The sequence below is a fragment of the Tiliqua scincoides genome, chromosome 2, assembly GCF_035046505.1.
Source record: "Tiliqua scincoides isolate rTilSci1 chromosome 2, rTilSci1.hap2, whole genome shotgun sequence".
Classification (NCBI taxonomy): Eukaryota; Metazoa; Chordata; class Lepidosauria; order Squamata; family Scincidae; genus Tiliqua; species Tiliqua scincoides.
In genome coordinates, this window is record NC_089822.1 from 28,893,223 (window position 1) to 29,004,296 (window position 111,074).

General features: G+C 42.3%; 4 protein-coding genes across 6 annotated transcripts; all 4 read left to right on the top strand.

Annotated features, from left to right (window-relative positions):
* The first annotated feature begins 3,174 nt into the window (after window positions 1-3,174).
* CENPH (centromere protein H) lies at window positions 3,175-16,524 on the top strand. The gene is made up of 9 exons (XM_066612537.1): window positions 3,175-3,335; window positions 7,051-7,106; window positions 7,390-7,435; window positions 8,497-8,571; window positions 9,128-9,184; window positions 12,403-12,466; window positions 12,644-12,695; window positions 14,645-14,808; window positions 16,428-16,524. Exons 1-9 carry the CDS (start codon window positions 3,175-3,177, stop codon window positions 16,518-16,520), a joined length of 768 nt encoding a protein of 255 aa, XP_066468634.1. The 3' UTR covers window positions 16,521-16,524.
* Window positions 16,525-19,256: 2,732 nt separating this feature from the next.
* KGD4 (alpha-ketoglutarate dehydrogenase subunit 4) lies at window positions 19,257-24,109 on the top strand. Its single transcript, XM_066613752.1, has 4 exons — window positions 19,257-19,366; window positions 20,283-20,346; window positions 21,294-21,496; window positions 23,853-24,109. The coding sequence occupies exons 1-4, from the start codon at window positions 19,328-19,330 to the stop codon at window positions 23,868-23,870; spliced, it is 324 nt and encodes a 107-aa protein (XP_066469849.1). The 5' UTR covers window positions 19,257-19,327; the 3' UTR covers window positions 23,871-24,109.
* A 2,992-nt stretch (window positions 24,110-27,101) lies between these two features.
* CDK7 (cyclin dependent kinase 7) lies at window positions 27,102-42,769 on the top strand. 2 transcript variants are annotated; one of them, XM_066616186.1, is made up of 12 exons: window positions 27,102-27,247; window positions 28,776-28,835; window positions 30,487-30,520; window positions 31,853-31,920; window positions 33,875-33,943; window positions 34,796-34,906; window positions 36,489-36,607; window positions 37,431-37,530; window positions 37,779-37,865; window positions 38,279-38,428; window positions 41,858-42,005; window positions 42,545-42,769. In XM_066616186.1, the coding sequence occupies exons 1-12, from the start codon at window positions 27,188-27,190 to the stop codon at window positions 42,568-42,570; spliced, it is 1,032 nt and encodes a 343-aa protein (XP_066472283.1). In that variant the 5' UTR covers window positions 27,102-27,187; the 3' UTR covers window positions 42,571-42,769. The 2 variants fall into 2 exon arrangements, with proteins under 2 accessions (XP_066472283.1, XP_066472284.1); XM_066616187.1 differs by lacking the exons at window positions 28,776-28,835; window positions 30,487-30,520 and having other exon boundaries at window positions 27,184-27,247.
* Window positions 42,770-46,435: 3,666 nt separating this feature from the next.
* SERINC5 (serine incorporator 5) lies at window positions 46,436-105,037 on the top strand. 2 transcript variants are annotated; one of them, XM_066617182.1, is made up of 12 exons: window positions 46,436-46,648; window positions 70,561-70,728; window positions 78,042-78,220; window positions 78,926-79,008; window positions 82,942-83,035; window positions 84,996-85,207; window positions 85,769-85,864; window positions 87,480-87,606; window positions 89,709-89,775; window positions 95,676-95,715; window positions 98,704-98,851; window positions 100,415-105,037. In XM_066617182.1, exons 1-12 carry the CDS (start codon window positions 46,622-46,624, stop codon window positions 100,560-100,562), a joined length of 1,389 nt encoding a protein of 462 aa, XP_066473279.1. In that variant the 5' UTR covers window positions 46,436-46,621; the 3' UTR covers window positions 100,563-105,037. The 2 variants fall into 2 exon arrangements, with proteins under 2 accessions (XP_066473279.1, XP_066473280.1); XM_066617183.1 differs by having other exon boundaries at window positions 98,707-98,851.
* Window positions 105,038-111,074: the final 6,037 nt, after the last annotated feature.

A 111,074-nucleotide genomic window follows, 5' to 3' on the forward strand; every position in this document is an offset into this window, starting at 1 on the left:
GGGGGGGGGGGATTGGGGAAACACTCCCTGGGTTTTTTAAAGCAATCCCCTCCATTACTCCTGCCCCTGTGTGTGTGAGAGTGAGAGTTTGTGTGCTCCACCTTGCTGCACGTGTTCTAACTACAGAGGTTTTCCACCACCCCCTTCCCCTCTTCAGCCTCAGCTGGCTCAAGGGCTCCAGGAGTCTTACTGTTCCTTAGCAAGGGGAATCTCTTCCAGGGCTCCTGCCTGTTTGGAACCTTTTTGCAGTGTTTTGGGCTGCCTAGAAAGCAAGACACCAGCAAAGACGTGTTCAACTTTCAGTTCCCCTACCCCATTTGTTGAGACAAATCAGCAGATAAAAAATCTGATAAATAGGTTGCACCTGTAGTTGCTCACACATCTCATGTGACACTGATACAGACGACTACTGTATCATGCTAACTTGTCCAAGCTTTTATGCCACAAGACAGACACCATTAAAGGAATGAGACAACTGCTGCTGCTAACATGGATCTTTTTTAATAAAACAATGCTGTAAAATGTCTTCTATAGTATTTTGAGCTCTAATCATTGGTCCAGATACTAACAACCCTGCAGACAGGTGCCAGGCTGAGATTCAGGAGGTAGGGTGGTCATATTTGCATGCTATCTAATGACCAAAAATGTGGTGTAAGGATGGAGCCCTATAGAAATGAGAAGGGGAAACAAGGTCAAACCTGAATTTTTAGAGAGGAATACTTCCAGCAGAAGGGTACTTTTCAGAATGACATACTTAAAATATAGCTAATAGCACTGCTGAGAACTCCTATCTTTCCAGGTCAAGCAGAGATGGTGGACATACCAGCAGTGCACATTTTCTTTGGATGGAAGAGGAGAAAGGCTGTAGAGGTCGCCTTCCAAAACATAAGCTCACCAAAACTTGAATCCTGGGCAAAGAGCTGGCTCTCAAAAACCTGAGCAGCCCTATGAGGAAGATAAGCAAAAAAGTAAAGGAGAGTCCCTAGCTTTTGCTATAATAGTACTTAAAATTGACAATACAAATGTTAATGAGAAATAAGCAGGTAAAGGGCTTTAGGACAACATCCAATAGAATGTGAATGTAGAGAGTGTAAAGAGCAACTGAAAGGCAGGCCCAGTCAGATTCCATTAGGTGAGCTGACTCCTTTTAAAAGCTGTAGTTGCTCAGTATTGGATGCTAGGAATCTTGATGAACAGAAAGAAGGCACTGTGCTGTTTTCATTTTGCTTTCTGACCAGGGCAACTGGAGATAAATTGTTCTCCTTGTACCAAAGACCAAGGAGACTTAATCTATTGCAGGGGTGTCCAAACATTTTGGCAGTAGGGTCACATCATCTCTCCTACACTGGAAAAAGAATTAATTTACATTTAAAATTTGAACAAATTTACATAAATGAATATATTAGAGATGGAACTTATATGAATGAATGAAGGTCTTGCAGTAGCTCAAGGTCTCTAAAAGGCCTTGCACAAAGCAAGACTGACCTTTCCTTCGCTGCCACTGCTGCATCACAAATGTGAAACAGCAAGTAGTGGAGGTAGCCCTCATCCCACAGTTCACGTGAGAGGTTGAACAGTCACCCTCACACTGAGAGCGGTTGCATCGGGCCAGCACTGGCTCCAGCAAGTCCCCGGAGGGCCAGAGGCTCATTGGAGACTGGGGGCTCCCTGATGGCTGGATTGGGAGTGCCCGAGGGCTGCAAGTGGCCCCCAGGCCGGGGTTTGGGCACCCCTGATCTATTGCCAGGAATAGATGTAGTGACTAGAAGTGACCTCTAGGGCTACATTCTTTACCTTCAAGTGCTAGAGTGCTACCCAATTAACCACTGCTAATTGGGTAAGAGGCACTTTTTCAAGTGGGCGCTCCTTTTTTTAGCAGGGGGAGAGTAACTGGCCCACCTCACCCCAGCACTGTCTGTTCTAGTGGCTGTCTGCTGGTATTCCCTGGCATCTTTTTAGATTGTGAGCCCTTTTGGGACAAGGAGCCATTTAGTTATTTGATTTTTCTCTGTAAACCGCTTGTGAACTTTTAGTTGAAAAGCGGTATATAAATACTGTTCATAATAATAATAATAATAATAGAACTGTTTTTTAGCTGCTAGGGTTATGTTCTAGTGTGGTAGCCACATTAGAATTTCTTCAAGCAAGCTTGGAGCTAAAAGATGGCTGCCTGCATTATCCAACAGCTCTGCTTTAAGGAAACAACTGGTCATGGCCATCTTGTATAGTAAGTACAGGAGCCAGTGGAGAAGGAGCCATCCTTTCTGGATATTGTAAAAGCACTGTACAGAGGTAAATAACATTTATTAGTAGGGCCACTGGGGGTTGTAAGCCCCCCACTGGCAATGCACGTGTCAAAAGTAAAAAAAAACTGGTGTGCCTTGACAATTTTAGTGCCTTGTCAATGTGCTGGGTGATGGAAAAGGTTGAAAATCACTGCCTTAGTAGTGTACAGGTACTCTTAAATTGGAAGGGGTGAGTTCCCCTCTGGGTGTTACTTCCATCTTCCAGGATGGATGTGTGTTCTTGCCAGACTTGGGAGAACAGGTCTGCTCTTCTGTTATGCTCAGAGGGCAATTGCCTGAGTGTTGAGGCCAGGTGGAGCTAGGAAGCTTAGCCTTTATTGTTGGTTATTGTTAAAAAAGTTGGTCCCAGTGCTAAACAGTTTGGGAACCACCACCCTAGGTGCAGCGACATGCGGTGGGTGGGGAGGCAGGTGAGGCTCAGAGCGTAGGTTGTGGGTGCTTGGGCACCTCCTATGGCAGTGGTGCTTTTGAATGACTCTGGTGGGGAGGCTCTGCCTCACCTGCATCCCCACCCGCCACACATCCCCGGCGCTTTTCAAAGGACTCTGGTGGGGAGGCTCTGCCTCACCTGCCTCCCACGCACTGCACTTCCTACTTAGATGCGATGATGAAGCCACCTAGAGACATCACGCATGCGTTTTGACATGAGTGTGTTCCCCTTTAAGGCGACGGAGTGAAGCCTGGGGGCGGGGCCTGGCTGGGAGGAAGAGAGAGAGAGAGCAGCTGCTTACCCCTCAGGCGTGAGGCAGGAGCAATCGATCGCCGATCTCACAGCTGCCGAGAGGCAGGAGCAATCGAGCACCGTCCTCGGCGGGCTGTTTGAAAGCGCCGCGCGGGGGAGCAGCGGCCTGACCGTGGGTGCGGCGAGATGGAGCCTCAGGAGGGGGACGCGGCAGACTGCCTGGAGACCGGGTCTGCGCCACCGGCCGTCCACGGCTCCTCGGGGGAAGCGTCCGGGGGAGGCTCGCCCTCCGCCGGGAGGCTCGGGGGCGAAGACGAGGGGAAGCCGGACCTGCTCACGCTCCTTCGGTCAGTGTCTTCCCGGGGTGGGGGAGCTGGAGCTGGAGCTGGCTGGACGGGGACCCACCTGGCATGGGCTTGTGACTCACCTGGTGGCAGGGCTTGGAGAGGGGGTAGTTTGTACCCAGGCCCAAAGGGGGGCCCTGGAATGCCCTGGGATTTTCCTGTCTGCTGGGGACCCTGCTGATGCCACATGGTGGGTAGCCCTGGGCTCCAAGACTTTCCAGCTGTCTCTACCCCCCCACCTGTCACTTGCAGGCTCACCAGTGGCAACACCAGACAGACCAGCCATTTTCAACCACTGTGCCGCGAGGGGTCCACAGGTGTGCCACAGGAATTTGGGGGAATATTGTTTATTAGTAGGGCCAATGGGGATGTGAGCCCCCCACTGGCAGCATGGTGTGCTTTGTCAATTGTCAAGAACCTGCTGGTGTGCCTTGAAAATTTTAGTGCCTTATCAGTGTGATATAAAAAAAGGTTGAAAATCACTGAGGTAGACAGTCTTTGAAATAGTAGGCCCCAATCTCCCTTTTCTCACTGGCACCACCCAGAGAGATCTGGAAAACATCTGACCAATCTCCCCTCCCACTGGGGAGAGCAATAGCTGTCTCCCCCTCCCCTATGATGTCGGTCTCTAATATCTGGAGTTGAAGCAGTTGAAAAACCTATTTAGGGCGCAATCCTAACCTCTTATGTCAGTGCTTTCCAGCATTGGCATAGCTGTGCCAATGAGACATGTGCTGCACCTTGCAGTTGGGTGTCACTCACAGAGGCCTCCTCAAAGTAAGGGAATGTTTGTTCCCTTACCTCAGAGCTGCATTGCCCTCATGTCAGTACTGGAAAGCACTGACATAAGGAGTTGGGATTGCGCCCTCATTTGCTATTTCATCATTTCCCCATAGAACTCTTGCGGCCTGTTTTTCTTATCCAGTGGTCTAACTGCCAGCCTGTCTGATTTCCTTTCTGATTTTGAAGTATTTAACGAAATGATCATGAAATGAAAAAAACGAAACTATTTTTATCTCTTAATAGTTTGCTCCTACTTTGATAGTATTGAGCAGCATTTTTAATGGGTGTAGAAGCAAACTAGAAGCCAACACAATTCAGCCACGATGGGTAAAAGTAACACACTACATCTCTTTTACCTACAATATACACCAGTTGTGGTGTGGCATTCTAGATCAGTTTTAGTTTTGGGAGAGTTTTTAAAAGTTGCCTCATTATAGTACAATATTCAACATATGAAGTGATCCTAGGTGTATGGGAAGAGAACCCATCCCAGCACAACCCCCCCCCCCAAGAACAACGGCTAAATTTGAGGTTCCAGCACAGAAAGAGCCATATGGCTACATAAAAGTAGTGCAGGTGTGAGATCAGCAGCAAGTCTGTTTCTACAGCCACAGTGCCTTCCTGCTCAGTTGCCAGGGTGCACAGCAGGAACAGGTGGCTCCAGTGTGGTCAAAGATAGCTCCAGCCCAGTTGCCAAGGTGACTGGGATGCAGTCACGTTACTAGGGGGTGCACGCCACACCAGGTGACGTGTGGGGGGACACCACTGCTCATGAAAAATTTTTAAATTTTGGTATTTTCGAATAACACTATCATGTTATATCAATCAATATGTAGTTTCATGCAGAATGCAATGAAACAAACCATATTTTGGTAAAATATCTGTTTTACCAAAATTTTTAGCCAAATACCACCAGGGGCAGGCTATGGTACATTACCATGCCCACTACCTAGGGCATTGCCCTGCCCACTGCATGGGAGAAAGTCCATCAAGGGGGTGATATGCTGGCCTCCTGCACCAGGTGACACAAACCGAAGTGCTGCATCCCCACTGCTAGGATGCATGATAGTGCACAAGCAAGAATGCTTCCCAGGTAGGAAAAAAGAAACTGATAAGGCCTGAGAGTGCAACACTGAAGGCAAGTGAGAACAGGCCAATGGACTGCTCTGTTAATGGCAAGCAAGTAAGAAAGAGAGCCTGAGAAGGACTTGGCTGTTGAAGCTCCCTTCGTTCCAAGGTCTCAGGAAGGCAGGCTGGGCAACCAAAGAAACCCTACACATGCAGCATTCATATTTTGCATAAGCCTACATGGTTTTATATACTGTAATTGGCAGAAATTATGATTCAATGGAAAAGCTGTACCCCAAAAACATTGCACCCCCCCCAAAGGGACCCAAAAGAAACGTTATACTCCCATGGTATGTGACTGCATTTGGGGAAATGTGACAAATCTGTACTTTTAACAGGCTACTGGGTATATATTTTTAACAATTATAGTCAAAGGGGGTTACTCCCCCATTGTGTGGTAAGTGTGGATAGGATTGCAGCCTTTGGGATGTTTGGGGAATTGTTTTGAAATAGATCAGCAACTGCTTGAGAGGGTTAGGAGGGTCAGCGGCGGACCTCTCCAGCCCTGTGCCCCAGGTCAAAGGTCCACGATCCCCCACACAGGCTGTTGCTGCCCCCCTGCATGAAAATCCACCCCACCTACTTACTTGAAGCTCACGGAGCCTTGCATGACTCAAGGCTGCATCAGGGAAGCCTCTCTGAGGTTCCCCAATGCTATAAACCAGTGATTTTCAACCTTTTTCATCTCATAGCACACTGGCAATGCACTAAAAATGGTTGAGGCACACCGTGGGTTTTTGGACAATCAGCAAGGCACACTGTGCTGTCATTGGGAGGCTCACATCCCCCAATGGCCCTACTGATTAATGACCTTCTCACAAATTCCCACAGCACACCTGGGACCATTCACAGCACACCAGTGTGCCATGGCACAGCGGTTGAAAAAGGCTACTATAAACTATGCTTCTGGGAAACTGGAAGCACAGTTTCCAACTCTGTTGGGAGCCTCGGAGAGGCTTCTGTGGGGTCCTAGAGGCTCACATCTGGAACAGGACATTTATCCCATCTAATACAATAGGAGGTCTGCAACTGAGGAGGGTTCTTCTTAATTTTAATAAATTGTTAAACTTGTACTTATTGTAAACTTTTAATTTACTTAATTGACTGGCTTTGATTTTGTTGTATTGGGGGTGTTCACAATTTCCCTGCTTGATGATGTCACTTCTGACCATGACATCACTTCCAGGTTAATGATATTGCTTCCAGTGGGTCCTGACAGATTGTCATTCTGAAAAGTGGGTCCCGGTGCTGAAAAGTTTGAGAACCACTGATTCTCACGCACGCACGCACCCTTCTGCACATTTCCTCAGTCAGACTGCATCGCAGCGGCATCACAGCTACATCCTACAACTTGTGACAGCCATTGACTGGGGGAACTGGCCGCTGGTCCCACTTAGTGACAATCATCTAGAAATACTTAAAAAACTTACAGTATGCAAATAATGTGATTAAACACTGCTTTGATGGTGATATTGCTAAGATCATACTTTGCATTTCTGATGGATTGGCATAAAAGAAACTGAGAACTCTTGCTTTAGGCAAAATTATAAAACATGAACTTCACAAGATAGTGAAAGGTATCATCTGATTTAGTTTTGTACTTAAACAGTACACATCATAGTTGGGTGTCCTTTCCAGAGAAGTTGCTTAAGTCCTAATTTAAAGGACCTCAGTGATATTATACCTCACATCTCTGAGATATCCTGACTTGATTAATGAAATCCTTGTAATTAATGTTGATAGGTGCAAGATGAATTTGTTGTATGTGGCTGTTAACTCTTGATTACTTTCTGTTTTCCTTTTGTAGAGTAAGGGATCAAATAAAACAACATCTTATGGAATATAACACAACAATTAATGCAGGTGAGTGAGTGCCATTTTTAAAAACCTGCTGCCAACTTTCTCTTGCTTAAAGTTGCCAAAGTAAAAATACAATAGAAATTTAAAATGAACAAGTTTATTTGCTGAGCATGCTGTTGTTTGTTTGTACAAATGTCAGCATGAAGTCTTTGGACTTCTGTATAATGTTATGTATGAAAATGATGTTCTTAAATTTCAAAACTTCTGTCTATGATATTTTGAGTGGGAGTGTTTGGGAATGGTGTCTTTCTTTCCAGCTATTTTAACTTGCATGATTCTTGTTTAGTAGGTGAAGAAAGTATTCCAGATGCAGATGAAAAGTTAATTGAGAGGTAAGTTTGTGTACTTTTATTTACTTACTGTATTTTTATCCTACTTTTCTCCCCTTATGGGGACCCAAAGTGGCCAATTGTACAACTATTGAAACACTAGGATCTACTCCTGTCTTTTGTTTTTCAGTGCGTAAATACAAGAGATGAATTGTTTCTTTGGCCTTTGTTTCTACTCTCAACTACAAAAGGCAAAGGCTTAGGTGCAATATACTTGCATAAGGGGGAATGAAGCATTGATTTGTGGGCTACTTCAATATCTATGCATTCCAATTAATTTCTCTTTACAGAAGCGACTGTAAGTTAATCATATAACTCAAATTGCTGCATGGTTCCTCTTTAAAAAAAATTCAAAGTAAATTTACTACTTTGTTTCTTAAGTAAAAGGCACATTTTTGTTTGGTATTTAAATTTATATTAAAAGTAGTCTGTTTCTAAACCCACATACAGTACTTTCAAGCAGTGGTTCTTTTAGCACTGGGACCCACTTTTTAGAATGACAATCTTGTCAGGACCCACCAGAAGTGATGTCATTAACCTGGAAGTGATGACATGGCCGGAAGTGACATCATCCAGCAGGAAGTAACACACAAAGGTCCTTGCACTAAAAAGTTTTAAGCTGTGCATTTTATTGTACACCTGATGATGTACAATGATGTAGAAAAGGATATAGAATTCTTATTTCTCAAAGTCTATCTGTGTCAGTGCAATCCCATGCATGTCTACTGAGAAGTAAGTCTTGTTGAATTCGGTTGGACTTATTCTTAGGTAAGTATGGATAGGATTGCAAACCTGGGTATTTTGCTAGCATGGGAAGCCTAACATGAATTGATTTACTGTTGCAGGACAGTACTTTGTTGTACTGTATCAAATTACTTGGAAATAATGATAAAATATTCCTCTATGTAACAAAAAGAACACTAATCCTGTGTTCATTTGCTATAATGTATGGAAGGATAAGTTTCTATCATAGAGTTTGTGCTTCCAGTAATCTACCACAAAAATACCTCTCAAATCTTGTGAACCTTGTTGTTAGCTGAATTCTTCTTCAATTATGTTCTTAGTTCCATTGAAGACTTGGAAAGAGAAATGGAGGAAATGAAGGTCTCATATGAAAACAAAACATTGGCATTACAAAGGTAAATACTACTTCTACAAAATAAAATGTGTGTCAGAAACTAAGGGCCCAATCCTGTCCAACTTTCCAGCACTGATGCAACCTTGCCGTGAAGCATGTTCTGCATCCTGTGGTGAGGGGGAAGTCATAGAGGCCTTCTCCAGGTAAGGGAGCATTTGTTCCCTTACCTTCAAATTGCTTTTGTAACTATACTCGACTGCTAGGTTAGCGATTTTCATGTGTCACCATTTGTGTTCAGTGAATGGTCTGCAGGTGTGCCATAGGAATTTTGGAGAGGGTCATTTGTTATTAGGACCAATGGGGATGTTAGCCCCCTACCAGCAGCATGGTGTGCCTTGTCAATTATCAAAAAGCTGATGGCATGCCTTGAAAATTTTAGCACCTTGTCAGTGTGCCCTGAGATGAAAAAGTTTGAAAATTGCTGAGATAGTTATTATTGTGTATTACTTGTGAATGGAAATATGTGGATGATAGGAGGAACATATTTCCCATATAAAGATTTGGGGTCTTTAAAAATCTCAAAGATAACTTACTTGTGACTTTTCTGTGTTGTGTAGGATCCAAGTAGCAGATGCTCTCAGAACCAAACTGAAGAACAACGATCACGACTCCAAGTAAGGGAATCTGAAAACCCAAAGCAAAGTGCTCTTTTTAATCATCTAATTTATATTTTCTCAAAGTTTTTGCTACAGTCACTGGCTTACCCTAGATATGCAGTTGTGAACCGAAGGGACAGCAACTGATGCTGTCTTTGTCCACTCAGGAATTGAAGGGGTTAGGTTCCAGGCTTGGGTCATTGCCATTCAGAAACAATTGAATGGTAGAGGTGGGTACTCAGTCTTTCGAAGGCTATGTGGCTAGATAAGTTTTGTTTTAATTCAGCTATTAAAATGTTGTATTTCAGTTCTCTGCAAAGTGGTTTATAATAATAATAATAATAAACGTTATTTGTATCCCGCCCTTCTCCCTAAAAGGGACCCAGGCCGGCTCACAACATATAAAAACAGTTTTAAAAGCATGATTTAACAGGATAAAAACATATTAAAAACACATTAACAGAGGCCATAAAAACAGTAGTCAGAATAAAAAGAGAATAAAACAGCAAGTCATAGAGGAATCCAGCCTGTAAACAGAAACTAAAAAATGTATAAAAAAGTTAAGAAGGCCATGGAATCAGAAGGCTTGTTTAAAGAACAGGGTCTTCAGGCCTCGACGAAAAAACTCAAGAGAGGGAGCCATTCTCAAGTCAAGGGGAAGGGAGTTCCACAACGTTGCTGCCACTACTGAGAAGGCCCTATTTCTTGCCGCTGCCCCATGAACCTCCTTGGGCGGCGGCACTTGTAAAAAGGCCTTCTCTGATGACCTGAGAGGACGAGCCGGATTGTACGGGAGTAGGCTATCTCTAAGATAGCCCGGCCCAGAGCAGTATAAGGCTTTAAAGGTCAAAACCAGCACCTTGAATTGGGCCCGGAAACGAATGGGCAGCCAATGTAGTCCCTGGAGAAGCAGACTTACCAAGTCAAACTGCCTAGCTCCAGTGACCACACGGGCTGGCGCATTCTGCACTAATTCTTGGTAGTTAGACTGTGGGACAGATTTAAAGTCAAATAGCATTGTGTGCATTGGGCTCTAGTTTGATGTGTTGGTGGTAGACATCTTTATTAGAACTAGGCTCTTGCTTTGAGAAGATGTCCATTTATAGGGCAGGATGCTGAACCATCCCCTTGCTTCTTTCATGATTTTTTCCCCTTTGGTGTACAAGACTGAAAAGTAATCTCCAGGGAGCAATTGTTATGGAGAAGAGGTGGAGGTGCATGAAATGAAATAGAAGGGTTCAGCACTTCACTCCTCCACCCCATTGAGCTTTAAATGGACCTCCATCTCTTCGCTCTATAGAAAATCTGTGCGATCCATATAACACACAAGTTGTGCAGCCATAGAATGTATTTTAAGTGTGAGCATTTTTCATATTCCTTTATAGGTTGTAAATACACTACTTTTTACAATGTTCTTTTTTTCTGCTTGCAGCTTACTGCTGCTATCTGAATGCTTGAGCATTTGCTGCACCTGCCTGGAATAATGCACAGGCAATACTGATAGAAACAAATTTCATTACTGGTGGGGAGGTGGTTATGTAGAGAATACGCCAGTACTGTATTACACAGTACTGAATTACTGAATACACAGTAGCTTGGTGTTTTGAAGTAGCTTTCAACTGTTTGTTTAAAGCAGGGTTGCCCAACCCCCAGCCCGGGGGCCACTTGCGGCCCTCAGGGACTCACAATCTGGCCCGCAGGGAGCCCCCAGTCTCCAATGAGCATCTGGCCCTCCGGAGACTTGCTAGAGCCCATGCTGGCATGACGCAACTTCTCTCAGTGTGAAGATGACTGTTTGACCTCTCGCATGAGCTGATGGACAAGGGTTCCCTCCACTGCTTGCTATTTCACGTCTGTGATGCAGCAGTGGCAGTGAAGGAAAGGCTAGCCTTGCCTTGTGCAAGGACTTTTATAGGCCTTGAGCTATTGCAAGACCTTCATTTATTCATACAAGTTCCATCTCTAATATATTCATTTATGTAAATTTATGCAAATTGGAAATGTAAATTAATTCAGCCCACGACACAGTGTCAGAGAGATGATGTGGCCCTCCTGCTAAAAAGTTTGGACACCCCTGGTTTAAAGTAAACTAAACTGACTCCAAACTGCTTTGCCATAAATCCTTGCAGTGTATTCAAGGCTCAAACTAAACCTTTTTGACAAATACATTTAACAAAACTCTGATGGCCCCTTCTTCTAAAGAAAAGCCACTTTGGGGCTGAGTGATTTGAAGCAAAGAAGCAGCCTTGGGAAAATTCTCTGTAATCCTTTCCCCACTTCCTGCTATAACTTCCCCTCCCTAAGCCACTTTCCCCTGCATGGGATTCAGAAGTTTGTATTGCAAAAACAAATGAGCAAAAAAAATAGTTGGGAGGAGGGGGTGTTGCAGCTGAAAGTACTGGCTGAAGAGCCTTCTACCCTAGTCCTTTTCTCCAGTCTGAATTGCCCTTTTCCAAAGCTGGTTTCCCTTTCAACAGCACCCAAGCTATGGTGGGTGGGGTGTCCCCATGGGCCACATCCAGTCCACCAACATATTTTCAACACATTTCATTGAGCCTGGTGACAAATTACATGCAGCTTCCATGCTAATAATTTTAAGTGAATTATTTATATTTTTTCCTGTTCAAGTTGTGAGCATATATCTAAAATGTATTTTGGATTTTCTATTTTATGTGTATTTTCTATAAATGACCTAATCCAACCCATCATACGAGCAAGACTGAGGGATGTAACTAGAAGAAGGGACTGTCAGGGTTTTGTTAAATACAGTGGGCCCTCAGTATCCATGGAGGATTGGTTCCAGGACCTCCGCGGATACCACCATCTGTGGATGCTGGGGTCCCAAGTGAGGGCAGGGTTGCAGCACTGTAGTTACTAGCGGCTGTGCTGGGCTCTCCAGAGGTCATGCCAGACCACTCCACTGGCCTCCCCATCACCTCAGAAGGCCTCCAGGATGCGACTGGCAGCAACTTCTAGTTCATGTTTGCAACTCCCAGTCACGTCAGGGAGGTGTTCTGAGGCACTTGGAGACCAATGGAGGGACTCCCCTCTACCTCGGTTGTCACTTCTGATGACCGGGACACCTTCTGAGGCACGGGCTCAGCATCAAGTTCATTCAGATCTGCAGATGCTGAGGCCATAGTTATGGAGGGCTCACTGTACATTTATAAGTAACATTTTAGTTTTAGCTCCAAAGATTTGAAAATCATGTTGATTTCTGTGTGCACTCTCATTAGGTTCATCTGGGATAAAATAACACACATCTTGATGCTTAATACTGCAATACTTGCATCTCAGCAGGTAAGTAAGTATCCTTTCTATTAAAATGTGAAGATTTATTCCCTGTTTTTAAAAATTAAGTTTGTAGATCTGAGTATTAAAATTGTAATGCTGTAGTTAACTTTCAGAGTTGTATGACACAAGGCAACATTGATCAATATATTTTTATAAATACCTACGAATTATTTGTTTGTGCAGCAGTCCCGTGAGCTGGAAGAAAAATTGAATGAAGTTAAGCAGAGCAGACTAGGTAAGTTTATTAGTAGTAGTGAAATTTCAGATACATAGTATAGCTACCTTCTGTAGTGCAGTTATATCACTTTAATCTGTAGCTTAAAGTGCAGTTATATCACTTTAATCTGTAGCTTCATAAATGTGGTGAGATCTAAGTGTGAAATGTCATGAAAATTAGTGTGTTGGAAACATTCCTGTTTGCATGGCTATGGATGCACATGCCATGCAGAAATCCTTGTGGAAAGAGAATCAAATAATACAAAAAAGGTATTGGGGAAGAAGATTGCCCTAAAAAGCAGGCCAAGGTTCACTTTGTAACAGGTGATTCAGGTTAGTTAATGAGTACCGCTATTCCTTGCAGGATCCTGAACTTCTGAAGATCATTCTGAAAGTTTACTGTTTTGGAAACAGTAGATCTGTATGCAATGGAAAAATCAGTGTAATGCTTAGAAAATTTGCTATCCTATCACAGAGGCAAAACACAATCTGCTTCCAGTCATGTCTGCCACCATCACTTGCAATGTACCCCTGCCGTCACCGCTGCCCTGACTCAGTGCGAAATGCAGGGAAAATTGAACTGGCTATTGCTGGCAGGCTGTGGAGGCAGAGCAGCAGAGTCCAGAGGGCTGCCTCCCTCCCTTTGGCTGGAGGCAACAGCGGTAGCTACAGCACACAGATGAGGGTGCACCTATCAACTTTGTGCTGTCTCCCATTTGGTACTGTGGTCCATTTAGCTGCTCATCACCTGCCCGCCTTTCTTGGCATGGCAGGAAACTCCCTCCCTTCCCTACAGTCCCAAGACTTGTCTCCCAGTTAGCTACAAGGCTGATCTTGCTTACTCAGCCCCAAAATTACGCATGTTGATCTAGAAGCAGCCATCCAAAATTTATTGGAATATTTTCCTCAGAATAAGGCTACAATTCTACATGTACTTTTTTGGGGAAATGTATCCTTAAACTTAGTGGGGACTGACTTCCAAGGAAATCTGCATAGGATTGTGCTGCAAGTGTGATGAGATTATTGTTGCAAAAATCTTGCTTCCAAATCAAGCTTGTATTTAAATACTTCTAACCTTCTGTCTGTTTGCTTTTCCTCCTGAATGGATCTGTTACCCTGAGCAAACTGCATCTTTGTTCCGCTGTAAAGGGAATTCCACTAGGACTGTCCAAAAAGTTTACCCATTTCTAATATATGTACTAATGGCAAAATTGGGCGAGCTTTCGAATTTGTATGCAAAACAGAACCACCCACAGACAAGAAACCAGCTTCTATTTACTCAAGGGGCACTCTCAATACACAAAAGGTAGAGCAGTGTGTAAGTTAAAAAAAAAAGGGGGGGGGGAGAAAATGGTGTGATGTGGATTGGGCATGTTCAGTGGTCCCTAGGAGCCATAGACTGTTGAGGTATCTGTGGGTGGGGGGAAGCAGCAGAACATGGGGGGGAAGGAACAGGAGAAGGAGAGGACTTGGTCTGTTTGAGCCAATTGAACATTTAGGGTCGGGGAGATGCAACTATGTTGCAGGTCCCTCTTGTAGTTTTGTATTCAAAGATTTGTACTAAAGAAAACATTCAGAAGCCCATTAGAAAGACTGTCTCGGTGTCAAACTTGAGTTCAGACTTTGTTAGTCTATCCAACACTGGTTTGAAATGAGCTGCCTCACTCAAAAGTATCATTAAGGGTATAAGCCTTTGGACACTTTCCTGGGAGTAAGCCCCATTGAACACAGTGAAACTTACTGCAAAAGTAAATATGGAAAAGATTGCGCTGTAAACCTGTTTTTGTTATAGGAATTCTAGCATGCAGGTATGTGAGAAAGGGGCGCGGAGTTCCTCAGTGTCTTCCAAAACAGTTGCAGCCATATTTGAAAATGTGATTTGAGATAAGCAATCATTCAAGACTTATTCTTGCTTCACATTTTTGGAATTATTATACTCATACAATTTTTTCCTTCTTTGCTAAATAGCACTAAAGCGAGCTGGGGAATGCAAGTTGGCACAGATTCATGACATGAAGAGAAAACAGAAAGAGGAACTGGAAAATATGGAAGTGGGTGATATGTTGAAGAAAATTCGTAGAAATCTCCAACAGGAAGTTCAGATGACTACACTGATTCAAAACATCTTCCAGGTATACTGATTATTGGAAAATGGACAAATGTGCCACATTAATCTAGATAAGCTAATTTGTGTTGGCTATAAAGAAAGAAAATTGTTTTATTAAAACACCTTGCCTGTTGAAAAACTGCTTACTTGAGAATCTCATAGTCTATTGACAGATGAATATTGACTGGTTTTAAATGGTGTATTAAGAGTAAGCTATAAACTGGAACTTCCCCAGTTTGAATCTTGCCACTGCCATGAATTCTCACCAGGAGGTCTTAGGCAAGCTACCTTCTCTGAACCTCAGTTTCCCAGCTGCAGTATACGGATAATACCTTAACAGGGTAAACACAAGGACTACATCAATGGAATATCCTGTATATGAAAAGCTCTTCCACTCAAAATGTGTAGTAAATATTAAGTCCTAGTGGTGGTGTTTGCGATCTTTAATCACAGTTGGAAAATGACCAATTACACAGGCCAACACACATTTTGCTTCCTTAAACGTTACACCAATTCCTGTGTATATTTGGGGTGCCGATTCCAAAAATGGCATCCGTTTTGCCCTATCATGTCTAGTTTTGGAAAAAAAGCATAGCCTCATTAGTGAATGGTTCAAGCAGCTTCCTCATGAGGAAGCCTACACCACTGCTTCCTCATGAGGAAGCTGCTTGAGCCATTCACTAATGAGGCTATGCTGTTTCTCCAAAACTAGACATGATAGGGCAAAACGGATGCCATTTTTGGAATAGGCACCTCAAATTCATATCGAACCACCATAAAGTTTGGGAAAAACTTTTCTAATCCTCAATTTTGTAGGCCTGTGTTATCTAACTTGCACAACTTGGTACTAGTGTAGTACCAATTTCTAAGATTGCCTGTCTTGCATTCTTTATCTTAATATTAGATACTGTAGGAGAAGAGCTTAGTTCAGTATCTGTTCAGTTCCAGTAATAGCAGTGACTACACACCTACGTTTGCAGACCAGAAGCATGTTTGTGAACACTGGTGAACAATGAGTCTGTATGTTGTCATGTAATAATGTCTCCTGCAAAAACAACATTTTCAAGGTGCACACTGAGGCGCAGTCCTAACCTGCACCACAACAGGAAGGTCTGTGCTGTATCCAGCACAGGCTTGGTGCGGCCCGGGGCGCAACTGAGAGTAAGGGGATTTTAGTCCCCTTACTTCGAGCAGTGCCCAGGCAGCCTTATGGGGCTACTTGGATCTGTGCCCATGATCCAAGTAATGCTGCTCAGGTGGAGATGGGGGTTGGGATCTGACCTGTGTTGCTGTGGCTGGCCCCACACCCCTCCTGGGTCTGATCCTTCCCCTTGGGTAGCTCTCCCCCACCCTGAAATGTCCCCTCCCCCACTTCCATTTCTCCCTCCCTCCACCCACTCCCTGTGCCAGCCTGCCTGACCCAGCACAAACTCATCCAGTTCTGGCGCCGCTTTGGCTCAACTGGGCCTACACACATGCACAAAGGACGTGTGCTGGCTCAGGAGGGGATAGAATTGTTCTGTAAGTGATACCTGCTTTGACAGTTGCCTTTAGAAACTTTGGTTTGGTCATATGTTACAAATGTGTCAAAATTGGCAACAGTGAATGAATATCTCTTTTGAAAATTAAACTTCTTTATTTCAGAATCTCATCACTGGAAGTGGAGTCAACTGGGCAAAGGATCCAGTTCTGAAGGCATTTGTTCTTCAATTAGAGAAAAATGTGATGGATTTCTAATGAAGCAGCAGCACATTAATATTGAATTTGTATAGTGTGCTAATTCAGAGGTAAAATAGCCCATCCAGGTTATTTTAGCTCATCAGGCATTTCCTGAAAGTTGAGCATTGGCTGCTCTTATTGTACTGATGTGCATACATTCTTAGCACATTTCAAAAGGGACATTCTTGCTCTAGTACATGGTTGTTAATTTGATAGGCTAAATTTATGATCCTTAGTTTAGAGCTTTCAAATGTAAACCAGAAGCTATTAGAGAGTGCTGTGATTCTAAATTCCTTCTCATGCTTTTCAGTTTTTAAGTAAATAGTTCTTGTGTTGGATGAAGACAATATATTGGCTTCTGTTGTTCACACTTATTGTTGGAAAACAAAAAATGCTCTGAGGTGCATGTTGCTCTGCACTACCAATTATTTTATAAAGTTAGATCTTCAAAGTGTCCATGAGAGGAAGCTTAGCATTTTGCTAACCTTTGGGTTATGGCTATTACGGCCATTTTTTGGTCTAACTTCATTCGATTTTAAAGTCATTGTCAAAGTTATTCATGTTTTGTATTTCAAAATACTGTGTATATAAGGAATGTAACTGTTTACTATTTATTATTGCTGCTGCCACCACCACTGAATAAACAATAAATATCGCCACCAGCAATAAACAAGGGATCCTTACAAAGTTATGTCAGTAAGTAGAAGCTTGCCATCTAAAACAGACAAGGTAAGGAATAAGTGGAAGAAGAAGCAAGAGTAGGGAAGGGAATTCTTGCTGCAGAATTTTTGTAATGAGGATTTCTTTCAACATTCACTTCTGTGAATATGGGTAGGGGGAAAAATTGATGAACATTTCACTGAATGGCAATATAAACTTTTGGGGGGGTCAATCTAGCTAAAGTTAGAAGTGCTTAACACTCATGGGAGACTTGCAGTGCAATCCTATTTATGTTCTACTTATCAATAAGTTTTATCGAGTTCAGTGGGACTCTAAGTCAGTGGTTTCCAACCTTTAGGAGCCCATGGACCACTGAAACAAAAAATTAGTATCATGGAAGGGCCCAGATGTGAATGCACATGGCATTTACTGCAGGGGGCTGCTCAGACAAGGCAGTATTATCTGAACAGTTCCAGTCTGTTCAACCTTAATTACAATACAGTAATTGTAAGCTCTTCTTTGAAAAGGTTTTAATTAGGATAGTCATCTCTACCTGATGAAACTGTGATGGCTGAGCTCTCTTCTATCCTTATCCATTTACCTTAAGGAAAGCCTCCATATAAGGTTCTATGGAGAGAGGATTTCTTGAGGCCATTTCAAATCAACACCATCAGAAAGCTTGCAAGGCCAGACAGGCGATTTGTTTATTTCCTAAGCATAGCCTACCTGCTGGGAGTGACATATGCCAACCTTCTGGATATAACATCATCAACTGCTCCTTATCTGCTCCTCTGTCTTGTTTAATTAATGTGTATTTTTATGCTCTAAATTAGGATTTGAGAGAAATGTGAGGAGGAGGGAGGCTTCTAAGGATAGTCATGCCCCCCCTCTGGTTTTGCCTAATCAATAAGGTGTAGCCAAGAGAAAGTCTGATGAGCAAGCCTCTGACTGAATTCAGTTGACCACAGACAGATGAAGAGTTAAAGAGTACATTTTTTGTTAAATAAAAATAGGGGAGGGCAGTGGTTATTGCAAGGCTTAATGCTGTCACTACAAGCCCTACCTTTGCAACAGCTGCCCTGCCTATAAAAGGTAACCTTGCCTGTTGAAGTTCCACCATTACATGTTTGTGCTAGACAAGTGTTTCTCAACATTTGTCCTCTGCTGTACCACTTCATATGGTCCACCAATTTGAAGTACCACTGGAAGTAACTGGTGATGACATAATTGCCAGTTACTTCTGGGATAGGAGACCAGATGTAATGTGACAAACACCAATAAGAGGCTCAGGGTGGATGGGAAGGCTTTTTTGAGCGTGAAGCCTTTTTTGGGAGCCTCCTACCATTGTTTGTTCTAGGGTCACCAGACTCCCTCTTTTTCCAGGTCATGTTCTCTTTTTAGCCTTGTCTCCTGGAAAAGAACTTAAATGTCCTCCTTGTCCCTGTGAGTGGGAAGTGCATGGCCTTCTTGAAATTAATAAATTACATATAATTTACTAATTGCAAGAAGGCTATGTGCAGCCCACTATATGTAATATAGTTTTAAATTGAATAATAAGTAATATAGGGTTTAAATTAATCACATGAAATAATACATGAGTATTCTTAGTTTTTGTTTTGTCATGCCCTAAATTTTTCTTGGATGTGCTACATTGTGGGGTGCCTTGTCCCCTTTGGCTGTTTGGCCAACTGGTCACCCTGGTTGTGTCACATTCCTGGTCTCGGTGCTGGGTGGCAGGTATCCGGGGTCCCCCAAATATCACCAGACACCACCTCACGTACCACTGGTTCAGAAACACCTATTGAATGCCTGACTGCTGGCTACAGACGGAAATGCAGGCTACCTAAGGCTGCAATCCTCTGCACTTTCCTGGGAGTAAGGCCCATTGACTATCATGGGACTGAGTTCTGAGTAGACGTGCATAGGGTGGGACTGTAAACACACGCACGGTCCTGTCCCTATCCAGCCTTCCTTGCAATCCCCCCCCCCCCCATTCGAAAGAGCGCAGCGACTTACTCCAAGGACTGATTCATTTGGCACAGGAGAGGGCTGGTCTCAGCTGTAAGCCACGCCCTTTGGGGGCGGAGCCTCGCCAGGCCCCGCCCCCGGCTTCTCCTCGGCCTGGCCCCGATGCATCCCTCCCCTGCCCGGGCAGGCGGGTCACGATGGGCAGCAAGATGGCGGCGGCCAGTAGGGTCGTTCAGGTGAGAGAGGAGGGTCGCCCTCCGCGGAGCAGAGCGTGGGGTGCAGCGCTGTCAGGCCAGGCCCGGCTTCCCAGCAAGCCCGGCCTCGGTGTCTGGCGGACGGAAGGGGGCGCGGGGTGCCCGAGGGAAGAGGAGAAGGACAAGGAGAAGGACGCTGGGGGTGCGCCCTCTGTGAGGGGAGACTGCCGGCTTTCGGCTTCACCTCCTCGGCCTGGAGCTGCCCGCTCCGCCCCGCAGCCTCAGGCGCCCCCTGAGCCCTCTGAAGGGAGTCCCCTCCGCGCGGTGGTGTAGCTGGAGGGGGGCGGAGCACTCAGCCTGGCAGGGAGGTGAGCGAGCGGCCCTTCCCTTCAGAGCCATTCCCGGCGGTGGGGGGCAAAATGGAGCCGTAGGGGTCTGCCTGCACCTGCCTCCTTGGGAACAGGTGGAGCGAGGTGGGCTTGAGCGGGTAGGGGCGGGCCCAGTGTGTGTAGGGGGCAAAGACTGCCCCGCTCAGCCAGATGGGTAGACCTGGGCTGCCCTCTGGAGTCACCTCTTCCAGGGCTCCTAGCTGAGCTTATGGTCTCCCTGGCTGTGTGCCACGGCATAGTGGTTGGTAATGGACAGCTTGAGGTTTACACATTTTCTTCCCATGAAATGCCTGGCCTACTTCTGCAAGAAGTTGTGTCCCCTGTCACCCCCAGAAGTTGCAATACCTAGCAGATTGCACCCTTTCTGAGCAAGAAGATACTATTGTTTCAAATATGTTATTACAGTATTTACTTATTAGATGTATACCCTGCTGCTTTTCATGAGATTACAAAAACAACTTAAACAGTAATAAAGTAGCATGTCATGAAAACAATTAAAAAATATATATTCACTTGTCTTCCTGATGTACTTTCTATGCCTTTCCACGTATCTTGTTTTTTTTCTCTAGGTCGTCAAGCCACATACACCCTTAATTAAGTTTCCAGACAGAAAAAGCACACCCAAGCTAAAAAGTAGGTGTCCCTCTTGCAAAAGTGCATTCATTTTAGATACATTTTTCTGTATTAATGCTTTGAAAAGGTTCCTCAGTCTAGATCAGTATTTATGTCTAATATTCATTTGTTACTTTGGAGATAGCATTTTGAAATTCCCTTTCCTGTGCAAAAGCAAACAGACATTTTCACAACAGCATTTCATGTTTATTCCTTCAAGTAATCGCAGAAGTAGGTATAAGCAGATTGTGTAAGATGAGTAATGATAGAAGTCAGGGTATCCATTCAAATATTTCAACTATAATGTTTTGAAAATGAAACGTATTTGGCTATTTTATCCATTGAGGAATGCGACTCAGGCATTCTGTTGAGTATTATCTGAGCCAGAGCTCTAGTAAAAGTCAAAAACTTGCAACTAAAGTTAGGACATGCAATTCTCAAAGCTTTTGCAGTGGAATCCATTGTGAGTTGTCCAAAGTACCTTTAATATTTCATTTCTCCAAACTATTTAAGCTACTGTTATCTTTAGAAAGTTATTTTATGCTGCTTTCTAATCACCATTTTGTGAGTCTTGATCAAATTTTTGGGTTTCAAACCCCATCTCTCTCAAGGATTATCTCAATATTTTATTCAGGGTTTGAGTCTGTAATACTTACCTTGTTGTCATTCTGAGCATTGTCAGGCATCAAGAAAGGGGAAGGGGGCCCTTGGGCTCCTGCCAATCATCTGGGTTCTCACCCATATATGGGCAGTAGCCTATGTAGAACCTCCAGGGCCATATTCTTATGTTCTTATTCACTTGGCTTGTCTTCTCAGGGCTGTCTTCTTTCACCAGGCAGCTAGGCAAGCCACTTCCTTGGTTGTGTAAATCTGACCCCAGCCAAGCATTAAATACTTTTATGGTCCATGATGTCCAGAGTACTTTTGCATAATCAATATTTTTGAATCTGTCTCTCTTGTTCCTTCAGTGCAAGACCCTCTACAATCAAGAGTGCCTCCGCTCCATCCTTCAGCCCCACAACTATCTGTAGGGGTTGGGCCACCATCCCATCAAAGTATTTCATCTGCTAGTAGAATACAAGGTACACCAGACACCTCAGAACTTGTGAAAAGATTACCTCAGAAATACAGGCGGAAACCATTGTCGGTTGAAGAAATGGACTACATCCAAGTGAGTTCCGTGATGTTTTCCACCACTTGCTGTTTCTTACATTTTACAGAAATTAAAACATTGGTATGATGCCTTTCTCCCATAAATGGCAGCTACCAATAAATAAAGCAAAATTAAAACATCACAAAATAAAAGCATCAAGTAGCAAATTAAAAATATCATCACAATGCCACTGTAGATAAAACAAATTGCTACAAATTAAAACATGTCCAACATCATGGACAGGAGGTCTGGTCTAGAGGGTAGAGCCTCCATTTGCCTGAAGATTAACATCCACAAGGTCGGCAGTTCGAGGCCACCGGCACCGTGCGACCTTGAAGCAGCTGGCAAGCTGCAGCTGAGCTGTTCCATCTGCTCGGAGCGTGGGAGGATGGAGGCCAGAATGTTAAACCAGATCGGAGCGTAACATCTTGAATGTGGTGGTTCTTGAAAGAGAGAACCTTCTTTCAATTTGTAAAAATCCCTGCGTGGATTTAATAAGCCTGCCTGTGTAAACCGCCTTGAATAAAGTCTTGAATAAAGACCAAGAAAGGCGGTATATAAATACTGTATATTATTATTATTATTATTATTATATCCTATTGGTCAAACTAAAACAAGCATCAGGTAAAAAAAAAATGCAAAATGATAAATGTCAACTAAATAGACCAGTCTAAAAGAAAATAAAGAAGGTACCAGGTGGCTCTCCTTTGGGAGTAAGTTCCAACAATGGGGCATACTTAAAGAAAAAGTCCTCCCTCTGAAAGCCACCACTGAACCTCCATTGGTGGGAATACCGTCACCTACTGAACGTGGCCTCCCTGTGACTCAGCAGACCTCTGGTTGTGTCTGGGTCCTCTGTGGGCCAAAGCACAAATTTGATTATCTGTGGTTTTTGGCATCCGCATGGGTTCCGGGAATGGAACCCACTTGGATGCTGAGGACTGACTTGTATTTATCAATAACACTGACCTCCAGACAGCCTGCCCCACTGGTTTTATATAGATTGTATGGCCCTTTGCCCACTGCCTGACAGAGTTGATGTAATGAGAGGGGCAAACAGTCAGAACCCTGTCACTTCTCTTCATTGGCACCAAGAAGGGAAGCCTCGGGTGAGCCTTGGAAACTGGTGAAGAGGGAGGGAATTGTTGTACTCTGGAACCTCCTCTACCTGGCTGGTAGCTCCCTCCCGGCACCTCGCAGATACTCTCAGGTTGCTTTCCTGCCAGTCCTCATCTTTGTTTAACTCTTGCCTCTTTGAATCTGAGGAACTAAGCAGGACTTCACTCTGCCACTACCTGGCCCTCCTTCATATTACTCTGTCCCTCCTTCTCCTCCAGGCTGATCCCTCAGCTCCTCTGTTTGATGAGGATCCACCCCCTGCCAGCTGCTGAGAAGTGCGGCTGGGCTGGGTGTTGTAGCCATCTTGGAAATGCAGTCCATGGCCTCCTCCAGGTCAGCGGCTGCACTGACCAGCCTGCCAATCTCCAACATCGGGACTCCATCCCCATTGTCCACCCTGATCTTGTGTGAGGCTACATGAGCAAAGGTGGAGAAGGAGGGACACACATCAGCCCAGGCTGCTTTATATCCTATTTATATATAGGGTACAATATATCCTATTTACACAAGTGCTTTATGCACCTGTTTGTCTGTCTGTCTGTCTAATGGGCTGCAACTTAGGCATCATCATGAAAAACAAAAGCTATCTGTGATAAATCTTCTAAAAATGTATTTGATCTGACAGGGTATTTATTCTCTCTACTTTGTAAACCTTTCCAGAATTTTAACCTTCTAGTACTTTGAAATTTCCTTCTGATTTCTAATTAGATTTATGCATCTCCAGTTTATAAGTGTTGATTCTTATCCCTACAGTTGTCCTTTTATTAATTAACCCTCCTGTGCTACTCCATCTGATCCCAACTGGGTTTGCATTAAATTTCTCCATTGTATACTTGCCCAGGTTTACAGTACTTTGGTAAGAGTGTTAAATGCAGTTTTTCAGTTGGCCCTTCATGCACATCCATAGTTTGTGTCTATGGAAATCAAATGAATACCGTACTTGGCAACATATGCTGCAATCCTAACCACATTTTCCTGAGAGTAAGCCCAATTGAACAAAATAGGACTGACTTCTGAGTAGACCTGGTTAGGATTGCACCCATAGTTGAATAGACTGGTACAGAAGCAGGAGATAGCACACCACAAGAAGATTCAAAAGACAGCATGAAAGTGGGGCTTGGCTTGCTGTGGTTCTGTATCCCAGCATTTGTAGCTTATAAAGTGCAATGGGAATCTGAACTATCAGTGACATTGCAAAAGTATACTTTGGTTATCTTTCTATTAGATGTTTAATCAATAATATTTTCTCTTACAGCGTGGAGGTCCAGAATAACACAGAAGATTTCACTATTGCTGAACAACAAATTATTTTATTCGCAGTAAAGGCCTTCCTCATCCTCTAAACGTTATAAACATCTATAGGAAAACAGCTTTGCTAAAGGCTTTTCACAAGGGACGAGAAGGGACGAGACACTTCAGAAAGTGGCTACGACTTAGGTTAGAAGACAATTCTGTTCAAGTAATTGTTGACTTCACTTTGTATAATTACATTATTAAATTTTTTTCAATTCTTTTGGTAGTATAGTTTCAGTATCTCTTTGCTGCTGCTACTATTGATTAACTATGGAACTATTGATTAACTATTGATTAACTATGATTAACATAAACCAAGAATATTTGCCAACAGCATTTTCTCTGGCTATCAACAGGCTCATAGTCTTCATGATTCCACTTCTGCCTGCCAATAGAAATCAAATAGAAAGCAAAATTTGTTATTTCTGCCCAGAATAGTAGCTGTTATATAAAGTGAGTTAGCACTGAAACAAAACATATCAATGATAGTGGATTCACTGGATTTAGTAAAAGCTGGTAACACGTGTAGTATTCCAAAGTCATCTGCCTGTTTCACATACAAGTAGTTGCATGGGAATCCATGTGGCTTTGTTTTCTCTGTCCTGTCTCCTCTCCCCACCCTGGATAATAACATGGGCTTGTCTGCAGGCAATACCATGAGACACTGCAAAGATTGGGAGTTTTTTGTATGCTTCACATATCCATGTGTGGTCTTCTTTTTTCTATGCCATGCCAGTTACTTATGCTTCAGAGTATGAATAGCCTGGATGGCAAATGGAGGGCAGGTGGGAATATGGGAAGCATGTGCAAATTCTCTGCAGCACCCAAACTGCACTACCCGTATATAACCAAATTGTACCTTCTCATTTGAGGGAAGGGGAGAAGAGAAATAAGGCTTAGTCATGGGACAAATACATGTTTGGAGACTGTGTTTACACTCAATTGGACCAGGCCCTTGCTTGTTATGCATTTAAGAAGTAATGTTTTATCTAGAAAATCTGAGTATTTGTGTCTCCAGACTATTAGAATACAGGCATCTTCCCTGTATCGGCAGGGAATACGTTCTCTCCCCCCCCCCCATACCGAAACCATGGATAAAAAGGAACCCTAAACTTACTAAAGTGAGAAGCAGTCAGCTGGAATGTAAGATGAGGCAGAGTAAGTGCTAACAGGAAGCTGACTGCTTCTCACATTCCTCTCTAGTGTTCTATAACAGGCTGCAACAGAAGAGAGATGTGTGCCTGGTGCCACACTGAAGGAAAACAAGTAATGGGCACGCAGGGAGAGAACTGTGGATAAATGAATCTGCAGAGACACCTATATTTAGACTAGCATTATATGAACAAAGTCTTTAGAAACTGGAGACTCCTGTGTCTATGGGGAATACATTTCTGTCCCCCCATGAATAAGGGGGAAGCCTGTCTCTGCACCTCCATGCCTATTACCTTCATTTATGTTCTTTACACTCATGCTAAGCAAGAATGTCTCTTCCTTTACCAAATACTATAAGCATGCAAGTTTATAAGGAAGGCAGGCACCCCAAATGCTAGAAAGGATTACATAAACATTTCTCCTCACAAGACTTCCAATTCCTCACCACCACAGCATGCGGTGCAGCCCATTTTGGTACAGCTGCATGCTATGGCAGGGAAAAGGCTGGGACTGAGCAGTAAGACAAATTTCTGAGTACACTTTGGGACAAAATGCTACACTGGAAGGAAACTCCATTTAACAGATAGTAATGTGTGGGATTTTAACTTGTGACTACTAGAGGACAGTTAATTTCTGCTTTCATGATAATTTGAGTGGCTGCAGTTCCATTTTTATCTAAGGACTGCTTTAGTAGAAGAGATAGTCACTAGTTTTTAATGTTAATTTTGTTGAGTGGTTTTCCAGGTGCCAAAATAGCATAAACAAAGGTTTAAGTGACAAAGTATATAGTAACAAAAGGATTTTGAGGATATTCTTGCACCATCTTTAATATTCCCCTTTCCCCACAAAAACAGATAAATTTGGTGTTAATCTTTAGTATGGCTCTGTTTTGATTACACATTGCAATTTAATGGAAATTTATGACATTATGGCTAGTCAGATAGTTTTTGTGGGGGGAGAGGGAACACAGGAGCATTATAGTCTGCAACTATTTACAGTTTATCCTTTTATGATATGGGGGGACACACACAAGAAGACACACACAAGGCCATAGGCCCATCTAGTCCAGCTTCCTGTATCTCACAGCGGCCCACCTGATGCCTCAGGGAGCACATAAGAAACCTCCATCCTGGTGCCCTCCCTCATATCTGGCCTTCTGAGGTAGCCTATTTCTAAAATCAGCAGGTTGCACATACCCATCATGACTTGTATCACCTGCAATGAACTTTTCCTCCAGAAATCAGTCCAATCCCCTTTTAAAGGCATCCAGGCCAGATGCCATCACCACATCCTGTGGCAAGGAGTTCCACAGTCAAATGACATGCTGGGTAAAGAAATATTTTTTTCTGTCCTAACTCTCCTGTCACTCAATTTCAGTGAATGTCCCCTGGTTCTGCTGTTGTGTGGGAAGGAAAAGAGCATCTCTCTATCCATCCCCCTAGAATGGAAATGCCTTTATTGTTTGGTAGCCTCCCTTATTTCCATTGCATAGCGCCCACACTGGTTTAAGAGTATGGCTGCAATCCTGGACACACTTTACTGGGATGAAGCCCCATTGAAAACTATGGGACTTGCCTCCAAGTTGACATGGCTAGGATGGCACTGGATGCCACTGTGGAGCCTGCCTGCAGAATTAGTGGAGACTAACAGCCCAATCCTATCCACACTTTCCTGGAAGTAAGCACCATTGACTGTAATGGGACTTTCTTCTAAGTAGACATGCATAGGATTTGGCTGCAAACGCCACGTTCTATCCAGCTGCGTCACCCCCCTGGATGGGACTCCTGCACTGCCTCCACCGAGCTGAGTCAGCGAAATGCGCTCCACGCCACGTGACTTCGCAAGGCGAGCAGGGCGGCGCCGGGAATTCGAAATGGGCGTGGCTTCTTCCTCGGGGGCGGGGGGACGCTGCGCGATTCCTCTGGAGACTGTTGCTAGGGCCGGCGCAGAAGCCAGAAGGGCCCGTTTCATTGGTTGGCGCGGCTGGGCGCATGCGCAACGGCGGCAGTGGGAACGCCGGCGAGGCGAGGGGCGGGGATGCGCATGAGCGGGGAAAAAAGCGGGTTGGGGGAAGCGAGAGGCAGTTCCTGCAGGCTCCGCTTTAAATCGCCTACCGCTGCGCTGGGGCGCCCTTCCTCCCGCGGGATGGATGCTCGGGCGCGTGCCAAGCGCTATGAGAAGCTGGACTTTCTGGGCGAAGGACAGGTGAGAAGGTGGGGGCGGCCCGGGGGGCGCTCTGGATACGCGCGGCAGCTCAGGTGGCAGGTGCGGGTGCTTAGCTTGTGGAACTCCCTTCCACCGGATGTGGAGGTGGCACCTGCCCTGGAGCCTTTATAAGGGGATTGGGCGGGCCAATGGTAGGTGACAATCCAGGAGGGGCCTGTGCCCCCTCCTGGCTTTAGAAGGCGACTGCCTCAGGGGGCACCAGGGTGCAGGTCTCCTGAGGCCCTGTGTGCTCCCTCAGGCACCTGGGGGGCCTCTGTGAGAGTCAGGAAGCTGTCCTAGGTGGGCCCTGGGCCCAATGCAGCAGGGCTCTTCTCATGCAGCGGGCAGTACCCCTCAAAGGTCCATCTCAAAGGACCTTTCTCACAGGAAGTATTTTGTTACCCAGCGTGTGAGTAGTCTGTGGAACTCCTTGCCACAGGATGTGCCACTGGATAGATAGAGCGGCTAGAGGGATGTTCTTTTTCCTCCCACCCAACACCAGAACCAGGGCACAGCCACTGAAATTGAGTGGCAGGAGAGTCAGGACAGAGAAAAGTAAATATTTCTGTACCCAGCGTGTCATTGTCTGCGGAACTCCTTGCCACAGGATGTGGTGATGGCATCTGGCCTGGATGCCTTTAAAAGAGAATTGGACAAATTTCTGGAGAAAAACTGCATTACAGGTTACAAGCCATGATGGGTATGTGCAGCCTCTTGATTTTAAAAGGAGGCTACCTCAGAATACCAGGCGCGTGGGACTGGCAAAAGGATTCAGGTCTCTTGTGTGCTCCCTGAGGCATCCAATGGGCCACTGTGGGATACAGGAATCTGGACTAGATGCATGTCTGGCCTAATCCAGCGGGGCTGTTCTTATGTGGATCGTTGGGGCACCGTGTCTCTCCTTGTGCGGTCTAGTCTTGGTGAAAGCTTACTTACATCATTGCCACCCCTTGTACCCATTTTTTTCCCAAGTCGGGGTGACCAGATGTTGTCATAACTGCAAAAGAGGACAAGGCACCCCAAAATGTAGGCCATCCCCCAAAATGTAGGACATGACAAAAGTTGATTGCTGGCTAGTTGTTATGAAATGTTCTAGTCAATCATTAAGGTCCATTTTGGAAACAGGTCCTATAACTCGATCTCTATGATTCTTCTCTAATAAGAGAAGTAAGGTGCATGTAGCAATACGTTAACTTCTACATACAAACCACTTCCATATAGGTAATGTGAGTGTTGTATGCAACCGTTTACCCACATGTGTTTGTGCATCACTGGGAAATGTGTGAAATGACAACTGGTGATTATACTCTATACCAAAACATAATTACTGTACATGTTCTTTGGTATGATAAGTTCAAAAAATAGAACAGTTGGTAAAGAGAACTTCTTGAGTTGTAATAGCTATTAATTGCTTTATTGTTCCATGAATATATTTTATTGAAGAGCAGAATAAAAACATTTCTAAATAAAACTGACTGGTAATATTGTGGTGGTAGATTTATTTTAACATGGAATTCTTTTTCTCTAGTTTGCTACTGTTTATAAAGCAAGAGACAAGAATACAAATCAAATAGTTGCTATCAAAAAGGTGAGTATATTCTCTTGGCTGAATTTTAATATGCCAAATTATGGTTTGTTATCCATAGTTTATAACCTGAACCATGATTTGAGCTGCCAGACTATCTAGCAAACCATGGTTTAGAGCAGGAACGGGTAGACTTTAGACTTTCTGGAGCTTTTTTTGCCTAAACCTTGGGAGCAATTGGCATGAAATGCAGGTTTAGGGAGGAGGGTCTGTTTACAAATCAGCAGCATGTACAGTAATCTACATATTTGGGGGCAGTGTACTCCACTCAATATTTCTTTCAAAGTTCAAAGTTCAAACAAGACTGAGCTGGAATTTGAATCTGGGAGACTGAATAGTTGCAAGAAAAAAAAACCCTTATGGTGTGGAGGAGAGAAGCAGACACATTGAAGGTTTGAAATGGATTTTAGACAGCTGTTGGGCCTTCTTGTAGCTTCAGAGATTCTTTCTGTCTACTTTGGTTTAGAGGAGTTTGTCAACTTTTATTTTCCGTCTACTCAGCACTCCTGTCTCTAGATGTAGTTGCCTCCAACAACCATAACTATAGTGTGTCTATATAGACATTGCATTGCCTCCAACAACAGTAACTACAATGTGTCTGTAGACAGTGCATCAAACCAATGTTTGCAGATCCTTGTTCTGTTTATGGTGTATCAACCTCCCACAGACCATAGTTTATCCATTCAGATATTAAATCAAGCCATAGTTAATGTCTTCAACTATTTTGTATGATATCTGAACTGAACAAATTGTTTTGCTTTCTTTCTCCCATGCTTTTTTTGACTAGTAATTTGTATCATCATGAAACTCCAGAGTGTAGTTTTTGTTCTGAATTTTGAGAAACCCTGGTTCTCATGAGCTCCCAAAAAGACCAGTTTTGTCCACCACTACTTGTCCTTCTCTTACATCTGAATACTATAGGAGAGAATGTTTTAATTCCAGCAAGGCAGTAGTAATGCCCAGAAGGCCTGGCTTTCTTCATGTGAACTGATGTACGTTGTGGAACTTGCCCCAGAATCCTCCATATACACTGAGGTACTGTGGCAGGTGTCACTGTGGGGAGGGAAGGTTATCAGAAGAGTGGATGTGAAAAAGCGTTTGCTGAAGGTGAGAAGTTTGCAATCTACTGCAGTAGAGCCTGTCTGTGGAAAGACTTCCTTATAACAAGAAGCAGCAACTGAATCATATGCCAAGCAAATCAAGTCTCTTCTGAATATCTTACTGTAAATTGGTTTAGTATATATTTTAGGGAGCTGTAACACCATGCAACTGAAACAAGAGCTTATCAAGCTCAGCAACATATTAAAGGCATACTGATCCTGTGTAAAATTGGGACTCAATTTGGTTTGCATCACTGACCTATGAATTAATTCTGTGGGGCATTGTCAGCACTATGTAAATGTTCCAGAACTGCCTTGAGTGTCCATAGCAGGACAAAGACAGGATAAAAATTCAGTAAATATTTGTAGCATTGGCTCAGGTCTTGCATATCCATGAAATCATGAACAGATTTTGTAAGCACCAAAACATACTTAATAGGGAATAAATCGGATTGAATTTACAGCCTAATTATATGCATGTGCACTTAATGCAACTCAATTTAGATTTAAGATCTGTGTAGTCTTTGACATTAATAAACAATATTCCATTTTAGATTAAACTTGGACATAGATCAGAAGCTAAAGATGGTAAGTATCTGAAGTGCACACTATTTTGCAAACGCTGGAATACTGTTACTACAGAAATAAAGCAATGGTGTTATAGAAAGTGGTTTATCCTTTCAGTTCTGTGCGAAAGACACAATGATGATTGTGGTGATTAATTCCTTCCCTTTGAAGTAGTCAAGTAGCACAATATCCTTACTCGTATCCCTATTTCTTTGGTATCATAGGTAGAAAATATAACCTATTTTCATTTTTTCATTTTTTTATTCATTGCAGAGGTCGTAATTTTTTAATCTCAGACACTTTAAGTAGAATATAAGCCCTGCTGGATCAGACCAAAGGCCCATCTAGTCCAACTTTCTGTATCATACAGTGGCCTACCAGATGCCTCTGGAAGCACACAAGACAAAAAAAAAAATACCTGCATTCTATTGCCAGTTCCTTACGTCTGGCATTTAGAGAGAATCTACTACTAAAACCAGACAGTTGCATATACCCATCATGGCTTGTAAGCTGTGATGGGCTTTTCCTCCATAAATCTGTCCAATCTAAGTACTATTCAAAATAAGTGCTTACCCTTCTATTATTGAGGCTGAGAAGATGTAAGTTTGCCACATCTCCTTGCTGGCCATTCTCTGGATGCAGAAGCACTCAGGTTTTGGGGAAAGTAGCATAGAGGACACTTGCAAAGACAGCTTGACCTTGCTTGAACAGTAGCATGCCTGTTTTCCTCACTCAGGACAAAGGGAATGGGAAGTAGCAGTGGCCTGGACAACACATTTTGCCTGGATTTTTAAGCAGAGCCCTAACTTGGGTGTAATCAGAAATATTCAAGGATTTGAAAAATCTGAAGTTGGTTCTTGGCACAAAAGTTTATACCACAAAAATTGTGGATCTTTGTGAAGCTGCTTTAGAGTCTGACCATTGATTCATCTGGCTCAGAATGGCTTGCTTTGGCTGGCAGCAACTAAAGTCCCACATAGAGGTCCTACTCAGTCCTGGCATTGTAACCAGGGATTGAATCTGGGGTCTTTGGCATAGCTGAGCTATGAGCAGCTCAGCCCTTGGAAAAGTATTTGTAAAATGAGGAACCTACTACCCTTAGGCTGGGGAACTTTGTAATTTGTAACTATAACATCCTTTTTGAAAACCTAGCAGGGCTGCAGAGCAAAAATCAATGTGGTACAGACTTGCTACTACTGTCTTTTCTAGGAGGCCTATTAAGGTACCACAAAACTTTCTGTAATATTTATTGAGAGATGGTTTGGGTTTTTGTTTTGTAAAAATTTATATTCTGTCTTTCAAATTAAAAAAAAAATTGTGATTTTGTTTGCTATTCTTTTTATTTTAATCCAGGTATAAACAGAACAGCTCTTAGAGAAATAAAACTATTACAGGAGCTTAGTCATCCAAATATTATTGGGGTAAGTATGAAGTAAAGAGGGAATTATTATTCTGTTATCCTATATATAGCTATGCATGTAACTAATTAGAAATAGCTGTTCCTCTAAGAAGCTTTGACAGACCTTTTTTCTATCTGGTAGACTCATTTTAAGAATTTGTCTAGCAAGATATTGAATTAAAGTTAATGCTAATACCATTTAAATGTAAGGGTTAATTTGTTTGTTGGCTAAATGTTGTGGGAGTGCTTGCATATGACTTCTTCCCATTTACTCCAGCAATGTCTGTATGTTGGAACCACAAAGGGATGAGCAAATGATGTGGGATGGTTGGTTCAGAAGTCTGTGTCGCTATAATTGAACCAGGACCATCAACAAACTGGTTTATTTTGGGTGGACAGACCAGGAATAAACTAAGGTTTGAAGTTTATTTGTCAACCAGAATTTGCCCTATGGTTTCCCATTAAGTCTAAGAATTCTGGTATTAATCATGGGTTGTTTCAATGGCTCTGCTCTATAGAGAACCAAAATCACTGGGCATAGTTTCTAGCCTATAGTGTCTCACTGCTGAGCAGTTCATGCCCACTCTGGTATGCTACAGTTTTGCTTGCATGTCTACCTCTTACACTTAAATGTATAGACAGGCATTTTCACTTCTTATCTTCCTTGACATACTCACACATGCAAAGAGATCAAAAGCATCTCATCCCAAGTCATCTACTTAAAAAAAAAAAGTTCAAAAGGGAAAATTGGGAATAACTTGAAAAACTCCTTTCTCTTAACATGAATACCAAAATGTTTAATGTATTTGTGGGAAATATGCAAAAAAAATTCCCTTTTCTTGCAAAAGGGGAGAAAATAGACTTGTTTATCTCTTGGCTGCACCTAATGACAGAGATATCCTAGTGATTGACTCTATTCTCTATTACTCTATTTCTTCTCCTGATGCTCCAGCAGGGCTCTTATCAGTCCTCATGACAGACCTGTAAATTAAGCAGGATTATTCCCATATTATACCTTGGGAACAGAGGCTGATACAGAATTGCTTGGATACAGGGTTCATGGCAGAGGTGAGATTTGAATCGGGGAAATCCTGATTTGCAGTACTGTATCTTAACCACTGTACAACACCAGTGAAGCTTGTGCAGCTGCAGGGCAGATTGTAGGGGTTTAGGATTTCATCTGGAACTTCATGGGAGAATAGGCAGTGGGAGTGAAGCAAAAAATATAATGGTCAGCCAAAATAAACCAGGAATGGTTGAATTTTTGTGGTGCCTATCTTGGCATATTTCACACACTGTGGTTGCAGTAAATCTTTGCGCATGATGTCTGGATACCTTCACGGTTGATTATCATTCACTGTTCTGGATATCAGACAGACAGACAGACGACCTTTAATAGGCATAGAACTTGACAGTCGCCTGAGCAACTTACACAAAGATTGCATTCCAGCAGGTCATTGGAACAGAATAAATATAGATTCAGATAAAATTTCCCTCCATTTTATGTTTAGTTAAAATCTCACATAAAAAGTCCGCCATTGGTTTTGCCATATTCTGGATATCAATAAAGTGGCATGGAACCACAGTTCTTTTTTCTGCACCCTTGTGATTCTGATGTACTTGGATTACCTTACCTTAATAGAATGAGTTTAGATATCATCGCACTGGATCATAGGTTAGAGCTACTTGTCTGGTTTGGTTTTCTATCTGCTCAATGCTCCTGTGTCTGTGGTGCAGCAGCTTCCAAAGATGAAGTAGCTGTATGCCACAATGTCAATTCAGACATTGCACCAAACCATGGTTAGGATTATTTAACAATGATTTGATGTGATTCTAAATTCAGCCAGAATGTTAGGAAATCTAAGGCATTCCTCATCTTTAGAGAATGTACCATTCTACCATAGAATGTACCTTAGACTGAAAACCTATTTTAAGGCACATTGAAATAATGCAAATGTATTTGCCATGTCTTTCAGCTTCTTGATGCATTTGGACACAAATCCAATATTAGTCTAGTATTTGATTTTATGGAAACGGATTTAGAGGTAAGTAGAAACAGAACTGCCTGCTAGTTTGAAATGTATTTTTTCAAGAGGCAATCTTAGCTAATATTAAGCATTGACTTGTAAAATATTGAAGGCAAATGTCATGGAGAAAATCACTAGTGCTGGTAGATGTGGTTTACCCAGCAGGTTGAAATGATCTTCCAGAACATCAGCTGTCTCTTACTAATCACTTCTGCAGCTCTCTTCAGTGTGCAGAGTGCTTTACCATTCTAACCTCTCCTGTCACTGCAAAACCCTGTGACAGGTTTTTGGATCAAAGCTAGCAGCTTGCCCAGGGAACTCAAGTGAGCTATGTGTTTATCCCGTTTGTGTTTGTTTTTTGTTTATTTACTTACAATGGTTTTATATTGTCTTAAAAAAATCCAAGCTGTTAAACAACAATTAAAATAAGTTAAAATACAAAATGCATTCAAGACAAAAAAATCTTTAAAGCAGTGATAATAAAAACAATACAGAAAGATCAAGGCCTCAGTAGCAGATCTCAAAGACCAGGCTGTTTGGTATGAGACAAGGCAGTCCTTTATATAATGTAGTCTCAGATCATTTACATCTTTAAAGGCCAAGGTCATTTGAATTGGGCCCAGAAACAACTGGGAAGCCCATGTAGATAGGAACAGGTAACAGGGACCTATACCAACTATTTGCCTCCATCCCTAACCGGCAGTGGTTGGTTTTGGGACAGGAACTGCTTGTTTCAGAGTGAATGTGTTTGTGCGACTTTTTTTTTGTTTGAAGAGATAAGCTCTTGCAATCTGTAAAATGTACTTGTATTGTGTTATAAATATATAATATACAGGTATTTCAATATGTATGTATGTATTGTGTTAACAGGTTATAATAAAGGACACTAGTTTGGTGTTGACACCCTCTCACATCAAAGCATACATGCTAATGACACTTCAGGGTTTAGAATATTTGCATGAGCACTGGATTCTTCACCGGGTAAGCAAGTCTTGATACAAAATGAACAGTCCCTAAGCAAACAAGGAATTGCTCCCATGAATATGATGTTGCTCCATCAAAATGTTGTCATCCTAGCCTTAAAATATTTTGATGTATTTTTTAATGCCTCTGAACCAGAAATGTACTGCTGAAAAAGTAGGGTAGACTGTGATAGGGATGCTTTAATTTAAAAGATTTTAGTTGTTGATGTACAATGTAGTGTTTATGTAATATTAAATTAAGCCCAAATCAAACTAACTGTGCAACATGTTTGCCACTGGTTATTTGTTTGTATTCTAGTGAGCTAATAATAAGATGGGGATCTTTCTGAAAGAAAAATCTCCAAAAGATTTTGTTTATAAAACTCTCTAAGGGCGCAATCCAAACTGTGCCATATGCCGGCCCAAGTATCTTGGGCCAGCCTAGGAGAGTCGCAAACGTGCCGTAAAGCATGTTTGCGCCCCCTAGAGGGGAAGCCAGGCTGGCACTCCAAGAAGCGCCGGCCTGCGGAAGCTGACATAAGCCTCTGCACCAGCTTTTCCTCAGCTGCTTATGTCGGCCTGCCTGAACCAACACAAGCAGAAAAGGTAGGTGTGGAGGGGCAGGGAGGTGGTGGGGGGGAAGCATTCCAGGGCAGGTGATAGGCAGCCCTAGGGGTGGATGGGCGGGGAGCAGGAGGCAGTGCTGGGATCTGGCAGTTATGCCAGATCCCAACCCCTGTTGCTGGGAGAACGGAGTGGCTTCAAGCCGCTCCGCTCTCCTCAGACTTGTGCCACCACCAGACCCATTTTGGCCAGCAGCCCTTACCAGGGGATAAAGGGTAAAGTTTCCCCTTACCTCTGACAGAGCCACTTCTGGCCACAATCCTGCGCTGGATACAGCGCAAGCCTCCTGGCCTGCCTGTTCCAGTGCAGGTTAGGATAGTGCCCTAAATAGCATTGTATCACCTTGGCTAACAAGCATGTTTCAATAACCTGCTTCCACTCCGAAGCAACTGGGTCAGTGCGGCTGCCTGCCATGGTGCAGAAACACTTAGTGTTTATGCAGTGCAGAATATTCTACTGATCCTGTGGCCAACACCTGTTATCCTAAGCTTCCAGAGCAAGTCCTAGTAGCTGCTTCTGAAGAACTGTTTGCTACTTTTAAGTAAGGAGGATGCAGTCCAACTTTTTTATTACCCCATTTTTTCCATCCTTTTAAAGGAGCTCCAGGTGATCTACACTATACAGTTTAAAAAAAACTTCATAAATTTGTAAAAAAACAAAACTCTGTGTGTGTGTGTGTGTGTGTGTGTGTGTGTGTGTGTGTGTGTGTGTGTGTAAAAACAAATACCCCAAATAGCAGCCAAGAGAAAAGAACCAGAAAAACATTAACTAAAAGCAAGATGTAACAAGAGGTCTTAATTTTACATTGGTCATTGTAGTTTCCCTGGTATTTCAATCCTATGTATATTTTCATGACAAATTCCGTTACTAAATGGAGCATACTTCTAAGATACTCCTTGATTCCATAACTCACACCCATTAAAAATGTGAAGCATTAACTCTCCTTGATGGCATATTTTCTTCCCCGTTGCCCCAAGGATCTTAAGCCCAACAACTTGCTGCTAGATGAAAATGGAGTTTTAAAGCTGGCCGATTTTGGTTTGGCAAAGTCTTTTGGAAGTCCAAACAGAGTTTACACACACCAAGTAGTAACAAGGTAAGAAAGAGATGGCTTTCTATCTATTTTTATTATCTTGAGGACCTGCCCAAGTGTTCATGTAGGCAGGGATAAGAACTGAATAAATACTTTAGAAACTGGGCTTGATTTCAATACTCTATAACAAATTAGCATGTTCAGATAGTTGCAATATAATGTCTGTAAACTGTGTTATAATTTGGGGGAGTGTGTATGCATTTCTGCAGGAGTTAAGAGCATGTTGCTACTTGAGAAAAACATTGTACAACACAAGTGGAAGGTGCTCTTGACTGTCTGGGTTAGACCACTGTGACTTGGCTTTGTTTTCTCAACTCTGTCCCAAATATGTGATGTTAGAATTAATTCTACATCCTGATAGTCACTTTCAGTTACAAACTAAAACATGGCGTAGTACAATGCAGTTACATGATGAGCAATCACCAAGACTGTATCCAATGACTGCCTCCCAGTGGTGTCGCTAAGGGGATGCAGGCCACATCAAGTGACACGCACAGCGGGGGGAGGGGGCGTGATGACATTGCTACTGGTCAAAATTTAGAAAATTTTGGTTTTCTTGAATAATACAATCAGATCATATCATTCAATGTATAATTTCATGCAGAATGCAATGAAACAAACCACATCAAAATATCTTGATTCTATCAAAAGTTATAGCTAGGAAACCAGCGGGGGTAGGGCAATGGTATGTCACCACACCCACCACCCAGGGTGTTGCCCTACCCACTGGATGGGGGGAGGTCCATCATGCGGGTGATGTGTTGGCCTCTCACATTGGATGATGCAAACCCTAGCGATGCCATTGCTATCTCCATTTGTTTTTCAGATGGTATCGAGCTCCTGAGCTGCTATTTGGTGCTAGAATGTATGGTGTGGGTGTGGATATGTGGGCAGTGGGCTGCATTTTGGCTGAATTGCTCCTAAGGGTAAGACCTGATGTTGGAAACCTGCTCCTGCTTTTGCATGTTTGGTTGATCTCTGGGGTATCTTAATGGATAACATCATGCTGCCTATCATCAGTGCGGCCTTTGGGTCACTGGGCACAGGCAGAACATGATATATAAAGAAAAAAATTCAAATTTGCCTGTTGGAGGAACTCAAGGCCAAGTTGTGTTTTGTGGAAGTTCAAACTTTGCTCATGAAAACTTTGAAAATTGATTTCATTTTGCTACAGGTTCCATTTTTGCCAGGAGACTCTGATCTTGATCAGCTCACAAAGATATTTGAAACATTGGGGACCCCAACAGAGGAGCAGTGGCCTGTAAGTTAACAAACCCATATGAGGAACTGAGAGGAAAGTTCTTAAACTGATAAGACTAGATTTGGAATTAACGTGCCTTTAGAGATGTGGAATGCTTACCTCTTAACCATTCATTAAGGAGAAGCAGGCTCCTCTTCTTTAGACTGATGTTGAAGACCTTCATTTCTGGAAGACCTTGTAACTCATATCAGCTATTTTAAATACCTAGTAATGGTTTTACTTTTGCTTTCTTACTTGACTGTTGCTGCTTGATTTCTTTTGTTGATGTATTTTTTTGTACTTGTGGCATTCCAGTATGTGTTGATCAAGGTAGCTTATACTTTCTATATTTTAAAAGTGAGCTATAAATTCAATAAACAAAATAGGGGCTGATTCTCTCCTAACTAGTTTTTTCTTTGTTTTTCTTCCCACAGGGTATGACCAATCTTCCTGATTACGTAACTTTTAAAAGTTTTCCTGGAATGCCACTTCATCATATCTTCAGTGCTGCTGGTGATGATTTGTTAGAACTGCTGCAAGGTTTTTTTACATTTAACCCTTCTACCAGACTTACAGCTACTCAGGTAATTTACTTTCGATCTCTTCTCAACTATCCTCCAATGAACTTCACTACAGGCCCTCTTGGAGATAATAGCATTAGCTGTATGCACCTTTTGTAATTGTTGCTTGACAAGCTGATCACATTTTGATTTTTATTTGAATTGCCAATGCATTCTACACTTCCAGTTTAGCACAAGTAGATTCTCCACCAACTCTCTTACACATTTATGTTTGTCAGTTATGCTTACTGCAGGAGGATACTTTGCTTGGGTCTCTGTAGATTTTACTTAAAAGCATATGCTGACAAGAGTTTTGATCTGAAATAGTTTAACACTCATGATGGAAAAAATGTCTGTTTTAACCATGAAATTTATTTATTTAATGAATTTTTACCCTGCCTTTCTTACTACCCAATGGGGCACCCAAGGTGGCTTAGAATATAAAAGGAACGCAATACAATAAGATTAAAACCTGAAACAAAACAATAAAACCAATCAGACCCCAATGGATCACCAATTAAAATCAGATTCATTAAAGAGTGCCAGTCCAATGTGTTGGCAGTTAAAAGCCTATTGGAATAAAGCAGACTTAAGGCCCTGCCAAAATGTTTCCAGAGAGGGAGAAGTTCTTAATTCCAGGGGAAGGGAATTGCACAGACAAGGAGCCACCTCCGAGAAGGCCCTATTTCTAGCTGCCACCTCCCTAACCTCTGCTGGTGGTGGCATAGTCAGAAAGGCCTCCTCTGACTGGAGAGTGCAGTTGGAAGGAGGCAGTCCCTCCAATACCCTAGTTCCAAATTGTATAAGGCTTTAAAAGTCAAAACTAGCACTTGGAATTGGGCCTGGGAGTGAACTGGTAGCCAGTGCAGCTGCCGGAGAGCTGGCCCAACTGAGTTGAACTGATGAGCACCAGCAACCACATAATTAAAATATTTCAGATCAAAACTTTCACTTGCATTTGAATTAGCAGAAGTAGCTGCCAACAGCTTTCCCATACAGCTAAAAATGGTTTCCAGGCATTGTGAGGCAGTGGTGAGAGGGCAGGTGTGGCTCTCTAGCTTTCTCTTCTAACCCACCAGAGGTGCACTAATTTAGACTGAGTTGAGACTTGACCCAAAATATGTGATTGTCAAGACCCTCTGGGACAAGATTTTTTTCTGACCACATTTCAACTCCAGAGGAGAAGCTTCAATGAGGATCCCAATTCCAACATCAGAATGGCTCTCCAGGGAGGCATGTCTCTGAGTTGCTGCCACCTCCAGCCCTCCTAAAGCTTCTCTGCTTTAAGCAGCACTTGGCATGTGGGCTGCTGCTGTCTTCCTCCTTTGTATCTAGCCCAGGGGTGTCAAACTCATTTCATCCTGGGGGCCACATTGGATTCATGACACCTGCTGAGGGCATCATCCTCAGGTGTATTGCACATCATATTTGCATAACAGACACTGACTGCAGAGCGGGTAATCACTATTCACAACCATTGTATGTTATTAGCTATATCCACCTGCCCTTGTAGTGCTGTTACTCACAACTGAACAATTTTGAAACAATAGATATAAACAAAAAAGCATCACTGTTGTACCATGATGTGATTGCTGTTTGTTTATGTTGCTACCTGCAAGTGACTGCAACCTTCAAAGCATCATTCTAACTGAGCTGAGATCAATACTTTGGCTTGTTCATATGAATACAGAAAACAGCAGTTAACAAGAGTAAGGGCACAGTCCTAACCAGGTCTACTCAGAAGTAAGTCCTATTTTGTTCAGTGGGGCTTAGTCTCAGGAAAGTGTGGTTAGAAGAAACTTGTTTTGCAGAAATTGTGGCAGACACACATGCACATGGCCAAGAAAGTTATTCTGCAGAAAAAAAAGTAGGGGAAAAACAGCAGGTAGCTGCTGGCAGAGTCACTTTTCTTGAAGTAGCAGAGTGCTTGGAGGCAACCCAAAGTCTGAAGCACAAGGTGTGCTGGCTGGTGGGCGCAGGAACTCCAAGGGTGTTGAGGTGAGGCAGAAGCACTTGCTGATGACTGCAAAGCCCCAAGAAGAGCGAGGCAGGAGTGCGGGTGCAGGCGGGGGGGGGGAGCCCCAAGGAAGAGCACCTGCTGGTGGCTGCAAAGCCCCAGGCAGGGGTGCTGGTGCAGGGGGGGGGGCAGCAGAGCCCCAAGAGGAGCGGGGCAGAAGTGCTGATCTGCACACCTTCACACCTCAGCTGCAGCGTGGGAAAGCTGACCTCGCAAGGCCTTTTATAGGCCAGAAGGTCTTGTGTGAGTTCAAAGCTTATAAAAGGCCTTGTGCAAGGCTGGTATTCCTTCGCTGCTGGAAGCAGCAGCGAAGGAGGGGGATGATGTTAAGGCCCTCTAGCCTGTGTATCTATTAGAGCAGGTGAAGTGTGTGTGTGTGTGTGTGTGTGTGTGTGTGTGATGCTTAGGGAAGCAATGATGGAACAGGGCCTTGCTTAGGGTTGGAGTATATTTGCATGTAGAAAGTCCAGTTTCAATCCCTTGTATCTCTAACCTGGGCTGGGAAAAACTTTTGTCTGAAACTCTGGAGAGTCACTGCCAATCGGTGTAGTCACTAGTGAGCTGGATGGTCCAGGGGTTTGACTGAGTGTTGGGTGGTGTGTACTCAGTGGCGAGGATCTTATATGCAACTTTGTACTTTAGAGAGCCATGCAAGTAAACCTCATTGAGGCTCCCAATGCGGTCAGAAATATGCTCTTCCCGTTTACCAGAAGTGCAGTTTAAGATCGCAGGAAAGCTTCAGGAGGCTTCCCCAGTCAGTCCTATGGTCACATGAGGCTTTGTCACATTCCAGAGGTAGGGGTGGCTTCGTGCATGGTGGGGGGGCAGCATCTCACAAGGGGGGTGGCTTCACAGACCTTTGCCCTGGGAGCAGGGAGGGGGGAGTCTGCCACTGGCTGTGGGCCCCCATCCCATTTTCTGTGCTTTGAAATAGGGCAGAGGCTCTGCTGCTGCTTCTTTTTTGTTCTCCACCCCTATTCAGTTTTCCTCTTCCCCAAGTAAGAAGCAAGCCGCCTCTTCTTCCCCCCCCCACATCTCTCAATTCTAGGAAGTATTTGGTCCACAAATTACTACTACTGTCCATCGTGCAGTATGTACACAGCTAATCAAATCAACTTGTGTTGAAAGGGGTAGGAATGCACCAGTGTACCAGGTGTTCCCAGGCATTGTTTGGTGCTGAGGAGAAAGGGTGCAGTTCAGGGAATGGCTAGTGACTTGCCTTGCTTTCCTGATGGAAAGGTGGACTTCAATATATGCAATGAGAAGATGGGTTGACTTCCTTCACCCACTTTCTTCTCTTTCTCCTCCACCTCTCCTGCCATATGATGATCTGATTAGCACTTTCAAAAGAGATGAAATATTTTTAAAAGGTTAATTGCATATCTTATAAAGAAGTGGTGTTAGATTCAGGGCTGTATCTTGTTCTTTTTTTGAAGGCCTTGAAACACAAGTATTTTAGTAATCGACCTGCACCAACACCTGGAAGCCAGTTGCCAAGACCCAACTGTCCTGCAGAAGCCTTGAAAGAACAACAAAATCCAGTTCCAAATTTGAAGAGAAAAAGAACAGATGGAAAAGATCAAGGTAACATAACAATTCTTTGTAGATCTTTTAGTGCTAAAATAGCATTAAAATTGTTAATGACCCTTAAATATAATGCAGCATTTAATTTGGAAGTCTGGCTCCAGGACATCCATCTGGACTTGATGGCTGACCAGTGGGTTGGTTGTGGGGTCCTCCCCCAAGAATCAGGATTTTGTCCTTGATCTCAGACCGCACCCCCAAATGCAGCACAGGTTTGGGAACAATTTCTTACTCCTCTTACCAGCCCCAGGAGGTGGCAGATCATTCCTTGCTCACCTTCCCACTTTTGTCCCTTTGGCTGCTGCATTTACTAGAGCAAGCTCCTCTTCTTCTAGCAATGGGGTGATGAAAGTCTTGTGAACTTCCCTCTGTGCTTCCTAGTCTTTTGCATGTTTAAACAAGCCTACAGAGACTAGTTGGAATTTTCTCTGTTAGAACTGTAATAAAATTTTGAGAAGCCTTTCTTGAATTCAGCCATAACTTGCTAAACTGATATGCATTAAACTATTTTTGGTTATAATGTGTGTGTGTTTTTTTAGGATTACCAAAAAAATTGATATTTTGACTATCGTGGGAACGAGATATTGAATATTTCTGCTGCTGAAAGTCTGGAAAGACTAAATAATGTGAACACTCAAATGCCAGCTGAACATGGATGAAAATGAATTTGTAAATGTAAACATGTAAAATATGTGTAGTGTTTAAACTATGAAGCCTTGTATTTTTTTAACTGCTTTTAAAAAAATAAAAGTGTTTATCACTCAGTGTTTAGTACTATGCATTTGGTAGAATACATGGCACTTGGTCTATACAATTTGAATGAAGTGGAGCACCCTTTCCCTGCATTGGCGGCATCTCTGTGGATACAGAAGGGGCACACCCATTAATGTTAAAGGCTTACTGTGGTGAAGTGTTTCTTACTTTCACAGGTCACTATAAGCTTATTGTGTGTGCAGGCAGGCTGCCAGCAGCCAGAATGCTTGAAGAGATGAGACTGAAGGTTAACTGGAAGTTAACTGCTTCCTGTTAATTCAATCTAGTCTCTTCAAGCATTCAGATTGCCATCACCCATCCTGCCTGCGCTATAAGCTTGCACATTTAAAGACTTACTGTGGCAAAGTGTTTTACTTGTACAAGTTGCTATAAACAACCTTAATGGTCATGGAGATAGGCTTCCCCTGTATGGGGGAGAGGGCTGGAAGAGATTCCCCACATATATGTGGGGATGTCTGTATTATAGTATACATGTCCAGAGAACTGGGAAATGGTAAGTAAACACCAGGTGATGCAGAAATTAGAAGTCTATGCAGAGAGAAGTCTATTAGAAGTCTATGAGTGTTTTCAAGTCCCATCTCTCAGTCCCAGTTACACATCTATCATGGGAATATGTTCTGCCTCAAAAGTGTTAAGGGCAAATAAGATAAAGATTCTAAAACATTTTGTACACTTAAAAGTTGGTGCATATGATGGTGGTCAAAGCACAACAAAGAGACTCTTAATGAGGCAGTCAGGTCTCCCATAGCCTGCAACAGAGTGTCTGTTTACACAACAAAGAGGCTTTTAATGCAAAGAAGCAATCTATCTCCAGTAGCCAGCTATTATTATTATTAATTATTATTAACAGTATTTATATACCGCTTTTCAACTAAAAGTTCACAAAGCGGTTTACAGAGAAAAATCAAATAACTAAATGGCTCCCTGTCCCAAAAGGGCTCACAATCTAAAAAGATGCAAAAAGTGTCTGGCAGGGAGTGTCTGTTTCCACAACAAACTAGACTGGGCTGAATATTTGCTTAATGACCTAATTGCATAACAGGGATTATCCCTGTTAAGTGGTGCACACCTGTATATTGGGATAAAGCTACTAGCTTCTGAAGATTAGGTGGCCTGCTATAGAGAATTCCTAAACAGATTAGTACTTGCAACTAATTGCAATGTAATCTTGCCTCTACCCTGTAATATATGGCTCCATCACTGTACATGTTGCCCTTACTGAATAACATACAGAAAGTAAGGTCCCTGTCCTCAAGAACTTGCCATCTTAAGTATTGACAGTTGAGAAACCACAAAGGAAGGGGAAAGGTAAGCCTCAAGTTCTCATGGCAAGCAAGGTAATTGTGTTATGTAACAGACTTAATGAAATTGCATACTTCCTTTTTATGAAAAGGTTCTGTTTGCATTTGACCATTTGTTCAATATTTTGGCATACTGTTGTAAATGAAAATGCTATCATTTTTGCGTCTGAGTTTTCATACTTAATGGACCATTGTGTTTAATACCATGTGATACCTATAATTGCAGATGGTTTGACAATGATTTTTTAACTCTTGTCCCATGATGAACTTGTATTGTGAATTTTTGTGAGAAGGATCATGCACTGAAAATGTGTTCCAAGAACCTTCTCCGCAGGATCACCGACTCCTTCTTGCTTATCTGGGGTGGGCAGAAGATCTGTTTATTTTATAGCATCCATTCAGCATAGTTGTATGCGTAACTGAAGTAAGAGAACTTGTCCTGAATGTTTTAACTGGCCTCTTTAATATAGAAGGAAACAAAGGCCATCCAGTCTAACCTCCTAAACTGAGGCAGGATCCTTCTATGTATTATCCTAAGGACAGATGCATTTTGTGTCACATCATGGTATGATCATATGAGACTGAAAAGCCAGTGTGGATTAGTGGTAGTTATGTGTAGCTGAGCCTAGGAGACTCCAGTTAAGAACCTTGATAATCCATGAAGGTAAGTGGGTGGGCCTCTCACTTCTCTCTTCCATTTCATGGGGTAAAAGGAGACACTGTCATGTAAGCTACCCTGAGCTCATTGTCTGAAATCTTGTTGCATTGGGAAAAATAAGAATTTTAGCCTCAAAATCAAGTATATCCTTCCAGAAGATGCCATTAGTGATTATCTGTGTGTACCTGTATGCACTGTTCATGTGAGTTGAGCTGTTGCACTGGGGATAAAGCTGCTGGGTAAAAGAGGATGCTAGATGGCATCCTCTACCCCTTAGTCTGATCCAGCAGAGCTGCTTTTGTGTTCTTTATACAAGTCAGAGATTTATCTTGTGCAGGGGTGGTCTTATTTCACATATTTCCCAGTTAAGGGGTGGAAGCTTCATATTCTATGCAGCATTAAGTGCCCTCTTCAAGCAAATTACAGCAGTGCTTTAAACCATATCTACTTTAATACAATCTGATTTAGTGCTATATTACAAAGCATTCTTTTATATATCTGCAGTCTTCCATGCATAAGGTATGAGGCAGGAAATACAAGATCTGCCTAGTAGTTAGTCCCCTCCTTTCCACTACCAGTAGCCCTATTTGTTGTTGGTTCCTTTACCCTTGATCACCTTTGTATGAGCAAATACTGTATAACCTACTGTTGGACAACTCAGTGCCATGAGATGTGTTACACTGATCTATGTCTGTTTATCTCAAGGTTAGTCCTCTACTATACCACTTCACATGATCTACCTATTCAAAGTACCACTGGAAGTAACTGAGAGATGACATTGCCAGTTACTGTACATCTGGTGTGGGAGGCCAGATGTAATGTGACAAACACTGGTAAGAGGTTCAAGATGTATGGGAGGGCTCTATCAAGGCCTGCCAAACTAAGCCTCCTACTGCTGTTTGTTGCAGTGCTGTTCTAGTCTTGCTGCCAGCCAACAGGTGTCCAGGTTGTACTACCAGACACCACCTCAAGTACTATGGTGGTACCCATACCACAGGTTGAGAAGCACTGGCATAGATTAGGGATTAGACAAATGCAGGGCAGGTGCGTCTACGGCAAGTGAATGTCAACCTTTTTCATCTTGTGGCACACTGACTGTCAGTGTGTCAAGGCACACCCTCAGTGTTTTGACAAGGTACACCATGCTGTTGTGCCTTCAGTGGCCCTACTAGAATTGATCCACCCCCAAACTCCCACAACCAGTGTGCCACTGTAGAGTGGTTGGTAATGGCTGGTCCAGCGTGTCCACCAGCCTTGAGAATCTTAACAGAACGCAGAAGCAGGATGCACCTCAGTCCTGTGGGGGGCGTCAAAGGAACCCTGCAGGTGCTGTCTGTTCATCCCTTGGCTGCTGGAGTGGCTGGCCTCTGCTGTGGTGGAGCTTTCCTGGAGCAACGCCTCTGGCACTCCAGTCACTGGGACTGCAGCCCTCCCCAAACTGGCACGCGGCTCCTCCCCTCCCTGCGCTTGGCCTGGGAGCTGGCTGCAGGTGGGAAGAGCGGGGCAGGTGGCCTCTCCCCTCACCTGGGCGCCCGCCCTGCCTTTGCTGCCCGCCCCTCCTCGGTCAGGCGTCCTCCTCGCAGCCTCCCCGCCCCGGAAAGCCATTGAGGCGCTCCCGAGCAGACTGACGACAGCGGAAGCTTCAGCCCAGCCGCCTCCGCTCCCGACGGGAGCTGCTTGCACAAGCAGGAGGCAGCCCAAGAGCTGGAGCGCTCTCGCTGCGCGCGCGCGCTCAGGGCAGCCACAGCCGTGCGCTCCGGGTAGGCGAGGCGCGGAGAGAGTCGGCTGCGCCCTGCGCTGCCCGCGGGGAGGCCGCTGCTGCCTGGACAGGGAGGCAGGTGCTGCCGAGGCAAGGCTGGCGCCTCCAGCCTCCAGGGGCGAGCATGTCCGCGCCCTGCTGTGCGGGCCAGGTAAGGAGGGCTTGGGCGGCGCGGGCTTCTGGAGGTGGGGGGAGGAGGAAGCCTCTTGGCTTGCTGCCCCCCGACTCTGTCCCGGAGGGGGGGTGGAAAGGGGCTCCACCCTGGCTGCGTGGCGCGTCCCTCCTTCCCTTGGTCAGCCCCCGACGCCCTCAGCCTCGCCGGCCAGGATGGTCATTCCCCAGCTGAATGGGGGCTAGACGGGGCCAGCCCCCGCCCCCTCCCCCGTTCCTGCCTCCCCACTGCTTCGTTTGCGGTGCTGCTGCTCGGGGCTGCTAGCAAGAAATCCGGGCTCAGGCTCCAGTCCCAGTGCAGCCCCAAGGGAAGGGAACGAATGCTCCCCTACCTTAAGGAGGCCTCTGTGGCTGCCTCCCCACCACTGGATGCAGCGCATGCCACCGGAAAATTGGAGAGGATTGGGCCTTTGGCTGGGCAGCGCAGCAGACCCAGTGGTGGCAGCGCCTCGCTGAGTACTGTAGTCCAGTGATTTTTCAGCCTTTTTCATCTCACGGCACACTAAAATGATCAAGGCACACCACCAGTTTTTGGACAACTGTCAAGGCACACCATGCTGCCGGTGGAGGATTCACATCCCCCAATAGCCCTGCAAATAAATAACCATCCACAAAATTCCCATGGCACACCTGTGCACCATTTGCAGCACACTGATTGAAAACCGCTGCTGTAGTCCATTGTGGCTGGCTGGCTGATGTGCCACTTGGATCTTATGGCCTGAACACCTGTCAGAGCTTTTTACAGGAAACTCCACTCTTTGCAGGGCTTATCAGTTGCCACCCTCTGCTGTGGTAGCATTTGTCTTTGCTTGATGCACACTGAAATACACACACGCGCGCGCACACACACACACACACACACACACACACACACACACACACACACACACACACGCTGCAGGTTGCTTAAAGATACAGGGTGCATAAAAATGTAATACTAAATATAGCCTGTTCCCACAAGAATGGCAAACATGTGGCACTTTAAAGCCTCAGCTGTACTGCATTGCAAGCCTTTGCAGGCTGCAGTCTGTTGTGGAAGTGTGTGCCACTGAATCCATAAAATGACATGGGGCTATTCATCTCTTTTTTGTATAATTAAGCCATTTCTGCCCAATGTTGCATATATGCAACAGGCACCAAATGTGTACACACCTGAGGACTGGGCAAAAATTGGATAAATGCATCTCTTAAAACCAAACAGGCTTAGAAAGGAGTGTTTCTGCCAACTAGGCTTGGCACCTGTTTGCTGAGTGTAAAGTTATCAGTGCAATGAATAGCAAGGTCTTGAGATGGTGGTGTACAGTGTTCTTCAGAGTTAAACTGGTCTACTTTAACAGCTGTTACACTGAAGGACACATTGGATTTATGGGTGGATGTTGTGTGGGTGTTCAGGAGGGAAAACTGACATGCTACCACTGCTGTAGTTGGTGGTGTAGCATAGTGGCTGGAATTAGGATTTCTCTAGTTTGAACCTTGCCTCTGCTAGGAACTCACCTGGTGGACTTCGCATGGCACTCAACTTTGGCTCTCCTAGCACTATTAGCTAATACTTACAATCCTCACAATGCCCCGTAATGTATTAAAATAGTACATGACAAGTCCTTTGCTCATTCAGAAAGTGCTAGAGCAGTGTTTCTCAAACTGTGGGTTGGGATCCACTAGGTGGGTCACAAGCCAATTTCAGGTGGGTCACCATTTATTTCAATATTTTTTTAATTTATTAGACTTGATTCTACCATGGTATGTGACTGTATTTGGGGAAATGTTACAGATCTGTACTTTTAACAGACTCCTGTGCATATGCTTTTAACGATGATAGTACTGCTGGCTAAGTGTGGGTAGAATTGTAACCCAGGATTGTTAAAAATTTTCCTGCTTGATGCTGTCACTACTGGTCATGATATCACTTCTGGTGGGTCCTGACAGATTGTCATTCTAAAAAGTGCTAAAAGTTTAAGGACCACTGTGCTAGACCAGGGGTGCCCAAACCCCGGCCCGGGGGCCACTTGCGGCCCTCCAGGCCTCTCAATGCGGCCCTCAGGGAGCCCCCAGTCTCCAATGAGCCTTTGGCCCTCCGGAGATTTGTTGAATCCCGCACTGGCCCAACGCAACTTCTCTCAGCGTGAGGGCGACTGTTTGACCTCTCATGTGAGCTGTAGGATGAGGGCTCTTTCCACTGCTTGCTGTTTCACGTCTGTGATGCAGTAGAAGCAGCAAAGGAAAGGTCAGCTTTGCTTTGTGCAAGGCCTTTTATAGGCATTGAGCTATTGCAAGACCTTCATTCGTTCATATAAGTTCATCTTTAATATATTCATTTATGTAAACTTATGTAAATTTATTCAAATTTTAAATATAAGTTAATTCTTCCCCCCCCCAGCCCCCAACACAGTGTCAGAGAGCTGATGTGGTCCTCCGGCCAAAAACTTTGGACACCCCTGTGCTAGACAAATATGAAATACAGTATTTATTACTGTATCTTAGTCGAGGAAGGACTTGGGAAGATAGCATTGATAGTGCCTATGTTCGACAGCAAGCAGCAATGCCTGTATCTCTGTGTGTTGTCACTTATTGCAGAGAGAACTGGTGTGGTGTAGTGGTTAGTGTTGGACAAGGACTGAGGATATTCGGGTTCAAATCATTACTCAGTTATGCACTTTATTTGGTGATCTTGTGCATGTCGCCATCTTTCACTCGCAGGCTTGTTGTGAGATCAAATGGTGAGAATTGTGAACTTCAGCCAAGAGCTTCTTGGATATAAACAAATCAATTGTTCAGATCAAATCAAATTATCCATTCAGTCGAGTCCAGCCCTTGGCGATTCCATGAGCCAACTTTCTCCATGATTTCCTATCTTGTACAGCTTCTTTCAACTACTTTATTTTTTGACCAGTGTCTGCTTTGATTGCATCCAGCCAACGCGTTCTTTGGCATCCTCATTGTCTTTTGCCACTGACTATTCTGAGCATAACATCTTTCTCCAATGATGTTGACCGCATGACATGGCTGAAGTAACTAAGTTTTATTATTTTGCCCTCCAGTGACTCGTCTGGTTTTATGTGCGATCTAACCAACCATTTCTTAGAAGATCCTTAATAATCATATAGCTTGTTTCTAAATGTGTGTTTGGAAATAAGTCCCATTCCCTTCATACGTAATCACTCCAGTAAGTATACTTCCCAGAATGAAGGAAAAATTTACTGTAACTTTCTTTCTGGTAAGTATACTTAAATGTCTGTGAAGTCCATCCTCCAAGACTATTTTTTCTACATTAATATTATAATTATGAAACAAGTACTTTGGGGACACTATGCTATGAAATGACCCACTTTAAAGAAAAAAAGTTGCTGATTAGGAGAAAGTAGCAGCATTTAATTTTCTGGGCAATGTTTGTGTTCTTTGTAGTTGACATGTCAGACTAATGTTCTTATGGCATAAAGCAAAAAAAACAAAAAAACCTTTGATCCTCCCTGTTACTCTTTTTGTGTGAACATTAGCATGGGGTGGACAGGAGAAGGGAATGATTTTGAAACTGATTGTGTGTTCTAGCTGCTGTAGAAGTTACAGCAAATGGCAGTGGAAAATGCAAAATTTGCATGTAGTGTGGTGTGCCAAAGCACTCTAAGAAAACTCACATTTGCTTTTAATATAGGGGTAGACATCATACAACACAATTCTATGCATGCTTAATCTGAGTAAGCCCCATTGTATTAAGTGGGGTTTGGTCTCAGCATAGGATTTTGGCCTTAGTGTGCATAAGTAAGTACAGTATATCTAGTATAACATTCATGCAAAAAAACAGCCTGAAGGCAGTATTTCACTTTTTCCTCTTCACAAAGATGTCTGGAGTAGAAGCCATATGTTCTTAAACTTGAAAGATGGGAAATCTGTGAAAATAGAATTTCCTGCCATTTCAGATAAAGATCAATCTCTCTGCAGCTGTATTATTCCTCTTTCCTGTTGTTAAAAATAAAACCAGAGCTGTGTTGAAATTGTCCTTAAAGTTTCCACTTGGTTTTCCATTGATCATAACTGGGTATGGAAATTTTACCAGAGTTTCGGTTCTATCCATAAATTTCTCTGAAAGGGGAGAAGCACGCATAGGCGCTTGTGTGAAATTGCTCTAAGAGTTTGGATTTTCTAATATGCTAGAGAAAGTACTAAGCATCTGTGATTATAGAAAGAGGTTGAAGGAGTTCTTGCACTGCCCACTTAGCTACTGTACTTGATCATACTGCTTATAAACACAACTGCTGTTCAGCCTGTTTGGGAAATGTGGTTTTACTTCTTTAGCAGGGTGGGTGGGATGGGGGAGGAAACAGCATCTCCTGTTGCTGAGGTGACATTGTGTGAGGCTTGAGGCATGCATTTTTCTACAGTTATATTGTTTCAAGACACAGTTCAGTCAAAGTTATGCACTTTCAAGTACTATTGATTTCAGTAGAAGAGGGTTTAAGCATGTGCTTAACATTGCCTCTTTGAAATCAGTAGCAGTTATGTGTTTAGCTGGATTGTGCCATTATATAGGAACTCTGCTGGTGGTTTTAGAAATGCTCTGCCAGTTCCTTCAGTAGGATGGCTACATCTGCTGGGTTTGTGTAGCCCAGTGCGTCTTATGTCTAATCACACTCTGCTGTTGTGACAGCCTGAAACATATGAATGTCCCATTGGTATATGTAGGGTCACATGGCAGTTGACCATGTTTCCCAAAAGCACACCAACAGTTGTCGACTGGAGGATCTAGGTCTATGTATAGTGTAGTCTTCTTTATTATTTTGTAGATTCAGGGCCACATTTTACATAAAGAATTTTCATTGGTAGATACTTTTTAAGTCTGATTGTAAGTGTCCCCGTTGGTAGTCAGTTTTTTTAAATTTGATCAAATGAGGCAGACTTAAAACATATTTAAATCCTGTGCATTCAAAATGGTGAATTAACAAATCCATTTGTACTCATAGTGACACCATAACATAATGTTCTTATTCTGAAATTACTCAAATTCAAACCTGTTGTAAACTGCTATTAATAAGAGTCTCCCAACAAACAGGCACAGATCAGTGGTGTTGTTGCTGTTGCTGTTGTTGTTGTTAACTTTATTTTTACCCCGCCTCCTTACAAACTTACATGGCTTACAAACAAGGTTAAAACAAATTAGAAAACATAATTTAAAAACAGATTAAAACATAACGACATATCATAAAAACAGTAGTCAGATAAAAGAGCATAGCGCAGCAAATTAGAAAAGGATCAGGCCTGTAACCAGATGTTAAAAAAGATATTAAAAGATGTTAAAAAGGCCAGGAACTCAGAAGGCTTGTCTAAACAGAAGGGTCTTCAGCCTTCGCCAAAAAGTTTCAAGAGAGGGAGCAGTTCTGAGAGCCAGGGTGGTGTAGTGGTTTGGGAGGTGGACTTAGACCTGGATGATCCAGGTTCAAATCCCCCCTCACCCACAAAACTTCCTGGGTGACCTTGGGCCAGTCACTTTCTCTCAGCCTCACCTACCTCACAGGGTTGTTGTGAGGACAAGAAAGAGGGGAGGAGCAGCTATGTAAACCACCCTGAGCTCTTTGGAGGAAGGGCGGTATAAAAATGTGAACAATAAATAAAATAAATAATTCTTAAGTCAAGGGGAAGGGAATTCCATAGTGTTGGTGCCACTACTGAGAAGGCCCTATTTCTTGCTGCCATCCCACGCACCTCCCTAGGCGGCAGCACTTGTAAAAAGGCCTTCTCTGATGACCTAAGAAGACGAGCCGGATTGTAGGGGAGTAGGCGATCTCTAAGATACCCTGGCCCAGAGCAGTATAGGGCCTTAAAGATCAAAACCAGCACCTTGAATTGGGCCTGGAAACGAATGGGCAGCCAGTGCAGCTGCTGGAGAAGCGGACTGACAGAGTCAAACCGCCTACCTCCAGTAACTACACGGGCCGCCGCATTCTGCACTAGTTGCAGTTTCTGAAACTGTCTTCAAGGGCAGCCCCACATAGAGCGCATTACAATAATTTAACCTCGATGTCACCGTGGCATGGATCACCATGGCCAGGTCTGCATGATCCAAGTATGGCCGCAGCTGGTGCAGCAGCCGAAGCTGAGCAAAGGCCCCCCTAGCCACAGCCACCACCTGGGAATCCAGGAGCAGCTGCGTGTCCAGGTGGACCCCCAAGCTGCAGACCTGCTCCTTCAGGGGGAGTGCAACCCCATTCAGCGCAAGCTGTTACTCCAGCACCTGCATCGAGGATTTCCGAACCAGGAGAGCCTCTGTCTTATCCGGATTTAATTTCAGCTTGTTAGCCCCCATCCAGATCCTCACTGCCTCCAGACAGCACTCCAGGACCTCAACCGCCACCCTGGAGTCTGGAGGAAAGGAGAGATAGAGCTGGGTGTTATCGGCATATTGATGGCACCCCACTCCAAACCCCCGGATGACCTCTCCCAGCGGTTTCATGTAGATGTTAAATAGCATGGAGGACAGAATTGAACCCTGTAGCACCCCGCACCTCAAGGGCCAGGATGTCAAACAGGCATCCCCCAGCACCACCATCTGGGACCAATCCTCCAAGTAGGAGCGGAACCACCGCAAAACAGTGCCCCCAACTCGACCAATCGGCCCAGAAGGATACCATGGTCGATGGTATCGAAAGCCGCTGAGAAGTCTAGCAGGACCAACAGGCACGCACTCTCCCTGTCCAGTCCCCGGAGGAGGTCATCCACCAAGGCGACCAAGGCGGTTTCCATCCCAAAGCCCAGCCTGAAACCAGATTGAAAAGGATCCAGATAATCCACTTCATCCAAGACCCTCTGGAGTTGAGACGCCACTACCCGCTCAATTACCTTGCCCAGAAACGGGATGTTGGAGACTGGCCGGTAGTTGTCTAATATAGTGGAATCCAGGGAGGGCCTCTTCAGGAGGGGGCGAACCACCTCCTGTTTCAAAGCGAGTGGTAACATCCCCTCCATCAAGGAAGAGTTAACCACCCACCCCGGGCAGCTGTTATCAGCCAAGCTGGGCAAGAGTTAAGCAGGCAGGCAGATGGCCTCACACTCCAAAGGAGCCTGTCCACATCCTCAGGCTGTACAAGCTGAAAAGAATCCTACAACACCGGACAAGCAGTTGCCAAGGGGACATCATCAAACATTGTCAATGTGGCATCCAAGTCGTGACGAATATGATCGATTTTATCTGCGAAATGTTGTGCAAACACGTCACAGCGGCTGACTGTGTGTTCCTCCTGGTCTACTGGAGGGTCCTGATGGAGGAGGCCCTGTACCATGCGGAACAGCTCTGCCAGACAGTTCTCAGCAGACGCAATGGTAGCAGAGAAGAAAGATCTCTTCGTTGATACCACCGCCATGGAATAGAGCTCTGTAATGAGCTTACTCCGTGTCCAATCGGATTCATCACAAGTTTATGAGTGGCAAGTTGCAGATCTTGTTCTCTGGAGATCACTTAGCTTGTTATTTGAAGTTTTCTCAAGTTCAGGCTTGGAAGTTGTTTTAGTGTATTGGTCAGCATGAATGCAACCATAGAGGTTAAATGCAAGGGTTGCTTAGGTCAGGTGTTTGAATTAAATTCATGATGTCATTTCTAATTGAATTTTGAAGTGGAGATCCAATCAAAGTGAACTGCTAACACAAGCTTGCACTGCATTCTCAGTGCTAATGTGACTAAGTATACACAGCCTTCAACATAAATGCATGTTCAGATATTGCAAGTTAAATGAAGATGTTGTATTCTAGGGACCTGCCTGCTGGATTTCTACACTAGGAAGATTAGTTTAATGGGGAACAATGCTGTGACTTCTTAAAATAATCTAAACCAAACTGCAGGTATGAAGAATGTGGTAGTTTAAAAAAAAACTTAGACTATCAGAAAAAGCATTTTGGGACTTTAATAAATGAAATGATCTTTCAAATTCAGAGCAAATAGTGCCATTGTTAGAAATAGGACCTGGGCAGGGGGGGCCCAACCCCCCTTCCCTACAAGTTCCCTGTCCCAGTGCAGGAATGATTTTCCCATGCCTCAAGAAGCAACAGGATAGTGCTTGTCTTGGTGAGGATATCACACACAGATGCAAATTCACTAGCAAACTGCAATTGGTTTTAGAACATAGACACAAAGCACAAAACAGAAAAGGACAGTGAGATTCTTGTATGGTCCCACCAATGGATGCATAAACAGGTAGATAATACAGATCTTACCCAAACTAGTTGTTGCCATGAAGGTGATGAATCACCCAGTCAACTTTGAGGTGGGCCCCTTCAGGAAATGGGAAGAGAGAGAGAGAGAGAGAGAGAGAGAGAGAGAGAGAGAGAGCTTCTCTAAGAGTGCATTCAGTGTTAAATTAACCTAGTATCAAAAGTAGTTTTTGAGGGCCCCACACTAAATGCTGGTAAGCTGTCTCTAGTAAAATCAGCATCTCACAATCTGGCAATGCTGTTTATAAATTGGGAGGTTCATCTTTAATATATTCATTTATGTAAACTTATGTAAATTTATTCAATTTTAAAATGTAAATTAATTCTTTTTTTCCCTGGCCCCCGACACAGTGTCAGAGAGATGATGTGTCCCTCCTGCCAAACTTTGGACACCCCTGTTTTAATCCATTGGTGTCTCAGTTTATACCCAGTAAAAAACTATAGAAGTTGAAAATTATTTACCCTTCCTATGAATTGCGATGCAAAAAGGAGATCTACCAACATGTTTCTGACAGCCACAGGTTATATGGAGAGGTGTTTGTTTCAGGTGAGTAAGATAGAATTATATCTTAAATCTTATTGAACACAGTAGGCTTATTTCTGAGCAAAGTGACATCATTTCTAAACACCTCTAATTATATGTCAAATCGCCACATGTGGTTCATGAGCAGCAGTTTGACTATTCCTAATACATGCAATCCAGGATATTGGCATGCTATTTGGGGAAAACCTTGTGAGATTGATAAGAGAATCATGATGAATGTCGAAAATGATTACGAAGTACTTCCCTTTTGGGACAATGTAGTAGCTGGAAACTTTTAGGTAAATGAAGATTTAGGTTCTCTCTTAGAAGCTTTAGCTCTAATTCCATTTCATTGCATTTCCCCCTGCCCTCAAAAGTGTATAATTTACCAGAAGATTCTTTCTTAGTAAATCATTGTCATGCACATCTTTAGTTCCTCAAAGGTGCATCCATTTTTGTTTTCATTATACTGTGGACCTTCAAAGTAAGTCTAAGTAAAAACGAACAGGACTGCTGGCTGCAGGTTTTAGCCACCAGTTGTTCATGTATGTCAGACATTGCAGAAAGTATTCTGGTTAATTTTGAAGTGTTTTTTGTATTAGTCATGGTAATGTTACTTTGGGGGAGGTGATGCACATGGAACAGCTGCTCTGTGGAAGCTGCTTAAGTTACTTTTGGTAGCTGTTTTTATGTAGCCAAGCTATTCATGTTCAATAGCTCACCATGTGGACTGGAAAAACCCTCTCCACAATCACTATCATAAACTTCCACACAACAAAAAGATTTGGAGGCACTACGCACATTTGCTGAATGGAGACAGCTATTATGTGACTTTCTTTCAGAGTTGGTGGATTTATCATCTGTTAGCAGCAGACATATTCAGTGAAAAATAAGCTCTCCTTGTGCATTAAAAGGAAAACAAGACATTGTATTCATCCACTCAGTGACTCTTGCTGGAATAGATATTCAGCTTTCTTGAAACAAATATCTTGCTAAAGGAAAATATTGATATGCTGCCAGACACTTTTCAGTACTTCATGGTCTTGCTTGAAGCACAGCATGACTGCACGGTGAAAACTGGTGCTGTCCTTGCATGCAAACTCTGGAATTCATTTATCAGGTTTTAAAGAATCTGGCTATACTGTTATGTGTTGGCATCCTAGTCTCAGAATAGTTGTCAGTTTCCAACTTCCAAAGCACATGATTTCCTGGCTTCTTTAAGTCAAATCAGCAAAAGCTTTCTTCTGAAGACCCAAAGCAATTTAGGGCTAATTGCACCGGTTCTTTACCCTTTTCTTTTTGTTTGTATATTAGTTTCTTCACTAGGATAAAACATATTTATAACTTGGTCCTGCACAATAGTGAGTTGCTATTGCTTACATAAGAAACATCTGCTCTGTTTCACAGGAAACAGAATTTTATGTATGGTTTTTTCTGTTTCTTGTCTCTTGAGACTAGAAAGTTGACCTCTGTCTCCAGTAAAGCAGCTGCAGTGGAAAACTTGACTTATTGTTTCTTTTCAGAATGCAATACAAAAAATAAATGTTGACACTTTTTCAAAGAGACGCTGTAAAGAGGTGTTGGTGAGACTAGAATATAACTTATCAGACACTTTACATTACATTTAGCAATGTTTGCACGGCATCCTAATTTATATATTTTTTTAAAAAGTAAACTTCAGAGGCCAACCAGTTTCTGACTCTCCTTCAGGCAGTGCTACTCTGTATTTAGAAACTGAGCTCCATGATAAAATGTAATTAAACTTACCCTTGGTAGAAAACACCGTAACATAGTGGTAGAAAAATTATCTTGTTTCTGGTGATTTGCCGTCAGAAACTTTTGTTCTACATTTTCATACAAGGAACAGATTTAAAGGTTAATGCATTAAAGTTAAAACCTTTTCTTAAGGTTTTTAACCTATTTTTGCCTAGCCCACAGGTGTACACATTTGATCCCTGTTGCGTATATGCAACGTTAGGCAGAAATGACCTAAAGGCAAGTTTGAATTCTCAATATGATACATGTATACTGTGACTTTGGGACCATTCATGCTAGCAGCTGCAGGAGCAGAGCAGCTTTCCATCCATATCTGCACTTTTTTAAAAGGGTTTTTCCAAATCTTGTAGTTTTTGAGAAATGTTAGCACTCCTTAAATAGCCACATTTTTCCATCGCAAGCTTGAGGAAAGTTTAAAGAATTACTGCAGTGTAACCACAGAAAATCCTGAAAAATAACCAGTTTAAGGGTTAGCTATATTTTATCATTTCAGAAAATGTAGTTTCCTTATTGTATAAAGAGTGAAATTAGTTCTTAACTTTTTAAGCATTCCAGTTTTTCTGTTACAAAAGTTTGTAATGTCTTTCCTCAACTGTTGTCTGAAATACGTGAAGGAATAAGCATCATTTCTTTTAATGCTAAGGTTTCTATATTAGAATATAAAGCAAGCAACAGGAGCAAAAAATAACCAAAATGAATTCATATACAGAACTCTGGTTTCAGAGTCGTATTCCACTTTTAAACAACCCTTTAAAGGTGTGAGTTTCCATTAAAAGAGCAGAAACCCAAAGAAAAAATGGGTTTGGACCAAATACTTGGACTAAAGCTGTCTGCTTGATAACCTCTACTGTTTGATCCAATCAATCACAATTAAAGTTAATGAGAAGTTTCATCCAGATTTTGAATTTAAAAGGAACCTGAAGGTAATTGTCATAGATGTGTAAACACCTACTTACCTGCTCATCTTTAAAAATTACCATCAGGTGACTAGGCAGAAATCGAATTTGGGTGTAAGTTATTTGTGGCAAGCTGGTAAGCATGTCTGTAACATGTAAGCAGGTCTGTTACAAAAACCTTAGGGGTTAATACCTCTGAATACACGCTCTGAATGGTGTGTATTTTAGGGATAATTAGGGGTTAATAAGCGCTCTGAATAGTGATTCTGGAACAGAGTGTCCTCTCCAATGCATGAAGCCTGGGTAAAGTAGATATGGAGGATAGACTGTTTCTCATGCAGCAAATCCCCCCTCTCCACATCGCTGAAATGGTCCAATGGAAAGGCAGAAGCCAATACGGTCGGTTCCAGCGGCGTCGCAGGAGTTGCCAGAACGTGACTGTGTTCAGCCATGAACTGCCTCGGGGACTCCGGCTCCGGATTTTGCCTCGAGGTTGACTCTTGAAGCCTTTACCATAACTGGATGTAGCCACAAGGCAATGGAGGTTTGGGATCAGAGTTTTCCTTCTCTCAGATGAGCTGCCTTCCCAGGCTATCGAGTCCCATCTACCCAGTTGCTGTTTAGTCACCTCTTACGACAAGTACAGCCAAACTGAGGGCCTATTCTTATCTCCAGCCCCCAGGGAACTTTTCACCAAACTCTCATAAATCAGCATTGTTTGTTTTCTCAGCACCAAGCTAGATAGCTTTAAAAACCTGTGTGTGTTGGCTTTTAATAGTGGAGGGAGGGGGAACACACTCAAACCCTTAGCATGAGGCATCCAGTTTCACTCTTGTTACTCACATCATGGTACTGACAATATTTGTAAACCCCCCTCCCCATAATGGGGTACTTGTTGCCAGAGGAAAGCTGCCATTGGTGCCAGTGGCCACTTCCTTACATGGCAAAGAGTACCCGGAGGCATTCAATTTTCAGAAAAGGCTTGGCTGTGTATTTTTAGGGACTTGGCTGTGAAATTGATGTGATGGCATGATCTGCTTCAGAAATAGTTGTCTCATTTAATATCTAGGGCAGGGCAAGTCTGGCAGTGTCCTCTGTATTGCATGATCAATGTCTGGAGCAAAACCAAGATCAACAAGTGATAGCTAAGTAAGACCTGTCCCTTAGGAGTGAAGGCATATTGGCCTTTTCGGATAGAAACATATCAAATAATGCAACTTTAAACACAGGTTTTTGTTACTTAACTCACCATGGCACCTGATTTGCAAGGCTGGTCTGCTCCAGCTGCCTACATAAGGATAGTCTTTCATAAATTAACCCTCACCTTTAAAATCTAGCATAGTTTAATCAGATTGTACAGGTAAAATGTACACTTCTTGAAGTGCCTCAAGTAAGAGATTGTTTTCAGCAAAGTCATTCAGCAAAGTCATATTCTTTCATCAAAGAAACAGGAACAGAATCTTCACAACTACAGTGATAATAGGAGTGACTGTGATTTCTTCATCCAACTAGTGACTGAAGGCCATTAAAATTTTCCTCTAGATTTGATTTTTAAAACGTAGTATCTACCATATCTGACCATGGGTAGTCAGCTTCCTTTTTTAGTGAGCGGACAGATGTGACTGGGTCAACCAAACTACATTACCACGGCAAGTAAAAAATATTGTCTGACTTGCTCAATGTCTGAAATTACTGTATTTACAAGATTGCATTGAGAAATTGAGCCATAAATAACTGTATAAGCACAATTGAAGTTAGTGGGAGTTGCTATCAAGGAAATGTTTAAGATTAGGGTGGCGATTTTTACTGTTACTGTTTAATTTGGCTTTTCTCAGCTTTTATGAAAGATTTAGCCTTTAAAAAGAAACCTAGTGAGAAATGAATACTGTTAAATCCTTAATTTGAAATTTGGGTATTTATTTTATTTACCTAAATATAAAGCAGTTCATACTCTTAAATCTATACACCAATTTATTGGTAGTTTGTTCATGTTTCTGTTTATGGTATAGTTTTTCAAGGGATCAAAAAAAAAATGTAACTACATATTTTTGGTTTGGTACTCCACCCTTCCTCCACAGAGCTTAGATGAATTACTGCTGATGTGAATGGCAAGTTCCATATTCTTTAACTCCATTTTCTTCTGGCATGTTTGAGTTGATAGGCCTGGGATGAACTTAGTAGCCTTTAATGGCTTCCAGTGTCTTCAATAGCAATCTTGCAGCTCATAACCTTTTTGCATCTACTGGTCCTCTTTCCCTTTAGAGTCCTCCTTTTTCCTTCTACTATCTTTAGTTGTTGAAGGAAGCCAAGAAGTGTTATTGTGGGTGGTGTGAGCTTGGGGTGAGCTTTGAGGAAAGTCTCTTGGGCAGATGTCAGCAGAATATTTCATCTCTTGTTCCATCCTCTTCAGACAACTTAGAGAAAGTTGTGCTGAGTAGAAAAATAATGCATGCAGCACCAAAACTAAACTCTGAATGCATGATGCATTCTGTACCATAAGCACACTGACACATGCTTTAATTACATCTAGGTAAATTAAAAAACTGGTTGAACTAGTTATCAAATGATACTTGAAAGTAGTTGGGTGACTTTTAGCTTCTTTTGAAGGGAACAGACTGTTCTTTTCTCTGTCTTGTTTGCCAGGTGTGAAAGATGCTTACATTTTACAGACCTTTCTGTATGCAGACCAATCACCACATTTTAATTTTGGTTTTCATTTCCAGAACTTAGGATGCAGGTATCAGCTGTTGGAAAAAGCTGTCATAGGCCTCTCTGAATAAGTCTCTGTGGCAATATGCATTCCTTTGGTCTGTGGAATGACTGAAAGTTTCCCATTTTATTTCTGCTTACGTTTTTGTAACCAGCAATTTTGTAAGAAGAAAAATATGAAAGACTGGCTAAATTACTGACTTTTCTAAAAGCAGTGGTGGTGTTTCACGACTTTGTTCCTGCACCTGCCTAAATGATTAAACTTTTCTAAACCTAAGAACATATGAAATAGTAGTGTTTTTCTTATCAAAACCTGTTCAGTCAATCAATGTATTAAATGATAGGTAATTCAGTAATTAAGGAGTTTCCATTTCAGCAAAGATTGTAATATCCATTTGTGTTGAAACTGCTGCAAAGAAGCCTTAGGACAGAATTTCAGTTTGTGTTCATTTGACAGAAAAGAGAGACGTTGAATGTGTGACTTTCTTCTCATGCTGCAGAGATCCTCAATCTGTGAAGCATGGCTCCCAGGGGCAGTATGGCAAACACCAGCTGACAGTGAGACCACAACCGAAAAGCAGTGTGGTAGGAGGTTCGGCAGACTGAGCTCCTGCGTGCAGTTTATGTGTACTTGAAAAAGCCCACCCACCAGCCATGAACCTCTTACTGCTATTTATAGTATCACATTGCAGTCTCTGAACCTGGAAGTAACTTTCAAAGATGTTACTGAAAGTTACTTCTGCCTGTTGCACTTGCAACCTGGGGAGGGTGGTAACACAGGCCATAGTGCTGGGAAATGCTGTCATACTGCAACATTTATTGTAGTATAAACGTGTTTCAAAATGTTTCTGTCTCCAAAAAGTAGCACGGTCAGATACAAATGGGCTAATTCCAGTGTTTCTCAAACTGTGGGTCGGGACCCACTAACTGGGTCACAAGCCAATTTCAGGTAGATCCCCATTCATTTCAATATTTTATTTTTAATATCTTAGACTTGATGCTACCATGGTATGTGACTGCATTGGAGGAGATGTTACAGACCTTACTATTAACAAACTATTAGGTATATTCTTTTAACAATGATAGTAAATGGGAACTTACTCCTGGTTAAGTGTGGGTAGGATTGCAGCCTAGGATTGTTAAACATTTTCTTGCTTGATGATGTCACTTCTGGTCATGACATCACTTCTGGTGGGTCCTGATAGATTTTCATTCTAAAAAGTGGGTCCCAGTGCTAAATGTATGAGAACCACTGGGCTATTCTATGAATATTGTATCTCCAAAAATTTAGTAAATTCACTTCTATTGCAGATTACACAGTTAACTTTGGCCTCCTCTGACAGCGTGAATATCCAGTGACTTCCATAGTACATCATAAAAACACTACAAGAGCTTATCTCAGGGATTTCCAAGATGTGTGTAGCAATGCTTTAGGGCATCACGGCACACTCACAGGGGTGTTGTGGGATGTCTTCAGTCATCCCTCCTACCTGTTCTTCCAGACACCGCCATCTTGGATCTTGCAGAATCTCATGAGATCCAAGATGGCAGCGCCTGGCTCAGCCAGGAAGAACCTGGGACCACCTGATTCCAGGAACCAGTTTAAGTTTAGGAACCACTGACTTATCTGTACATTCAACTTGCTGTGTAGCAGCAGCCTTAAATCACTTCACAGGTTTCTGTACTGCGGCTCCCAACACAGATTAGACAAAATTGTGCCATGCCACTGCAAAGTGTAACAATCTAAATTCTGCAGTGAACCTTTGCCTAATCTTTTGTGGCAGGCCTTCAATGCATATAAACTGCATAACATTACAGTGGACCCACCTTATCCTTGGGCTCTACACCTACAGATTTGAATATATGCAGACACTGAGCCTGCAGCTGGAGAGCCTCAGAGACCTCCCAGACACAACTGGAAATGCTTTCCAGATGCACCCAGGAGGCCTTCTTAGGCACAGGGTGGTTGTGTATGGCCTCTCTGGGCTTCAGAAAGTCTCCTGGAGGTTTCAGAAAGGCACATCCAGTTTGCCAGGGCAGCTCATCCCTCCCAGCAGATTTCACTATTCGCAGAATTCATCATCCATGGGGAGAGGGTCCTGGAACATTTCCCCCATGGATACTGAGGGCCCATTGTGTAAGACCTACATGTAGAACAATTTGAAGTGTCCTTTTGCCTGATAGCAGTATGGGCTAAAGCCAGCCTTCAGAAGCTTTGCCTGTCCAAGTGCATTTGCGAGGCCAGTTGAAGTCTTCGTGAGGTGACGGAGCAGACACCCGTCTTCCTTCCACTGTAAAGACAGAATGGCATGTGACACAGCTGTTAAAAGTGGATATCTGAATCGCTTCATCTCTCTCCCTTGTGAAGAGGGAAAGTGTCTTTGTCAGTTGTGTCATAGAGATAAGGACAGTGTGCTTTTTGTCTCACCTGATGAAGAGTGTCTAAGTTTGAAGCTGCCTTGCATTTGGGTGGTATGTTGCCTTTACTTAATGTGTGACTGTGCATGTTGTTTGTTTTTCTGTGTGTACCAGAAGAATGCTATGCATATCAGATTTAGGCGTTTTTTCTCATCAATTGTATTGTATTGGCAACCTTCAGTCTCGAAAGACTATGGTATCGCGCTCTGAAAGGTGGTTCTGGCACAGCGTCTAGTGTGGCTGAAAAGGCCAATCCGGGAACATTTCAAGAATACCGTTTACAACACCGCCTTGTCCATATTCGGCAAGAAGACCAACAAGGCGGCAGACTGGTTTGAAGCCCACTCTGAGGAGTTGACACCAGTCATTGAGGAAAAGAGGAGAGCTCAAGCAGCATACAAGGCCTGTATCTCTCATCAAAATATGCAAAATTTCTCATCAAAATATGCAGCGATTTATGTACTTTGCATCTTATTGTTGCTAATCCAAGTAAATGTTGTAGTTCAGGGGTTCCTCAAACTTCCCCGACCACAACCCACAAACGAATGAATTCATCTGTTCAAACACCGTCACCTCTCGTCTTATACATGGTTGCCTTGTGCAAATCCAACTTCATCCAGTCAGCAAACAAGCAAAAAGAGAGAGAAAAAAGTCTAAATCATGCAGGTGATTCCATCCCACCGTTCTGCTTACTTAATACATGCCTGACAGTGCACATGAGATTACAGAAAGAAGCTGCTGTTCCCTCTGTCTGTCTCAGTTTCAACCTCTCATAATTTTAGACAGTGTATGTATTTCCAATGTAAGGGATTTTTCAGCATAATTTTTTGGGTATATGGCTTTATTGTCTGAATTTGAAACATGCCCTCACATAAGATGAGGGGCAACTGTAGCATCCTTTTTATCACTTATATGCAGTTTAACCATGTAAAGCAATTATTAGAAAAAAATGCATTTTTAAAATGGTGATTTCATTTGTATTAAAAACAAAGGGTTGCTTAGATAGAGCTTGTGATAGGAAACCTGACTTACAAACTTTTGTATTGTGTCTTTTATTTCTCTTGCCCAGTTCATTAGGGATGTCATTTAGGGAGGCCAGAGCAGTCTGTCTAGAGCCTTAAACCATTGTTTCAGATCAAGGGCAGAACTTTCCTTGGGCTCTCATCCAAATCTAAAAACGGAAATGGCATTTTAATAGTATCTCAACATTCAGAATTGTGTAAAAGGGCTCTTGCTTTCATATCCTGAAATTCATTGGTATTCTCTACCTGTATCCCTTAACATTCATAAATTATCTATTCAAGCTTATACTTAAAGTTTTAGTATTTCTTAATTTGCGTGAATCCTTACAAAAACATTCATTTAAATTGTTTCTTTGATACTAACTGGGATAGAATTACAGTATTGCATAGCCTTTTTAAAAATACCTTGAAATGCAAGAGATAGTGCGTTCTGATATCGTCTCCTCCTCACTTTAAAAAGTGCATGTGTCAAACTCCATGACATTATATATATTGGTTTTAATTTTGTATTTTTCCTCATAATATATGCACCCAGTGGGCCTGAAGGTATTCAGCAATGTTTTCTCAAGTCCTTTGCCTCATGTTGTTTGTTGAATGAAACAGAACTCTTTTGTAGAGCAGGTCGGGTTCTTCCCTATTCCATTCATCTCCAATGCTCAACAGTATGTGGTGAATTAAGAATGGTTCAGTAGTGCCTTTCAGTCAGTTGCTGCACGGTTAACATTGTGTGTAGTCAGGGCAAGCTTCTGAGTTTTTGTTTTCATTGAGTAAATAATTGGAATTGGTGGAAGTTTTGTTGATTAAAGAATGAGGGAAAGCTTTATTCTCAAACATGGAAGGCCTGAGTTGTAAGCTTTGGCCTTCAGCATTGTCTGATGGAGGCGCAAGTTAATTGGTATTAAGTAGATTGATTGTACAAGAAAGCGATTGTCTTTCTGTGTCAAATGCATAAAAATCCATCCCGTTGTGTGTCTTTTTTTCTCATAAGATATATCACAATGTAAAAACACTGGGAATATATATATATTACAATTTTGATTTCCCCGTGTTTAAATATATAAAACAAGACTTATGCTTTCAAATCAGCGATGGAAGGTACATTTCTTTCTTGAAACTGTTCTATATGTCCTGTTCTGTAGGATTAAAAAGTAACAAATTATTCACAAAGGTGCCTGGCATTATCGAACTTGTGTCCAATGTTATGTCCATATTTAGTAAACTTGTCCATCAGCAAAATATTGGAAATATCTTTGACCTAAATAATTTGGGATTCATTTATGGCAGTTGTTCCCAAACTTACTGCTGCAATGGTAGCACCATTGTGTGAGATTTTGTGAGACCTCACACAATTCTCATGCTATTTCAGCCCATTAAGAAGAGGCCACGTGGTGCCCCTGTGAGTGTGCTGCGGAACGCAGTTTGGGAATCATTGTTATTGTTTTCCTAAACAATGTCTGTTCAGAATTAACATACAGGAGGACCCCCATATCTGCTGATCCCGTATCCATAGTTTTACTTATCTGCGGTTCCACTGATGCAGTGCTCCCCCCTCAGCTCCTGTGCACCCTCTGGTGGTTTTTTCCTGTAAAACTAGAATTGACTTTTTATGCTTTTAAAATGCAGTATGAAGGCCAGGGAAGCCATCAGTGGTTCCGTCTTTCATAATGCATTTTAAAGGCATAAAAACTTCTGTACATGGAAAGTGCCATTCTGAAAATTATTTGCATCTTTTATCCTCTTCCACAGAGCACTTCTTTGTGGTTGCCAAATTAGCTCTGATTTACAGCAATGGGCACAAGCGATGAAGGATAGCTTTTCTCTATTGTGCTGTGCTTTATAAACTTCTCAGGGACATGTGTCTTGCTCCTGAGATAGACTCTTTATCTCAGGGGTGTCAAACTCATTTCATCTAGTGGGCCAAATAGCATTCATGGTGCCTGCTCAGTGTCAGAAGTGACATCATAAAGCAGGAAGTGGTGTCATTAAGCAGCTGACAACCAGAAATAAGCATTTTGTTCTCACATCGAAACTTATTAGCTGCAAACGGAAGGAGAGAAAATGTGCAAATCTTGATCATATTTTCAAGGTGTGGGGGAGCCCAGTTATCACGCAAGCCACCCTTTCAGCAGTGCTGCATCTGCCATAGTGACATCACTTTGCAGCTCAGCAGCTGATGGTGGTTTGCAAAGTGACACCTTGGCAAAAGTGGCGCTGCTTAAAGGGTGGCCACGTGATAATTGAGTTCTTCCAGCAACCTCTGCTACCTCTCCGTTCCTGTCTTGGTCTGCCCCTTCCCCCAGGTGTTCCTTGCCTTCTGAGGCCTCCTTCCATAGCTTTAGCAGAAGCACTCTGCTAAAAGAACAACTCTGTGGAAGCCCAATTACCATAGGGGAGCAGATAAAGAGCTTCCAGCTCTTAAAGATAAACAGCATCTGACACACAGGCCTTACATTTAACACTCTTGCTTTTTCTGATCCAGCAAGGCTGTTCTTAATTAAATGCCTTGTCATCCAGTGCATGCAACTTCATATTTCCTGCTAGTTTTTTTTATCCTATCACATGATTCTGTAGAACTCTGAGGTTCTTACATCTCATGCAGTAGGCAGCTGCTTCCAGACAAAATCATACCTTGGTAGTAAGTTACCTTTATGTTATAATAACATGTGTATGTCATTTTCCTGCTACAAACTCTATTCTTCTTCTAGAACGTTTATGGTTGAGAGGCCATGCAATCATGCTTTGTTCCTAGGCAGGCCCATACATGAGGCCAACTGAAATGTTCATGTGGAGCAATAACACCAGAGGGCGAAGAATGAAGAAGCCTCCAGCTTATCTGTCCAGCATCCTGTTTAGGCTACCACTCCAGTGGGCATGCCAATCCTCTTTCAACTTGCTGAGAGCATATTGGAAGAGAAAATTGCAGCAGCCTCCTTCTCCCTCATCTCTGTTGGAGAAAGAAGAAGGGGGAAAAAGCTATTATGATTCCAAATCACTTCTCCCTGCCGACTTGATACTTGCAACGATCACTGCATGCAGCCTCCTGCTCTGTCCCTCATCTTTTTTTTCCAACTATGTTTCTTTTATTTAGTTTTCTTAATTATATTACAAATACAATCAAAAAAATTAAAAAATAAAGATATTACAGGTTGTGTGGCAAATGCAAAATCTCAAACTACATTTCTTTGCTCTACTATAAAATCATACAAAAAGTTTGTTATCAATTCTTAAAATCTACACTTATTGAAAAATACATTTTCAACACAAAAAATTGAAAAAAACACATAAAACTTAAACCCCCTATCTACTCATCAAATCCATAGATTATTTAGCCCATTATATCGAACTACATTTCTTTATTCTACTACAAAATCATACAAAAAACAATTAATTATCAGATCTTAAACAGTCTAGACCAGGGGTCTCCAAACTTTTTGGCCAGAGGGCTGCATCAAATATCTGGCGTGGTGTGGAGGGCCGGAAAAAAAAAATTAAATATAGAATTTAAATCAATAAATTAGAGATGGAACTTAGATGAGTTAATAAATGAACAAATGGGCTTATTCGTTCAACCTCTCTGGCCCTCAGAACACACTCCAAACGCAATCAGAGCACAGTTCTGGTCATGTTTAGTTGAGTGGGCCAGAGGCTTTCAGAGGACAAGAGGTTGGCCGCGGGCCGGAAAGAGGCTTGCTGCAGGCCGCATCTGGCCTCCGGGCTGGGGTTTGGAGACCTCTCGTCTAGACTAACTAAAAATTACATTATCCACAGAAGAAGAAAAATAATAATAATAATAATACATGTATTTCTATACTGCCTTTCTTGGTCCTCAGATTTCTCCTTAGACTTTATTCAAGGCGGTTTACATAGGCAGGCAATTTTTAAATCCCCGTAGGGATTTTTACAATTTGAAAGAAGGTTTCTATCTTTCAAGAAACCACAACATTCAGGTGTTTCTTTCTTGATCTGGCCACACATTCTGGCCTCCATCCTCCCACGCTCAGAGCAGATGGAATAGCTCAGCTCAGCTTGTCAACTGCTTCAAGGTCGCACGGTGCCGGTGGCCTCGAACTGGTGACCTTCAGATGTTATCTTCAGGCAAATGGAGGCTCAACCCTCCATGAGAAACATGAAAATTAACTCCCCTATCTACTCATCAAATCCCTAGGGTATTTAGCCCATCTTCCCCTCAGTGTGCAGTAAGTCCATGAATGGTTTCCAGTTATCCATAAAAGTTTTTACTGACTTGTCTTTAATAACAATTGTAAGTTTTATCCATCAAAACCTCTTCCTCCTAACATTGATCCTGTTGTATATCTTCTAATCTTCCCTCTTGTCCTCTTAAAACCTCCTTTAAATTTCTGCATAAAGTCTCTTGCCTTTTGAACTGTATCCAACCAGTAGATTTTTTGTTGTCTATAAACCTGATCAGCTTCTGAACCAATGATTTGTTCATCTATTTGTAAATACCAAGCTAGAACCTGTACCATTCGTTGTCTCAAATCTTCTCCCAAATTCTTTGATGAGACCCTAAGTTTCAATGTTTTTTCTTTATTTGCTTGTTCCATCAAAAATGTCATATCCAATGTTTTCTCTTGTACTGAACTCAGGACTTCCATTCTACAATCAGTGATACTGACCCTGTTCTGGATCTCCTGTGTCTCTTGTTTAATATGTTTAACAAATTCTTCCAGCTGAGCCATATCTTGTCTCAATTCGAATTTCAGGTCTTTAAGTTCTTGTTCAACTGAGTCTATTTTTAATTCAATTTTATCCTGAAACTGCTGAAACAGGTATTCCAGAAATTCCACACTAAGTTCTCTCTTCGGAGTCTGTATTAGTAATCTTGACTGTTTAGTTTGTTCTTTTGGTTGCTCCACAGTATTGGCTCTTCATTCCAGTTTTCACCAGCGGATATCATTTCTAATTCAAACAATTCAAGAACTCTATGGTTGTACACTCTGTGGTTTTGAAATAAAGTTCTTCCATTCTATAGTTCATATACTCAAATTTTGTAAGCTATGACATAGCACATAAAAATAAAATATAAACACCCTAGATATCGTAATCATTAAAGTCAATAAAAAGCCATTAATCAGTAGAAAAACATCCTAATAAAGCACTTGGAGACCATTCTGCCGTTAAAAACTTTTGAAACTCATCTCCGCGTCACCATGCCTGCTGCACACATTCTCAGCATTTCATTCCTTCTGACCAATAAGAGTTTCATCTCATTAAAATTGTTTCAAGCTCCTTTAATTAGCAGTCTTATCTTGAATGTCCAAACAACTTCTATAAATCTTGACAATATTTCTCTGCAACTTGCCAAAACGAAAGTAATAAATTTCGGGGGAATGGTCAGGCTTTGTCTCACCACTGAAGACCCGAGCTAGATGTCTGTCCTTCTCTTCCATTGCTCAAATTAAAGAGGGGTTCCCCAGCCTTCGCCAGAGGTACCCCCCAAAAGGAGCCACCTCCGAAGAGTAATCTCTTGTTATCCCTTTGATCCAGGGAAGACCTTGGCTGCAAGCTGTCAACAGCAGCTGGGTTTAAGTCTCCTGGTGCTTTCCCAAGCAGGAAAGTTCAGCCCGCCATGTTAACTCCCCCATGTGTTCTCCCGCTCTGCCCCACTTCTGATTAAAATGAACACAAGCAGTGCCCATTCATTTCAGACAGAATTGTCACATATAGAGGAGGCTGTGCAGCATGTGCTTTTTAAATAAAGGGAAAGGCGAACAGAAACATTCTTGCTTGTTCACCAGTCCTTCTTCTGTGGGAGGGATGCTTACAGGCATGTGCACATGGGCAGCAGTAGCTGATTAAGGTGGTGCAGGAACCCTAATTGGTTATAGCTTAACCTTGCAAGTGTTAAAGAGACCAAAATCCAGAGAATTGTGCACATAGCTCCGTCACTTAATATGCTGGTTCCCAAACCTTTTCAACTGGTGGCTCCCTTGACCTACTGGGCCACTAGCCACAACTCCCCATTCGAGCTATACATTGTATAGGGTGGCAGGTTTTCCCGAGAAGTCACTGGCTTCCCTGGCTGGTTTCCACAGCTCCCCGGGGAGCCATGGCTCACAGTTTGGGAACCACTGACCTAATTGCAACACAGTAATTTCTAAGCTAGAAGGTGCCGCTTCTCTCATTATCCTTAAACCACCATTGGAACTTGGTGGTGGTAAGTGTTTCAAAAGCCATACAGCTGCAATGGGATTTGGTCCTTTTCCAAAATGCCCAAATCCTCCTGGACACGCAAAAGTCCTTTATGCGGTTGGATCATCTCTCTGACTTGTGGCACTTACTGCAGACTGTAATTTGAAAATATGGTTACATTGACTATTTTTATTTCTCCTAGTTGGCCTGTTGCTGTGGTACTGCTGCATGTTCACTCTGCTGCTCATGCTGTCCTAAAATAAAGCAATCAACCAGCACCCGCTTTATGTATGCACTATACTTCATACTGGTGACTCTTATCTGTTGTGTCATGATGTCAAAGACAGTAGGAGAAGAAATGGAAAAGCATGTAAGTAACTCAAGTTTTGTTTTGTTGATTTAATTTCAATTTATTTTGTACTTCATTCTGTATAAAATATTCAAAGTGGCTAACAAGCCCTGTTTAAGAAAGTATAAAATGTGAAACTCATTGAAATAATTAAAACATTCAAGAACTGCATCAGGGGACACATCTGCAGCCACATAAAATTACACTCCACTTTTCCCCTTAGGTGTTCAAGGGGACACCTCCTTGGGTGTTGGGTATTTTACCAGATATGGTCTTAGAAAACCTGTTGAAATGAGAATATCTTCTGTCAGTGCTAAAACACTGATTGGGGGATGGTGTTTCCAAGGATGAGAGTTCCACAGGGTAGGTGCAGCAACAGAGAAACTTCTCCACAACAGAGGAGTATCAGTTGAACGTCAAGAATCTGGTGGGATAAATTTTTCTTAACTATTCTACAGAAAATCCAAGATGGAGCCAGACAGGGCTTCCCAGGGCCAGTGAGTAATCTTGTTATAGTAGAGTGCCAAGAACTCTTGAAAATGAGTCTAGTAAGCAGAATTGTCTTAACAAAAGATGTGATTCATTGCTGAGATTCTTTCTCTACAGATGGCCACAAACAGACTGCTGTTCACATAAAATCCTCCCTGCCCCTTTAGCCCAGTATAAATCCTGGACTGGTCTACTAATCTGTGACCAACCCAGGGCTCTCCAAATACCAGCCTAGATCAAGGATTTGCTCGATCACAAAAGCAACACTAGGCACCACTGCAGAAAAGACTATCAACCCAACCCTAATCACCAGCTACACCTGCATAGCGGCAACTGTGCTGGCATAGGGTGTTACAAACATGCCATAAAGCATATTTGCAGTACTGTGCAAGTAAGGGGCACTGGAAAGGCCTACACTGTCGTGCCTGTGCCAAATCCGATGCTGTGGAGCAAGTAGGAGCTACTTCAAGCAGCACTGGGGTTGGGGGGAGGATGGGGAGGGGAATAATGGGGTGGGGGAAGGGCAGAGGGGGAGGATCAGGCCCAGGTGGGGGCAGCATTGTTGGTAGAGGCCTCTGCCATATCCTATTCCCCCTTCCAAGCCCTTTTCCCTGACACGGGCTTCTCGGATTTGTGCCTGCAATTTAGCTGGTGCAGATTCAAATAGCTCCATTGGGCAGGCAGGGGCTCAACAACAGGGTAATATGCCCTTAGCTCTTGGAGACTTCCAGCCTGCTCCTAACCAGAGCTGGATACTATGTGGACCTTATGATCCCACAGCACTGGTGCAGGATAGAATTGGGCTGCCTGTTCTCTTGTACAGCAAGTAGAAATAGCTAACAATGGTACACAAAGGATGGCCTTCAATGTTGATATTAAGAAAAGGGAAGTGTAAAACTTGTATCAGTTGCTAAAGGGAATTAGGGGGACAGTGTCTAGCTGAATTGCTGTTACCAGAAAAAAAAAACCCACATGTGAATTTGGATTTTATGGAAATTTGGAAGGAGAAACCATAACAACACATTTGGCCCTATCATTTGCCCAATTTATGTTTCACTCTAGCATTATATTTAATGTATTTTAAAACTCCATTAAGATATTCATGCACAGTTCCAGAAACAGTTTATAGTATTTATGAAAGATCCCAAACAGTGTGTATTTCAGTAGTGCCAAATGTTTCATTCTGTGTTTCTCTTTGAAAACAGAAGAGTAGGACAAGCCAACACAAAGTGTAATTGTTTGCATGAAGGCAAAGATGATTGCTCTCTGCAATTTGAGTATTTGGCAGCTTCGAATGAGAGAATGCAAATGAGTTGTTTGTTGCAAGAGTGTTCTTTGTTAGAACTCTTACCTACTTTTGAGTATTTTAACTTGTTGCAGCAATTCCATCCTACTGAAGATTCAAGAGCTTCTGTTCATTTTATTGCTGAATAGAGTATAGCCAGAAATAATTACTGCTTTTCTACAGATTAGGGAGTCCAAGAGGTAAACTGAATTTTGATTGTTATCCTGTTCCTTCTCTGCCTGCTCCTGATGTTGGTGGATCTGTTGTTCTCATTCATTCAGTTAGAAAATGAACACATTATTAGATTACTCACCAGTTGCAGGCATTTCTCATGTAAGCATCAGAGTTGACTTGCTGATGGAAAGATGTCTTTGCCGATTAGACAATAAAGTTCATAGAAATGTTAGAACTTCAGTCTCTCTCACACTTCATATGAGAGACCCACAGATGCACTTGATAACAGCTGTAGCTGTATTTTAGAACAGATCACAGCTGTTTCTAAAATGGGGTTTGAGGAAGTTCCTGAAAGAGAAAATTCTGAAAACTGCAGAATTGTTTACCTCTGATTTCCATTAACTGTAGAAGCTACAAAGATGGCTGGAATTATTTTCTTCAGATAAGAATAGGGACTGACTTGACTGCAGGAGCACCCTTATTTTTGGGTGTGCTGCTTGAATGGTATGCCATCCAAGAAGTGTGCCCTGGTATCCATCTCTAAGCTGGTGCAGTACAGTCACTTGACAGTTCAAAACGGCCACTGCTGCATCCAGTGGCAACGCTGAGGCAGCCAGAGGTCTCCTCAGGGGAAGGAGACTCTTGTTCCCTTCCCCTGATGAAAGCCCCAAGCTCCGCAGTGGGGCTTTTCAAATCTGTGCCGGCTGTTTTGCTGGCACAGACTGCAGAGACTTCGTGTCCTGCCTTCTGGTCTGACATGGAGTTCAGGATGTGGCAGAGCAGAGCTCCACCAGTCTCATCCCATCCCACTCTGGTTCCTTGACCTACTCCTCCCTCCCTCAACCCCGGAATGCCAGCCCCCACCCCCAAGGCCCTCACTGCTACCTGGAGCTCTAGCTCCAGGTGGCATCTGACCAGCACTAAGCGCTGACTAGTGCTTTGCTGGCGCTGACTCTATGGTGCTGACCCCACATCTTATGGTATGTTTGTGACACCCTATACCAGTGCTGGAGATCATACCCAGCAATGGTCCAGTCCAGGATTAGGCCTTGAGTCAGGAAAATGTCTTAGGCTGGCCCTGAGCAGCGTCTAGGAATAGGATGGAGGCAAAAAGATAGAGTGGATACACCACAAGAATCAGGAAGATCTACTAAAATTGAGTGAGGAGGGTTAGAACAGACAAAAGGAAATACATAATTATGTAGCATATAATTAAAATGTGGATCTCCTTGCCACAGGATGCTGTGATGGCACCTGGCCTAGTTGCCTGTAAGAGGGGAACTGGGCAGATCGATAGAGGAAAAGTCCATAGCACGTTACAAACCATGATGGGTATATGTAAACTCCTGTTTTTGGAAGTAGGCTGTCTCTAAATGCCAGGTGCAAGGGAGTTGCACCAGGGTGCAGATATCTTGTTGTCTTGTGTGCTTTCTGAGAGCCCAATCCTGTGGTCCGCAGCACAACTCTGTGCCGCAGACCACAGGCACAAATGTGCAATAAGGCACGTTTGTGGGACTCACTGCCGGGCTCCCTCTGGAGCTAACCCAGCGCCGGCCGGTGGCCTATGTTCCACGGTTTGGCGGTTTCCTGGACCGCTGGGCTGTGGAACGGGAGGCGGGGTCATGGCCAGGGGCATGGGGGAGGCGTTCCGGGGAGGCAGGAGGCCGGCGGGGGCGGGCGGGAGGCGTGCTGGGGGAGGGAGAGAGGCGGATCCGCGGAGCTGTGCTCCGCAGGATCCAGGGCACTCGTGCAGGGCTGCGCACCCTACACGAGTGTCTTTACTTTAGCGCCGACCTTTTGGTTGGCGCTAAAGAGATAGCTCCATTGCAGGGCTGCTTACCTTACTTGGGGGAAGGGGACAAATGTCCCCTTCTCCCGAGGAGCCTCCTGTGGTAGCGCAGGAGGCGCAGGTTCTGGCGGCAGCCCTCCACGGAGCCACCGAGCTTGGGTGCTGTGGGTAGCCAGGCATCTGGTGGGCCACTGTAAGATGCAGGAAGCTGGACTATATGGTCCTTTGGCCTGATCCAGCAAGACTCTTCTTATGTACTTCCCTTTGACTCTGAAACATAGTACGGCAGCTTCACTTGAGTCAGTCAATTTAGCCTAGTATTGTTTGCATTCACTAACTGCAGTTCTCCTTGATCTTAGTCAAGGGTCTTTCTTAGTCTTGAGAATCTTGCAACTGGAAATGCCAGGGACTGAACTTGCCCTTCTGTATTCAAAGCATATGGCTTACCATATGGTAGCCCCTACTAACTGGATAAGAGGCACTTGTTAAGTGGGTGATCTTCTTTTATTTAGCAAGGGGAGAGTAACTGGTCCTCCTCACCCCAGCAGTGTCTTTTCTAGTGACTGTCTGCTGGTGTTCTTTTGCATCTTTTTACGAGAGCTCGTAGATTGTGAGCCCTTTGGGGACAGTGAGCCCTTAGTTGTTCGTTTGATTTTCTCTGTAAACCACTTTGTGAACTTTCCGTTGAAAAGCAGTATATAAATACTGTTAATAATAATAATAGAGCTGTGACTCTTCAGTGTAGAGCTGGTGCCTTTGTTGGAAATATCTCCAGATAGTTTTTGCTGGTGTAGTTTTCTGCAGGGGCTGTATTAATAGTGCTTCCTTAGGAAAATGCGCAGTAATAGTATTTAGTTCCACACTGCACAAGGATAATCTCCAGAACTATAGATCAATTTAGAGCAGTCCAACTTGTAATAGTATGGGGGCTGCAAAGACATCCCCTGCGTCATCCCCTGACTGTGACAATGTGAAAGGAATTGGCAGTGACATGATGACATAACCGACAATTACTTCTGGGTTCTAAGCCACCAAAATCACATGGCAAGAGGAGAAGGCAGTGAGTGCAGCAGAGTTTTTCAGTCTCTCTGCCATGCCCTTCCAGCTTCTCCTTCTCCCAGAATGATGCAGAAGGGAAATTGAAAAGCTGCTGAATCAGGAGGCATTGGTGGATGACAGGGCTTCTGGAAGACTGTCATACCATACCCAAGACTGTGGGCTGGACCACTCCAATTTAGAATACCTTTCGACTAATTAAGTTGTATCTACTCTAGTCTGATGTTATATTTATAAAAAAGTTAAAGCTGTTTAATAAAGATTAGTTGTTGAACTTACTCTTGATTGTGGTCCTGGAATGCTGTTTAAGAAATGTTTTCAGACAGTACGTATAAAAACAGTTTGGAGTACTTCACGTTCTCATCTGTACAGTTGCTCCTCACTTATGTGCCAACAGTTGGCACAGTTGACTTATGCAAGTTCAACTTCACACAGTCCGCGTACTGGGGAAAAATGCTGTTTAGATATTGGGGCAATTCTAGCTACCATTACACTTACTAAATACATGCTTGAGAGTGAGTGTGAAATCAGAGAATGAAACTGCTGTTGCCTCTGTCAGTTTCAGTTCCTTCCTGACTCTTAGGTAGTTTTTAAAAGATCATATGTATGTTCTGGATGCAAAGGATTTTCCAGACAATTTTGAGTATACACAATTCTAGCTTTATGCACTGACTCTGGAACGTAAGCCTCAAATAAGACAAGGGGCCACTGTATTTAGCTAAGTGTTGCTAATGTTGACCCATAAATCTGATACATGTAGACTCCACCCTTAGACTGCCTTCACTTTACAAATGCTTGTCTTTGGTGCTTATTTTTATTAAGCCATCATAAGGAAGTGGGGCTAGATTGTCAATGTCCAGAGTATTCTTTTGATTGTGATGCATGGTTTCAAGGTTTGCTTTTTACCCTTTTAATTTTATATTCAAAGGCCAAGATCCAAATTTCTGCTTAGGTTTACACACGAGGCTTATGCTAGCTTTGGATTTTTTTTCTTTGAATGATTGACCTTCCTGCCCTATATCAAATTGCATTTGAAACTCACTCAGTTTCAAAGTGGTTTGCCATGACTCCTGGTTGAGAGACAAATTAATGTCACCTATAGGCTTGCAGAACTACTTTCATGGTTCTTTGGGTACCAGCCAACATTTCGTTCTACTGCCCGAAGCAAAGGAAAGTATTTTCTATACCTTATAGCAGTAAGCTTTGTTCTTGTCAGACATAGTATATAGCCAGTTTAAGTGTAACATAAAACTAAAAAATATCTGGACACACACATTTCTCTGGATCTTTGCAAAAGTGGGTTTAGCCTTAGAAAATATTTTTTTCAGTCTTGGAGCATGGTTCTGTTTATAGACCCAAAAAGGGTGTTTTAATGTTCTACCTAGTTGTAATAGAAATTCAGTTAGTCCACACATGTGAGGATCTAGAGAGATTTTTATTTTATAGTAAATGCTCATTTTATTTGCCAAGGCATCTATTTATAGACTGTCCTGCTTGTATGATGGGGGTAGGGAATCAGTCCTCACAGAGACACAACCCTAGGACAGCCCTCAAGTCACAGTAATGGCTTTATGAGACATGTTTTCTGAGCACAACTGCACATTAGTGTGGTGAGCTTGAGGCCAGAATGTGTAGCTTGTTGTTCTTTTTCTGTAAGCTGGAGCATGGCCTCAAAAACAAATATTTAGCAAGTGAGGAGAGGTCTGGAATTTTCCCATCTTGCTGGTATTTTATTTTTGTAAGAAGTAATAAGCATTTCAAGCTGTCGGGAGTTTGAGGGAAGATGCTTTTTTAAAAACTTAAAAGTTTTTTTGTGTGTGTCTACAATGTTCTTAAAATATATAGTACATAGAAAAAATATCACTATAGAAACTCATGAATAAATCAGCAATACTTACAGCAAATAGAATAAATCTTGCAGTGCACAGCTTACAGAGTGGTCAGTAGAAATTAATTTTCTACACAAGACCAAATATTGAGAACTATCCTTTCCAACTTTCTGATTGACCATTAATGGAGTTGTGGCCCAGTCTTATTCGGGATGCCATACCAGCATTGTGCAGATGCCAGCACGATGTCCATCATATCCTAGGCCTGTCCTGGTAATACTGCATCAACAGCACACTGACAACTCTTCCCAATAACACTCCTGGCATCCACAGAAACACTAACACAGCCCACTATCCATGGAGAGGCATCCTGATGCCCGCATCTCATCATTACTGCTCATGCCTCATCAGTACATCTCATGCCTGAGGAGCCAGTCACTGTATCTAATCGGCCCCAACATTGGCAGTCAGAAAAGCACTGTCAGTATGAACTGAACAGAGGACAAAGGAAGGTGCAGTGCCAATGAGCAACCAATGTTGGGTGACAACTCCCTGCTAGCCACTAGGAACGAACAAGGCCCAAGGGCAACATGCACTATAGCAGCAGCTCTGAAAGATCTGCTAGGCCCTAATTGATTCTGGTTCTGATCAGATTCAGACTGATGTTCTTTGATTGTGAGGTATGGCTAATATATCCCTCTGTGTGTTTCAGATTAGCTTTTATACAACGCTATGCGAACATATACAGGTGGGCAAAACATGTCCAGAACTGGTGGGCTTCTCTGCAGTTTATCGAGTGTGTTTTGGAATGGCCTGCTTCTTCTTCATCTTCTTCTTGCTCACAATCAAAATTAACAATAGCAAAAGCTGCCGTGCATACATGCATAACGGGTAAGCCAGATGGATGTATTTTTTAAAATATGCACTATGCTAAGTGAAAAATAAAATTTACTCATTGTAGCACTTATTTCTCCTTTATCTTGTTTCCTTTTTTCTTAGTTTGGAACCAAAAGCTCTTTGGGACTTTGCCACCCATTAAGATAATTCTGCATCTTTATAGCAGTGAACAAACAATAATGGCAGTAGTCACTAACACCAGCTCCCTGTCCAGTGCTGCATTTACCCATTCCACTTTCTCCTATGTTAGCATGAATTAATTTGTTGGGTTTCTGTCGGTTTCGTTAGTTTGTAAGCCCTTACGTGTTTGTCTTTTAAAAGTGTATTTAAAGTGCATACTCCCTTTTGCAATATAATAGAGTGGTGTCCTTGGTTCTGTTTACTAATTTGGGTGGGCTTTTCCCATGGTGCTTAGTAAAAGTAATAGACACACAATTCATAGGTTATAAATAGTTTGTTCTACTCCTTTGGTCCCCTTCTTTAAGCCCCTTGTTTCCAAAACTCATTGGTCTGTTTCTGTGTGGTACAAGTTCTTTGGGACTGGGGACTTTAGCAGAATAGAGAGAAGAACAGGTGAGGTCTAGATGAATTTCCATTAGCGTTTATGAAAACATTTTCCCTCGTTACTGGTCGCCTAATGAGGAATCCAGATTTGACGGCTAAATCCAATTCTCTGTATGTTTGTTTTTCCTTCCCCAGATTTTGGTTCATTAAACTTCTAATCTTGGCAGCCATGTGCTCAGGAGCCTTTTTCATTCCAGACCAGAATACCTTTCTTCATGGTACAAACTTACAATTCTTTTTTGCATTTTTTTTTCTCCTTGGTTTATCGTGTGCAGGTTTCGGTTTTCAGTGGGTAATCAAATAAGTTTCAATTGGTTATAGAAGACATCCTTCACAACTTTACTAGCTAGTGATAGAATTGATTGTAGTTGATGCTGTATGTTTTGTTTGTTTTATTTTTTAGCTCTCTCCCCCTCTCTTTCTGGGAGAGAGAGGTGGAATTACACAGGAAGGACAGGAAGTGAGCATCTATCCCTTCCCAGTGTAGGAGGACATGGGAGGGGCAATGTGAGAGTTGGGGAAGGAACAGATGAAACAAATCTCATATACTGTTATCAGTGAGTTCAAAGCCACATACAAAGTAACTTGGAAATCCTGCACTGCAAATACAGTCTCTCTGCCACTTTTGTTCATAAGCCATGTCGTAATATGCACAAGCTTGTTTATTATGTGATTCATGAAATGTAAAGCCCTTTCCAGCACGCCTTGTTATGGAACTACAAAAGATTGTACAATGTGTTTTCTATTTTAAGCCTTATATTTTCAAACAGTAAAACTCTAATGTGTGCAAGAGAAATGAATCACTCTGGAATGTGTAATACTACTTGGTATGTCAAGCTGATATAATTAGCTCAGTCATCATGCAGCTGGGGTACGTGGCTTGCAGGAATTAATATGTTGTTCTGTTCTCCACGTGAAGCAATTAAATGAAAACAGCATGAAATACAAACTGGATTTGATTTAATACTGTTAAAAGGGAGCAGCGACTGCAGTTCAAGAATCTTGCAATTTGGTTTCAATTTGATATCTAGTAGTACAAAATTAAATTTCTTCCAGCATTTCCATTTAATTGCTGCAAGAACCTGTATCTGCAGCAGTTGTCTGAAAAGCAGTTTCTATTAAGATAACTTATTGCTGGCAGATAGTAATGTCCATATACTCTAGGAGGAGCAAAGTATCAGAGAGTCTTAGAGATGTGCAGTGCAATAGTAAGATACAAAAGTGCATTTATTCACTAGCTTGGCACCTGAACTCTAAACATGTGCATTTTTAAATTTTTCCAATTCAGCAGTTTTGAAAATTAACCGTCATTCTTGCAATAATATCAGTTTTTCACTTATAACTACAAAGCAGGGCACATTTGTTTGTTCGTGTTATGACAGAACAACTTAAGCAGTTGCAAGCTGCTGAAGTGTAACTAACAGCCCCAGTGCCTGGGGTAGTGATGTCACAACATTACCCCATCGTGTGACATCATGACATCACTTCCTGGTTCTCCGGAGAGGGAGGAGACACTGGCAGCAGCCACTTTGCAGTCTGGCTGCTGCCCCCTGTCCCTTGAAGCCACACCAAAAGGAACAGGAGCTTGAGCAAGAAAACTGTCAGTGGGGCAGGTGCATTACATTCCCATTAACCATGCCCCCATGTTAATCATTGGGAAGAGGTGCCTTTGGACTGTATGGCTATTGATTGGCTTGTGTGAGTTCCTTAGAGTTCCCCCTGCTCCTATTGTCTGTGCCGCTTCCTTCTTTCCAATGCAGTGGGCTCTGCACACCCCATTGCTGATGGTCGCTGTATCCGACTTGCAAGGCACTTGGCACTTTGCATTGGGCTGCAGATGGGGGAGTAGACTGTTCTGGGAACATTGTTATTGAACATGTGAGTCAGACCCAACCGATAGTGATTAACCAGAGAAAGCACAAGATGCTTTCCTGCTCTGCCCATAGAGATAAAAAAAACAAAACCCAAACATCCAGCAGAGATTGAAAACCACCAGTGGCCATGCTCCTCTATGGGTGGCAAGCATCAGTCACTTTAGACCTTGATATACGGGTGGGGAAAGCCTGTATACTTTCAGAACCATTGGGTCTATAGCCACAAAAATAACAAAGCAGCTTGTGGCACCTTCAAAACAAGAATACAGTCCACTTCATGGGATGCATCGCTGGCAGAGAAAAATAACTGTGCCCCTTCCCCTTGCTGTAGCACTTGGTGCAGGTGCTCCTCAGGCCCTAGTTACACCACTGCCAAACAGTATCCCCCACCTCTCAATCGAGCTGCTTCTCAGAGCTTAGTTGACTCAGCAGTCAGTGGTGACATCATCACCAACCTCTGAGAAGGTGCCACTGCACAGCATGGAAGGGTTCTGCACAACAGCACTGAATCTTAGAGAAGTCTAGTTACAAAATGTCAAATGCCTTTCATTTCAGTTTTTTCTCCAAAATTAAATAATGAAAATGAATGACTTGCTTAAAACTTGAGAGCTTCCACGCTTTCATTTTCTTTTAGGTCTGAGTTTCATTGCTCATTAAATAGGAATGGGTAACAACAGTCACTTAACGTTGTGCTGGTTTTGTTTATATTCAGGCATATATTTAGGCAAAATAACAGGTATTTTACATTACATAAATAACATAGGTAACAGAGCCAGGGTGGAGTATAAAAATTAAATAAATTTTGTTGCTGTTGCTTAACTTCGTCTCATATCAGAAGCACTGCATTTGTTGTTGAGGCTTCTGGTCCTCTTGGCACTCTTAAAACAAAACCAATTTCCTTACAGTTGATATTACTCCCTGCTCATTCAGCTCACTGACCTGAGAGTTGAGAGACAGCCAGTTGTGTTGGCAGAGCCCAAGTTATCAAGCTCTGTCATGAATCTTAATCACAATGAACTCTTTTCTCTGTTGCCTGAAGTGTTTGGTCATGACTTGACCTAGTTATCCATTGCCAGTCTTTGCTGCTGCTCTACTATTTTTTTGTGTGTGTCTTTAATTTCACTGGTACATGTTCTGAATAATTTTAAAATGTGAAAACAAACTGTCTTCTTGATAGTTCATGACCACTTTGTATCAGGGAAAGTGCTGATTAGATTGCCAAATTGTCCATTTCTATCTTGAACGGATTGCAAATCTAGGAAATGGGTTTGTCTGTTTTATGAAGTGAATGAAATGTATTGTGGGTATTTTTGGAGTGCCATATAACATTGAGAATGCCAGTAGGAATTTTCCCTTTTTCGGAGATGCAGTAAACATATATAAATTCAAATCTGGGAATGAATACTCAACCACAAGCTGCAGTTTAGGGTTGTTTCATGAAAGCGTTTATATATATATATAAATAAAAAAACTTTATTTATATCCCGCCCTTCTCCCTAAAAGGGACCCAGGGCGGCTTACAACATGTTTTTGGCCTTCTGTGCTTAGCTATCCAAAGCTTCCATTCTAAGCATAACATCTAAATAAAAATTACTAAGTATACAGATTTGGTGGTATTCTAAATGGGATCCTTTAATGGTCTTGAGCGTTATGAAATAAAACTTGTCCTGTCAGTTCAGTTGTTTAAGCAATATTTATGACCGCTTTGGCTTTTGATTCATATTTTTTAGTCTTGATGAATGAATTTCATTCATTAGAATATTCTTCTTTTCTAGGGTTAGTTGAATTATTTAGTGCTAAACTGTGTTCATCACCACAATTCTGACACTGCTTATTCAACCATGGATACATACTTCTTAATACAAGATATGATTGCAGTCACTTAGCAATATTGACCATGAGTTGCCCTGCATGAATAGAAACTCTTCCCCAGGATGGAAGGAGTGATCCATGTATACAGAGAGTTATTGCACAAGCAGAAGGGTCCCTTTGTGCAAGTGGAACACTCCTTCCATTCTTCAGAGGGAACACATCTTCCATTCATGGCAGCACCTCTGTGGATGCGATCAATGTGTGAAATTGGTAAAGATCATGAACCAAATTTGATCATGAATACAAATTTAGGCTAAATATCATGTTGGAGCATTTTGAGCAAAAGTTTGTTCCTTCTGCACGAACCAGTTTCATGTCATTCTTCACTATGATGATTGCTGATCTCCATAGTGAAGAAAATTGATTTATATTATTCCACACTGATACTCTTTACCTCTTCCGCAGCATGGCGCTATGTCGGTACTGTAGGAGGGTTCCTCTTCATTCTCATTCAGCTTATTCTGCTTATAGAATTTGCACACAAATGGAACAAGAATTGGTATGTATTTTATACTCACACTTTGGTTATTAGCTGTATTCTACTTAGGGGAAAAATAAAAAATATAATTAGTTTTTTAATCTTTAGCAGCAGGAACTGTTGTCCATCTCTTAGATTGTCTCCTTACTTTTCATCTATACAACTGTCCTGTCCAAATATTCCAACTCCCTTCTAATGCCCACTTTTTGGCTAATTAACACCCTCCTTTTCCAAGAACAGCAGCTGTGGTATGCAAAGAAATGAAAAGAACTCCTTATCAGTTGAGCAATTAACAAGAATTTATTGCTACAAACACATACACTCCCTGCAAGTCCTCTTGTCCAGAGGCTTTCCCTCCCCAAAACTCCACTTAACTCATTGGGTAAAGGTCTGAAGCCTCCAATCCAAGTCCAATCCAGTCTCCAAAGCACAGTCCAGTCTTCCCAGTCCAGTCTTCTGCAGCAGAGTCCCTTCTCTCTAGCAGTGTCCTCTCCAGGAGAGTGTCTCCTCCAGCAGGGTCCTGGCAGTCCTCTCTTCTGTGTCCTCCAACCGAGACCTGGCAGACTCCTTCTCTGCCAGGTCTGGGTCAGGTAGCCCTGTTGGGTCAGGTAGCTTTGCTCCTTCTGAAGCTTCCTTTTATCCTTGTATGTCCCATAAAGTCCAAATTAGGCTCAGGTGAGCCATCCCTTAGTCCATGTCCATTCAAAGCCCATCAAGGTCAAATGAAGCTGAGGTGTCCATCAGAGCCTCCATTGGCCTTGATTGATTACAGCTGTGGAGCCAGTCCTGCCCTTCCCAGAGCTGTCAACCAGCTGTCAAAACATGGAATCACTGTCAACACCACATCATCCATCTGATGATCTTCTGATCTTCCATTACAACAACTTCCTTTTATTACTGGCTTAGGTATCTTTTTAGAACTTTATGGCAGGGTACTATTTCAGATTCGGCTATTATAGTTTTTATTGCTGCCAAAGTGTTATCTATGGTGCAACAAGTCCTTCAAAGGCCACTTTAGTTCCATATGTGCCAAAAATGCTTGGATTGCGGTCAGAAAAATGACTGTAACCATTCTGAGTTTCCTGCATTGTGCTCAAGGGCTGATGAGTATTACCACTTCTCCTGCTATATTCTTCCGCGAAGGAGTTCTCAAACCTTGTTTTGGATGTTTGCTTGCTTTTTCTATTAAGAAAAAAAAAAAAAAGGATTTAGTCTCTCCAGACATTTCACTGCAAAATCTGAACATGGAACAAAAGCATTTCCCTTTTATAAGTTGTTAGATTGATCTTTCTGGACATGAACCCAGGGCTGGCACACCCTTGAGGGCAACTGAAGCTGTTGTTTCAGGCTATAGATTGGCAGAGGCACTCTCAGGTCACCCATCCCTACTTTTTCTTCTCCTGTCACTCTCTGGATTAAAAAAGGAAGAAAGGCACAGTGGAAGAAGTGTAGAGGAGAGGAAAATGATGGACTGTCTTCTCTGTGCTTCCTCTTCTGCTCTCTTCTGTTGTTTTTTCAAATTTAGGGAGTAGGACAAAGAGGTGTTGACTGGTGTGCTGCAAGGTAAGTTAGGTGGTGTTCAGCATGGCAAGGCATCACGCACGGTTGAACAGCAGATTTGATGCACCTCCTCATGTGCTGGGGAGTTTAGGCCATAGTTGCAGAGACCGTATCCATTTTTGGATACTGAACAAAGCCTAGTGGACTTTCTTAAATATCAAGTCATATTTACTTCACGTGATCAAAGCTTGTAAGCAATATAACTAAGGCTGCAATCCACACTTTCCTGAGAGTAAGCCCCACTGAACAAAATAGGACTTACTTCTGAGTAGACCTGGTTAGGATTGTGCCCTAAGTGACTTTACTTGAGATAAACTAAAGAATAACTGAAGAATGAATCTAAACACAATCCATTAGTGTCATTCATTTGTTTGTATTTTCCTCCAATCAAATGCAAATTTGATTCTTCTTTCCCAAATAGGACATCCAGCACAAGGCACAAGCAACTCTGGTATGGCTCCTTAGCTCTTGTGACACTTGTACTGTACTCAGTTGCTGTTGGAGCTCTGATTGTGATGGCTGTCTTTTACACCCGTGCTGATGGCTGTACTTTTAACAAGATCCTGCTTGGTGTCAATGGTGGTCTGTGCCTGCTTATTTCAATGGTAGCCATCTCACCCTGTGTCCAAGACCGTAAGCAAGCTTTTAAAATATTTTCTTGTTTGAATTGGACCCACTGATAACTTTCTTTCTAATAGTATCCCCTGACTGTAATTGAACAGCCAGGTTGTAAAACTCACCAGTAAAATTTTGTGTGTTTTTGGAACTTGTGTATCCCAGACTCTGACCCAACAGCTGAACCCTCCTTGTACAAAACAACCCTCCAGTGAAGTTTCATATTGGGCATGTCATGGGGCTAAGAGTATGTTGATGCATTACACAGATACACCAGTGTGTATCAGACTGATGTTTAAGTTCAGTACTCTTGGTGCCCATCTATGTTATTTTTACTTATTACACTTATTACTTCCTTATAGAAAAGCAAATCTGAGATTGAAGTGACTTTTGGTTATCAAGGGTTTTTCCTCTCTTGGTTATCTGACATCTTAAAGAAAAATGGAAGGGTTACTTATAAGACAGAAACATAATCTTTATCAAATGTTTCAGTGTGAATGAGCATTCTCCTTTGTACGAAGAAAATGTGTGTCTGCAAAAGCGTTCCACAAATTCATCACTTTTTTTTTCCAACTGTAGGTCAGAAACATTCAGGGTTGTTGCAGTCAGGTGTTATAAGCTGCTATGTCATGTATCTCACTTTCTCAGCACTCTCAAGCAAACCACCAGAAACAAGTAAGTTACTTGGATCAGGGATTGCAGGTACATTTATGGTGCTATATAAGTAAATAAAAAAATTAAAGCTAATAATGGGATCAACATTTGTCTAAGACTTAGGTCTCTTAAGGTAGGCCTAAATAGTTGCTGGGAGGTGGAAGCTTCCCAAGTCCTTCTCCCTAGGTCAAAAGGTTATTTTGTTGCTTGGTAACATCAGTTTGTATGAAGTTATTCCCACACAAATTAACTAATTTCTTCCATAATGATAATGATAATAATGATAATAATGATAATAAATAATAATAATACAGGTATTTATATACCGCCTTTCTTGGTCGTCAGATTTCTCCTCAGACTTTATTCAAGGCGGTTTACAAAGACAGGCTGTTCTAAATCCCCATAGGATTTTTACAATTGAAGAAAGGTTCTATCTTTCAAGAACCACAACATTTCAGATGGATCTTTCTGATCTGGTATCAATACCCCAGCATGCCCTCCCTAATTCTCAGTGGGTTGTGCTGGCAAGTTGAAATTGCTTCTCACACTCTCTGGCTTCTGCCTAGTTTTGTTTTTCAGTGGGTACTAAACCTTGAGGCTTAAGTCCTCAATGCAGAAATGTATCCAGCTACCTTTCTCTGCCCAATGGAACTTTTATCTTTCTTTTTCCCTCCTCAGTGCCAGTAGCAGCACCCTGGGAGTGTTGCAAACCATTTTGTTTTGTTTCTGGATGGTGTAAGGTCCTTGCTACTAGAAACACACACCAAAAAATGCCCCATTTGGGCATGGCTAATCCTTTATGTGTACCCAGAGGGACTTGGTAAATCATGGTCTAAGTTGGTGTTTCTCAAGCTGTGGACCAGTTCTACGGTGTAGCTTCTGTGAGGCTTCCACCATTGAGAGGGTTCATCCAGGGCTGAGAGTCCTCTTTTTTTTGCACTGATACAGTCCCAGGGCAAAATGACCTCTTCACCAGGCAGCAAGCTGCAGGCAGGTGGATATCAAAGGGTGGGCAAAATATTAAATGAGGTGTCAGAGCAAGCCAGGGAGAGTGGGGCAGTAGGAAGAGAATAGAAAATGAGGAACCAGGATGGAGAGGGGCAGTGTGGGGAAAAATCAAAGGAAGTCAGCTGAGAATGGGGCAAAAACAATGGAGGGAAAGAGATAAAGCAAAGACCCAGCACAGACAATAGAGGAATACAGAGACTTCAGGTTCAGCAAGGGAGGAGAAAGTCGGAGGCATGCATGCTGGGAGAAAAAAATAGGGAGGAAAGCCAAGGCTAATGAAAACTGGAAGGCATAAGTGATTACTGGAACTGTAATGGCAGGAGTTCCAGAATGGATAGAAAAGGAGAGAAAGTGCTATAGAGAATGGAAGAGGAAGAGCAGGTGTAAAATACTGAGGTGTGGGGAGGAGAAGAGGAAAAACCTAAGGAGAGAGTGAAATATAGAATGGGGAAAGCCAGAATGAGGATGGAAGAGTTGAGTGGATCATACTACCAGAACTTGGAGGCTACAGTGGGCAGAATGCCAGGTTATCCATCTGCTCCTAGTGAGAGGCCCTTGTGGCTTACAGTGCTGGGGAGGTAAATATAACAGTCACAGGACAAACCTTTTTTTTGTATTGGTTTTTAAGTTCTAGATGAGAATCAGAAGAACATCACAATTTGTGTGCCTGAATTTAGTCATGGCCTGCAAACGGATGAAAACTTGGTGACTGGACTGGGAACTACCATCATGTTCTGTTGCATTTTATATTCTTGGTAAGTTTTAACAGAGAGCTGATGGCAGCATTGAAGGTCAGGCACTAGCCGAGAACCCACAATCTGCAGAGGGCCCACTCAGTTAAGTCCTGAAATGCACTTTAATAGCAGGAGTGTTGAAGCAATGTGCTTGGCAGACATGTCTCTTCTTTGCTACCAAGGGTGATTTAATAGAGGTTAGAGGTAGAGAAGTGGGAAGAGACTCTAGAGCAGCAATTTTCAACCTTTTTCATCTCATGGCACACTGAGAAGGCACCATTCTGCTGAAGTGTGTGTGTGTGTGTGTGTGTGTGTGTGTGTGTGTGTGTGTATGTGTGAGAAATGTAAATTTTGTAAATATGCTTAATGTTCTAAGCTCCTACGACCTTCTAGTGGATTAATGAAACACTACTGGTGGAAGCCCTGTGTGTGGGGAGGAAAAAGCCGTTCATCTGCCTCTTCCGTGCAAACTGACATTCTTTGCTTTTTTACTTTGGTTTTCCTTATGTCTGGCAAGCTGTTTCTAGAATAGACTATTTCTGCTTGTAACAGGAATCTGTTTCTGGTTGTTGTAAGAATTCTCACAAAAGAGGCAACTTCCACAGAATGAGTCACTTTAATTTAAACCAGGGTGTCCAAACTTTTTGGTAGGAGGGCCACATCATCTCTCTGACACTGTGTCAGGGGCCGGGGGAAATTTACATTTCAAATTTGAATAAATTTACATAAATGAATATATTGGAGATGGAACTTATATGAATGAATGAATTTTACTGAGCTTATTTATAATACACATGAGATCAAGAAAGGGGGTTGTTAAAATAATTCCTGACAAATATAACACACCTCTTTCTAGGGAAAAGTACAGAACAAACTTAAGAGGAGTCAGCATGGGCTCCTTCCCCCCCCCCCATGCAGGAGCATGTTTTTACTCTCTCTCTCTCTCCCCCTCCCCAAATCCTGGCAACAAGCAGCAGCAAAGGAACACAGTCAGCCGGGGAGCTGGTGGACACCTGCCCCCTCAGGGCAGGAGTTTGTTTCTCCTCATTCACACAGAGAAGGGAGCTGCCTATCTCCCTCCCTCAGTCCCTCTCCTTCCCCCAGCCTGCACCCAGCACCAAACAAATTTAGAAGCAGGCAGAGAGCTGTGTGTATTTCCCCATTCACAAATGGACCCCCTTCTTCCTCCTTCTCTGCCAGCAACCCCAACCAGCAAAAGCAATAGGTTTCCTTCCCATTCAGACATCCCATGAGTTCTCCCCTGCAGCACCCACCTCCAACACTGAGCACTCACAGCCCAATTGGATCTACACTTTCCTGGGAGTAAGCCCCACTATGGGACTTACTGCCGAGTAGACATGCTCTCCAGCTGCATTCAAACATCCCTGCGATTTCTTCCCTGCAGCGCCCACCTCCAACACCAAGCACTCACCAAGCCCAATCAACCCACACTTTCCTGGGAGTAAGCCCCACTGACACTCACAGCCCAATCGGATCCACAATTTCCTGGGAGTAAACCCCGCTGAATCTGATGGGATTTACTGCTGAGTAGACATGCTCTCCAGCGACATTCAAACATCCCATGATTTCTCCATTGCAGCGCCCGCCCCCAGCACACGCAAGCAGCACAAATAGACCCACAGTTTCCCATCTTTCCTCAGTGCCTACCCCCGCCCCCCCCAACCCAAACAGCAGGGCAAACAGACCTAGGACTTCCATCCCCATCCCACACCTGGACTCAACTGTAGCCTCGCCAACCTAATGGGAGGGTTGCAGATGGGCGGGGCTCCTGCTCTCCTGTGCTTAGCCTTTTCCTTGCTGTCACGAAGAGCAGTCGCTTCGGGCCAGTGAGGGCTCCCACAAATCTCCAGCGGGCCGAGTGCCCATTGGAGATGGGGGCTCCCTGGGGGCCAGATTGGGGCGCCCCATGGGCCACAAGTGGCTGGGGGCTGGGGTTTGGGCAGCCCTGATTTAAACTATAAGCTCTGTATCCAGTTGGACTGGTTACTTCCAAAAATAATTAGAAGATCCAGTGTTGTTTGAAAATGTGTGTCTTAAACAACACAGCATCAGAAAGTGGTCTTTTCATATTGGTTCTTTTCTTCTTTCCTGTTTGTTTCTAGCTTGACCTCAACAACGCGTGCAAGTTCAGAAGCGCTGAGAGGCATATATGCAACGCCAGAAACTGAAGTGAGTAAACATTTCCCTTTGTACTGTCTGCTGTCTGCTTCAGCCAAGAATGACCTCTTTGTGAAAAGTTCCAGATTGTAATTCTCCTCCCCCTTATGTGCACCCACAGACACTGCATACACTGTCTGACTAGCATTAAAAAGATGTCCGACTATGAGTTTATCATATGTTTGCTCTGTCTAGAAACTCAGGGCTATCCCAGAAGTATCTTGTTCAAATGTTGACATTAGGATCCGGATCTCTGTTGCAGTTGCCTTGAAGAAACTGCAAGTCATTGGCCTTTTTACTGAGCCAGGTTCCAATCCCTAGGCCCAGATCCTAACCCCACTCCTGGGCAATTTTGCCCAGTGCTGGGCTGCTTGCACCTGCGCCGCCTCTTGGTGGCACAGATCCTAGTAGGCCCATTGGGGCTGCTACTGCGTTACCCAGAGTAAGGTGAATGAATTCCCCTTGCCCCAGGCTGAGCCATAGGCACCCTCAACCCCACGCTGGCTATAGAGCAGGCCAGCTGGCCTGCCTGTTCCAGCACAGGTTAGGATTGGGCTGTAAGTCATGGATATTTGTTGTTGGAGCTCAACTGCATTTGATGTCGTTTACCCATAATTCCTTTGAAGTTGAGATTGACTGGCGGCAGTTCCCCAGGATTTCAGGTGAGACAATCGCAATCATACATAGAGATGTTGGGTTAAACCTGGACTTCAATATGCAAAGCACATGTTCTATTACAGAACTATGACCCTTCACCTAAATAAGCATCTTGTGCATTTGTTTGAGAGTTTTAAGGTCCATCTAGCAAATAAAATATAAAAGGCTGCATGAAGCATAAACAATGAGGAAAGAGACTGACAAAATTGTAAATTTTGAAGCACATTGGCTGAGAGAGAGGAAATAATAGAGTCTAGTCATAGCTACTGGTAGTTCTACCTAACTACTGTAGGATTTATCTATAACCATATGTTTTGTTATGTGCCATATTGCTTATGTATAGGAAATTAAGAAATGCAGTAAATAATAGAATAATTTGAAGGAGGATGAAACTGTTATGGCACTTACTGTAACAATATCATGCTTGAGCACTGGCTGGGTCCAGAAGTAATGTGAATCATGGATTCCCACTATGAGAACTATAAGGTTGTGCACTCCTTACTTACATGTGAAAGGAGAGGAGTTGAAAGATTTTGGTTTTGCTTTAGAATAAATCATAGTCCCCCATTATTCACTTGGGGAACTGTGGCTTGTTCAAACATCAGGATCAAACCATCGTTTATTTGATAGTTACATTTCCTCAGGTTTGTGTGTAGTGCAGAACTATAGTTACTAAAGTGAAAGCTAACCTTCTTGCTCTCTTTCTCTCATGCGTGGAGCAGAGGAATGGTGGAGTGTATGAGTCTGCAGCTCTCTGAGCTTCAGTCTCATAATGAAAAACTGGGTATTACATCTAAGTCAGCCAGTGTCTCAGACATTTCTAATGCTGGTTGAACAGAGGTAGTCCTCTGTTTTGTTTTGTTCACAATAATAATGGTTATTGTGGCAAACCTGCTGCACTGGCAAGATCTGTCTTCTGAGTGTCATGGTCAGGCTGGCCCTGGGGAGAAAAACAAGGGTCGTCTTGCAGAGCACCACCTCTCTGCTAGCAATGACAGCAGCCTCCCTTTGTTCTGCCCTCATGGTCACACTACCTGCAGGATCCTTTCCTTGCCCTGAATCACTAAGAGCCAAGCAACAGCCCACAGGCTGATTTTATGCTCATACCAATCATTTCAGAGTTTTTAATATAGTATTACATTATGTCAATTTTGAGAGGGGCCTGAAACATAACTCATTTACTTACATTGTATAATTAGGTTCATTTTACACCATTATTATTGTTTTTTTTCAATTTTTTGCAACGGTTATTCTGGAATGGAATACCATTGTAAACTTGAAGGCTACCTATATCAAATACTTCCAACCTGCTCTGACCCATATTAAAACATCAGGTTCATTTTTTTAGTTTATGTTTGCTGTTTACGTGTCAGGCTGCTTGACTTTAACAGAACATCTGAAAGCAGTCTAAGTTAGGATATGTCCAGATGGCAGCTGCTTCAGCCTTTGTTGTGCCATCACCAGCCAAAGACGTACTCCAAATAAGCAGTATTTCATAGAGTGGAGCTTTAGAACAAACACAGCCTGACTTGCCACTTAATGTTGCTATGCTGCCAATTTTGTTCCTGCAACTTCATTTGGACCACCAGCAATTGGCAGTGTTGGGGTTTTGATTTAGCATGTCTGACGCTTGCATATAGCACCGTCAGGAAGCACCCGTAGTGTGTTTATATTTCTTTTGCTGAATGAGAGACAAGACAGATTGAATCTGTCTGGGAAGGTAGGCCTAGCATGAGGCAGCTGAGAACTTCTGTGCTAAAGCATACCCTAATAGAATTACTTTTAGATAATTTGCTCTTAAAGAGCATTACAAGAACCACTGCACAGAAGCATAAAGAACAGGCTAGCTGTGAGCAACTAATTGTGTTTCTGATTCTTCCCCATGACAGCGGGCCTTTTGTCCCTTGATTAGAAATGTAAACATAATTCTCCATCTGCATCTGTTGAACAGGGTGCCCTTCTTGCATCTAAACTAAAGACCATAACCCACATTAGGGAGAGCTGGTTGTGTGCACGCCAACATTGCTAATCACATCTCTCAAGAATTTGCAAGGCCTGAGTGTCTGGCGATTGTATCTTTAAAATCCAGTTTTCTTTAAAAAAAAATCTGGGAAGAATGTATGTTGTTATGGTATTGTTTTATTAATTTGAAGGCAAAAGCTAGGGTGATTGAATTTAAAAATGCAAAGTAATAGTTAAGCTAGACCAGTGATTTTCAACATTTTTCATCTCACGGCACACTGACAAGGCACTAAAATTGTCAAGGCACACCACCAGGTTTTTGACAATTGACAAGGCACACCATGCTGCCAGTGGGGGCTCACATCTCCCATTGGCTCTATTAATAAATGACCTTCCCCCAAATTCCTGTGGCACACCTGTGGACCACTCACGGCACACCAGTGTGCCACGGCACAGTGGTTGAAAATGGCTGAGCTAGACCATGCTCAGAACTGTCTGCCTCGACTTAATCACATTACAGCAGAGCCTTGATTATCCAACCTTCAGTTAACTGACATAGCAAATGATGTATGCTGCAAACACATGCATGCAACTATTGCTTTGTTTATCAGTTCGTCACATACCACCATGCCAAGAGGTGAACAGGACAGCACTGATTGCTTGGCAGGCATCTCACTTACATAGGGATTGGTTGCTCCCTATGTATTCCATACGAATAAGACACTACAGCGTGTGATAAGCAGCTGGAGCAGGCTGACATAGTAATTAGTTTGCATGCAGGAAGGTGCAGTGGAAGGAAGTGGGGTTCAAAAGCTCAAAGGTTTTTGCTGAGTAATTTTTCCACTTAGCAATGCAGAAGCTTTGATTGAGTTATGTGTTGACAACTTTCCCTGCCTCTTCATGCTGCCGTCCTTGGGATTAGTTTGTTTTGTTTAATGTTGGTATATCAGGTAAGCTTAATGAGGGGAATCAAAAAAATCACTGTTGTTAGTGGGCAGGCATCTATACAGGCCAAAGTGAGTATCTTCTGACAGCCAGTAGGGTTTCTTGAATAAGGCTGCAGTTTTGTGATTTGTTCACCCCTCCTTCCATTTCCATATTATCAGTAATCAACCACTTATCAGCCTTGTTTAGGTCAGATAATCAGGGCAATGCTGTAGCTGCAAATATTTTGTCTTTGCTACTTTTGCCTAAAGGCTGTATACTTTAATTACATGCTAACAGAAATAAAATGTGAAAACAAAAAGTACAGAGGGGAAAAAACGTAATTTCTTGGTAATTTATTTAAAAAATAAAAGTGAGATAAAATTGCTTGGAATTGTTGTCTACATATTTCATTGCTTAGTACACAACTTGTGTAGCATGGTGTCTAAGAGACTGAGCTGCGAAGTGGAACTTATTGGTTCAAATTTCAACTGCTGTCAATTCACTTGGCTTTAGTTCAGTGGTTCCTAAACTTTTAGCATTAGAGCCAACCTAAAAAGAATTTCACTTTACCAACCTCTCAAGTCTCTGTGGCGATAATGGTTTTAATGATTGGGTTGTAATGGTTAAAATGACTGGGCAGCTGTGCTCCCCCCCCAGTTGCAGGTTGTGTAACCCTTGTAGCCTAATCTGTCTTGTCAGTTTCACAAGCCACCAAAAATTGGGTCATGACCTACTAGTGGGCAGAGGCATCAGTAGGGTTTGAGTCACCCACTGACAGAGCTCATTGTGTCATCCCCATGACTGACCTCCTCCTCTACCAGATCATACAGAATAAATTGCAATATCATATGCACAGCCTAAATGTAGTGGGGTTGGTGTAACCCCCATCAACTTTATTTATTTATTTATTTATTTATTTAAATATACAACAGTACAGGTCACCAAACAAATCACTAACCAGCAAAAAACCAGTAGCCAGCTTGATGGCACTCACACAACTGAATAAGAGTTCTAATATTAGCTCTGGTACATGGAGATGAGAGCTCACTCATACTAACATCTTATTGGTTCCCTACTGTGTCATACTAACACTTCATTGGCTATCAGAACAGTCAGTCTCATTGATCAGTTTTGAGTTAAGAAAATCCACTTTTACATAAGGCAGCAGTGGTTTCCTTTTTTCTTATTTGTCCATAAGTGTTCATTGAATGCAGATATGTAAATGTAGTTTGTTTCATGCATTCTGCATGAAATTTTGCATTAAATGGTACATAACATGATGGTGGTATTCAAAAATACAATGATTTCACAAATTTGGCTAGTAGTGGTGTCGCCCCCCTGAGTGTGTCACCTAGTGCAGTCCACACACCCCGCACCTGCCTAGTGATGCCACTGCTGGTCGGTCTGAGACCCACAGTTTGGGAACTGCTGCCTTGGTGGCAAGCCAGTTCCTTGCAGCACCAGCCATCCTTCTGCAGCATGGGTATAAGAATGCTTACCTTAATATTTACAAGATGACAACTTTATGTAAAGCAGCTTATAAACACTAATTGTTATTTAAGAAATCTATATTGCAATGGTACTCTGGTTCATTTGTCCTGTGGGGACCTAAGTGGGTGCTCCTTTTTTTAGCAGGGGGAGAGTAACTGACCCACCTCACCCCAGCACTGTCTGTTTTAGTGGCTGTCTGCTGGTATTCTTTTTGCATCTTTTTAGATTGTGAGCCCTTTTGGGACAGGGAGCCATTTAGTTATTTGATTTTTCTCTGTAAACCGCTTTGTGAACATTTAGTTGAAAAGCGGTATATAAATACTGTTATTATTATTATTATTACTGTGTTCAATGATATGATTCCAAAGAGGTTTTATTTTTTATGTAACCAATAACAGACAAAAGAACATTTGTATAGTGCTTGAATTAGTTTGTACGTATAACTAACTTTTAGGAAATTGTGATGTAATCTTATTGTTATCTTCACTGAAGTGAATAAATACATATCTGAATAATATCCTTCTTGCCTAATCTCAAGAAGCATCCTAACAGCTTTGTTAGGCTGTAGCTGTGTGAAAATCAGAGAGCTTTTTGTAAAATGAGGTGTGTTGTGTGTTGTGTTTTCCTGCATGAATGCCTATTTTGCAGCAAATTAGCTTTGCTGAACGTTAGCTGAATAATTCAGCAAATTAGCTTTGCTGAACATTAGCCGAATAATTTCCAAGTGATTATCAATTTGGCTGTTTAAAAAATTGAAAGCTTCTCGTTTGTATTCTGCAAAATAGTGCTTTTGCAAAAGATTTGTACTTTGGGGTTTGTGTTGGTTTTTTGTCTTGATAAGTAAAGACTTCACTTCCTTCTCTGTTGCTTTATAGGTAGCTCGCTGCTTCTTCTGCTGTACTCCAGATGGAGAAGGTAAGAAAACGTACCTTACATACAGGATGTATTATTTAGAACAAAATGGGCAGTGTGTATCTGTGGCCCATTGCTAAGCTTATATCTGCTTGTTGTCTCTGGATGCTTTGTAATCATTTTTTGCCCACGCTTTGTAGGCATAGAATCCCAGTTCTTACTTTTAAATAAGCTTATACAGTAGTCATCACTGTGAAGATTGCAAAAATTATTGTGGCAATTTTTTATGACAACTTGTAAAAACGTGGAATTGGAAGCACAAGTTTTTAAAGTGACAATTGTTTTGTAATGTTTCATTATTAACTCTTCATATTTTTGATACACAAGCTATATTTCACTTTGGGCACTAGGGTGCATTTTTTCTGCCCTGTCCAGCACCTGCTTTCTCCTGTAGCAGTCAGGGTGCAAGACCAGAGGGATCCTGATAGAAGATTCAGTTTCTCCCTTCTCTGAACATAAGAACAGCCCCACTGGATCAGACCATAGGCCCATCTAGTGCAGCTTCCTGTATCTTACATTTCCTGTATCTCTGATGGATAGACAGTTCTAGAAGGGATAGTAGAGTTGTTTTTATCCTGTTTTGCTTTGAGAGGTGTCTGCATCTGCTGGATGGCAACCAAGTTAGTCCTCTGAGTTTGAAAGGTTGCCTTTTCTCCAGCCCCAATCAAGACCAAAGCAGGAAAAAGGATGACTTTCCCTTTAAATCCAAGAGCAGATATTTAAATCCTGTAGTATATAGCTGTGTTTTCAGAAGGCTTAAACAATGTAAAACATTCTTAAAGCCAAAGATGATACACCTTAAAAGCATGGGTATTATATAAACCTTTCTTTTGGAATCCTGTTCCTTTCCATCCTACTACAGCTTTTTAAAAGATCTGCTGTGGTATGTGGGGAAAGTGTATCACTGCACCAGAGAGGCATTCAACTTAAAATAAAAGTATAACCACAGAGATGTTAATTACAGGCACAACTTGAAAAGAAATCCCAGAATAGAAGAAATCAATTTCTGTGGATGGAAAATAGCATATGTTTTATTCTTCTACCATATGGTGGGCATGTGTGTGGTATGTGTGTGTCCCCAGAATTAATTGTAATAGTATGTACTTGGTGGCAGTTTCTGTGGTGACCATTTGTGCCCCATCCACAGCATATTGTCAGCTGGAATGAGAAATCATATTACAGATATCCTTAAAAGTCTTGAATTTTCCCTGTTGTATTCTGTGGTGGTGTTCAGACAGTGCACAGGCACTACATAATGAGGAACTGTATACGTGGCATGACAGCATGAACTTCTGTAGCAACCACAATGCAAAGCTTTCCGTCGAGCTTTCATTCTGTGTGTAACGTGAAGTTCCTCTTCTTGCACTGCTGAGCAATATTCACAGAAAAGGTTGTGTCTGTGGATCTTGCCTATGGCAGCAGGGCCACTTAATGGATGCTCAAGTAGCAAAAGCTACCCTCAGTAATATTTTCCATACCTCCAGATACTGGAATGTGAATGGCATACTCTTGTCATGCATTCTGTTGCTTTTGAATTTGTTCTTGAATACAAGCACCTTGCGAAAATTTCACCCATTGTTTGCTGAAAGTGGACAGGTCGATGAAAGTGTCGACCCAATGTGCGGCGGCAGTGAAGAAGGCCAATGCTATGCTTGGGATCATTAGGAAGGGTATTGAGAACAAAACGGCTAGTATTATAATGCTGTTGTACAAATCGATGGTAAGGCCACACCTGGAGTATTGTGTCCGGTTCTGGTCGCCGCATCTCAAAAAAGACATAGTGGAAAAGGAAAAGGTGCAAAAGAGAGCGACTAAGATGATTACGGGGCTGGGGCACCTTCCTTATGAGGAAAGGCTACGGCGTTTGTGCCTCTTCAGCCTAGAAAAGAGACGCCTGAGGGGGGACATGATTGAGACATACAAAATTATGCAGGGGATGGACAGAGTGGATAGGGAGATGCTCTTTACACTCTCACATAATACCAGAACCAGGGGACATCCACTAAAATTGAGTGTTGGGCAGGTTAGGACAGACAAAAGAAAATATTTCTTTACTCAGCGTGTGGTCGGTCTGTGGAACTCCTTGCCACAGGATGTGGTGCTGGCGTCTAGCCTAGACGCCTTTAAAAGAGGATTGGACAAGTTTCTGGAGGAAGAATCCATTATGGGGTACAAGCCATGATGTGTATGCACAACCTCCTGATTTTAGAAATGGGTTATGTCAGAATGCCAGATGCAAGGGAGGGCACCAGGATGAGGTCTCTTGTTATCTGGTGTGCTCCCTGGGGCATTTGGTGGGCTGCTGTGAGATACAGGAAGCTGGACTAGATGGGCCTATGGCCTGATCCAGTGGGGCTGTTCTTATGTTCTTATGCAAGGTGCAAACATAACAAGGTCTCTCTCATTTAGTTTTTATATAATGTATGTACCTTTTTCGGGGTGGCATTCAGATTAATAACTGGGTTTGAAATACTAATACCTGAGTACTGACACATCAGAGGCCTCTTCTCCAAGTGTCCCTGCTTTCAGAAGTGAGCTAAGCATCTATAGTAGTATGTCTCTGGAATTCTTTCCCTGAGAGACTTTTTTGATGCCAAATCTTAAGTCCTTCCAGCATCAGACAAAATACCTGCTAGTTTTTCCTGCACTTTTAAATGCATTTTTAAATATGTTGATATATTTTGGTAGTCTTGCTTTTTTAAGAATTTTTTTTTAATTGTATCCAAAACTGTGCAAGCAAAAGTCAGGCTGCGCAACAGTCCCAGTGTCCCTGAAATGCACCTCTTGAGAGCTAGAGGTGGGATGTGGTGTGGTGGGGCTACAGTAGGAGGAAGAACTTAGGAAAAAATGGGAGCTTTCCTGGCACACATGAGAAATGCCTTCTACTTGTACAAGACCAGGTTTTTAAAAAAACCTGAAAAGTGGAATGTCAAAATTAATTCAAATTTGTCAAATAAATGAATATTTTTATTTGTGTTTGGTTTTATACAGCAGATGTTGACGCACATGTTGACGGAAGGGGTGGCCAAAAAGTAATTTATGATGAAAAAAAGGGCACTGTTTACAGTTATGCCTATTTCCACTTTGTGTTCTTCCTGGCTTCTCTGTATGTGATGATGACCATTACCCACTGGTTCCAGTAAGTCAACGTTTTCAAAAGAGAAATTTTAACACTTGTAGCAGCATTGTGGCACTGTGTGAGCTGTAAACCAGGAAGTTCCTGGTCAAGTCTCACCTTAACTGTAAACATGCCAGATGGCCTTGCACAAATCACTGTTTTCTGAACCCCCTGCTTGGAAGACGAGACAAATAATTCAAACCTCTTACAGGATTGAAGGTTCTTGCAAACCTCTTGTAAGAATTATTCAATAAGGTGTGCAGCATTTGAAATATGTAGTATAATCGTATGCATAGAAGCTTCTTTGACTTTGCCTTGTTTTGAATTGGATAGCAAGATACCCTCCTCATATAGCTGAACAAATTGTTTGTAAAAGTGCTGCAACATCTAAGTCATTGTTTTTAGCAACTGTGTTAAATAGAAATGACATAGGGTAACATTTTAGAGTGAATTGTCGTATCATGTAATATTATCAAGTATGTTACCGGGGCTGGATGCCATTCATCCAAAAATTCTGAAAAAAAGGATACAAAATGCTAAACTTTTAATATGTTCCTTACTGATGATTGGAAGGTAGGTAGCCAATATAACACCAGTTTTTTAAAAAGGGATCTAGGAGGAGAACCTAGAAAATACAAATAAAACCTATCAACCCAGCTTCTGCCTTGGCTTACTTGTTAGAAAGCATGAGTAAAGCTAGAATGATTACATACAGAAGAGCAAGCCTTGCTGAGAACAAATCAGCATGACTTCTGCAAAGTGAAACCCTCCCTCATCCATCTTTTAAACTTTAGTGCCAACAAGCCTATAGAAAGAGGAATCAATTAAATATTTTTACCATCCAAAATGGATGTTGTTGTTAGTCCTGCACCAGAGAGCTGCAGTCCTATGTACACAACTGGGAATTAATCTCATTGAATACAATGGAACCTACTTCTGAATATACACGTGTAGCACTGTGCTGTAAGTAAACAGCTGTCATAAGATAGGGATAGATTAATGACTCATTGAACAGGAAGCGGAGATTAGGTATAAACATTTCTAGTAATGGAGGGAAGAAAGTGTTGGTGTTGCTTTACTTATTTTTACATGAACTGAAATCAAGGTAAATACTGAGTACTAATAATACTTAGTATTTGAATGGCCTGTTTGGAAATGAATGATGAACCCTTGATCCATAATCCATCAGGGCTGCTCTAATGTTCTGCTACCTTGTTCCTCCATCCCTTGTGAGAGATTAGGGCAGCCATTTTCAACCACTGTGCCATGGCACACTAGTGTGCCATGAATGGTCCCCGGGTGTGCCGCGGGAACTTGGGAGAGGGTCATTTATCAATAGGACCATTGGGGGATGTGAGCCCCCATTGACAGCACAGTGTGCCTTGTCAATTGTCAAAAAACCAATGGTGTGCATTGACCATTTTAGTGCCTTGCCAGTATACCACAAGAAGAGAAACATTGAAAATCACTGGATTAGGGTGTTTATGGGTTAGTCATTCTTTAAAAGGGCAGACATCTGAAACAGAAATGAGATTAACCATCTCATGTACATCCATTAACCTCTGCTTATTTACATTTTTGTAGTTATGAAAGTGCTGCGATTGAAACATTCTTTGCTGCAAGCTGGTCCACATTCTGGATTAAGATGGCTTCCTGTTGGGTTTGTGTTCTCCTCTATTTGTGGACTCTCCTAGCCCCTCTCTGCTGCCCAACCAGAGAATTCTCAGTGTGAAACTTCTGCTATGAGCCTGGTGGTTTAGGGAATGGAACAATAAGCCTAACTTCTGTCCTAACGTTGCTGGTTACGATGCTGCTGTCTCTCATATGAAACTTTACGTTTTGAGCCTGGTTTAAAAAGCCTGAAGGAACATGTCTAGTCAAAAGCAGCATCTCCGTCTGGAGCTTGAAAATACAGATAGTGTTAAGCATCCTAGAATTAGAATAGCTTTTAAATTATGGACTGTCTATTGTGCAAAACATGTTGTGCTATTCCCATAAGACACACACGCTAAAGCCTCTCCTACCCTCCTTATATGGCTTTTGCAATAAGACTGATGGTGACATATCAGGGCCCAGACTTCATTACCCACCTCCATGTGATTTTGCTGACACATGAAACAAACACTTGAATGACATGACAAAACTCAGTTTAAAATTTGAATGGGGTGGTATCATAGTAGATGAGAATGGCATCTGGTCAAGGGTTGTGGGTTTATTTTCTGTATTAGATACTCGTCTTAAATTATTGCAAATATGGATTGTGGAAAAAATGACTTCTAATAGAAATATTTATTTGTAATATTAATGAAAGGCACCTTTATAAATGGGTGACATGATGTGGACTCTAAATGAGTGACTGGGATGATACACTGTAAATGTCAGTGCAATTAATGAACAATTATTATGGGCCACTCTGGGAGTAGAAGCGTCTAATAAGATATTCTGAGTAGAACCAATAATCAACAAAATGTTAAGTTCTGCTCTTTTAATCTGAGCTCTCTGAGCAGGTTCCTGTATTTGCAAGGGTTAAGTGAATGTAATCAACAGTCGTTCTAGAACTGTGACCTAATGAAGGGAAATGTAGAACCTAAAAAATCAAGTGGAGGTTAGTATTACAAGGTAGCTTTACCCTGAAGAATATTTAGGGATATTGAAAGTTCCTTCCAGCAGGATTTGTTTCAGTCACTTTTTAGATGCCACATTTCATCCCTAAGTACACTTTGAGAAGTGCAATTGTGGACAGAGATTATAGAAAAAGCAAATATTTATAATATTTGGAGTCTTGAACACTGCATGAGCAATTAACATTTTGCCTTTCCAGCGCCTAAATTGGCATTAAAACTTGGGAGCCCAAAAACTTGCCTTTTTGGTGCCTGCCAAAATCCATTTGGAGTTACCTTCGTCACTAGGATCAGAGCTGACTTTTAAAGAGCTCCTCTTGTATGTTGGAGGAATCAGAAAAGGAAGCCATACATGCTGAATCGCACTAAGCCATTTTAATCATTGGTCTGCTTCAGACATTAGTGCATGGCTTGGTTGCTAGGCACGCACCTTTTGTTTCAGTTTCCAGTTAGCATATGCCACAATTTCAGGGTCAAAGAAATGATTGGCAGTCATTTAGTAATAGCATTCCACTAACAAAGGGTTGCCAAGTTCCAGCAAAGAAAATGCAAAGTAGCTTAAAGGTGCTTTAATACGATGGTGTTGCCTGCCTATATGATGTTAACCTGCTTTGATTCTCATGTGCTATATTAGTTGCAGCAGCTGCTTTTGTTCAATCTTTCCTGATAATTGGAGTTGGCAGCCACCTGTTGGCAACAGAGGACTGCCGGCTTCCATGCTAAGCAGGGTAAAGTACTTGCATTTCTCTCCACTAGCAAAAGGTTGAACCAAGAGATGGTATCACTTTTCCTGCTTTGTCTTACACTTTATTTATTTTCTTATTTATGCTTTGCCATAGTAACTTTTGTAGGCCTTCCGGAGCTTATGGAGCCAGGAGCCACACATGTATATAGGGGAGCTGCACTCTCTGCTAGTTCTTAGTGGGAGAGGGTGTTTTAAAGAGGGTAATACTGATGCATGAAAGCGTTAGTATTGGAGAACTGAGCCAACCCAGGGTATAAGGGAAGCCTTGTTTTCAGGCATCAAGACGAGTGACACTTAGCTTCTCATCTGACCAGGGTAATACCTATAGCCTGTGTGTTTAAAAAAGCAACCTAGGAAAATTGGTCTCAGAATACTTGAGAATTGGCATGTCTCTAATTGTATATTAGATAGCAATTTGTGCTGTCCCAAGCGAGTCCCTTTTTTAGCAATGCTACTGGGGTCGTACGACCCGAAATGCCACCAGATGCTGCCTTGGGTCTGCCGCTGCCTCTTCTGCACACTCAGAATAGCCCTTTCCCTTGCTCCTGACTAGTTTCCTCAGAAAACAGTTTGATTCAAAAATAGATGAAAGAGCTCCTTCATTGGCACAGTTCCTGCAAATTGTTCTTATTATTATTTCATATTTTGATGCCATTCTTTCTCTAAGGAGCTCAGGATGGTGTACGTAGTTCCTTCCCTCCTTTTTGTTCTGGGAGGTAGATTAGGCTTGAGAAATTGTGACTGGCCCAAGGTCATCCAGGAAGCCTCATGGCTGAGCAGGATTTGAACCCAGATCTTCAATCAAACTGGAAGTCCTGCACTGCCATGTTTGAAAAAACTGCACTGGGAGTAAAGAGGCTGATGGTCTTATCTAGCAGGCACAAAGCAGATAAATGCAGATAACATCCACAGCAGGCTGGAGGCAAGAAGTAGCAGACTCAGGATGAAGGGCAGCTTGAATCCACCACCCTCTTCTCCCCCCCCTCCTGCGGTCCTTGGCTGATGCAACCCACATCACCTAACCTCATGGATGTGCTGCCACTAAATGCTACCTTAATTAAATTCTGGATGTTGGACCTACTGTGTTTTTGATAAATTCTAGTTCTGCTTAGTGTCTTTATATAAAATGTTTTTGAAAATGGAAAAGGGGTTTCCAGTTTCCAAAATTCAGAGTTTGAGAGCTATACACAAATAAAGAGCTTTAAGGTTTATGGGGTAAATTGCATAGGGTGGTTTTCAAGCACTTTGAATATGCTTGAAAAGAGAGCTAGAATAAGCTCAGGAAGAAGTGGTGCTACTGTTTAAAAGTGACCTTTATTATCTCCAGTTCTTGCTAGAATTATTTCATGTGGACTTTTCTAATGTTGAGTCTAGCCTCTGTATTCTAATGTCTGGAAAGAGAAACAGTCATCCTTAATGCAATCAATTATAATTACATAGTGCCAGCACCAGTTTTCGGGGGGTTCTGGGGCAAACCCTGGATTGGGTTTCTCTGTTTTGCACCCTGCGTGCTGCCAAATGGTGCATTGGGTACCACCTCTGCCACTAGCATTGGTAGTTCAGGGGTTGGCCTGCCCAGGTGGGCCCTCAGCCTGTGCCCAGCCTGACCTCTTGCACCATGCCTGAAACTGTAAATGGCAATCTGGGGCATATAAAATGCTGGTGGTCAGTCCTGACCCTGCCAAAGGGCAGTGCTTCCCAGGGACCATTTTAAAATGTAAAGTTCTTACACTACTGACCCCCTTCCCCACTGTATTAATGTGTCTTTGTACTTTATAATCTGAAGGACGGAATTCTACAAAACAAAATTAAGACATCTTGCATATAGTCTAATGAGGTGTAATCCTGTTCATTGTATGATTAGTAAACATTGTCATATTTCATTATGCTGGTACGCACGGCTTTTTAAAGCCTTAAGCCCACTGCCTTTACTAATAATTGTTGCTGATCATTTGTCACACTCTGTTCCACATCTGTGACTGCGTTATCGAGAAGTCTCATCTTGACGTGTTTCCATTCTATAAAATTTGCTTTTCCTCTTAGCCAATTTGAATGTGCTAACTATTGAAGTTCATAAGTCTTTTAAACAAGGCTTGCAGAACCTGTATTTTCTATGTCAAATTTTAAATATTTCCAGCCTTTAAGCATCAAATTTAGAAAAATTATTTGGGGGTAGCAGCACTGATGCTGCACATTTTTTGCCAAAGAATTCTCCTGCAGAAAATGAGAATATTTTGGAAAGGCAATCTTTGTAATGTTGCTCATATTTGATTCTAAAGGATAGACTTATTAACTGGGTTTTTGATGGTGTTTAGGAGCATTGTATAATTAGTTGGCTGAGAAGCATTTCTGCAGCAGCTTTATTGAAATGGATTGCCACTGTGCAAAAGCAGAGTTTCCATTCCATACCCATTCATTTCAGTGGCATTTGCACAGAACTTTCTGGCAGCCTTTTAATTAAAAGCAGTCCTTCAGATGTACTACCAGCTTTTAAAATTTTCACTTCATCCTAATGTAACACTTCCTTTTATAATTTTTTTTATTTACAGTCATTTTTCATGTGAGTTTTCAAATTTGAATACAGAATAAGATATTCTTCATAAAGAATTTTTTAAATGTTACTTTTTTTAAGTCTTTTGATACAACCTCAGTCTTTTCAAATTTGTGTGGGGATTTTATTTAGAAATGTTGCTAAAACATTATATATTGAGTCTTATGCTTGTAGCAATTTTAAGATTTTATTGGGGGGGTTGTGCATATGGTGTTTAAAACAAGCTGTTGGGTTTTTTTCTATAAAATAATTGCATATGGCGCAAAAATATTATAGATGTAATTGTTTAACTGACCAATAAACTTTGTTTGAAATTGCAACTGGTAGCATTTTGTGTGTTCTGTTTCTTAAAATCCATGTGGAGTAATTTTGCTTCAAAATTTAGTTTGACATTTGTGTACAGTTTCAGCAGAGAGCCAGATATCTTGATGTTGGGTTTGAAGGGTAAGATTCTTCATGAGGTTCAAAGGTCTGAAAACAAAACTTAATTGAACTGCAAAAGTCAGCACATGTTTTTTTGTGATTATTTTATTATGCAATTATTTTATTTTTTGTGCTTATTTTATTATGAGAAAAGTATTTTATACTTCAGTATATATACAGAATAATAGCCAGAGAGAGAGGGTGGGTTGCTCCTGCAGAATACATTTCATATTCTGAAATAGCGAGGTAGGAACAGAGAGCTGCCTTCTCTAAATAATGTTTGGGTTTAAAATTTCTTTAGAACTTAGCCAAATGACAACAATTTGGTTTGAGAATTGGTCCAGGAGTAGGCTGTTACAAGAGAGGGAAAAAATTATTTTCATGTTTTTCACAAAGTCTAAAAATGAAAGGAGTGTGTGTGTGCACGCACAGGAAGAAATCAAAAGGCAAAAGTGTAAAATTACAGAAAGTACATTTTCTTTTGTACTTTAAACCAGCATCAGGGGAGAATAAGATTGATTACTTTTTTAAACTTCTGTGCAAAAAGAAAGAGAGAAAAATATGAAGCGAACATTTTTCAATCGTGATAATATGTTCAGTGTATTTAGTAAACACTCCACATTAAGATATTAGCTAGGTGTTAATCTAAAAGTGCTTCAGTATAACAGTGACAAAACTAGGCAATGCAAAGCTGAGAGTAGCATTAAAAAAAATATCTGCCCGCCATCCAAGAAGAACCCAGAAGTGACTACCTTGCTTGCAAGGCTTCTTTCGGCTTTTCGTTCCCCACCCTAGGAGATAACCTGGAAGTGATGTCATGACATCACGTGACATCATGCTCTTACTGCCCTGGGTGCTGGGCAAGACTGTTATGCCCTGGTTACTGTCCAACTCTAAGCATGTATACATTGAAATGTTCATTTGGACTTTTTCCTGGTGTGTTTTACAAATCACTTTCTAAAGTGATTTAGAAACTTTCTTAAATCACTTTCTAAATTTCCTGTGAGTTGATTAGAAAAAGTTGCATTTAATTTCAAAGTAAGCTACTTTCCACCTTGCAATTAACCACACTGACAAGTGAAGCATTCCAAATTATTATGTGACTTTAGCACCACTTGTGAAGAAAGTCTGGGAGCTGGTAACACTGTGTAAATTCTGCTGAGATTGTGGTGTGACAGTTTGATGAACTTTAGGTAAATTTTTTAAAAACAAAATATGATTCATAAAGATAAAGAAAAATTATCCAGCTGTTTCCTCAATAATGTTGCCATATGACCTGTTCAGTTTGCCTATGCCTTCCATTTGTATAATTAGACTTATAATTCAAAGCTCTGTATACATCATTGCAAATAATGTACGGCAGTGGTTCTCACATATTTGTTTATATTTATTCATACAGGTATTTATATACCGCCTTTCTTTGGTCGTCAGATTTCTCCTCAGACTTTAATCCAAGGTGGTTTACATAGGCAGGCTGTTCCAAATCCCCGTAGGGATTTTTACAATTGAATAGTTCTAGTCTTTCATAGAACTCCTCCTTCCAGCTGGATTCTTTCCCGGTCTGGCCTCTCTCTGGCCCTTCGCCTCCCACGCTCCACTTGACGGCAACTCCTCTCTGCCACCAAGGGTCAGCTCATCAGTATATCAGCGTGTCGTCAGTTCTCGGGTACTTCTGGTTGTTTCGAACTGGCAGCCTCAGATCTTCAGGCATACAAGGCGGCAGCTCTACCCAACTGAGCCAGACCTCCTGCCATATTTAGCACCTCCAGACATATTTAGCACCGGAACCCACTTTTTAGAATGAGAATCTGTCAGAGCCCACTTGAAGTGATCTCTGACTGGAAGTGACATCATCAAGCAGGAAAATTTTTAACAATCCTAGGCTGCATTTCTTCCCAGGAGTAGGTCCCATTTACTATCATTGTTAAAAAAAACATACACAGTAGTTTGTTAAAAGTACAGGTCTGTCACGTTTCCCCAAATGCAGTCACATCCCATGGGAGCATCAAGTCTAATATATTAAAAATAAAATATTGAAATGAATGGGGACCCACCTGAAATGGGCTCATTTCAGGACCCCTAGTGGGTCCTGACCCACAATTTGAGAAACAGTGCTGTACAGAAATAAATGAGTGGCCTCAAATTTATGTATAATTTCAGTAAGTTTGCAAATATAATTAAACTGCAAGCAGGATAGACTGAATATTTTCAGCCTTCACAAACAGTTCTGTATTCAGGTTTGACTGAAACACTATGCTAAGCTTAAAAGAAGCAATCTGCCCAAGGATCTGTTCTGGGACCAGTGCTTTTCAACCTCTTCATAAACGATCTGGAGACAGGGTTGAGCAGCAAAGTGGCTAAGTTTGCAGATGACACCAAACTTTTCCGAGTGTTGAAGACCAGAAGTGATTGTGAGGAGCTCCAGAAGGATCTCTCCAAACTGGCAGAACGGGCAGCAAAATGGCAGATAGGTTTCAATGTAAGTAAGTGTAAAGTCATACACACTGGGGCAAAAAAATCAAAACTTCACATGTAGGCTGATGGGTTCTGAGCTGTCTGTGACAGATCAGGAGAGAGATCGGGGGGGGGGGTGGACAGTGTCGACCCAATGTGCAGCGTGGATGAAAGTGTCGACCCAATGTGCAGCGGCAGTAAAGAAGGCCAATTCTATGCTTGGGATCATTAGAAAAGGTATTGAGAACAAAATGGCTAGTATTATAATGCCGTTGTACAAATCGATGGTAAGGCCACACCTGGAGTATTGCGTCCAGTTCTGGTCGCCACATCTCAAAAAGGACATAGTGGAAATGGAAAAGGTGCAAAAGAGAGCGAGTAAGATGATTACTGGGCTGGGGCACCTTCCTTATTAGGAAAAGCTACAGCATTTGGGCCTTTTCAGCCTAGAAAAGAGGCGCATGAGGAGGGACATGAATGAGACATACAAAATTATGCATGGGAAGGATAAAGTGGATAGAGAGATGCTCTTTACACTCTCACATAACACCAGAACCAGGGGACATCCACTAAAATTGAGTATTGGGAGAGTTAAGACAAACAAAAGAAAATATTTCTTTGCTCAGCGTGTGGTCGGTCTTTGGAACTCCTTGCCACAGGATGTGGTGATGGCATCTGGCCTGGATGCCTTTAAAAGGGGATTGGACAAGTTTCTGGAGGAAAAATCCATTATGGGTTACAAGCCATGATGTGTATGTGCAACCTCCTGATTTTAGAAATGGGCTATGTCAGACGCAAGGGAGGGCACCAAGATGCAGGTCTCTTGTTATCTGGTGTGCTTCCTGGGGTATTTGGTGGGCTGCTGTGAGATACAGGAAGCAGGGCTAGATGGGCCTGATCCAGTGGGGCTGTTCTTATGTTCTAATGACATTCATTGTTGAAACAATGAACATTCATTCATTGTTGCTGGAGATAGCTTCAGGGGTCAATACACTGTGCTTATATGGGCACTTTAAGCCAATATTTATGTACTTGACTGGGAAAGAGACATTGCAATGGATATTCCAACAATAGCACAAGGAGGGGACAGTGGATAGTATACTAAGGGTTGCACACAGTGCAGCATTGACATTCCTTGTCCCTTCCTCAACATAGGAGCACCTGGTATCCACTGAACATCTCCAGAATGCAGTATGGAGGGCTGTAGGGTTAAGGAAAGATAGATTAACATTCTATCCCCCTTTGTGCAGATAGAAGTGCCTTGCATAAAAAGAAGTTGGGATACAAACCATAATCTAGTAAAGCAGCTTTCAATTCTGGAAGCACTAATTAAATGAAAAGTTGGCTTTGCTGAGCAAATGATTTAACTTAAGTTACAACTATAGGCTATAATTCACTAAACTCTTTGACTGGGGACAGGGTACATGAAAGCAGGGAGGGAAATATGGGAAATGTGTGAATTGGTGAGAATTTGGCCATCTGATTCATCCTGTAATTATTGTCTGAAGTTCATGGTCTTTTATTTTGTGCAAGAAACTTGCAAGGTATAATTAGTCATAGGACTTGCCCGCAGCTTGCTTCAAAGTTGCTAGGTAGAAGGTTCTCCTTGCTAAATTTATACTAGAGATTGTGACACAGATGTTGGAGAAACCCAATGTTTGTTAAAACATACGTAAATTGTAGGTTTCTAAAAATAAAGCTATCTGCTTTTAGAGGAGGTTCAACATTAGTTGAAGCAGAAGTTAACCAGGACCCATGTATAAATGTGTTATCCAAACAGCACAGAAATATCCTGCTTCTCTTAGCTCACTCTTATTGCATATCTCTTTTTGATCATTCTACTTTTGTATATGCAGATACTTTTGTCAGGAACTCTCAAACACAGAACAGAGTGGGACTGGGTGATGAAAAAATTGCCATCAAATGTCAGATGGTGGGAGAAGGCTCTCTCTCTCTCTCTCTCTCTCTCTCTCTCTCTCTCTCTCTGTGTGTGTGTGTGTGTGTGTGTGTGTGTTTAAAAATGCAAAACTGAAAATAAGTTTGTATGATACACATCACTGTTTGGTGTAATTGAAATTACTAATGAAATTACTCTTTATGGACACTAAAGGCTTTTCAGAAGTACAGTGTGACCACCTCTAGTGGAAAGGATTGAAGAAAATTCCAAAAAACCTGGCAAATAGACATTTGGCTCACTTTAGAGAGAGTGCCATATAATGGAGGGTTCCGTCTGTGTAGAGTTGAAGGCTGGTGTGGTGTAATGACTAGAGCTTTGGACGTTTAAGTTGGGGAGGGGGAACCAGCTTCTAATGTCTGCTCACCTTGACTTTCACTAGGCATAACCTACCCTACCAGTTTTCCTCATTTGGATAATATGGAGGGGAGCGGGACAGAATTACACTGTGAGCTCCTTGTAGGAAAGATGGGGTTAAACTGTAATGAATAAAGGTCAGAATGAGTTAACCCATTTTTGCCCAGCTCACAGGTGTACACATTTGGTCCCTGTTGCATATATGCAACGTTGGGCAGAAATGGCTTATGGGGGAAAGGCCTATTTGTAACTTTTCTTCCAAGGTACATCAGGTGATCTGCTAAAGAGGGGTATCAATGGGGCAGTCATGTGAGCGTCACTTCAGGAAAGCAGGGGAGCTGTGTTTTGTAGCAACATTTTAAAAAAATCTTCAGTTGTATAGAAAGTACTCAGAACAATTATTCTTGAAGTCACCTAGACATCTTGAGCTGGGAAGTGTAGGCTGCTGCCATCTAGTGGACGGCTAAACTTCTCTCCAAGTCAGAAATTGCTCCACTTCCCTTGTGATCTCAAGAGTACAATCAGGCATATTTCTCACAAATTGCAGATGGAGGTGGTAAACCTGTGTTTGAATTGTGATTTCAGACAGAGATGGGGACTCACTGGAGGGAATGCTCCCCTAAAGGGAGAGGGGAATATAGGTTAAACTTCTATGCAGCATCTAGTTTTCTTTGTTCACTTATTTTATTTATTAATTGTTTGGAGAACCATTCTATTGTATGAGTTTGAATTGGTACAATCGAGACCCAGCTTTACGGCCTCAGAAGATGAGGCCTTTAATTTATTTAGGATTCCTATGTTTGGTTTTTTAAAAATCATTCTCAAACATAAAATAACTTGCCTGTATCTGGATGGAATGATAAAAGCCTTTTCTTTCAGGAAAGCATGCTGTTTCTTGGTACATTGCAACTGAATTGTTAATCCATTATTGCTTTCCCAAAAAACAAGCAAACAAATCATACCCTGGAAAAGTAGAAGTCTCAGTTTACCCCACAGGGGCATTAGATTAAACCGACTTCTTTTAAATGTCCATTCACTAAGATTGTGATGCAACCTTGGAGAAAAACAAGCTAAAAAGCAATTTAACCCTGCCCAAATGACAGTGCTATTGAATGAGTTGCTGGTCTGCAAAGAGAATT

Bases quoted from the DNA above. Each gene is read 5' to 3' on its own strand.
- KGD4 (XM_066613752.1), top strand. From the start codon at position 19,328: ATGGGCAGCAAGATGGCGGCGGCCAGTAGGGTCGTTCAG. The intron at 19,367-20,282 runs GTGAGAGAGGAG...TTTTTTCTCTAG, and splicing joins CGGCCAGTAGGGTCGTTCAG to GTCGTCAAGCCACATACACC. The intron at 20,347-21,293 runs GTAGGTGTCCCT...TTGTTCCTTCAG, and splicing joins AAGCACACCCAAGCTAAAAA to TGCAAGACCCTCTACAATCA.
- CDK7 (XM_066616186.1), top strand. From the start codon at position 27,188: ATGGATGCTCGGGCGCGTGCCAAGCGCTATGAGAAGCTGGACTTTCTG. The intron at 37,531-37,778 runs GTAAGACCTGAT...ATTTTGCTACAG, and splicing joins TGGCTGAATTGCTCCTAAGG to GTTCCATTTTTGCCAGGAGA. The intron at 42,006-42,544 runs GTAACATAACAA...GTGTTTTTTTAG, and splicing joins AACAGATGGAAAAGATCAAG to GATTACCAAAAAAATTGATA.
- SERINC5 (XM_066617182.1), top strand. From the start codon at position 46,622: ATGTCCGCGCCCTGCTGTGCGGGCCAG. The intron at 78,221-78,925 runs GTAAGCCAGATG...TTCCTTCCCCAG, and splicing joins CGTGCATACATGCATAACGG to ATTTTGGTTCATTAAACTTC. The intron at 98,852-100,414 runs GTAAGTCAACGT...ACATTTTTGTAG, and splicing joins ACCATTACCCACTGGTTCCA to TTATGAAAGTGCTGCGATTG.
- CENPH (XM_066612537.1), top strand. From the start codon at position 3,175: ATGGAGCCTCAGGAGGGGGACGCGGCAGACTGCCTGGAGACCGGGTCT. The intron at 7,107-7,389 runs GTGAGTGAGTGC...ATTCTTGTTTAG, and splicing joins TAACACAACAATTAATGCAG to TAGGTGAAGAAAGTATTCCA. The intron at 8,572-9,127 runs GTAAATACTACT...TGTGTTGTGTAG, and splicing joins AAAACATTGGCATTACAAAG to GATCCAAGTAGCAGATGCTC.